The sequence below is a fragment of the Ochotona princeps genome, chromosome 20 (assembly GCF_030435755.1).
Source record: "Ochotona princeps isolate mOchPri1 chromosome 20, mOchPri1.hap1, whole genome shotgun sequence".
Taxonomy (NCBI): domain Eukaryota; kingdom Metazoa; phylum Chordata; class Mammalia; order Lagomorpha; family Ochotonidae; genus Ochotona; species Ochotona princeps.
The window spans coordinates 30,028,789-30,172,967 of record NC_080851.1 but is presented as its reverse complement, the minus strand read 5'-3'; the positions used below and the strand labels follow the sequence as shown (position 1 = coordinate 30,172,967).

At 43.6% G+C, this 144,179-nt stretch overlaps 1 protein-coding gene and 1 non-coding gene across 5 annotated transcripts; one reads left to right on the top strand and one right to left on the bottom strand.

Annotated features, from left to right (window-relative positions):
- The first annotated feature begins 8,457 nt into the window (after window positions 1–8,457).
- On the top strand, window positions 8,458–8,531 carry LOC118758209 (small nucleolar RNA SNORD93). Its single transcript, XR_004995595.1, has one exon. It is a non-coding gene; the product is annotated as a small nucleolar RNA SNORD93 (small nucleolar RNA).
- Window positions 8,532–38,865: 30,334 nt separating this feature from the next.
- On the bottom strand, window positions 38,866–136,662 carry HYCC1 (hyccin PI4KA lipid kinase complex subunit 1). 4 transcript variants are annotated; one of them, XR_009247301.1, is made up of 13 exons: window positions 136,378–136,651; window positions 103,463–103,541; window positions 92,346–92,447; window positions 89,055–89,234; window positions 88,187–88,267; window positions 87,587–87,702; window positions 87,129–87,224; window positions 81,662–81,778; window positions 75,254–75,341; window positions 74,159–74,318; window positions 64,254–64,980; window positions 59,925–60,003; window positions 39,068–39,126 (listed from the first exon to the last, which is right to left on the bottom strand). XR_009247301.1 is itself a non-coding variant. In XM_058678352.1 (12 exons), exons 2-11 carry the CDS (start codon window positions 103,511–103,513, stop codon window positions 65,855–65,857), a joined length of 1,260 nt encoding a protein of 419 aa, XP_058534335.1. In that variant the 5' UTR covers window positions 103,514–103,541; window positions 136,378–136,662; the 3' UTR covers window positions 64,844–64,980; window positions 65,828–65,854. The 4 variants fall into 4 exon arrangements, 3 of the variants coding, with proteins under 3 accessions (XP_058534336.1, XP_058534334.1, XP_058534335.1); XM_058678352.1 differs by lacking the exons at window positions 39,068–39,126; window positions 59,925–60,003 and adding an exon at window positions 65,828–66,123 and having other exon boundaries at window positions 64,844–64,980; window positions 136,378–136,662; XM_058678353.1 differs by lacking the exons at window positions 59,925–60,003; window positions 64,254–64,980 and having other exon boundaries at window positions 38,866–39,126; window positions 136,378–136,660.
- Between the last annotated feature and the right edge of the window lie 7,517 nt (window positions 136,663–144,179).

Genomic DNA, 144,179 nt, shown 5'->3' with positions numbered 1-144,179 from the left:
TTCAGATCATCTTAGCTCTGGCCGTTGAGGTCATTTGGGGAGTGAATTAGCAGATAGGAGATCTCACGCTGTCTCTTCTCCATCTTTGAACTAGATATCCTTTCAAAAAAAGACCTCTGTCTTGCACTGTCAGACTTTCAGATAGTTAAGTAAGTAAACAAAGTTCCTTCCAGCAGGAGGCAGAAGACTAGAATCATATTCTATTTCCTTCTCTCTATAACACTGTCTTTCTGATAGAATAAATGTTTGTTTACTAAATGAAGACTGAGCCCAAAGAACTGAATACACAGAAACAGTCATAAGGAAAGAACAACTTCCCTTGAGCTATTTCTTGTGAATGCCTGTAATCAAGGAAAATCAAAATTTGAGCTCAATTCAACAAAATGGCCTACCCAGGAACTTCCTAAAAGCAGAGGCCAAACAAAATGACTGTGTTTCTACAGCCAGTAGGACATCTGCTCTGCTGTGTTCCTCCTCTGAAAACCTCCCCTTTGCATTCCCCCAGTGAAGCTCCCATACTGCTTCTGGTTTGAAGCTGCCCAAATGATAAGTCACCATTTTTTTCAATAAAAAGTGTCACTGCCTTAGTTTATCTTTTTAGCTTGTTTCTCATTCCAAAGGCATGAGGCTCCTGGGTCAGAGCTCAAGCTCAGTGTGGCAGAGCAATTATCATGGAAGTAGCCAAGAACCATGAGGATTTTCAGGGGCTCCCAAGTTCCAAGATGGTGATGGGAGGAACCCATCCAGGACAATTGCACGTGAGAGATTTGGGTTGTGGGAGAGGGATCTGAAAAAGAGGGGCACCCTGCTGTTCCCATGAGCAGAAGCAAGCCTGCCTTCTGTCCAGGGAACGGACATCACATCTTCTCTAAAGGTTGCTTGCTTGCAAAGGTAAGCCAAAAGAATAGCCTGGACACAGCACAATCAGGAAATTGCATCTCTGGCATGTTCAGGAAGAACGTTCAGCAATGTTCAGTGTCCTTGGCCTAGTGTATCTCCCAACTCTTGGACCAGTTTAGAAACCTTGGGGGGAAAAAAGGGCCCAGCGCCATAGCATAGCAGTGAAAGTCCTCACCTTGAATGCACCAAGATCCCATATGGGCACTGGTTCTAATCCCAGCAGCCCCACTTCCCATCCAGCTCCCTGCTTGTAGCCTGGGAAAGCAGTCGAGGACGGCCCAAAGCTTTGAGACCCTGCACCCACATGGGAGACCTGGAAAAAACTCCTGGCTGCGTGCTTAGGATTGGCTCAGCTCCAGCCATTGCGGCTGCTTGGGGAGTGAATCATGGGATGGAAGATCTTCCTCTCTGTCTCTCCTCCTCTCTGTATATCTGACTTTCCAATAAAAATAAAAATTAAAACAAAAAAAAAAGAAACCTTGAGCAGGGTTGTTTCAGAGGGACAGAGACACTTCAAGTCCAAAGGTGGGGAGCTGCAGAGAGCAGGTGAATCCAGGACTGGTGCAGGTAACAGGAAGGGACTGAGGTCAGGGACATGGGACTTACACCGCATAGTAGCAGTTAGGGAGGACAAACCCTCCAAGAAGAGAATGCAGACAGGTGACCATGGCCAGAGGGGTTGCACACAAGGTGTCCAGTGGAAAGGGCAGGATGGGTGCAGCCAGGTGGAGCAGAAACTGGCAAGAGGAGAGCCAGAGCTGTGCAAGTTCAAAGTCAGTGCTCATTGGCACCCCCAGCAAGTACCGAGTACTGTGCACCCTTTCAGCACCCTACACTTGGCTGCCATGGGACTGTAGTTCACCCTGGCGCTGGAGCTGAGTGTACTCACCTCTCTGCTCCCAGTCTGCAGCAGCAACTCTCACAGCTGGCCCTCGATGCCTACAACTTCAAGTTAGATACTGAGGTAGTTTCTCGAAGCACCAAGCATCCCAGGGTGCTAGAACCTTAAGATTAAGATATTTGAGAGGGGGCCCAGCATAGCATAGTAGTTAAGGTCCTCACCTTGAACATGCTGGGATCCCATATGGGAGCCAGCTCTAATCCCGGCAGCCCCGCTTCCCATCCAGCTCCCTGCTTATGGCCTGGGAATGCAGTTAAGGACAGCCCAAAGCTTTGGGACCCTGCACCTGCGTGGGAGACCCGGAAGAGGCTCCTGGCTTAGGATTGGCTCAGCTCCAACCGTTGCAGCCCCTTGGGGAGTGAACCATCTGATGGAAGATCTTCTTCTCTGTATATCTGCCTTTCCAATAAAAATAAATAAATAAATCTTTTAAAAGGAGATATTAGAGAAGAGGATAAAGCCATGGATTCCGGACTCTGGAAAGCCACAGGTCGTTGTTGTCTGGAAGACACTTTCAGAAGTCAAGGTTCACACACAGGTCTGCAAGGACTAGGCCATGGGAGTCAAGCTCAGGCGGGAGGCAGCAGAAACCTCTGCTTTACCTCCAAGAGTGGACAGAATGGTCATAACAGGGAGGACAAGCAGTCACTTTCAGCTTTTTCTAAAGAAACGTCCCCAAAGGATTTCATGAATTAAAATATCCAGCCCGGGGGAGCAGATGTGGGGGAGGGCACAGATGGAGCTGTCAATCTTGGCATGGAGAGGAGCAGGTAGCACTCTGTCCCTGCTGCCAGGAAACCTGAGGGAGGCTGAGGGCCGAGGTGGTGGCCGGGAGTTCGGCCCTGGATTCATGAGGCCACTGCCAAGCATTCACATCCAATGGAATTCAAAGTTTCTTTGGGAGCATACACACACACACACACACACAAAAAGGGAAGTCTATCCATATAATGGCTCTTCAAAAGATTCATGAGAAATTCTTGTTACAGGGAAGGAAAGTATGCATGAATTTTTTGAAACAAAATAAACATCTTGTAACTCCGTTTCCCATGAACCTGCTCGAGTCCTTGGTTTGTGGCTTCTGGGACAGACAGGGACCAACAGAGATTCCCCATCACTCTGGACTTTGGCAACAAGAGCCACCACCCCAACAGGGGCTAAGGCTTACCCCACACGGCCCCCCATGATCTTCTAGCAGAAATAATATGTTACATCAAGCACGCACAATTAGTGAAGGGGGAGAAAAAGCGGTTTTAAGAATTGGAGAAACTGGGCCCAGCGACATGGCCTAGCGGCTAAAGTCCTCGCCCTGAACACGCACCAAGATTCCATATGGGCACTGGTTCTGATCCTGGCGGCCCCAGTTCCCACCCAGCTTCCTGTTTGTGGCCTGGGAAAGCAGTCAAGGACAGCCCAAAGCCTTGGGACCCTGTACCCGTTGGGGAGACCTGCAAGAGGTTCTCTGGGCCCCTGACTTTGGATCGGCTCAGCTCCAGCCTTTTCAGACACTTGGGGAGTGAACCATCAGATGGAAGATCTTCCTCTCTTTCTCTCCTCCTCTCTGTATATCTGCCCTTTCACTAAAAAAATAAACAAAATCTTAAAAACAAAAGAAGCAACAGATGGATAAGGCACAGGTGTGCTGAGGGCGGACAGGGACAGGTCACGTCTCTTGCAGGAGGGACCTGAACACCACGCCAAGATCTACAGCCTAGCCTCAAACCCTTGGAAGCATATGGGCAGGAGGGGAAAGGCAGATGTAATTGACCCTGAATGGAAACAAAGTCCTCTTGGCAAAGAAGGTTCCTTGCCAACAGGCCATGCCTATGAAAACACTCAGGTCCCAAGACTGCTGAGCCCCTGTAGGGGACCAGGTATATCCTAACCACAGCAGGGAAAAGATGTTAGAACTAGAGAGAGCAACAGTAGGAGGGTCATTACAGAAGGCAATCAACTAGGACGTAAGGTTGGACCAGAAACAACTAGTTGAGCGAGAGGAATGGAGGGAGAGAGAGACGGACAGATGAATGGATGGCGAGATGGACAAGTGAAGGAAAGGGAGATAAAAACAAAAGATGCTAAGAAATCAGAGGGAAGAAACAGGGAGCCATGGAGGGAGTGAGTGTTTATAGATGGGCGGCCAGGGAAAGATGGCTTTGCACTGGTCCAAACCAGGAGCAAGCGTGATACAGTGACCAGTCTCTAGGTCTCAGCAGCAAATCCCGGGGGAGACCTGGCACTGGCAGCCTCCTCATCTCAGAGGGTCCTGTTCCGTGGACAGTCCCATGGACAGTCCCACAGAGGCCAGTGTAGAGGGACAGGATTCGTGTCCACCCATGTCACCTCCCCAGCACACTTGCAGCAGCACATGCCATCTGGGGTAGAGAAAGGAAAAAGGAGCAGGAGCGGGGAAGACTGAGCCTGTTACAAATACAGACTGACCGTTTACCTCCAAGTTCTGTTTACATGACTGAATCTCAGTGGCTTCCATTGCCTGGACTAACAGAAAAGATACCCGAAGCACCTGGCATAGTGCTACAAATCAGCAACAGGACAGATACAAAGTAACTGCTCTCCATTTAGCATTTGTGATGTTGCTGTCCCCAACTTTAAGGCTTCAGTTGGGAAGGAGAGGAGAAAGGACAAGGATGACAGCAAAAGGAGGCTAAAGGGAACTGGTGTTCTTCTTAAAGGCAGCAAATCCGGGTCACAGGGACCCTTAAGAATTTCAAGGGTTGGGAAGCATATCCATGCTACATGCTTCTCTGGAGAGAGAAGGATCATTCATTTCAGCATGATTTTTTTTTTTTCTTTTTTCCCCCTGAAGCTAAAGCAAGAGCTGGGAGAAACCATTTGTGGCCCGGCTGCACTCACTGACCCAGCACAGACTGGGGTGGGCTGGGCTTCCAAGGGTGGGTTCCAAGTGTGGGTCATAAGTCTGTGTTCATCAGAAAGCACAATGTAATCAAGTAAAACTTCACCCACTGTCATTCGCCATTCACCTGCCTCCTCTGAGATCCAGCCACAGGGACGCTGTTCCTTCTGGACACTCATTCTTACTACCCGGGGCTCCACTCCATCCAGATGAAAGTAGAAACATGGAAGAGGAAATACTTTTCTCGGACAACAGGAAGCAGTTCATATTGCTGCACACCTCGCCCATGTCCATCACTGCCCACCACAACTGGGTTCAGAAGAGAAGGGACACAAAGATAGGCAACTCTCAGGAGTTTTGGGATAGAAGCAAAGAAATGAGGTTGGATTGCGGAAGGATGCGGAGTTTAAACTCTGTTGCCAACTTATTTTACAAGCAAGTAGATTGTCCTTATCAAACAGGTCACACTTAATCTGAACATGTAGCCTGTATGTCTTACACATTAGTCATCTACTTCTTACAAATATAGTGAGTAACGGTGCGCAATCTTTAAATCACAAACCCACAAACCTGCAAGGGTTTTGTTTGTTTAAACACCTATTGTTGCTTCCTGATGGCACATTGGCATTGTAGTGTTTCCAGGATAACTGAACAAACACTAATTAGAAAACCAGTAAGCGTCAGGGTAGGCAGATGCTGTCTCCGGACTTGAAAACAGGCCAGCCGCTGCTCGGAGGAGACAACTGTTGGGCAAGCTGCCCTGTCCTCAGGATACACCCTTACCCAGCTGCAGCCATCCTTCAAATCTGAAGTCCTGTCTGCAGCTGCCTTGAATTTTGATCTTGTCCAGGGCAACACAGGAGAGGTGTTCTCAGCCAGCGCCAGGAGCGAACAGCAGGAGCTGAGTCCCTAGTGGCAGCCAACCCTCTCCATCCAACTGTGATTTTCTGAGAACACTGGTGTCTTGGAATCTCCTGGGAGCAAGGAGGGGCAGGCAAGTGTGGGATGGGAGGAGGGTGACAGGGCATGGGCTTTCTCCACCTTTCCTGCTCACAGTGAACCCAGAGGTGAGCCGAGGAGCAGGGAGCTTTGGGCCTGCCTGTTCGGGTTAGGTTTCCACCTTTAGACCAGAAGCCATTCCAGCACCGCCACCCACACAGTCTAAAGCTGGGATTACCATTGGTTTAGAGTCCTTGGGTGCTTGGCAACAAACTTAGGTGTTCACTACTACTGCAGGATTAAGGAGCAGCAGTGTTTCAGTTCTGCTGGCACCATCAGAGAAGTACAACAGAGGTACGTTGTGCCTGCTTGATTGTTCAAAGAACAGAGCAGATCCAGAATGACTTTTGGAGCGTGTGGGGAGGGGTTTAGGGGGCGTCACTAAGGGAGTGTCCCCAAGCCCCATCAGAAACGAATCCTAGTCACTTCCCATAGAGATCAGGGAATGGACAGAGAATGGGATCAGACACAGCCACTATTTCCAGTTTATGTAAGCGCAGGGCTTTCCATTGCAATTTCCTGCTCCTGGAAGTGAAGGGATCCTGGGGGTGTAGGAGACCCATGGGAGCAGTTCCTTCGCAGAGAAGCACGGGGCTTGGAGGGGAAACGGCTGGCTTCCTTCTAAACAGCCACAAAACCAGCCCAGAGTCCTGCCAAGCCCTTCCAGGGCCCTGCAAATCCGATGGGCAAGCAGCTCACTAACTGTGTCAAGGGCCTGTGCTAAGGACGGACGGAGGGTTGGACAGAGCGTTTACAATGTGCCAAGCTCCAGGCCAGACACTGGGTATGTAGGGGACCCAGCACAGCTCCTTCTAGGCCCTCAGTCCTGGGTGGCATCTCCTGCGGGGGCGGGATGCCGAGGTCGCCAGGGGGCGCGCGCGGGGCCTCTGGGCAAGGAGCGGGACGGGCCGGGCGGGGCGCACAGGCGGCTCCGTGGTTGGCTGCCGCTCGGGCGTTGGCGGCCTGGGTGGGGGCTGCTTTTAAACTTAGCCGCTCAGCTGCAGGTCCCCTTTCGCCCGCGGTGCGCGACCTGGTAAGTGGGGCTCGGCCGGCTGCTGCCCCGGCCCAGCACGTGGCTCCGGACTCTCGGGGCCCTTTCTGGACGCGCGCCCTTGCTCTCGAGCCGCGTCCGGGTGAATGTCCAACGGGTTTAAGAGGTTGTAGCTTTCAGGGTGTGACCCCCCTCCCCCCCCCCCCCCGCAGCACCAGTAGCTCCCGGCGCTCCAGCCCGAAGCTGCTGCTCCTTGCGCGCTTGCGGCCGAGTCTACACCTGCCTCCAGCTCCTTTTGCGCGCGCGAAACGTTTCGAGCTCGAGAGTCGAACCCGGATCCCGGGAGGAAGCGCAGAGCCCGAGAGCGACTCCCGGGATCTTGGCGCGCCCCGGAGCACCCTCCTTGCGCAGTACCTGGGTGGCCGGGAGGCGACTTATTTAGGTAGGATGCGTCTGAGGTCGGGGAGGGCCCCGTGAGGCTCCTACGGTTTCCGAGCCCAGCAGGCCGGGGTGATTCCGGGGTTGACGACCCCACGGCTCCGCGAGCATGGGTGACTTGGCCAGCAGGTGAGGCACGGAAAGGCTTTCAGCTTAGATGGTATGAGGTCCCGGTGCTGATTTTCTTTAACTGGGGGAAGAAAAAAAAGTTTTGTAGCATGTTTGAGTGGCAGAGGGTTAGCTCTCCCAACCGCTCTTTTCCCTGAAGTAGTCTGGGCCGGGTCAAAGCCTGGAGCTCGGAGGTCCCTCTGAGCCTCCCACGTGGCTACTGGGGCACTGGCTGCCTCCAAGGGTGTGGGTTAGCCAGAATGGAGGCAGTCAGGCCATCTTAGTCACATGGCCGGCATCTGTGCTCAAGTTTAAGTCATGAAGTTTTTGTAGTTTTTGCTGTTGATATGTAAGGCTTCTGTGGTTCACATGTTTTCCTGGTGAGAAGTTCTTATGACTTTTGGAGGTTAGGAAATCGAAAGGGGAAATGTTTTCCCATGCATGTAAGGAGGGGGAAAATGTGTGGGAAACCACAGCTCTGGGGAATGGCCCCACAACACGGAGACAGGGTGGTGGGCGGGCTTACTGTAAGAAGAGTGAAATGGGCACGCAAGAGCGTGCCTGAGCTGGTGTGTTAGGCATCATGAAAACTATGAATTCCTGAGACTAGAAACTTGTAAACTCCCTGGACTTGGGCTGGAGCTGGCTCTCAGCCTCAGAGCAAACAAGTTTCAGGCTGCCTTTGCTTTCTTTTCAATCTGAAAGGTTTGTTTTCCCACTTTTCTTAGATACTAAACACGGTTGGCCATGCTGTTGATAAAACAGATGAAGTTGGAAAATGGCAACTGATGACATTAAATGGAGTATAGGAATGTAATTCACATTTCATTCCTAGCTGGAAGAACTATTCACGGGGTGGGTGGCACGTTAAGCCTCTGCCTGTGTACGGGATCGTGGTTGTTCACTTCCCTAGCTTCCTTTTAATGTACCTGGGAAAGTGGGAGAGGTTGACCCAAGTGTCTGGGTCCCTGTACTCGCGTGGGAGACCTGGAGGGTCAGGCTCGTGACTTAGGATCAGTCCAGCTCTGGCCACTGTGGGAGATGAGAGAGATCTCTGTCTCCTTTCTCTGCAACTCACTACATCTTGACAATGAAAAAGACTTCACACACAAAGCTATCCCAGGATGCTCTTAACGTGGTGCCTGTCACTTTCTTGCTAGGCTCAGTGGAGTTCGTGATGCTGATGGACCTCAGGTAAGGACCAGATGGGAGGAATGTGGCTAGAGTTCATAGTGACGTACTTTTTGGCCAAGGATGAGAACCCTTTGCTGATTCAGTTTGCTCCTGCGCTGATGGGTTAAAGGATTTACCTGAGGCCAAGGTGATGGGGTGCAAATGTCCTAACAGCCATGCTGTCCAGTTTTGGATAAGCTTTAGGTTAAAAGGGGGTGGGACTGGGCACTTTTAATGAATAACCATTAAGCTGAGAGAAAGATGGGGTTTTGAGTAGCAGTCTGCCTTTGTGTTAGCAGTGGGAGGGATGCTTGGATTCTGTGCACCTGAAGTTTTTGTGAATATGTAGACACCATATTTTAAAAAGAAATTTGGTGATTACTGATCTGGTTATCTGATGGGATCTCTTACAGGTCTGGCGCTTGGCTGAACCAATGGAACATGGTATCTTGGTCCCTTTCCTGCTGATAGCGGGAGTGAATTTGGACATGGTGTAAGCTAATTTTTCACAGTCAAGTTTAGAGCAGAATAATCAAGCAAAACCCGTGATCTTAGAACTATCCTCAGCAGCACTGTAAACTGCTCTGTTTCACACAGGTCATTTTTTTTTTTTTTTTTTACTAATTACATTGCATTATGTGACACAGTTTCACAGGTACTGCGATTCACCCCACCCCTCCCCAAACCCTGCCCCCCATGGTGGATTCCTCCACCTTGTTGCATTACCACAGTTCAAGTTCAGCTGAGGTTCTTTCATTGCAAGCATATACCAAGCATAGAGTCCAGCATCTTATTGTCCAGATAAGTCCAATGACTTGTTGGGGAGACCTTCTCTGGTCTGAAGGCAGAGCCAGCAGAGTATCATCCCGATCAATTAAAAGCCCCAACATAACATCAGCAACAATTCACAATTTTTTTTTTTTAAAGATTTGTTCATTTTATTACAGCCAGCTATACAGAGAAGAGGAGGAGAGACAGAGAGGAAGATCTTCTGTCCGATGATTCACTCCCCAAGTGAGCCGCAACGGGCCGGTGCGCGCCGATCCGAAGCCGGGAACCTGGAACCTCTTCTGGGTCTCCCACGCGGGTGCAGGGTCCCAATGCATTGGGCCGTCCTCAACTGCTTTCCCAGGCCACAAGCAGGGAGCTGGATGTGGGAAGTGGAGCTGCCAGGATTAGAACCGGCACCCATATGGGATCCCAGGGCTTTCAAGGCGAGGACTTTAGCCACTAGGCCACGCCGCTGGGCCCACAATTTACAATGTTATGGAATTAATTGACATAGTATTGAGTAACCAATATGTTAAAAAAAAATGCAAGTTCTTAGCCACATCCTGTGACTACCCCATTGACATTTCAATTTTTGTTTATATACAACCGGGTTGTATACATCTTAAAATGGCTATAGATTACTGTTTAGCTATCTTGTGTCTATTTTCATCATATTTAGCATTTTATAGCGTTGAAGCATAATTTTGCTGAACCTGGCTTTTTTTCGGGTAGTCTAGACTGGCTTATAACTCCTAACAAGACATGTCAACAGTTGAGGTGCAGAACAGTTTTAGGAGGGGTGTGCAGAGAAATCCACAACACCCTAGTGAGGAGTAACCACTCTGTGTCCCACCTAGCAAGATATAAGTGAATCCACACTGACCGGTTCCTGTCTGATTCCAAGCTTTCCTTGTTCTCTATCCTAGATTTTTTGTTTGGTTGGTTGTTTTGAGGGGTGTCCAGAGCGATCCTGATGGTCAGTCATTGCAAGAGAGGGTGGGGACCCCAAGTTGATTGCAGAGGGGCCTAAGAGTTTCTTGAGTGATTCTGTGCTTTGTTGTGCAATTCTATGATTATGATAATTAAGTGACTGCATTTGTTAAGTCTCACACTTGAGGTGAACCCCAGAGTGTATGTTCATCCTTCAATAAACTTTTGAACACGGCTTTCTGGCATTTCCTTTGAATTATATGGGAAGGCAGTTTGTGGTCACCATTGACAAGTAAAAGCAGGAGAAGCATGAAAATCGCCTGTGAGGTCTAAGTTAGTGTGCTTGATGACTATGCACAAGCACCAGGATGTGGGAGTAAAAGGTGATTAGGAGAGATTTTGGTTAAATGAAAGTGTTGGGTGCAACAGTTAACATGCTGCTTGGGGAGCGTGTGCCCCATGACCTGGGTTCAAGTGCTGACTGCCTCAGATTTTAGAATCCTGTTGATAACACCTCCTCAGAGGCAGCACATAGTGGCCACTTAACTTGGATCTTGGCTGCTCATGTGGGAGCCCTGGCTGGAATTCCTGGCTCCCAGGTTTCAACAGTCAGGACTAACTTGATCTTTTGAGGTATAGGTCAATGAATAGAAGATAGAAGCTTAGAGATTGTCCAGCACTGTGGTAGAGACCCAGAAGAAGCTCCTGGCTTCTGGATTTGGATGAGTTCAGCTCTGGCTGTTGTGACCACTTGGAGAGTGAACCAGTGAACTCTTGCAACTCTGCCTTTTAAATCAAAATGAATCTTGAAAAAAAATGAAAGATTTACCTGCATCGATGGGCTGTGTGAATTCTGAACAGCTGTGGCATGGGATTTCTGCCACAGGTGCAAAAGTGCAGATGCCTAGCAGTCTTAGATGGTTTTGGCAGGAAATCTGGAAACCTTTCTAGGTGCAGATGTGGGGAAGGGGTTGAGTTGGGCTGATCTCTGCCTGAGGCTGTTGTCAGTCTCTGGGTTGGCTCTGAAATATGAAAGGTTTAACCCATTTCTTAGGTTAAGGAAGTTTCTGGAAGGTGGAATGGGTTCACCCAAGGGGGTGTGAGTCATTCTTTGTAAGCAGGGGACCTGTGGCTGCTGAGCTGAGCTGTGCATTTAGATGCCTACAAAGGCCCCCCTTTGTGGTTCCAGGCTTCATAGCTTCCTGGCTGTGGTTCACCCCCAAAGCCTGGTGGGTCAAGTTCACCAGAGGAGATGGAGTGAATGCTTGCACTCAGTACCCCCATTCTGCAAAATCTAGTCCCTGGCCCTGTGTTTACCAAAGCTGAAGTGGGATTGGGAAGATACCAACAGGACAAGTTAGCTGCTCACGTGGGGCAAAGATGGAGGAAGATCTTCCATTGATGGTTCACTCCCCAAGTGGCCGCAATAGCCAGAGCTGCACCAATCCGAAGCCAGGGCCCCAAGGCTTTGGGCAGTCCTGGATTGCTTTCCCAGGCCACAGGCAGGAAGCTGGATGAGAAGCAGGGCTGCTGTGATTAGAACCAGCGCCTATATAGAATCCGAGACGTGTACAAGGCAAGGCCTTTAGCTGCTAGGCTACCGCACCGGGTCCCCACGAGAACTTTCCAATCGAAAGTGGGACGTGGAATTAACAGATGAGTTTGTTTTGGTGCAAAAAAATTTTGGTGAAATTGGGGCCCCGGCGGCGTGGCCTAGCGGCTAAAGTCCTCACCTTGAACACCCCAGGATCCCATATGGACGCCGGTTCTAATCCTAGCAGCTCCACTTCCCATCCAGCTCCCTGCTTGTGGCCTGGGAAAGCAGTTGAGGATGGCCCAAAGCTTTGGGACCCTGCACCTGCGTGGGAGACCTGGAAGAGGTTCCTGGTTCCCGGCATCGGATTGGCGCACACCGGCCCGTTGCGGCTCACTTGGGGAGTGAATCATCGGATGGAAGATCTTCCTCTCTGTCTCTCCTCCTCTCTGTATATCCAGCTTTCCGATAATAATAAATCTTAAAAAAAAAAAAGGTCTTTCTCTGTTTCTCCTCCTCTCTGTAAATCTGCCTTTCTTAAAAAAATTGTGAAATTGTACAGTATTGTCTTTCCATAATATGCATTTTTCCATGAATTTGTCAAAGATACCCTCCTCCCCATCAACACACCATCACATGGCCAAACTGATTGTGTGGTTTATTATCACCAACACCCCACAATACAAGAAGTATGAGGGTGAGGGCTCATCCATGTGACAGCATGGATATGAAACCAAACCATTGGACCACATCTCCAGGCCCCAGCTGGAAAGCCAACCAGCAAGTTAGCAGTTTGGGCAACTTGGGGTAGAGCTTTCCAGTGGGGGAGGGGAGTTCCGAGGAATGCCTGATGTCTGGCGAAAGTGGAGACTGGTGCTCCTAGCTGTTGTGGGCTAAGGAGTTGATTAGCACTCATTGGCCTGGGCAGGAACAGGAACTGGGTTTGTGGCTAAAAACACCTAGACTAATTGGACTTATTTGTATCCAATATCCTCGCTAAATTAGGACATGCGGGGGTGAAGTATGTAAGGAGAGGTGAAGGAGCAATAAAGGGAGACTTCGCAGAGACTTCTACCATCACTGGTCTCCTGTCAGTGCTTCATCCCCAGACCCTCTCCCTGTCCACGTTACTGGCTCTGCTGGTCGGAGCACCTCGTTCTAAAGCTAGGAGCTGGTGGACCAGGAGCCTGGGCCAGCTGGGCTGACTGTTGGTTCAAAGCCAAGGATGTTTTTCGTTTATTTTGTACTCATAAACACTGCCTTTAAAAAATATATATCTATTTTTATTAGAAAGGCAGAAATAGAGAGGAAGAGAGACAGAGAGGAAGAGCTTCCCTCCGATGATTGACGCCCCAAGTGACCACAATGGCCAGTGTTGGCGCTGATCAGGAGCCAGGAGCTTCCTTCAGGTCTCCCACAGGGGTGCAGGATCCCAAGACTTTGGGATGTCTTTGACTGCTTTCCCAGGCCACAAGCAGGCAGCTGGATGGGAAGTGGAGCTGCCGGGATTAGAACCAGCGCCCATATGGGATCCTAGCACGTTCAAGGCGAGGACTTTAGCTGGGCCCCAAAGACTGCCTTTTCAAAAACAAAACAAATAAACAAAAACCAATCCCTTTGCATTTATGTACTGGAAAGTTCTGATTCCAATATTCTGTTATAAAATTGTGATTTATCACCCTCTGGGGATTATGCAACCCTAACCAGAAGGCCCCCTGGTGGGGTTTATCTGAACTGCAAGGAGCCCGTGGTCCTTGGAAGGCTCCCTCCACAGTCTTGTTCCTTGGGGAACTGTTCCACCTCATCCTGTTAAAGAAACAAGGAGGTAAAATCGAGTCACCTTGATTGGCTTCTAGGGAATGGAGCAGATTGTTGTGCCTGATGGAATGGAGCCAAGTGCCATTGACACTAGCAAGCTGCCCCAACTCTTTAAGACAGGACAGAGCCTGTTGTGTCTCAATTCTATATTGATTACAGGTTAAATGAGAACTTTTTGGATATGGTGGATTAATTGAATTGCATTTTTATTTTTTAAAATTATTTTTAAAATTTATTTTTTAAGATTTATTTTTATTGGAAAGGCAGATACACAGAGAAGAAGATCCTCTGTCCAATGGTTCACTCCCCAAGCAGCTGCAATGGCTGGAGCTGAGCCAACCCCGAAGCCAGGAGCCAGGAGCTTCTTCCAGGTCTCCCACACGGGTGCAGGGTCCCAAGGTTTTGGGCCATCCTCTACTGCTTTCCCAGGCCTCAAGCAGGGAGCTGGATGGGAAGCAGAGCCACCAGGATCAGAACTGGCGCCCATATGGGATCCCGGCGTGTTTAAGGCAAGGACTTTAGCCACTAGGTTATTGCCCTGGGTTCTAAAGATTTATTTGAAAGCAGAATTATAGAGAGGGAGAGGTCCTCCATTTGTTGTTTCATTTCCCTGACAACCAGAACTGGTCCAAGCTGAAGCCAGGAGCCAGGCACTCGATCCAGATCTCCCACATGGGTCTCAAGCACTGCTTTCCCAGGCACGCCAGCAAGCTTAGAGTGGAGCAGCCAGGATTTACACTGATACTCGGGTAGCAAGCTGGCAAATAGAGCCCCTCTCCAGTAGAGAGAAAGATTGTTTTATAGGGCCTTGAGGGAAACGAAGAGTAAAACTCACACTGGAAATGCAGAGTTTACAGACAAGCAGTTATTTTTTCCCCAAAGGCAAAAGATGCAGAGGCAGAGAGCCAGGGCTCCTTTGCAGACTTCACATAAATAAACCTACACGCAGGCTGCCGGCACTTCTGCAAATTTTAGGTTAAAGACTTCAGAATGTTTCTATCCAAAGCTCCTGTTCTCGCCCTGCTCCACAAACATTTGGCTGTGTGTCAGCATCCTCTGGGACTGACAGATGCTGTGCAGGCCATCTCATCAGAGCAGTGAGAAAGCTTAGCAAAGAGCTGTGTGGAGAATGGCTCTGGTTTCCTGCTTCAGTTGGTTTGGGGATGTGGTTTATGCCTGTGTGTGTATGTGTGGCGTATGTGTGTTGTGTGTGTGCTCTGTTTGTGTGTGGTAAGTACGTATATCACGGGTAGTGTTAGGTGTGTGTGGTGTATATGGTGTTTATATGTGGGAGGGTGATGTGTGTGTGTGTGTGTGTGTGTGTGTGTGTGTGTGTGTGTGCTCTAGGAGTGGGTGTGTGGTATGTGTGTGTAGTAATGTGGTTTTAAAGTGTCTCCATGGGAGGTGAGAGATTGGAGGAGGTAGCACCATAAATATCCCGGAATTTGTAGGAAGTGCTCTATTTAAAAACTCCAGTATGTGAAGCAGAATGTTCTACAAAATTCTCCCTGCCCCTCATTATCTTTTGAGCAGATCTGTGTAAAATCTTTTGTGGTTTTCTTGCTTCTGATAATGACATTTTGTTCTTTAACACTTAATGCATTCTTGCCATTGTCTTCACATTTCTCCCCTGCAGCAACTCTTGATGGATGAATGGAGACAAATGTGATCCCCTAGAGACTTGAGTGGGGTGGGGGTAGGAGGGACAGCGCAGGGGAGAAGGGAAAGGGAGCCCCTCCTCTAGTGAGTGGAAGCCATCGATGTTGCAAACCATCCCCCCACAGCACAGGACACAGACACCCCACAGCCAGGTGTGGTCCAGGAGGGCAGAGGGAGTTACGAAGCACTCACCGGAAGTCACTCCCACCAGTGCCCACCTGACCAGGGCCTTCCTGCAGGGCTGCTCCCAAAACGCAATTTCCCCACACATAGAAAAAAACTCCCCATGCTGTGAGGCCCAAGCAGACCCCCGTGGTAGCATCACTGTCCTCACTTCTCAGTGAGACTGATAAGAGTGTGGCATTTCAAAGACAGTAATTCATTATCAGTTTAAAGCATTTTCTCCCAGCCTCCTGTGAAAATGGGTCTCAGGATTGATAGTCTGTGAGTGACCAGCAACCGCTGACCTGCTCATTGCAAACCAGTGGCACCCTGGGAGCTGCCCTCAGCTGGCCACTGGGGCAAGGCTTGTCCATGTCAGGGAAGGGACTGCCCTGTCCCAGCCTCTGAGTCCCTAAATCACACCACGATGCCTTTTGTCTCTTTTCTCCCACAAAGAACTCCAACCCTCATTGGAAGCACTTAGCTCTTCAAACAAGCACTCCCAACCTAGCAGGATCCCCCAAAGATCTGAGACCAAACTTTAACAATGATGTCCTACCTCTGTCATGTTAAAACTGTCCCCAAAGTGTTGTAAATTCTAGAGCCTGAAGAATAGGCTCAAAAACAAAAAACAAAACCCACCACAACTCCTTCAGGTCCAAGGATGGGTTGACCAGTCAGTGGTCCCAAGGCCACAGACTCATGGGCCACAGCTGATGCTACTGGAACAAAGCAGCCGGGACACAACTGCAACAGCTGGAGTAGAACGCATGGCTGCCAAGGTGGGAGGTCTCGGGGACGCTCAGCAGGAGCTGGGAGGGGCGTTACCAGCAGGAGTGCTCCGAAGCCAGGAGCACCGCCTTCCTCTGGGACTAAAGGCCTCCCAGAGCCCGTGTTTACACGGGACTCTCACACCTCACGCCTTTTTGCATAGGACAAGTTTAGGGCATGGTCTGTAACTACAAACGGTATAGAGACCAAGACCAGCCAGCCCACCAAACTGCTGGGGCCACTGGCCTAGCCCAGCAAGAGAAAGTGGGTAAGGTCCATGAGATAGCTCATAAAGTCACTGCACGCCATGCACAGCCCCTCACTCTGCTTCTGGAAGGTTCTCCAGGAGGAGCTGGGTCAAAGGGCAACAGGATGGTAGGACAAGGATGGGATTCAGAATCAGGAGGGAACTAAGGGGGATTTGTGGCTCAGGCAAGCAATGTTGGAAAGAGAAAGCAAAGTTAAGCTCTCACCATGGTACAGTGGGTGAAGCTTCTTGCAATGCCAGCATCCCACATCGGAAGGCCCATTGGAGTCCTGGATGCCTGGCTTCTGCTCCAGCAGCCTGCTAGTGTGCCTAGGAAGGCAGCAGAAGATGGCCCCAGTAATTGGGTCCCTGCCACCCACATGGCAGACCTAGATGCCCGTTAGAATTCCTGGCTCCTCGTTTCAGTTTGACCCATCCCTGGCAAGTGTTTTGAGAATGAGCCAGAAGATGGAGGATCTCTTTATCTCTCTGTCTTATAAGTGGATAAACAATTTTTTAGCATTTATTTTTATTTGAAAGGCAGATCTACAGAGAGGAGGGGAGACAAAGAGAGGTCTTTGGGTCCGGTGCGGTAGCCTAGTGGCTAAAGTCCTCACCTTGCACACGCCAGGACGCCATATGGGCACCAGTTCTCGTCCTGGCAGCCCTGCTTCACATCCAGCTCCCTGCTTGTGGCCTAGGAAAGAAATCAAGGATGACCCAAAGCCTCGGGACCCTGCAGCCTTGTGGGAGACTCAGAAGAAGCTCCTGAATCCTGGCTTTGGATCGGCTCAGCTCCGACCATTGCGGCCACTTGGGGAGTGAATCATCAGATGGAAGATCTTTCTCTGTCTCTCCTCCTCTCTATGTATACCTGACTTTCCAATAAAAATAAATCTTTAAAAGAGAGAGAGAGGTCTTCTATCTGCTGGTTCTTTCCCCAAATGGCCACAATGGCTGGAACTGAGCCTATCTGAAGCCAGGAGCCTCCTCGAGGTCCCCGTTTGGGTGCAGGGTCTCACTGATCCGGGCCACCCTCTGCTGCTTTACAAGGCCATGAGCAAACAAGCTGAATCTGAACTGGAGAAGTTGGAATATGAACCGGTTCCCAAATGGGATGCTGGCATTGCAGGTGGAGGTTGAAACTGCTCAACCACTGTGTTGGCCCCTAAGCATTTTTTTTTTTTTTTTTTAATGACAGAAAGCAAAATTTCAGGCTTCAAACTTACTTCCAGTATCAATGTTTCTCCCTCATTCCTGGCTGAGCGGAGCAGTAGAGGAGGAAGCGTCTTCTTCTCTTCTCACTTTGCCACATCCCACCTTGCTTTCAACCACAGAGAAAGGCTGCATTTGACCCTGCTTTATAGAAGCAGCCTTGAGGCCTGCTGTGGAGGCAGCGAGCGGGGTGAAGCCAGCTGTAGGGATGACTGCTGTTTCCAGGTGACAACGTCTTCCCCAGGAAAAGATTCAGATGTCTGCCGCCAACTGGGACCTGCCCCCAGCTCCCGCCCGGCTGCTTGGTTTCAGGTTGCCTCTGAGCCAATCCCTGGACCCAGTGCTGAACTCCAGAAGTTATCCAGAGGGCAGGAGTTTGGTGCAGCAGTTAAGACCCTGGCCGAGCTGGTGGCCTCTCCTTGCCGGGTGCCTCAGTTGGAGTTCTAGTTCCACACTCCATTCCCGCTTCCTGCTCATGCACACCATGGAGGGCAGCTTAACTGGTTTGGGTCCCTGACACCCACGTGGGGAGTCTCAGATTGAGGTCCCGGTATCTCACCTTCCTGGCTCAGCCTTGGCTGTTCTGGGCGTTTTCAGGGAGTGGGGGCAGGGTAGGGGCTGTAGCGAATCAGCAGAAGGAATAGGTCTGTCTCTGTTTTTGAGATAAAAGTTATACTGAAAGCAGAAACTATCTTATGTACTCTATCTATGTCTTTGTTAGAGGGTCACCCATACCTCCTGCCTCCTGGGCTGCCCTAGCCATCCTGCTAGGACCTGTGACCTCTGACAGGTGACCTGTGCCACAAGTCTCTAGAGCGTGGTCTGCCAGGGACCTTGTCCTGCACTGGACTCTGATGACCCAGGCTGTCCTGCAAGATCCCTGTCCGCTGTGCTCGGCAAGCGGCGATTGTGAAGGCACTTGGTAAATGCTCTGCTGATACCACGCGGTGCTTAAAGCAACCAGGGCGAATGAGGCACTGAGGATTAATTCTTAATGGAGGATGCCAAGAGCTACAGCTCTTGAATCTTAAAAAATCCCAAGTGACTTTTATTACACCTGGTGTCAAGTCTTGTTGCAGCAAAGGTTCTGTTACTTTGCTTCTGTCGGAAAGGAAGTGTTTAGCTCTCTGTGCCGTAAAACGGCAATTTGTGACAGTGGCAGAAAACAGACTAAGGCAGCCCTCAGAGCTGGGCACCTTGTGCCCGGGGAAGGGCCGTGCTGCCCTCCAGGCAGTTGAGCAAGGCCCTGGCTGCAGCAAGCAGACCACTTCCTTCTCTCCCCATCCCAGCCCATAGGAAAAGGATCCGGATCAAAGCACACAGATGCCACCTGCGGTCTTTGTTGGCATCCAGGGATGACCACACTGTGCTCGCTTTGCAGACTTGGCACCACCATGCTGAGCACCCTGCTCTATCCCTTCACAGTAACTCCCTTTAGGATGGCTCTCCAACACTCCCTCTCCATCCCCCAAGATCACATTTAGGGGTCTTTTCAGTGTGTGTTCTCAAGTCTCCTGCTCTCTGTCATGTCTGTTGCTTGGACCATGAGCTGCGTGGAGCTAAAGCTTCATGTGGTCAAATCACTCGGTATGCCCAGTGGCTAGGACAGTCCTCGTCATGTAACAACACATCCTCAGACCTATTGTGGCACGGTGCTGGGACCATCAAATGCTTCTATGGTGACTCAGCAGTGTTTCTGGCTGTGGGCCACGTCCTGCGTGCCCTCTGACTCACCCATTCTGGTGAGGATCTAACATAACAGATGTAAGACTTAGTCTGCCTCCACTCCCGCTGGCCATCAAACAGGACTGTGCTGTTAGTGCCCTGCATGGAAGAGCGGTCCACAAGGATGGGTTGGTCCAAGTCCCTCCCTTTTCAAAGCAGGTACTGAGCCTTCCTCCAGCAGCTTGTGGTTTGAAGACGAATTTTTGCTCAGCATGGGTGAGAAAACAGCCAATCAAAAGGACTTACGGGGTCAGGTGCAATAGCGTAGCAGCTCAAGTCCTCACCTTGAATGCTCTGGGATCCCATTTGGGCACTGGTTCTAATCCCGGCAGTCCTGCTTCCCATCCAGCTCCCTGCTTGTGGCCTGGGAAAGCAGTCGATGACAACCCAAAGCTTTGGGACCCTGCACCCACGTGGGAGACCTGGAAGAGACTCCTGGCTCCTGGCTTTGGTTGGCTCAGCTTGGGCCATTGCAGCCACTTGGAGAGTAAATCATCAGATGTAAGATCTTCCTCTCTGTCTCTCTTCTTCTCTGTATATCTGCCTTCCAATAAAAATAAAATTAATCCTTTATAAATAAACAAGTTAATTTAAAAAAAAAAAAGGACTTCGAACTACAAAGATGGAGAACACGCAGAGAATCAGATAGCCCCCTGCCACAGGCTGGATGTATTTCCTGCGATGACCAGGTAGGGGCGCTGCACGAGTGGGATGAAGAGGAATGTGCCCTGCAGATGCTGCTTACCTTGGAGTCTGAATGGAGCTCATGGGGGGGTTACTCAGTGCATAACCTGGGTAACTGTGCACCTGCCCTCTCTAGTAAAATCAGCCATATCATCAGGAGCTTTCTCATTTGATCCGTAGGTACATCTGCAGACAGAACGATGAGATTAGGATCAGACATGAGCTCTGGAAAAGGATAAATGAAACAGTTAACATAAAGAGAGGAAAAAAGAGCAAGGGCCCTTCTGGAGGTTGAGTTACCCTGAACTTTGCAACTTCCTGTTGACTTTCTAGGAAGTGCTTGCCTATGTATTGCTGGAGTTTTACAGCCAGTTGGGGGAACCAGTTGATAAATGCTGGACAGAAATAGAAATTTCGCTGCTAGAAGTGAAACCAAGTTCCAGCAGAGGAAGAAATCACGATGGATCACACGAGACACGCACGTCCTCGCCTGGGCCTGAGGAGAGGAGAGCAGGTGCAGCCGCCGGGCTGCCGCGTTCATCCCTGTAAGTGAGAGGGAGGGGATGTGGCAGCTCAGCAGATGCCTCCTCCCTGTGGATGAGCTTAACAGGACGCGTGTGCTGGTGCACCCACCACACAGTGTGGTGGAAACAGCCACAGTCTCTCTTGGTTTACCTGTGAATTCATCATAACATTTTTCCATTTTGGAAGACCCATGAGGTTAGCTCTGTTGGAACTTAAACAGTGAACCGGAGGAGTTGGTGGAGGGACTGAGAAACCAGGCAGCTTGGGCTAGAGCCTGCTAGCTCCCACTTCAGCCCTCTTGCATGGCACTCCACTAGTTTAACCATCATGACCTGGCAGCTGAAATTAGAACTGCCACACCAGCAGGGGCACAGAGAGCAAGGACAGGAGGAGCTGAACACACTTTCCCTGGGTGCGGCTTTCTTCATCTCCCTTAAACATTGTGGCGACTCAGGTTGACCGTGTTGCCCTTTCACAGGCTCCCAATGGAGGCACACAGAGGTGAACTGATTTGCCCAAGGTCACAAGGAAGGTGAACACTGATGCTGAGGTGTAACCCCAAGCAGCCTGACTGCCGAGCGCATTCTTGTAACTCTCCTCTACCATTTCTTGAAGCCTGTGTTTACGGGATCATTCTAGAGTCAATCAGCAGTTGATTCATCGTAGCTTTCTCTAAGATCAGTTAACAGAGATTATTGTGGAGATTTTTCTTTACCCCTTAACCCAGCTCTGATTCACGTGTCCGCGTTATTTTGGGTGGTGTTCTCTAAGCCACAGAACATCTGAGGCGATGCAATTGAAAAGAAGCATGATTATAAGGAGCTCCTACCCTCTGGAAGGCATGCATTTTAATCGACTCCTCCTTAATAGCTTTCTTTATCTTGGCCCTCAGCACTCCAGAACATTTTGCAGCAGGGGAGCTCCAACGGCACAGATCAGGGCAGGACAAGAGCTGCAGCTTGAACTTGGCAATTTGCGTGTATCAGTGTGAATGATCCAAGTTTCTATAAATGGAAGGGAAAAACAAACAAGGTACCAGATTCTCCTATGTAACTCCACTTATTCAAAGAAACAAAAAAAGCTACCTCCACCACCAGAGGTTTCGAGCAATCACATTCGAGCATGAATTTGGGGTGTGGAGGGGGAGTGGGAGCTTATCACCAGCCAGAGTGGGCACCTCTGTGAGCTCACTCATCCTCAGGTCCAAATTCACCAGGGAATGTTTGTGATGCATATTGAGAATTCCCTTCCTGAAGGAAGGATCTGTTTATCCTTTCAATAATAACAGTATCCACCATTGCTTAGCTGCTTCCTATGCAAAGAGGGGATGGCGGGTACATCAAAAATCATATGTCTCGTAGATTTCATCCCCAAACTCAGCTCTGTGTGTATGTGTGTGTGTGCGCGCGCAGTATTTCTCCCACTCTGCAGATGAAGAAGTCAAGTAAGAAGTGAAGGAGCTTACCTTTGGGAAGGCTACTCGTAGACCCCAACTACAGTCCATCCTCTCTACTCATGCCAGATGATTCCACCAGGCACAGGAACGCTTGGAGGGTGGAGGGAAGGAAATCACATTGGTACATTGATCATGTATAGGCTTTTTTCTTATCATTCTCCCCTACCTATTTATACAGCATTTGGGTTCCACTTTAAACCTAGAGATTATGTAAAGCACTGGAGAAGACAGCCCAGGTTCCATGCGAGTATATTTTACATCGGGGACTTGGATATCCAATGGTTTGGGGATCCAAGGCATCCTAACCCCACAGGAGACAACTGCATCATCCTCTTAAATGCCTCCCTTGGGACCCTAATTAGCTCACCAGCTCTCCACTTCTCAGCTCACCAGAGGCCCCGGGTGGCAATGCTCACCAGCCAATGGGCCTGTTTTGTCACAGTGAGGCTCATGACCCAGTCCCTCTGAACAACGAAGCTCAGTGTTGTGCCACGGCTGCCAAGGTGACCGCTGCTGCATATCTGGCCACCTACCCAAGGGTGACGGGAGCAGAGTTTGGAACCCAAGCACAACCCTTCCTGGCCCAATGAGCATTTATCTGACAGCTCAGAGTCATCTAGGGAACACAAAGACCTTGGAGAGAATGTCCCTGTGTTAACGCCAAGCTTCCCCACTGGGAAGCTTGCCCCACTGGCTGTTCCATAACGGATGTTGATTTGCACCAGGCAGACACATCCTCTCCTGTTCCTCGTCTTCCTGTCTGTAAGGTTTGGGCTCAGATCCACCCTGTGAAGACTGAAGAGGGTGTCGAAAGTGCAGCCAGGTCCATACCAGGGAGTACGGCTGGGTGGGAAGCCATGACCCAGTGGCACTTGGGTCTGTCTGGGACGTCGCTCTGAAGGCACAGGTGGAAGGGAAGACACTCCTGGTGGCTCACATACATATGTATATATGGATAGCTCTATTTATGTAGTAGCAAAATATTTAAAAAGGAAAGCATGTTTTAGGGGCCAGCACAATTCCTCAACTAGATAATCCTCAACTTGCAAATACCAGCATCCAGTATGGGTGCCAATTCATATCCCGGAGGAGAAACAGAGAGGAAGATCATATGTCCAATGGTTCACTTCCTAAGTGGCCGCAATGGACAGAGCTGTGTCAATCTGAAACCAGGACCTAGGAGCCTCTTCTGGGTCTCCCACATGGGTACAGGGTCCCAAGGCTTTGGACCGTCCTTAACTGCTTTCTTAGGCCACAGACAGGGAACTGGATGGGAAGTGGGGTGTCAGGATTAGAACTTGCATCCATATGGGATCCTGGCACACACAAGGTGAGGACGTTAGCTGCTAGGCTACTGCACCAGGCCCATCTCTCTGCACCTTTCAAATCAGCAAATAAAATCTCAAAATTTCAACACCCAGAGAATATGATGTAAAACTGTATAATGTTTTTCCTAGAATTTTCAAGTTACACTCTGCTGCTTTTTATGTTCATGTCTACAACTCCTCATGCCCCTAAAAAGCTCCCCCCTGAAAGTAAAAAAGCTAGTGAGACAATAATACACTGCATGATACATAAGCGTGTTACCTTTATTTCTTGGCTTCCTATTGATCTAGTTGCCTATTAAGACTGCAAACATTAGCAGAGGTCCAGTCACCAGGAAGCCAAACACTGTGGTAGAAGACTGTGTCCATATCATTCCACCAGGAACACGGGCAGAGATGGCGAAGGGCCACGGTTGATCTCCTCGCCAGGCAGCAGAGGCAAAGCAAGCTCTAATCACGGATCAGTGACAATACAGAAAGACGCTCCTCTCCCAAAGGACCTGTAATACTCAGGGATTTCAAATAATGTCAAAAGGATGCTCTTACGTGGCACAGCTATAATCTTATCTTCATGCGATGAAGATAGAACAATCACGTTTAAAAGCTGGACACGTGGGAGGGAGGGTGCCAGTGGATGATGACTGTGTGACACCACCAGCCCTTCCCATGCAGGGTCCCATCCTCACCAGCAAGGGGTGTCCAGGAGTCTCCACTTCCATAGTATTCTTTCTTCATGGTTTTGTCACTGCTGCAGGTACCCCCAAATAATGTAGGTTAGCCGATGAACGTTATTTAAATGAGACCCATGTTTAAACCTCCTAGCATGTCTGGTTTGTTTGGCTCATGTTGCTGCAGGGAGCCCTAGTTTTGTGCTTTTTGTTGCTGTATAGCTTTCACAACGTTGTCTGTGATTGCTATGGATTATTTACCATTACAATCTTTAATTTATAGGTGTATGAGGACTATGTGCTTTTTCTATCAATGCTTTTCAAGTAAAAATAAATCTTTTTTAAGGTCTTTTATTTATTTTAAGGGAGAGAGAGAGAGAGAGAGATCTTATATCTGCCTATTTACTTCCCACATGACTGCAATAGCTAAGACTGGGCCAGGCCAGGGCTGAGGCTAGGAACTTAGTCCAGGTCTTCCACGTGGGTGGCAGGGCCTGAAGTACTAGTTATGACCTGCTGCCAGGCAGGGTGTGCAATAGCAGGAAGTAGGGATCCAGAGCAGAGGTGGAACTGAAACCCTGGTAATCCAACATGGGGTGCCAGCTTCCCGGGTAGCATCGTAACTGCTGTGCCGAGTGCTCTCCCTCCACCCGCTATGCTTGGTACCAGGTGCTTGGTGGTTACCAGCCAGCTGCCTCCTTACTCCAGCTGCAATTGTTGATGCAAATGATAGCCCTGGGTAGTACTGGGATTTTCAATGATTGGTTGCTTGATTTGAGAAAGTGGAAGACTGGATGAGAAAGAAACAGAAATCTCCCATCCAAAAGCCCATGCCCCATAGACCCACCACAGCATACACTTGGGCAAGGCTGAAGCCAGGAGCCTCTAGCCAGGTCTTCTCTGTGAGTGGCAAGGATCCACCCATCTGAACTGGCACCTCTGTCTCCCGGGGTGCATGTCCACAGGAAACTGGGATTGGAACATCTCAAGGTTGTTTTTAAACACTGTGTTTTAAAATTTTTATTTCTTTATTTTAGATTTATTGGAAAGTCAGACATACAGGGAGGAGGAGAGGCAGAGAAGAAGATCTTACATCTGATGATTTACTCTCCGAGTGACCGCAATGGCCTGAGCTGAGCCCAACCAAAGCCAGGAGCCTCTTCCGGATCCCCCATGTGGGTGCAGGGTCCTAAGGCTTTGGGCCGTCCTCTACTGCTTTCCCAGGCCACAAGCTGGATGGGAAATGGGGCTGCCGGGACATAAACAGCACCCATATGGGATCTCAGCACATGCAAGGCAAGGACTTTAGCCAGTAGGTTACCATGCTGGGCCCTTAAATTTATTTTTGATGAGTTTACATAGTTAATTAGGGTGAAAAGGATCGAGGTTTAGGGGAAAGTGGGTAAGACCATTGGTTTCCAAATTTTCTTTTTCTTCTTCTAGGTGAAGACAGAGATAAGGGGAGAAGCCACACCCAGCCTCTCAACTGCCTCAGTACCCAGGAATGGAGAATGGCCACCCAATGTTATCCCAGGGTCCCTGGAGTGGAGCATGCTCTGAGGGTTCTGCTTAAGTGCTTTCAATAGTTCTGAAATGCTGTTGATGTCAGCAATCCAAGGATGAGGGAGATCCTTTCAAGTTCCATTGGTTGACAGAGTCTGCCTTTGAGTCTTCATCCACCCATAAATTTGTTGTCAAGCTTGGCTGGGGTAGTTGACCAACTTGTTCTGTCCTCTGCAGGCTCCAATGGACTGCCAAATCCTCCATGTGCATCTGGGAATGTCGCCCATTGCTCCATCTAAGCCACTGAGGAAACCCAGTTCTGACACATGCACCAGAGAGCTTATAAGCTATTGACGAAACATCAAACACTGAGACAAACATGAGGACCTTGAGAAGCACACCCTCCCACATGTGTTTTATGTACTTTCCCCTATTTGTGCATGGCCCACCTCACCTCAGCATTAGCCAGTGGGTGTTGCAGCCCGGCCCGGCCCAGCCAGCACCCAGTCCCAGCCCCAATGTGAGCTAGCTGATGTTGCTGCCCAACCCAGCCTGTCCTGCACTCTGTCCTTGGTTCTCACATCTTACCCAGTGGGTGTTATGATCTGACCAAGTCTGGTCTGCCTCCCTCCCCCACCCGCCAGACCCTACCCCCATATGTGCCAGTGGGTCCTGTAACCTGGCCTGGTCTGGGCTGCTCCCAGCCTTGGTTCTTGTGCTCACCTGCAGGAACTGTATACTGACAAAGGAGTTCTCCAAGCTCTATCAGGCTCCTCCCAGTGGCAGATCTCGCACACAGCGGTGGGTCCTTGGCCCAGACTTAGTCCACCTTCTGTCCTGGCAGGAACAGTGGCCTTGCCCAACTGGCCTACACCTGTTCCAGTTGTTACTGTTGTGTGTTACAGCCTAGCCACACCTGGTCCACAGCTCTCACATGGTTCAGTGGGTACCAAGACCCAGCCCAGCTTGTTCTACACCCGCCTTGGCTCTCATGAGCACCAGTGGGTGCTGGAGTCTAGCTCAATCTGGTGTGACCCAGTCAAAACCCATGCCAAAGGACACTGCAGTCATCTCCAGCCAGATCGCTGCCCCCATTCTGGCTCTTGCATTCACCAATGGGAACCACAACCCAGCAGGGGTGTCGCCTTAGCTCCCTAACCAGGCCTGTACCCAACTACAGATCATGTGCATGCCAGCAGTTGCTGTGACCCAGTTCAGCATAGCCCAGCCCCTGTCTTGGCCTTTGCCATCGGATGCTGCAGGCTAAACTGTCCCAGCCCACCTGCAGTCCCAACTTTGGCTGGTGGGCGCTGCAACCTGGTCCTGCCCAGTTTGCTCCCATCCCTGACTCATGCAAATTGGTAGGTGTAATAGCATGACCTATACTCCAGCCTGGCTCCTGCACATGTCAGAGTTAAGGTTTGTCTGTCCCTGCCTGGACCACCCCTACCGAGCCAACCCCCACATTTCCCAGTGAATGGAACTACTTTGCCCAGCCTGATCAACATCTCTGCCTGAACCACATGCTCACTAGTGGGAGCTACAGCTCACCAGGAGAGTTTTCCAAGTTCCCCCACCAGGCACACTCCCAGACCCAGATCTCACATGTGCCAGCGGATACAGGCCCTTACTTGGCACTGTCTGCCCCCTATATCCCAATCTTTGTATGAGCTTGTGGATGCTTGCAACCCAGCCTGTCCCACACCCTGTTCTTGAGTGTGCCTATGTGTGCTGCAGCCTGGATTTGCCTGGACTGTTCCCAACCCCAACACTCATGAATATCAGAGGGTTCCATAGCCTGTCACCACGCCCAGCTCTTAAGCTAACCAGTGTAAATTGCAGTTCCCATGGATGAGTCCATATATCCTCCACAGAATCTGCCCCTGGACCTGGTTCTGTCATGTGCTGATTAGTGTTGTGGCCCAACCTAACATCACCCATCCCGTATTCTGACTCTCACTGGCAGGTAATGGTGGTTAGCTGTGGCCCATGCTAACTAGCCCAGCTGAGATTTCCCACATGAGCTGGTTCATCTGTCTGACCTATAGGAATCCTGCTGCTCCCACCCTCCAAACCGCTTGGTCTCAGCCGCCTCGCTTACATGCAAATACAGTAACTTGTCAATGGGAGTCCCTCAGAAGTCATTCCTTGCCTGCAACATATTCCCCCAGTGGTCTTCCTTCCCACACATCTCTTTCCCCCCTTCCTGATCATTCCACTGACCATGCTTTTGGGGAAATCCCCAGACTCGCTCTGCCTACTGGATGAGAGGCCCCCAACCTCTAGGAGATCTCTCAGATCCCACATAAGTTCCCTCAGAGCAGTGGTGTGTCTATATGACACAGCTTATATAAATCATAAATCTTGGGACTGTTGAAGGAATGCAAGGCTACTACTAGAACACATTCAAATCACAAATGTTATTAAGCAGCAAAACAGCATATTGCATAGTGCATATTATTCCAGTGACTCAGAGAAAATTAAATACTGTTTAGTATGAACTTGCTTCTAGAAAGCAGTCCAGTACTAAATAAAAAACACAGATCACAGAGAATCATGTGTTTTTTCTCCAAACAGGTAGGGAATTCCCAAAACTTTAGTTTCCCTTTGACTGAAAGCAGTCATTATTGTCTCCACTGGGGAAAAATACTCAACCATACAGATAATGAAAATTAGATGTGGTGGGGGTAGGGAATGGACATAGCTTCCTAGTTTAGGGAAATCACCTATGCCAACTTTTGGGGAACAGAGAAAGCCTAACCACAAACAACAAAACCCAGGAGCTGGGGGAGCAAGTGCAAAAGTCAGAAAGGACTAGATGAGATAGGAGAGAGCTTGTCCACAGCAAGTCCCCTGTATCCAGAAGGGGCAATGGAGAGAGAGAGAGCCTCAAAGCCATTGCCCATGGTTGCCCAAGGGCTCCCGGCTGCTAGGTGGCCCCTCCCCAGGCCTCCCATTGCTTAGACCAGGGCGCTGAGTCGTCTTCTCTTTTATACCCACATCCCCAGTGAGTCATCAATTATCTCAATTTTCAAAAGCACCACCCTGAATCTGATCACGTTTCCCCACCTCCAGGGTGCACCAGCTCCCATGTGGATTGCTGCAGTAGCCACTGGCTTGTCTCCCATTTCCACTTCGGCCCACTGCCGATCTGTCCACACCACAGCAGCCAACAGGCTCTCATTAAAGTCTATGCCAGACCTCATACTGCTCTGCTCCAAAGCTCCAATGGTTCCCATGTCACTCAGAGCAGAATCCAGAAGTCCCTCTTCTGCTATCCTACCCCTGTTGATCACACTTCAGGCACATAGGCCTCACATCAACCCCTGAACCTTTGCCCTTGTCATTGTCTGGAATGTTCTTTCCATGCTTGCCTGTGGCTCACTCTCCCCAACTCCCTCCACTCCATCAGGTCTTCACCTAAAAGGTATCTTCTCACTGCATCCTCCCCAGAGCAGTGCTGACTGGCAGAACTTTCTGCCTCACTGTCCAACAAGATAGCCCCTTAGTGGTTATTGAATACCGGAGATGTGCCTGCTGTGACTGTGGGTTCTGCATTTTTCATTCTGATTCAAATTAAAATAGCCACACAGGACTATCATATCCTGAGTACAGCCTTACATACCCTGTTCCCTCCATGGCTCATTTCTCCTTACTACATGTCATTAACATGATGTATCATTTATGTATAATTAACTTCTATTTTTTGTTTACAATTTGCTGTCTCTGCTAGAAGTTTAGCTCTGAAAATGAGGGGTGTTTGATTTGTTCACAAATTCCCAGCACCTGGAACAGTTTCTGGCACATGGTCCATACTCAAAAGCAAATGGATAGATATGGCCCAGCACAACAGTTCAACAGCTAAATCCTCACCTTGCAAGTGCCACGATCCCATACAGGTGTTGGTTTGTGTCCTGGCTGCTCCATTTCCCATCCAGTTTCTCTGCTTGTGGTCTTGGAAAGAAATAGAGGATGGCCCAAGGTCTTGGGACCCTGCACCTGTGTGGGAGACCCAGAAGAAGCTCCTGGCTCCTGGCTCCTGGCTTCGGATTGGCTCAGCTCTGGCTGTTGCAACCTCTTGGAGAATGAAGAAGCTGATGGGAGATATTTGTCACTCCTTTATTCTATAAATCCGCCTTTCCAATAAAAATAAAACAAATCTTTAAAAATAAGCAAATAGGGCCCGGCGGCGTGGCCTAGTGGCTAAAGTCCTCGCCTTGAATGCCCCGGGAACCCATAAGGGCGCCGGTTCTAATCCCAGCTGCTCCACTTCCCATCCAGCTCCCTGCTTGTGGCCTGGGAAAGCAGTCGAGGACAACCCAAACCCTTGGGATCCTGCAGCCATGTGGGAGACCTGGAGGAAGTTCCTGGCTCCTGGCTTCGGAACAGCGCAGCACCGCCTGTTGCGCTCACTTGGGAGAATCATTGGATGGAAGATCTTCCTCTCTGTCTCTCCTCCTCTCTGCATATCTGACTTGTAATAAAAATAAAATAAATCTTTAAAAAAATAAAAATAAGCAAATAAATAATAGTTCTTTAAAATGAGTAGAATTACAGAGGATGTTACACATTCTATACAGGTTGTCGGCGTAGCTCTGCTCTCTGTTGGTCTGCTAACCTTGGTGTACCGCTTATGTCCTTATCTGGATGCTCCTGTGTTCTTCTAGGCCTCTCCTTGACTTGTCTGCCCATTCACACACCCTCACCTGGTTTTCCAGTTGTGGTCTCACTATGTTCATCTCAACCCATTCCTCTGTCACCTCTGATGTTGGCCCATGCAAAAACTTTAGCAATCAGACTTGACCATGTCAGCTGATGCTTCTCCGTGTTGGAAGCTCCAGAGAGGGGCACGAGACTTGAGGGCAGCTCTCAGAGGTCAAGCAGAGCTGTAGGGTAGATGTGAACCGTTAAGGTCACATGCTAAGTCATCGGACAAAGGGGCCAAAAATGGGGGAATTCTGCACGTGCAAGTGTTGACCGTGCCCTCCTGAGCCTCCTAGGATGTATGACTAGGACTTGCAATGGTTGCTAGGTGCCTGTTACTGGTCTGATACTTCATTTAAATGCATCTAACAATGCATATGCTGCACCCTTTCTTAGAGGAAGTCTTGGACCAAGCGATAGGAAAGGATATAAGGAGGGAATTCATATTATGATTGACGCTGTTGTTACTGATAGCTGGATTTCCATCTGGGCAGCCCAGATGTCAGGAGTGTCCTATTATAGTAGCTTCACACACAGGCTGGGAAGGCAGTGGAAATTGAGACGCTTGTTGAAACCTTCCTGCTTTCTGTCTTTATTAGGTCTGATGACTCAGACTTAATTGGGGGCTTTTTATAACCATCAGTTTATCCTACTTACATAAATGCAAGAACAAGGAACCTACCTCTCTGAATGCCTTGCGTGTAAAGGACATTTGATAAATTGGCTAACCATATGAAGAATAAGTCTATATTCTGCACTACCACATAATGTCTGTCCCCTTGAGAACAATCTTTAATATGTATGCTGAAATGTATTACCAAAATTGAAAATGACACATAAGAGACCAGCACCAAGAACCTGGAGTCTTCCTTAGCATGCCATGCATTTTTCTGTTAGGCCTCAACATGATGTACAGTAGGAAGAGTCCTTGTCTTGGTTTAGTTCCATTTGAAGTCATTAAGAGACTTTAAGTGTAATGACTTCAATCTGTTATTTCGCGCACAGAACAATTTCCCTTACACACACACACACACATACACACACACGACATCTGTTTAGCAAATGATGAGTAGCTGCACTTACCCATTTTTATTTTTCATTTTTTCTTATTAATAGAATGCCTATTTTGTTCTGGGTGGCAATATGCTCATAGCCTATGCAGTGGGGCAGGGGACTGAATCACAGTTCAGACTCCCCTATAGCCAGATGGCCTCTGGAAGGTAAGGCCTGCCTCCTGATGTGAGAACTTGCTTTTGCTAGTCTCCATCCACGAGGGGCTAGAGCTGTGGCTGCTGCCTTGTGATCATTAGTGACAGTGTCAGAAGCCACTCCACTGAGGATGAAGAGGGCAAGGGGAGAGAACTAGCTGGCATCTTAATGGCACCATTGAGTTGCCGAAATGGAGGACTTCCTGGGATCCTCACTTGGTGCAGCACACAAGTTTTTAAGGTCTAAACCCTTGGCAAGGGAATTTTCTTTCTTTGGCAGCCAGAAACTTCCAGGGAATGTGCATCCTGCCAGGCAGCAGGGGCATGGCTCAAGTACTTGGGATTCCTGCCATCCACACGGGAGACCTGGATGGAGTTCCTGGTTCCTGACTTCAGCTTGGTCCAACTCTGGCTTTTGGAGGCACTTGGGGAGCTTGGTCAAGAGTTCAGTCTGTGTGTGTGTGAGTGTGCACAGAACTATACATAAATAAATGAGATATCTAGGATTTGGGATTTTGTACTCCCCACGCTCTCCATTCCCACCTTTTTACTTCCTCTAATCAGGAAAGGAAGATTTCCTATCCTTCCTCCTGTGGCGACTAACTTCTCTTTTCCAGCCCAGGATGGCTTCTGGACGCAGAAGAGTCCCTGGGAAGATCTGAAGAAAACTCTGGACTCAAATTGTTTATAGGTCTCCTGCACACGCCTTCCAGAAGCATGGTGAACAACTCCCATGTGGAAACTCCTGCTAAAGCAGCCTGAGGACTGCACATGCTCAAGGCAGAGCAAGGCAAGCTTCCCCATTTGGGATCTTCCATTTAGGTCTCCTCCCTCCAAGGGCCCCTACCCATGGGATTCCACAAGTGTTAGTAAGTGAACAAATGTGAGAAAATGAACTGGAGGTGAGTGTGCTCCCCCAGGTTTCAGTAATTAGGACTCTAATTGTGTATATGAATGAGTCAACATTTCCTTTTTTTGGTAAATATAATTAAGAGAAAGTAGGGTGCAGAAGAGAGGAATGGAAAAGCAAAGCTAACTGTCTAATGACTTGACAATTAGTCAAATCAGTTGAGAGTTCTCTAGAACATTGCGACACAAGAGAACAAATGTTGTTTGTGTCTTTTTTTTTTAACCTCCCATTTTTCCTGATTAAAGTCACTGTGTTTAGAGGAGCTGTGTGCTGTGATGTAGCAGTGTGAACTCCACAGATACAATGAGCGCCCCTTGCCCAAGTAGAACTTAACCAGAGCTGCAGGTCATCAGAAACTTACTTACCTACAGGATTCTTCTCTCTCATCATTTGCCTGGAGCCAGCAGGTCTAGGTTGTTTCTACTCATTTTTAGAATTTTCTATATCAATCAATTCTCCCACCATTATTAGAGACTAGAGACAGGGGAGCAGAAAAAGACTTCAATTAATAAGGAACATTCTCCAACTCTTCCTGTATGGTCATAAACTAGAAGCCTTCACTGATCCAATTCCAACTGGATTTCTTTACAATTGTCTCTGTTTGCTTATTTCAACTATGGCATCATCTATGCCAGTTTTATTGCATATGAAATAAAGCCATAGCAATCATTGTCAACAAATGGAGATCAATGACTCACCTTCAAAAAGCCAATCATCTTTTTAAAAACAATATTTATTTATTTTCATTGCAAAGTCAGATATATAGAGAGAGGAGGAGAGACAGAGAGGAAGATCTTCCGTCCGCTGCTTCATTCCCCAAGTGACTGTAATGGCTGGCGCTGAGGCAATCCAAAGCCAGGATCCAGGAGCCAGGAGCTTCCTCCAGGTCTCCCATGTGGGTGCATTGTCCCAAGGCTTTGGGTTGTCCTCAACTGCTTTCACAAGCCACAAGCAGGAGCTGGATAGGAAGTGGGTCCTGTCCTTCTCCAACACACAATTTTCCAACAGGGGGAAAAAAAACAAATTAAGTTTGGTGACTTCCTGCCTATACAAGTCAGAGCACTGCATTATGTTGTCATGTATGCACACGAGCAAGGACAAGACATTTCCGGAACTGGAGAGGCTTACTCACCAGGAGACTCCAGTTCTTGTCCGACACTCACAGAAGCCGTAGGCAGAGGGACCACAGACAGCACAGCCAACAACTCCTAGACACACGCGGACGATGCCCTGCCTTGGAACACTTTGTGCAGAGAATACTGAAGGTTCAAATGTGTCCTGTAGGCTGTACAAAGAGAGGCCAGCAATGCTGCCACCTGAGACCCATCAGCACAGTGCGCCCCGATTGGGGCCTTCTGCACTGGGAGACCAGAGCACAGCCAGTCTTGGGGGTTAAAATAATTTATTTGTTTGAAACAGAAAGTTATGGGATGAAAGGGAGTGAAGAAAGTAAGGGTGTGCGTGTGTGAGAGAGAGACAGAGAATCTTCCATCCATTGATTCACTTCCCAAATGGTCACTCTTACCAGGCCTCTGCTCCAGGAGCTTGGGGCTGCATCCTCATCTCCTATGTGGGTACTTGTGATCATTTTCTGCTGCCTTCCAAAGTGCATTATTAGGGAGCTACGTGGGAAGTGGAGCAGCCAGGACTTGACCCAGAGCTCACATGGGGTGCTGGTGTTGTAGACAACAGCTTAACCTGCTGGCCACATCTGCTCCACAGGCAGGAAGTTTTGTTAGGATTCTTAAAGAAGAAAGTTTCCTTCTCTACTTTGAAATGTGTCAGAACTCTCTTAGAAGCACATAATACCTCACAAGATGACTCTTGCAAGTGCAGGGAGTATCCAGCCAAAGCAAAACCACTATGTCTGGCCCAGACAAGCAACCAGAGGCTAGACCTGAAGTTTAATACCACCACAGCAGGCTAATGTCTAAGTTGATAACATTAATGTATGGCCCATGTGCAAGTGATGTTGTAAGTGACCCTGACTGGAATAAGGTTTCCCACCCTGGTGAGTGGCCACCATGTCCACAGTGAGTGTCCATGCTCACAGACTGCCCTCCCTTTGGCTGTGGCCTTTCAGACTTTCTGAAACAAGGCTTCTCCACCCTCTCTTTTTTCCACTCTCTGTTTTGAAGTTTTGGCTCTCAAGTGTGGTGTCCTAGGTCCCAGGTCAACTACTCTGGCCAACAGCTGAATCCTGCTAAGGGTTAGTGCTAGGCATGAGTGTGAGGCTGGCCCTCCTAGGCAAATAGACCTTCCTTCTATGGTCAATGCCAACCTAATCTACACAATTCTGTTTTAAAGGGGATTTCAGGATCCAATATTTTCCCTTGTGTAGAAGAGGGTGAAATCGTAGAAGTCTCCAGTTCTTTGGCCTTCCCTCTCTGTTTCTTTTCAGTATCTGCAAGCATTGAGTAATGAAGTTCTCAATATGTGATTCACTTTGGTAATGATCTGAGATATTTCTCCCTTACATGGGCTTTTATTCCCCAAAGGAGATACATATCGCCTGATGACTCATCAGTGCACTTGACTTAGTGACTCCGGGGCTGTCAAGACTTGAGGAAAAAAGGCTCAGAAGAGCTCAAGGGGAAAGCAATGGGGAAACCAGTAGGACAGGAGCCTAAGGTGAGTACACTCTGCTTTTCCCCACACAATTCAGACCTGGGCAGTCAGCACTTCTCTGAACTGGGTAATGTCCAGTCCTGTGCCCAAGCCCAGACTCTGCGCAGAGTCAGGCTCACCCACCTGCCAACCATGAGGCCACAGTCAACTTCACACTGTGTCTCCTTAGGTCTCAGTCTTTCATCTCTAATAAAAGTCCTTATACCTGGTTGAGTGGCTATGTAGATTATTAGATAAGAACAAGAAAGCACAAAGGTGTTGGGAGGGGAATTGAAGTATAGAGTTAGTGTTCACAAGAATGTGGTTACCATGCTTATCACGAGTAGTAGTAGTGTTAACACGTTCCATTACTATTAATTTTAATATTCTACTAATTACTAATTATTTTATTATTATTATTACCCTGAAGGTTAACAGGCCACACTCCTTGTGAAGATACGGATAGGGCAGACTTTTGGGGATTGGATAAATTCATAAACTCTTTCCTTCCTTATGTGTCAGAACAAAACTCCTCTTCCCCGCTGCTGGATCCTTCCCCCTGAGCTCTGGGATTAAACTAGATTTCCCACTGGGATTAGAATCTCAGGCGGAGTCCCTTGGAGCATGACTGGTGGTGTTAGAAAAAAAGCCATCTGAGTGATGGAAAGCACAAGGGAAAACATAGTTTCCTCATTTTCATGAAATTTTGATGAATGCCTGGAGTTCCCCTTTTAAACATGGAAGCAACGTAGAGAAGGATCAGCTTTCCTTTGTCCACTGTACCTGACAGTGGAGCTGTCCTTGGTTGAGCACCGCCACTGTGGTGGGATCCATCTGTCTGTAGGAAATAGTCACTGTTCACTTTGGCCTCACAACCCAACCCTATGCACTGTTTTGGAACTGTTTCTCACTCAGCATTGCCAAGGGATGCTCCCATGTGGTCTTGCGTGGATGGTTCTTTTTTCTTTCTTTTTCGTTTGTGCCTATTCCTAATGACCATGATAGGACTGCTTTAAGAGATTTGATGAACCCCAACCCTTGGGTTCCTTCTATCTGTTCCGGAAGTCACTGCTTTGGGAGACAAGTATCACTGGCCTGAGACACTGGATGTTTGTTCTTTGGCTCTAACATTCTAACTGGAAGGGAGACCATGAGATATTTACGATGCTACGCCACTCTTGAATTCACTTACCTATCAACTGGGATTGTTGAGTTGTGTGGTTTCCACATATAGCTATAATAACCAGTGTCTGGATATTAGCACACACAGAGGAAGCAGCTCTCCCAGACATCAGGATGGGGCGCATTGTGTGAGTGGGAGGAGCTGGTGACCCTGGAGGAGATCCTTTCTACCAGTACATATGGATTTTACATAAACTTAGATCCTCTCATCAACCAAGGCCCAGCTTCACAGCCTTCACCAGTGGGTAGGCTTTGGTTGACATCACAAGTGTCAAGATACATTTGCGAGTAGTCACAGATGCACAAATTCCTCTGAAAGAACTTAGTGAGAAGTCATTGTAGCTGGATAGGATGCGGATGCCAGAAGGGCATCTGGGCAAGTAGATGCTAAAAGGGAGGGATCTGAGGGTCTTAAACACATAATTGAATGTCTGTTATGCCCAGTGCAAGGGATATTAAAAGAAAGAACCAAGGCCATGAGCCTTTGTGCCTGCGAACTCTTTGCCACTGCTGCTCTTCACCCCTGGGGTGTGCACTTTCCAGAGCAGCTCTCCTGCTCGCCAGTTGGCCTCCAAGACACTTGACCTTTGAAGAATTCAAAGTGCTGGAGAGCCATTGGTCACTGTGGCTTTTACGTGGGGCTTCTCCTTCAACCCCACTGTCAATGTTTAATGAGGAGAGGAGGCAACAATCATACTTACTACACTTATCATGGCTTCTGGAACCTGAAAAAAAAATCACCATGAAAGAAATGCTCCTCACAGACAGAAGCAACAACTTCTAGTGTTTCCCCATAGCAGAGTGAGGCAGCTGGAGCTCATAAGAACAAGGTGTTATATATGGAGCAGGAGACAGGAGCTGGTAGGTTCCAGACACACAGGTGTGATAATAAGGAAATGCAAAAGCTGGTGGCCTGACTTAATTGGTTTACACTTTGTACCATGTGTTGAAATATTGCACAGTATCCCATAAAAAGCATTTCAGCTACATCAAAAAGTTTTAAAAAATTATTTAAGGAGAAATATGCTTTCTGTTTTTTTGGTACTAGAAAACAGAAAACTGGTGCCTGTTGTGGCAAGGATGAACCATGATACCACCGAGTGTGGTGGCTTTGAGGAATTTGAACAGGAGGGCTGAGGTATTAGGGGAAAAACAAAGGGACTCGGCAGTCTTGTCACTTCTCTTTGCCCTCTGGACTGCACTGGGTTGTAAGGACTGGGAGTTCATGGCCGCCCACACCTAGGGTTGACTCCTTCCGGAAAGCCAAGTTCCACTCCTTTGCCCTGCACTTGTGGAGAACCCTTGGATTCTTCTGAGTCACCCTTGCGGGTGCAGGATCCCAAGGCTCTGGGCCATCCTCTACTGCTTTCCCAGGCCACAGGCAGGGAGCTGGACGGGAAGTGGAAAAGCCGGAATACAAACCTGCGCCCATATGGGATCTTGGCACATGCAAGGCGAGGACTTTAGCCCACTAGGCTACTGCACCGGGTCCTGAAGAGGTTTAATTAACTGCCAATTTAAGCCAGGTTATGACACTTGGTCAAAAAAAAAAAAAAGTACTCTGCACTGTTAAAAAATAGTGATTGAAGCTACTATATCAGTATTCGATAAAATTCTAAAAAATTATGATGTGTAAAAAGGCAGAGTGACACACAACAGAGAGAAAAATAATCTTCCAGCTGCTGGTTCATTCCCCCAAACAGCCGCAGTGGCTAGGGCTAGAGTGGGCCAAAGCTAAGAACGTCACCCTGGTCTCCCATGGCAGTGGCTAAGGTCCAAGCAGTTGGACCACCTTCCGCTGCCCTCCCAGGCACACTAGCAGGGAGTTGCAGAAGCAACAGAGCTTCTGGGACTTGAACCAGCATTCATATAGGATTTAATTTTGAAATCTACTTTAGTTCAGTTTGAATTTTCCTCTGAATATCTTGGGAAAAATTGAAAAAATATGTGGGGGTGGGCAATCAGGGGCTGCAGGTGAAACTTGCATGGGGAACACCCCGATCTCATTTTACAGTGCTTGGGACCACATCCCAGTTAGTCTGCTTCCAAGTCAGCTTCCTGCTAATGCGCACGCTGGGACAGTGGTGAGGAACACCCAACTCTCAGGCCATGTGAGGCCACAAAAGCTTTTGGTCAGGCCCTGCCTAGGCAACAGGCAGGGGAAACTTGAAGTTCCAACAAATCTCTAGCAGGCTGATCTTTTCGTTGATCATTCTGCATAGCTTGTGAGTGATGTTGTAAAGATCCAAATGGCCCCTGGCAGGTAGATGCTTCTCCTGTGTAAGTCAGCAGGTGATACCACCCACGTGGCAGACCTTTGGAGGCCTAGCTATTGCAGTCATCTGGGGAGTGAACCAAAAGAAAATCTCTCTGTGTGTCTCTCCCTCCCACTTTGCCTTTCAAATGTATAAATATTTTTTTAAAAAATGCAAAAGCATGAAAGCGATGCAAGCAGTCAAGGGAAGACCCATAAAGTACTTGAAAACTGCTGGGTCACTCCTGAGGGCTCAGGTCTTTGCCTTCTATAATCTTATGGTCATTTCAAGTTGAAAGCCACCCTTGTGCCTTTATCCCTGTTGAATTTCTTCATCACCAGTGACCTTTAGGCATTCTCACAGTTTCGTGGCCTTCACATAGGCCTTACTTTCCCAATAATCCTGGAAAGAGGCTGTATTTCCATACTACAAGTAACACTGTGTTTGCTCAAGTTCTTTGCTGTTGTTTAACTGGTTGTCACAAGTTAGTTTTCCACACTGTAGAGCTCTTGCAGGCTCTGCTCCTTCCCAACTAAAACCATGCCCCTTAACCCCCCCAAAATGGTGTTTTAGGGCGAAGAAAGCACTGAACCCCAGCAAGGCAGGGACACTGTCTTTATTATGATGCTTTTCTTACATTTGTATGAATGTCGATATTTCAATGAGACAGGCTGTGTGGTTAATAATACGTTTGAAGCAACAAGGACCTCAAGTGTGTCAACCCAGGTGTTCTCAACGGCTGCTCTCCTCAAAGTCTCTGTTTTTAGTACAAGACGATCTTCTAACAGTTAAGATCGTATTTAAATCGGCTTTGCAAATTCCAGCAAGAAACTGTGTCCGTATCACTTGAGGATCTAGTCTGTCGACTTCCCTTACTTCCACCTAGCCAAAGAGATAAGCCAGTTTTTAAAAAGATGTAATTAAGTTTTGTGTGTGTGTGTGTGTGTGTGTTTATGTATTAGTATTTAACACACAACCTGTGGGACTCACTGGCAGTTACCGTGAAGGAGAAATGGACCAAAGTCCAAGTGGCAAGCCCTGTCGGAGGGAACCTAAGGCTGCAAAGTGATGGAACAAAGTTCATTTTATTGGGTGGATTACAACGCTGGCTACTCCAGAGGCTTCGGGATTTCTGAACTCACCCAGAATTAATGGGCTCAAAATGAGCCGTACAGGGCTATTTTGTAGTGGCACAACTTCCTTTCATGCTACTCAGGCAGCCTAGTGTCTGTTATTGAGGCAACACAACACTGCTCCCCAGGATATCTGATGAGGGGGAGGGGGTGCAGGGCTGCTGCTTAGTAGGCTAGGTCTGGGGATGCTGGGTGGCACAGCTCTGCACAGTAAGTGATGTGCCTGCCTAAATTTCTCTCTGGGAAACACACGGGTGGCAGGGAAGTCTCCACACAGGCAGCTCACGGCTCAGGGAGGTAAGTTGTACAGCTTGGGGGATCTGGGAACACTGGGATGGGGAAAGAGCAGGGCCGAGGTCAGATTCCAGCCTGGGTTCTCACTCAATTACAGACCCAGGGACTTCAGGGACTCGCTGCCTGCTTACCCATCAAGTGGGAGGGTTTTTGCTCTCTATTTCTCTTGGGAGGTCAATAACATGGGTGTGTGCGTTTATTAAATCACCACCCACTCTAAGGCTGGGTAACCTGTCCCTTTGCACACACGGGCTGATAATGAGATGGAAAACAGATTATCTGCCTTGCAGAATTTATAATCCAATCATCAGAAACGGAGGGCTGCAGGCTTCTGTTAGAGAAGAAAGGGGAAAACAGCCTTCCGGACCTACAGGCCTGGTTTTGGCAAACCAAACACCTTATGTGGATGTAAACCTTACAAATACCAATTCTTGTTCTTCTTCTTTTTCCCTACAGTTACGGAGATTTTTCCAAGTATACCTATGTTGTGTTAAAACTCATTAATCAGAGATACTCAAATTACAGCTTAGATTTTTAAAAACAAAATTGCATTGAGAAGTATTTGGACTTAAAAGAGTCTATTCTGTGCTCCTGCCTAGAATTTACCCTTAAAGGCTTCACGTCACACTGAATTTATACTCTCTAAACCTGTTTCCGAAGATATGGCTCAGGAACCAAAACAATTAAATAAATCAAAATTTAAAAAATAATTGCCAGCAACACTGTTTATACCATCTACCTTTTCTTAAAAATGAGAAAGGAAACAATATACAAATTCATGGTTTTTTTTCTGTTTTGCTTTCTTTTAAATTGTGTTCATCTCTCTTTTTAAAAAAGATTTATTATTATTATTATTATTATTATTATTATTATTATTATTAATTTGAAAGTTAGATATACAGAGATGAGGAGAGACAGAGAGGAAGAGCTTCCATCCTCTGGTTCATTGCCCAAGTGGCTGCAACGATCAGACCTGAGCTGATTTGAAGCCAGGAGCCAGGAGCCAGGAGCTTCTTCCAGGTCTCCCATGTGGATGCAGGGTCCTAAGGCTTTGGGCTATCATCGACTGCTTTCCCAGGCCACAAGCAGGGAGCCGTATAGAAAATGGGGCCCCAGGATATTAACTGGCATCCATATGGGATCCTGGAGCATTCAAGGCAAGGACTTTAGCCACTAGGCTACCGCGCTGGTTCCATGCTTGTCTCTTTTATGGCAAAATAATCTCAGTGAGAATAAGGCTGAAGTGAGTCCATGGGATTTCATTTTTTGCAGTCAGAAAAATAGCTACTTGTATGCATTAATGTGTCATTCACTTACAATAATTAGCATCTACCACTGGTCAGTTTAGTCCAAACTTTCCAAATTTATTTACAACACACCCCTGGCCACATAAGAAAATAAGAATTGGAGGCATAAGGACCGCAGATATCAGCACTTCACATTGCTCTTCGATAAGTGTAGTTTTACTAAATTATTCAAAATATTATTCAACTGATAGAACAACAAAAATAAAGAATTATGTTGAAATGTGCTGAGGTTAACACTTTGGCAAACTAAGCCTATTCACCCTGCTCATTCACCCTGCTCCCTGACAGATCTGTCCATCCAGGTGGCAAAGGCGCACCGCTTTGTGTCAGGGTATGTGGAGTCGGCCTCCACTCCAGAACAGCAATCTGAATTTTCCTGACTCAGTTCCTATCTGTGCGTAATGACTGCTCTAAAGGTGGTGAAACATCTAGCTTTAGTCATGGAGACATAAATGGCATCCACTAACTGGGCTCGCAGGGTGGCATTCACTGCGCGGTATGAAATAGGGAAGCTCTGATTAGAGATTATAGTAATTCCTAGAACAACAGCTGAAATGCTAATATAAACAGGGCTTGCAAGCCAACACGTAAACTAAAATGCTACATGCAAGATTTGTTTAAAGAGCAGTTACGTGGGAACAGCAGAAGGAAAAGTAAAAGAAACAGATCATGAAAAGATCAATGGCAGACCTAAATGCAACCATATCAATAATTTCATAAAATGCTGATGATCTAAAAATACATAATTGGAACGGCAATGATTATTAGAGTGGACAAAAAAAGGAAGACAAACAAAGCTCAATGATATGTTTTTCTAAAAGAGACATAACTCAGTTAAGAAAACACAGGCTTGAAAATATATGAAATAAAAGCAGAAAGATTACGACTTCTAAAAAAAAAACGTTAAATAACAAGCAGGAAGTCAGAAGGGGAAAAAAAATGAAGCAAATGGACAAAAAGGGAAACTGACAGAAAACAAAACATGAAATAACTTAATCCCCAAACTGTGAGTAATTACAAATAGACTGTCCACAAGTAACTCATTTCAAGTGTGAAGCACGTTGTTATGAAATCAAAGTTTTTAGTCACCACTAAACTCTGGTGTAGCCTGAGGACTCACTGAGATGGTATGTGGAGAAATCAGTAAGGCTAAGAAGGCTAGTGAGACTGTACTAATGTCAGCTTAAATACTGTGCAAAGAACATTATCAGTGAGGAAACAGAGCCTGTATTAAGGATTAAAGAGGCAATTCAGCAGGAGGACTTGGCAGTTACCTCTGTGTGTGTGTGTGTGTGTGTGTGTGTGTGCACATGTGTGCGTGCACTTAGTAACAGAACCTCAAAACACAGGACGAAAACATGGACAAAATTTAAAAAGATGATTCTTTAATCAGACCAAGAGATTTTAACACACTTATTTCAGCAATTAGTCAATCCAGACTTGAATACTATTATAAACTATCTTGATATGATTAGCACTTACGTGATAGGATGTCCAACAACTGCAGAAAAGACAAGCTCTTCAAGTTCATTCACCAACAGACCATATGCTGAACCATGAAAGAAACCTGAATCACCTTAAGCCATGAAAGCAGGCAGAGTGTATTTTCTGACCAAAGTAGAACTAAGTTAGAAGAAAATTAGGTATTCAGAAAATGTCAAATATTTATAATCTAAACAATATTTTCTAAACAAATATGTCAAAGGAGAAAATAGAAGTAAACGTAGAAATGATTTTGAATATAATGAAAAAAGTAAAACACATCAAATATATGAAATTCAGGTAAAGCAATGCTTAGAGCCATTTCTGTATGACTTTAAATGCTAGAAATGAACGTTACAAAAAAATGTTAGTAAAGAATTTTTAAAGTTATACATTAGTGACCTTTCCATTTTAAAAAGCTAAAAAATAATCGTAAGTAAACTCAAAGTAAATAGAATGAAGGAAATTAAATTGATTAGAAGTCAGAAAGATTTTATAAAAACAGATGAACAATAGAGAAAACTAACCAAGCTGAAAGTCAGCTTTTTATAAACACCAACAGCAAAGAATTATTGAGGCCAAAATGTAAGTAATGTTGAAGTCGGGAACTCATTATCTATAGTAAAACCATCCAGAATTGGCAAAAGATAGATAAACAGACAGAAGTGAATTGGAAGTCCAGAAACAGAGCATTTTAAGGTCAATTATATTTTTTTCTTTTTAACTGTCAAGACAGTTCAATGAGGAAAAGAAAATTGTTCTGATAAATGGTGCTGAAAGAGTTGGACATCTTATATGAGGAGAAAATGAATACTGACATTTTGCTCAAATCACATACAAAAATTAGGTTGAATCAGGTAATAGATATGTATAAGACCAAGAGCTCTAAAAGAACTATAAAACATCCAGAAGAGAATCTACCAGTGTTTCTCAACTTGGACTAACTGGAGTTTTGTTGATACAAATACTAACGCATAGACCATAAAAGGAAAAAAAAAGGATAAATTGGATTTCAACAAAAAAGATAGGATGAATAATCCATAAGCACATAAAACATAATTAATATCATCAGTTATTTGGGAAATAGAAATCAAAGCCACACTCAAATATCATCTTAGATGCATTAGGGGAGCTGGGACAAACACGACAGCATAAATGAGTGTTGATAAGGAGGCAGAAAGCTCATACATTAATGGAGAGAATGTTAACATGGGCAGCCACTGTGCAGCCAATCCTGGCGCCCCTCAAAAGATTAAACTCAGAGATACATGTAACCCGGTAACCTCATTCCTAGGCATCTAGCCAAAAGAAATGGAAACACATGTCCATGTAGAAACTTACACTCAAAACATTCACAGTAGCTAGGAAACAAACCAAAATAGGCAAACGCCTTATCAAATAATCAAGAAATAAGAGAACTCAAATAACCAATATTAGGAATGATAAAGGGATTATAGATACAGATAAAACAGTTTTAGAAAGTTGAAAAAAATGTTAAGGTGGGGCCAGTGCTGCGGTATATCAGGTTGAGCTGCCATGTGCAATGCCTGGCATTCCTATATCAGTACTGGTTCAAGTCACAGGTGCTTTATTTATAATCAAGCTCCCTGCTAATGTGTCTGGAAAGGCTGGGGAAGATGGCCCAAATACTGGGACCCCTACCACTCAAGTGGAAGACCTGAATGGAGTTTCAGGCTCCTGGTTTCAGCTTGACATACCCCTGGTTGTTGCAGCCACCTGGGGGAGTGAATCAACAGATGAAAAACAGCTTTTTCTCTTTGAAATATATGAAAGGTAGAGTAACAGAAAAAGAGAGAGAGAGAGAGATCTTCTATCTACTTGTTCACTCTGCAGATGGCCACAAAAACCAGGCCTGGGCCACACTACCACCAAGAGCCAAGAGCTCCATCTGGGTTTTCCATGTGGGTGGCAGGAGCCTAGACACTTGGGCCATCCTCTGCTGCTCTTCACAGGCAATTTGCAGGGAACTGGATCAGAAGTGGAGCAGTGGGGAAATGAACTGGTGCCCCTAATGGGATGCTAGCATCACAGGCCATTGTGTCACAGTGCTGGCCCCTCAGATACATAATTATGAATAAAACTGTCTTATTTTTTAGGGAAATCACAACTTTACTTAATTTAATAAGAATTTAATAGTATCTTATTTAAATTTTTTTAAATGCATTTCATTTTATGACATCGTTTCATAGGCTCTGAGGTTCCCCCAACCCCTCCCCGTACCCTCTCCCCATGGTGGATTACTCGACCTTATTGATTTAATAATATATTTAAAGATTTTATTAAATGTCCCAAAAGTGAAGAGCACTACAATTTTTAAGTCTGGGTTTTGTTAAACTATAATTATTTCCCATCTTTCCCTTAATGTATATGCATTTTACATAGTCTCATGCATTCTGGATTTTCACAAGGATTAGTAAATGTTTGGTATCTACATGAGCTGTTCAGTAAAAATGAAGTTATTAGTTATTAAGGATTTCTTTACTAAGATCAACACTTTCAAAATAGAATAAAAAGTACTTATTTATAGGAAAATTCGATCCTCTAACATAAGGGGAAAAGTACGTTTATGAAGACATGTGCCTGTCCTTCTGTGAGACGCTTATGTAAACTATTAACATGCTTGCTAAGTTGGATCACGTTACCTTACCAGCTGCAATCTCTTGCCCATGCTGTTACCACATTTCTAGCCAATTATCTGAAAAGATGAGCAATGGTAAATTCATCACCGTCTCAGTGCTGGCGGTAAATTCAGATAAATTCACATTTCCCCACTTACTGGCACCTTAGCCAAGATGAGAAGATGTCACGTAATGATGCCTACAAAGTAGTGTGGGGGCAGGAATAATATAAAAGGAAGTGTGGGAGTTGTTTTAATATATTAGAAAAATCTATGTGCCAATTCAGAAAGCAATTTCCAAATAGGTGGCATTAAATATTAAAAAGCTGGTCTAGAAAAAAAAATGCACTCATATGTTTATCTCAGCTATGGATAAAATGAAGAGCATTCTTAGACCCCATAAAATATGAAAGTTTTGTACTAGGGTAAAACATCAAGAGGAAAGCAATTAGAGAAAACTGTGACAAAGGACAATGTCAAACATGTAAGGTTAGTAGCTGATTCCGCTTATTTGTAATACACTCCAGGTACTCCTATAACCTGGAACAGCTTGAACTGCTCCTGGGTTTGTTGCTCCGTCTCTGTTTCATGGATTGAGCCTGAGACAGTGGTTCTCACATGGAGTAGATTAGCCAGACACCTGACCTAGGTTTCCAAGAACAGAAGCATATTCTCCTTGAGCTCAAGTAAAACACACATGGTTTTTTTTTTTTTTTCTTTTTTTAAATCAACTTTTATCTTAGGATACAACAATAAAACATGGGCACCTGGAAACATCGATCAGTGTCCCCAGCAACAGAATATGCCTCAGAGTTTTGGCATCTGTGTGATCTGTCAACAGGAGTGTGGGCCATTTATGAGACAGTGACAGAGGGACTCGTGAGTTTCTTCCACTTCACTTGCACCACATGCCTTCCTGGGGCTCCTTTCAACAGGCAGCAGGAGGAAATGCAAATGATAAGTGTGCACAATCTCAGAGAGGACTCACAGGATGTAGTTACTCAAGCTCAGACCCATCTGTTCAACCTGAGTCTCTGCCAAGGGGTTTGAGAAATCTACAGTCAGTCCGGGGGTGGCCCTTCAACAAAAGTATGGATTGAAAGGAGTTCCAAGATCTCTTTACCCTGCCCGTAAGTTTTCTGAATCTATAGTTTTGTTTTTGTACCTAAAACTTTAAAGAGATGAGGAATAGGAAAGTATATATGGCCCAGTTCCAAGCAACAGAGTGCCAAGAACGTCCAGCTGACAGATTCCTTTGGAAGAAACCCTGTTGCTCATGTACAGAGTCCTTGGTTTCCTTTTTTGCTCTGATTTGCACTGTGCGCTCAGCCAAAGCACCTCTCCTTGGTTAGATTTTTCTGGCTTGGCACTATTGCAAAATACGCATTCCACAAGTTCCGGCAATCAGACACAAATTGGCACTCTTTCGTTTCTGCTTTTGGTTTTATTATCTCCATTCTGGTCTTCCTGACAGTATGTGGAGGGAGGGAACAATGAAATCCACACTGCCCAAGTATACCTGTTCATGCCATGCTCATCTCTGTTAAAGGCACTGCACACTCCTCCTTCTGTCCACCACTCCATCGGTGATTCTCTGTCTGGCCCTGACCACCCTTCAAGCCTCATACAGTCTGCATTCCAGTCAGGCTGAACTCCTTAGAGCTTGTGCAGCAAAGCATTATTTAACGATCCAAAGAGATGACTGGCCTTGGCCTTCAGCTCCTGAAAGTTGGTCCTGAAGCCCTCAGGGTATGTTTGTTGATTTGAGAGCCTTGGGTCACTCCAGTGAGTCTAGTGATGCAAGTCTGTCATGGGGAGAGAGCTCCAGGGCATGCAGTTATCATCCTGCCCTCAATTGAAGGGTCAATGAAGTAGTCACAGGATGTGGTTAAGAACTTGCACTGTTGTAACGTATTGATTACTCAATACCATGTCAATTAATTCCATAATGTTGTAAATTGTTGTTGATATTGTGCTGGGGCTTCTTTTTTTTTAATGTTTTTTTTTTTAAAGATTTACTTTATTACAAAGTCAGATATACAGAGAGGAGGAGAGACAGAGAAGATCTTCCGTCCGATGCTTCACTCCCCAAGTGAGCCGCAATGGGCCGATGCGTGCCAATCCGAAGCCGGGAACCTGGAACCTGGAACCTCTTCCGGGTCCTCCTACGCGGGTGCAGGGTCCCAAAGCATCGGGCCGTCCTCAACTGCTTTCCCAGGCCACAAGCAGGGAGCTGGATGGGAAGTGGAGCCGCCAGGATCAGAACCGGCGCCCATATGGGATCCCGGGGCGTTCAAGGCGAGGACCTTAGCCACTAGGCCATGCCACCGGGCCCGTGCTGGGGCTTCTAATTGATCCGGACGATATTCTGCCAGCTCTACCTTCAGACCAGAGATGGTCTCCCCAAGAAACTGTTGAATTTATCTGGACAATAAGATGCTGGACTCTATGCTTGGTGTATGTTTGCAACAAAAGAATCTCGACTTAATTTGAACTGTAATACTGCAACAAGGTGGAGGAATCCACCATGGCGGGAGGGCACGGGGAGGAGATGGGGGAATCCCAGAGCCTATGAAACTGCGTCACATAATACAATGTAATAAATAATTAAAAAAAAAAAAAAGAGCGAGGGTGTGTGAAACTGAACTACCTCAGGTGAGCTTTCCTGTGGCAACACTGTGCTCACTGTCTCACATCATTGCTGGGAGTAGTCACAGCTGCTCAGGACACCACTGGGACAGGATGCCTGGAAACTTCAGGAAACAGTTCTACCAACTTGGCCCCTCCGGCAGCTCTTCCAAAACTCACTTTAATTTGCACCCTTTCACACAGCTTCTAGGGAGTTAGTGAATTACTGACCATGCAGCTGGCCTGCAGACTATCTTACTCTGCATGCCACTCACCCTCTGAACACACAAAGGTCTTGGATTCTTCTAGGTTTTTCTGTCTGTGGTTTCCTTTCTCCATGACAATCCTTTCCCCTGTTCATCTGGCTTAACTCCTGTTCCTTCATTTAGGATGATTTTACAACCCTTTTATTAAACAAAACCGCTGTGCTTCCCTAATTCTCTCCCAACATCTGTAGCTGAAACATGGTGTCCTCCTCGTCTTTGTACTCTCAGCACCCAGCAAAGGGCATTGCCTAGAGTAGATCGTCCATATACACATATGGACAGAATGAATTACAGACACACACATTCAGAATCAATGAGAAAAACAGATGAGAAAACATGCACATATGAAGTGGAAACCAGTGACAAACAGGGAAGACCATTGACAAGCATCGGCAGTGAACGGTGCTAGTCCCTAACATGAAGATATCATTCTTAATCTGAAAAGGTCATGATTTTTTAACATGAAAAATCAGAGTAGGATAGCCACAAGTTTTTGGTAGGATACAATTATTTTGTAGGATAGCTATGTTGTTTTTTTTAACCAGATAAGTACATGTATAATTAAGAATACTAAATATGGGGCCTGGCATGGCAACCTAGTGGCTGAAGTCCTCGCCTTGCACATGCCAGGATGCCATATTGGCGCCAGTTCGTGACCTGGCCATTCTATTTCCCATCCAGCTCCCTGCCTGTGGCCTAGGAAAGCAGTAGAGGATGGCCCAAAGACTTGGGATCCTGTACCTGCATGGGAGACCCGGAAGAAGCTCCTGGCTCCTGTCTTTGGATCGGCTCAGCTCTAGCCATTGTGGCCACTTGGAAACGAATCAATGGATGGAAGATCTCTGTCTCTCCTTTTTTTCCTGTAAAATCTGACTTTCCAATACAAATAAATAACTCTTTTAAATTGATGAATTTTTCTATGTTACCTTATGAGCAGATTTACTTCAGGGGTCCAATTACTTTTGGCCATAGAATATAGCATTACATGTTTCTCTCTCTTTTTCTGGGGGTGGGGTGCAGACTTATATTGCACTGCTATAAAAAAGCATTGCAAAATTATTCTTTTTGAAGCATATTAAGTAAAAAGAACAAAGCTGCAATAATCCATAGCAATTATGTTGCTTTCATTATTTTCATTACTTTATGTTAATGTTTATATTATGTTATCTGCTTAATTAGGGCTTATATTTTTTTGGAATTCTACATGTTGACTGCCGGCATTTCAGTCTAACAAGAGTAACACTGATAAACATTTCTCCGCAAGGCCAAAGTCATGCATGATTATGTAAAGACTTCAGTCTTATGGATTTTGGCTTTACTAATCAGAGAGGAAAGCTTTCATGATCTTTGGCCTTTGATTGATGGTATTTGTATTGGTGGTAACATTGACAAAATCCAATTGTAGAAGTGAGCATCCTCACTTTATTGGCTGCTCAGAGTCCTGTACCCATAAGAGTTAAAAAAAAAATGAAAACAACACTATGCAAATTGGGCTTGTCTTATTTTGGCTTTGTTAATCACAAGCAATTGTACAGATTTCTGTCTCATTGTTACACCAGGCACTCTTTGGTATCAGTCTTGACATTTTGAAAGAAAACTTCAGCAAGAGAATTCACCCTTAAAATAGTCTGAGAGACCAATCATTTACTACCCTGATAATTACTAACTAACTTCTTTGAAATGTTAATTCCAGGGCTACATTGGTGAAGTGCATTCTAAGTATAGTTTCTCATCATGTAACCCAACTTAGCAAAGCTACACCTTCATTGCTTTTGCAAAAAAAAAAAAAAAGAACAACCAGTGAATACAAAGGGACAAACGTATTTGAAGACTGGATATTGATAGATTTCCTCATAAAGCATATTTATGGCTTCATTGAAGGAGACCCCAACCCAACCCATTTTCACCACCAAGCTGACAGCAGTTTGCCTCTTAAACTTCAGTGAAAGTTCCACTTCAAGGGGAAGGACAGGTCATAGGAGAGCTCCCAGTGTTCCTCAAAGTAAACGAGTTTATGTGAAACAGTGTGGGAGAGTTCAAGCCCAAGGTTACTCTAGAAAACAATTCCTCTTAATTACATACACACCCACACCCACAACAAAATGATTCATAAAGAAGTAAAGGAAGTTAGGATGATGACACTGTTCCTTAAAATAGAGAACAGTAACAAAGTCAGAAATATAAAAAAGAACCAAATAAAAATTCTGAGGTTGAAAAGTGAAATAACTAAAACAGAAATTTGCTGGAAAGGCACAATTAAGTAGAATTTCCAAACTTGAAAACAGGTTGACAAAGATGATGCAATCTGAAGAACAAAGGAAAAACAAAATGAAAAAAATGGAAAGAGTATCAAAGAAAGATGGGACTCCTTTAAGGACAACAATATGTACAACACAGACAGTACTACAGAGGGGAAGAGAGAAAAGGGAGTATTTCCTGGGATTATTTAAAGAAGTAACAGCACTAACTGTCCCAAATACTTTGAGAAACCATTTACTATACATCCAGGGAGCTCAAGAAATTCAAACAGTATATCAAAGCAGAAATGCTGAAAGACACAGGTAGAAAATCTAGAAATTAGCAAGAGAAAAATAGCAACAGTCATCACAATAGGATTAGTAGTTGAATTCTCAGCAGAAACAATCAAGATCAGAGGTAAAGGGATAACATATTCAAAGTGCTGAAACAAACAAAAAAATGGATCCTCCAACAACGTTATATCAAAAATGAACGTGAAATCGGAATCAAGATGGCAGATTAGGGTAAAGATGCATTTAAACAGATGGAGAAAATATTAAGCAGTGTGAACCAGAGAGGGCACATTCCAAGAAATAGGAGAGGACAGAACAACAGCAGAGGGGTACCTGGAGACTGACAGACACAGGAAATCAGGGAAAACAATGATGTGGTATTGCAGTGACTGATACCCCAGCGGCATTCAGCAAGCCATGATCTAAACTCCACTGGCAGCAGGAACTACACCAGCAACCAGGTGGGAAGGGATGTCTACCAGGAGCTCAGGAGGTGAATCCACACAAGGAACAGTCCTCAACTGCTTTCCCAGGCCACAAGCAGGGAGCTGGATGGGAAGTGGGGCCACTGGGATTAGAACCGGCGTCCATTTGGGATCCCAGTGCGTGCAAAGCGAGGACTTTAACCACTACACTATTGTGCCGGGCCCATACCGGGTCTTAAGAATATCACTTTACTTGTAAATAGGATCTTTGTAGACAAGGTCAACTTGAAGTAATAAGAGTAAACAGGTGTTCTTAGAAGATCACAGAAAGACATAGGAAGTAGCACATGTAGCCACAGGGTCAAGGATGGGAGGGATGCAGATGGAAGGCAGATTCACTGGGAGCTAACCGAAGTTAGAAGGGAAGCAGCAGGGGTTCCTCAGGGCAGAGGGGACATGGCGTCACATGGCCTCCAGAACTGTGGGACAATGAATTCTCTCACACAAATGATCACATGGTTTGTGCTAATTTGTTCGCAATAGTTGTAAGAAATAATTTCACCATTCTTGAGTTGTGGGAATTTTTTTTTAACCTTGTTATTGTGCGATTTTTTTTTTCTTTCTTTTCACTTTTACTTATCTGAAAGGCAGAGAGAGTTCCTCTTGCTGGTTCTTCCCCCAAATGTCCAGCACAGCCAGGGCTTGGCCAGGCTGACGCCAGGAGCCTGGAACCCAAAGTGGGTTGCCCATGTGGGTGGCAAGGATTCAAGCACTTAAGCATTGTCTGCTGACTTCCAGTGTGGACACTGGCAGGAGGTTGGACAGAAAGCAGAGCAAGAGCTTGAGCCCAGTTGCCCCAATATGGGATGTCGGTGTCCCAGGGAGCCATTTAACTGATGCACCACAATAGCTCCCTATTATATCCATTGTTCAAAGTGGAACATTGAAGTCTCCAAATAAAGTGCCTTCAATTTTGCTTCATTTTGGGGCCTTTGCTCCTAGAGTCATAGAGTATTATTTGTTACATTTTCATGATGAATTGATCGTTTTATCATTATAAAACGCCTCTCTTCGGGGCCAATGCTAAAAGTGGCTAAAAGTCCTCCCGTTGCATGCGCCAGGGTCCCATATGGGCACCAGTTCATGTCCCAGCTGCTCCACTCCCCTTCCAGCTCCCTGCCTGTGGCCAGGGAAGTCAGTCGAGGACGGCCCAAAGCGTTGGGACCCTGTACCTGCATTGGAGACCCAGAAGTTGTTCCTGGCTCCTGGCTTTGGATTGGCTCAGCTCTGGCCATTACTGTCACTTTAGTAGTGAACCAGTGGACAAAAGATCTTTCTGTCTCTCCTCTCTGGAAATCTGACTTTCCAATAAAAATAAATTACTCCTCTCTTCATCTCCAGTATCATAACTTGTTTCAAAGTGTAATATCTTGATATTAGTATAGCCACTTAGGCTTTCTTTTGGTTCCTTTTATTTTCAACTTAACTTTGTGTCTTACAGTTCCTGCAGTCACCGGAGTTGGATCTTTTATTATCTTCATACCATCTGACTATCTCTCCTTCTGTTGAATCTATCATTGCTCTCCAGTCTGCTTAAACATACAGTCATTAATTTAAGGTTGCACATCTTTAATTCATGAATTTCCCACTGATTTTTTTTTTAAAGAAGCAGTATGGTTATCATGAAATTATCCACCTTGACTCAATGGTCAAATCTATGTTTTTCAATTTGTCACTAATGATACTAGTAACTGTTTCAATTGTTTCTTCTTCATTGTCCTGATCTTTAGCATTCTTTGTAATTCTTTTACTTAACAGCGGGTTGGTATCTGATAGGCTTCACTGTACGTTCTCTAGATATTTCTGTCTACAGAGAGCTCACCGTGTCTTCAGGCAGGAGAGACTGGCAGCAGGCAGTTCACTTCAGTTATAGCTGAAATCTAGGTCTCAACTGTTAGAAGCCCGAGTTCACTCTGACTCCTGTCTACTCCTAGGCTGTGTGCCAGGACCTCTTCCTGTTGGTGGAACCTGCAACACAAGCTTGGCTCTGGTCTTCCACAGGTTTGTTTCTTTTCTTCCCTCTGCTCTAAGCAATCTAAGGATTCAGGAAACAGTCAATGTGACAATAGGCAGAGCACCCGGCTTACCACTCTGAGTTTTTTTTTAATTATTTGAAAAACAGAGAGAGGGAAGGAGAGACTCTCTCTCTCACACACAGAGTCCTCCATCCTCTGGTTCACTCCCCAAATGGTCAAAGCAGCTGGGGCTGGGCCTGGCTGAAGCTAGGAGCCAGGAGCCAGGAGCCCGGAGCCAGGAGCCAGGAGTTCCAATTGGGTCTCCCACATGGGTCAGGGGTCTGAGTCCTTGGGCTATCTCCTGTTGCTCTGCCAGCTTCATTATCAGAGAGCTAGAGCAGAAAGACAGCAGCTGGGACATGAACTGGTGCCCATAGGGGTTACTGGAGCCACAGGTGATGACTAAACCTTCCGTGACACAAGGCTGATCCCTGAACATTCTTGCTTACTGGGATCTTCTTATTCCCCGCTGTGCTGGCTGGTTCAAATGTCCTAAACTTTTCATCGCTTTCCTCCTGTGTGTTGTCACGATGCATTTGTTTTTGCTTCTTGGCTTGAACTCTATCCCTGGGCCTTTTGCCCAGATTTGTGTCAGAAAGTGGGAAATTCAACTGGAAAAAAAAAAAAGTAAGCTACAGAGTCTGCTCTTTCCTCTGGTTATCTTTTGTATAGGCATCTCTGAGGCCACATCACCCCCAGGCACAGTGATGGGCAGAAGGCCTCGCAAGGTGCTGGGGTTTATCACAATTAGCTCTTCTTGGTGAGTGCTGCTCTACTATAGAGTGCTGCTCTACTATAGAGTGCTGCTCTACTATAGAGGCAATTCGCTTTTTTCTTTTCTGCTGGCATCTGTATTTGGAAAGTTGTAGAATCTGAGGCCTGCAGGTGTTGGGGCCTGTGGTGGGTGTGTTTATTCCCAGGCACCTTTAACCAAGTTCAGGAACCGAGATGCCTGCATCTGTGTGAGTGGGAGGGTTGGGGTAGTTTTCTTTGTAAGATTTATTGTTTTAAGGACCCAGCGTGGTAGCCTAGTGGATAAATCCTCATTTTGCACGTGCTGGTATACTATATGGGCACCAGTTCATGTCCTGGCTGCTCCACTTCCCTTCCAGCTCCCTGCTTGTGGCCTGGGAAGGCAATGGAGGACGGCCCAAAGCCTTGGGACCTTGTACCCATGTGGGAGACCCAGAAGCAGCTCCTGGCTCTTAACTTTGCTGCATTGGCTCAGCTCTGGCCTTTGTGGCCACCTGGGCAGTGAACCAGCAGAAAGAAGATCTGTCTCTCCTTCTCTCTGAAAATCTGACTTTCAGAAAACAAATTTTTTTTCTTAAGAAAAAGATTCATTGTTTTAAATTTATTATAAAGGTAGAGTTACAGAGACAGGAAGAGAAGAGGCAGAAAGAGAGATAATCTTTCATCTGCTGGTGCATTCCCCAAATGGTTGCAAGGGTTAGGGCTGGGCCAGGCTTCCCAGGAGTCAGGAGTTTCTTTCAGGTCTCCACATGGACACAGGGACCCAAGCAGTTGATTCCTCTTCTGCTGCTTTCCCAAGCAGTGAGCTGAGTCGGAAGTGGAACAGCCAAGACTCAAATTGGAGCCCACAGTGGATGCTGCCATTGCAGACAGAGGCTTAGTCCGATACACCACAATGTCGGCCCCTGGCATACTTTCAATTCACATTTAACTTTTCTGGCAGAGTGTTCTGGGGTCCCACCCTGGCATATAGGAGCTTTCTAAAGAAGCCCTGTGAATTGGCAGCACTGGTCTCCTAACACCCAGGAGCAGTAAAAAACACTGCTTGCCTTCTCCACACACCCATCTTTCACTTGTATGTATGTATGTATGTATGTATTTTTTTTTTTCAGATCATCTGGGTGGCCAGTAGAAACACTCTAGTGTTCATTACTTATCCTGCCATTGCTGGAAGTGAAATTGTACCTCCCCCTTGCTTCTTACATATTTTGCAGGAAATCATGATGGCAAATAGAAGGCTGAGAATTCATATGCCACAGAAACATATATATATATATATATGGAGAGACAGAGAGGAAGAGCTTCGGTCCACTGGTTCACTCAAGTGGCTGCAACGCTGGAACTGAGCTGATCCGAAGCCAGGAGCCAGGAGCTTCTTCTGGGTCGCCAATACAGGTGCAGGGTCCCAAGGCTTTGGGCCATGCTCTACTGCTTTCCTAGGCCACAAGCAGGGAGCTGGAAGGGAGCAGGGTTTCCAGGATCAGAACTGGCACCCATGTGGGATCTGGCATGTGCAAGGCGAAGACTTTAGTCACCAGGCTACTGCACTGGATCTGGAACTAAGATTTCAAGGTGATTGATATACACCACAAACTTGACTATCTGAATATGTAGTGCCTCCCTTATAATTTGGCTTTCTTACCCAACATGCGCATAAGAAACAATTTTTATAAGCTGAGCCTGTTTTTCAGAAGGCTAGTCATACATTCAGTCCCCAGTTGTATCCCTAATCCTCCAATCTTTTTACTTATGTGTTGTCAATCACCTGACCAGGTACCAACGGAATAGATCTATATGTTGGTATAGCTCAGCTGCAAAGCAGACAAAAAAATATCATTCAAATCTATTCTCACTAGAATGAGTTCTCTCACTATTCTTCCAGAACCATCTTTTTGAGGGGTTGCAATACTGTAGTCTACTGTAGCCAGCATCAACTTGTACAAGTAGGTATAAATAGGTCCAAATTTTTCCTCTTCAGTGATCTGGGAAAAGCATTATTTCCTACTGCTTGCTTGTTTCTTTTCTTCTGTCACATGCACTCCACCTCAATAATTCCTTTACATCTGTAAATTGAGTTTAAAGGGCTTACCCCATAAAGTCCCAAGTTTTCAATATTGTGATTAGTTCAGCAACATAATCTTTACTGGGAAATTATCACAAATGATATGCTTATTGCTCAATTTCAGTCTTTATAGGCCTCCTATATATAGGAAGATGGGATATAATGAGTTAAGGAAAGAATGAATATTAAACCAAGCTTCTAAACTAGAGTGGAATTAGTAAAGTGGTGACATGTTCCAGAGGGAAAGACAAAAGTAGAAACAGTGAGCCAAATGAAGAGAGTAAGTTTGATGTGCTTTCTTTTTTTTTAAAAAAAGAGATTTATTTATTTGAAACATATATTTGCAGGGGGAATGGGGGATGGAAGGGAGAGAGAAAAACAGAAAGAACTTCCACCTGCTGTTTAACTTCCCAAATGGCCATCAATGGCCAGGGCAAGACCAGGTTAAAGCTAGGAACCAGAAATTCCATCTGGGTGTCCCACATGGATGCCTTGGGCTATCTTCTGCTTCTTTTCCAGGCACATTAGCAGGGAGCTTGACTGGAAGTGCAGCAGCGGAAACTCAAACTGGTGCCCATGTGAGATGCCAACATTACAGGCAGCATCTTAACTTGCTGTGCCACCACAACACTAATTACCCTTCATTAGGTAGTAGTGATCTTAACATTGAAAAGTTAAATATGCTTGTAGTTTCTATAAAAGGAACCAAGCAAGGCAGGAAGTAAGAATTCATAGTGTTATAACTAGGTTGTTCCTTGTTGGTTTCCTGGTAAGTCTAGATATCACTCCCATGCACCACAAGATAACAGAATATAGCAGAAAAAAAGTGAACAGCAAACACGAGCCCAGAAACATCTCTAAATCATTCTAAGTAGAAAGAAACAATGATGCAGCCTAAATTACTACCCACAAAACTTTCACTCAAGTACACTTAAAAGGAGCAGTGAAGTTTTTAAATCTTCATCTTCTCCAGGTGATTGTCCATTAGAGAATTCACAGATTTCTCTAGATCCCAAGAACAATGGTGTCTCTCTTGGGCTGTCACCAGTTTCCTGTATTGGATTCATATTCTCTCCAGTTAGGACTCACTGTCATGCGTTAGGTATGATACTAATCTCCCACGAGACTATCATCAGTGAGGGAGACAACCGAGTGAAGAGATGCCAATTGTACAGTGCACTGAGTCATTGCACAGCACCTAACGAGCGTGTGAACCAAGGGCTGTTGGGGTCAAGAAGCTTTGGAAGAAATCTTAGATCTCTCTAGGAGAGCCCTGAGAAACAACAGAAGACATACCAATAAGCATATGACCTAGACTGGCAGTTTCTGAATAGACACACACACACACACACACACACACACACACACACACGGCAGGATCTATTAGGGTCAACACAGCTGAGACAAAACTGTAGTCCACCCAGGTCAATGTGAGTCAGTCATTTACTGTGAGAAATCTGTCCAGAAAAGTTGATTGTCAAAAAAAAAAAAAAAAAAAAATCAGAACAATCTACTGCAGGTTACACACAATCTGCTTACCTGGGCAAACAGTTCTTAGTTACCCCAACAGTTGACTTACTCAAGATTCTTCAAGATCCTTTCTTGCTGGGGCCACTAATCCTTAACTTCTCACTTGGCCAATCTCAACTGTTGCCAGCCTTGCCAGACACGCCCTAGGCCATTTGAGTACAGACCTCAGGGCCCTACAACTAAATGGATCAAGGTGGCACCTTCTTATTGCAGTGAATTCTGTCATTTTGTTTTGGTTTCTTAACAGGTTACCTGATGAGTCTGGGAGTTCAACAAAAGCAGAGACTTGTTTGTAAAGGATTGGTCATTTGACAGATATGTACTCCTGTCAATAAAATCATTTTCCAATGTCATCTTTTTACTATCAGGTCTATGTTGCTGATGTCAATCAGCATGAACTGCATTCATCTTGCTGAGGAGCCACTGAAAATACAAGGTCTCTTCAATAACCAATGTACTGCCCATCAGCAGCTAAACCAAACTTTCTCACTAGCAACACTTGAGAAACTCATTAACAGGTATAGGTTTCCATACTTCACTAAGAGATTCTGATTCAGAGAAGCTCCATTTTAAAACCCATCATATTTTTTAAAACCCATCATATTTTTTCCCTAATGCATGTTGCCTTAGACCACACCCTGAGAAACAATGCTTTCCTCCCCCACCAACACTAACAAGCATATGTGTGTATTATAATGTGTTTATTCTCAAACAGACCATTGTACACAGGTATAGTGTTTAAAGTGGGGGCATGCAATGTTTAATGGAAGGCACCTTAAAAATGTCTATGGGAAAATGGGGTCAAAAGATCAGTTTATTTGGGTGCAAAAACATTTCAAAATCCATGCAAAAATTCTGCATAATATACACTTTCCAGGGTGTTGTGAACTATCCTCATATAGTTCCATGCCTTGCTTTTGTAGGAGGGAACATTTTATTACATAACCAAAGTCTTTGCCTATAGATTCATACTCTTTTTTAATGGCTACATCATATTCTACTATTCATATGTACCATAAAGTATCATTCCTTGATTAATGGACCTTTAGATCACTGGGTTGCTTTTAATTTTGTAGTTTTTTGTTTGTTTTTGGTTCCTTTCTGGTTTGGGGTGGATTTTTTTATTTTTTAATTTTTTTGCTATTAAAAGTAATGCTGCAACAAATGCCTTGCATGCTTACAGTTATAAACATTGACATTAAGTTTTCCATACAGCATGCAGAGTGGCAGAAACACAGAGAGTGGGATTACTAGGTTACCTTACGGCTGTTAGATCCTGCGGCAGCACCCACCCATTGAGCTGTGCCACTTCACAGTCCCACTAGTTGTCTCAGAGGCTGCTTCCCCCTACACCTATGCCAATTCTATAACAAAGCTTTTAAATATCTATCAACCTGATGGGAAAAAAAAAAACCTTAATCTGAATTTGCATCTTACCTTATTTTTAATACAAGAATAACTAGGAATATACCACTGAATCACATTAATCTCAAATTCTACAAAACACATCACAATTTAATTTTAGCAAGCTTGATTTTATTTTAGTTTAAACCTTAACTCTATCACCTATAAGATCTATGAATGAATGAATTTCAGATAAACATGTCTTACGTGGTATTTAATATCTTCTTTTACCAAGTGATAGAACAGTAAGAACTGTAAGAACTGTGTCCAAGACCTGGTTTTGTCACACAACAGCAACATGACCTTTAGTAGGTCACGTATTTTCTTAACAGCTTCAGTTTCCTCTTTAGTAAAGTGGGATTTTTTTATGACTGTTCTGAGGGGTCAATAAAACCACAATTTTATTTATAAATATTTGCTGTGACAACCACCACAGAAATAAAATGCAAGGAAAATTAGCAAGTGATTACAATTGTTTATAAAGGCCCCTCTTTGTAACTATAAAATAATTATGCAGATATTAACAAAGATTCTAATTATTGGGACTAATTATTCTAGGCACCAAAAGAGCACATATTTCATAGGGAGAAAACACATACATTGCTTACAGAATTGCTGCTCTGGTCTCCTACATGTACTTTCTAAATGACTTCATTCCTTATACAGCCAACTGCACACCAGGAATTGTTACAAGCTTCCAGGTGGGTCTTGATTCTATGGACATATAGTCAAACAATTCAGGCAGTGCCATCTACAATCTCCTTGAGCCAACAAATGAAATTCTAAAATCTTACTCAGATAAGATACTGACTGGAGTGTAATCCTTGATTATCTCCCAAAGCTAACATCACCCTAATTCCTTCATTCATACTGATCAATCAGAAAGTCTTATCCAAAGTCCTAGGGCCATCTGATTTCTACTGAAGAGATCAAGACTCTGATCAAAGTTAAAAAGGCAGAACAGCATTCTTCAGATTCTCCTGTGCTTTTGGAATGACAATTGGCCTTGACTGATGGGTCCATGGGACTCACGCTTTCGGACAAACTCTAACAGCACTGTCACACTACACATGCCTACACCAGGGAAGGCATAAAGTCAGAAATGGCATTGTCCTATGGTTTATCCCAAAAGCTCTCAATGGCCCAACTCACCTAATTCTTCTTCCTTTTTTCTCTTCCTCCACATCATGAGTTTTGCAAATTTTTAACATTTTTTTAGGAGTAAAATGACCTGGAAAAAATACATTTGATTTTTTTTAGTTTTTATTTCAATAAAATAAGAAGCCAATACTTGCTGTATAAATTACTGCATACGAAGAACACTTACACAAATATATAAAACTTCAAAAAAACAAACAAAACAAACAACAACAACAAAACCAGAAACTCCAGTTTGTTTCCATAGCCTTAAAAATGGAGGGGACAAATAAAATATCCAAAGTCATAGTTAATTATTTAGGAATGTAAACTCATAGGAACACAGTAAGAAATAAGTATACTCATTGTGAAAGGTTTAGTATCACTACACGATTGGGAGTAAGGATATGAGGTACATGGTAAGCTTCATGTAACAGAGAACCACACTATGTGAAACCAGATCTCAGGTTTACCAGCAAAAAATTTCCTATTAAGATACAGGGACCCTAGATTTCAGCTATAAAAAACATAAAACAGCTTTCAAAATGTCTACTGCAATTCTCTTTGTACACAAAGCACAGATAATGCACTGACGGTCTCTCATGAAGAATTCAACAATATTAAACACAAACCTGAATAACATGGGCTACTGAGTATCATTTTATTAAGCCACAAATCTGAAAGTACAAATTCATGCTCATTAATGGACAGTTTTAATAATTCCATCTGAAGATTGGGAAGACACAATTATACATTCATGTGTATTTACAAGACTTAGATACCCATCAAATTATTTCTGCTTCAATAGCTTTCCATAAATATTTTTCAGTTGCATGATCCAATGTCTATTATTTCCTTAATGTGCTTCTCTTTAATGCAGATTTAATGTGCCTACAGACTCAAACATTAAAGTGTCCATTTTAGATAGGTTTAAAATCACATGTCCGAGTACATTTTTCTCCACAATTTGTTTTAGCATATTGTTCTTCCAAAAAAGACAAAATCTCTTTAAAAGTGGGATCATTTTGATCTATTTTGGCTTAAAAATAGATTTCCTTTTAACACTTTCTTTTATTTTTATTTTTTTTAAAGACTCGTGTTTGTTAGGTTGTTTCCTGTATGACAAGTGTAAGGAAATACTGCTTCATCAAAACAAAGTTCAGTCATCACTTAAGGCCGAGTCACCAATTCAGTAGGCTGAGAGTCTCCACTCTTCAAGTTTGCAATGCTTGGTTCTGGAAGCTGTGGGGTGGCAGACAAGGACCTCTTGGGGTGCTTCCCAGGAGATGCTGGTCAGGAGTGTTCTGATTTGCTGCTTTAAAAAGTCTGCCTTGTCTCTCCCCTTTTGGATTCCAGAAGGCGACCGCTGAGGCCAGCTTGCCTAGAACATCCTGGAGGGTTAGGTTTTCAACAATGACAAGTTGGGCCATTTCCAGAACCCACCGAGGCTTACAATGTGGAAAAGAAGTGTGATTTCTGCTCAGATCCTCTGAGCTTTCGGGTGCAGGGCCCAGATTCTGTGTGAAATCCTTCCCCTGGATCAGACGCATTGTTCAGAAAACAGAGCAAATTGGTGACCATTTGCATCATTATAGCAAAGCGACATACAAAAGTCACCTCAATTTCCAGGCCTGAAAGGTGAAGGGGGAAGAGAGCGATAGGGATAAAAACAACTACTGTCACAGTTGATTCAGCATTGCTATAAAACTGCTATAAATATTTCAATGTGTAACCTTTATTTGAAATAGTATTAAAGGTAACATACAAGAATTTTATGGGTAATAGAACTAGCTCCACACACCAGAAGAGCAATTGGTGCAAATCACTTGAAGCAAAAATTCAGAATCACTTCACTGAGCAAAATAACTTCTGAGATTATCAAAAAGAAAACACACATGCAAATGCACCATATAAAACAGTGGTACCTCTTTCAATTTCACTTGATCTTAGCCAAAAGGCCGAGAAGCCATCTTCCCAACTTAAGACTGTGGGCAGACGCAGCTTTGATTTCGTTCATGGTTAACAAGAAAATACAAAATGTTGCTTTTTTTTTGCCCTGATCAACAATGTGAAGGTCATAAAAAAAAAAAAAAACAAAAAAATAAAGATCATCAGAAACTTGCAGGACTTCAGAAGTCATGTGTCAATGCTATTAACAAATTAACGTGATGTCCGAAACAATGAAGATTATAACAGTCTGACATCTACCATATTTGACCTCGGGTTGCGAGACCACTGGAAAGCGATCACACAAGTCACCTGTTTTTGTACTCTGGTGCTCTCTTCTCAAACATTAATCCATTTAAAAATCATTTCGGGCTTGTGGCAGAATCCCGACTCTGATTCAATGAAACTATGCTTTTTGCTTTTTAAAAAACAAAAAGATGCTGAATGACCTCAATCCTACCTACCAGTCTTTGCACCATGTGAGTAGCAGAGATCTAGAATAATATCAAGTCAAGTTCCATTCCTGTGGCGCAATGCTACAATCTGAGCTCTCATTTGTGTCACCTAGCTTTTCCTAAAACGTATCCTACCACATTTCTGAATATCAATACTGCTAGAAACCATGCACAGGGGAAATACTCTATCAAAGAATTCCAAAAAAAAAAAAAAAAACAGGAAATTCACAGTGAATTTTACAAATACTTTAAATTGTGCATAGAATTCTTACTATATTAATACAATACCAACTTTTACTGCCTGGTTGCCTGATAGTTCTGATTGTTTTTGGTTTTTTTGTTTGTTTGTTTTACTATAATTTATTCTAACAGATCTTACTCCATCCTGTTACTGAATTTTAAAAATCTATCAAATTCATTTATGCCAAAAACCACTTTGTATTTAGGTTTCTTAAAGGATTGGGCTTCAACTGGAAGGCACAGCAGTTGTAGTCAAAACAGCATGGAAACTCTTGGGCCCTCTTCAGGGCACAGGTAGTTCCTCACATATGTGAACTCTGTATAAGCAGCTACAGGAGGAAGCGACTGGCGAGTTTTCTTGGGGACCACAGCCAGGGGTCATGAACAAGGAATCCACTGTGTACTCCAAGCCAAAGAGTCCACGACGGGGACAGCTCCCCATGCTCCGCAGGCCTGGAGTCGCCAACATCCTCAGCCCTGCTTCTTCCTCTCACTCGGAATTCTGAAGGCACACACTTGCTTTTCACAAGGGAACCTCCGCCTTGACAGCTGCCATGACTGCCAAACACCAACTATCTACGTCCATCTGGAGACCACGTCCACCCCTAGGGTTATGTCCAAGCTTGTTTAGCTTCTGCTGTCTCACTTTTTCCTGTTTTTATTTTCTGGTTTGGGGGTAACTAATTGGATCACTCTTCGTATGTCATCATAAGAATCTTTCAAGCAGGCCTCTTCACAAGCAAGAAATACATTTCATAGCTTTCTTATTTTAAGAACACTGGCAACCCTCACTTGGCTAATACATGAATGCTGTCCTGTCCAAATTTCACCATTTTTAACTGTTTCCGGGACATCCTTTAGATTGAAAAGCCCTTCTTCATCTGCAGACACATAATTTGATAACTGTCAGTAGTGGTATCTGGAGCAAAGGTGTGTTGCAAAATTTCATGATTTCCAGGGAGTCTTTGATGGTTCTCTAAATTAAAAGGATCCACACTGGGGAGGACTTCCGAAATTGAGGAGCAGCATACATCAGCCCTGTGCCCTCGTCTGCCTTCGGAATCCATCGACTTCCATTTGCTACATCCAGATCAAACACTTTAAAAACAATACACCTACCAGCAATCTGTTCTTTGACATAAAAATATTTCAACGCTAACAAAGGAACGGTCCCAGAATCACATCATATCCTAGGTACTGAACCACACAAGGCATCCTCCGGGGCTCTGAACAAGCCCTTCCAACCTTAGAGATGATCTGGCCACCCATATTTTTATCGGACACTTCTCAGAGACATCATATTTTCTTTTCACACGCCTGCTCTCCTGGCCCAGCTCACTGAATCGCCGCCAGTTGTAGAACATCTTGAGTCACATGTCTGCCTGGTTCTGTGCTTAACAGTCCCTCTGACTCTGCAGGTCAAGCACAGAGCTACCAAACAGAAGTCTAAAAAAAAAAAAAAAAAAAAAAAAAAAAGACAAAAACCAACCAAACAAACAAACAAAAAAATCCCACCAATTCACACCCTCACATGACATCTAGCCATCTTGATCTTGATGCTTTAGTTTACTTGCTGAAATTTGTTGCCACAGTGACAACTCCCAGGGCAAGTCACAAGAAAGGAAATTTAAAAAGATTCAAACCCAAAGAGGGAGAAAATAAACACATAACCAGGAAATCACCAAACTGTGTTTCCACTTACTGCCATCTAGACATCATTCCCTTCGTAAAGTCAAGGGCGCCTCCAGCATTTAAGACCACGGAACTCGTGTCAGGAGCAGGCACGAGAGACCCATGCTGCTTTCATCAAAAGCCACATTGCGGCGCCAGAATCCCTAGCATAAGAGAGAAAAACGTGACAGGCTAATCCGTGGATAAGGTGATGCTAATACTAGGCGGTCTTTGTGCTCCCGGCTGATGCTTCACCGGAAGTTCAGTTCTTTCTGAGACATAAGCCAGCTTCTCTTCTTGCAGGCTACAAGCGGAAAACCTATTGGCTTCCGTCCCAGGCCCGCAAGCGATGGCAGGTGGTGGATTCTGCGGGACGGTGACTTGTTCAAAGGACTTGCTAAACACAGTGGCCGCTGTTTTGGCCAAGCCGTGGCTGTTGGGCTTGGGCAGAGACTGGCTGGTGGTCAGCGTCAGCCTCTTCAAAGACAGGAGCTCGAGGTTCTCGCTCTGGGCCCTCTGGGTTTGCTTTCGTGCAAAATGATCTTTGCAGCTTTCTCCGGCCGCCTCTTTGTCTCTTCCTGCAGGCTTGCTCCCTCCCGACCGTCTCTGGTTCTTCCCCATGCTTGTCTTGTTACTACAATTGTGACTGCTGTTTGATAAACCTGACTGGCTGGCACTAGACGCAGCCCTGGAATAAAATCCCTCGTCAACTTCTGTTATCTCCATCAGTTCTTCTTGACCCGTTAGCTCTGTGTCTCCTAAACAAAGAAATAACAAAGACTCGTTAATACATTAAGCATTGTGGGTGAGTCCTTTAAAACAATTAATGAGTGAGTCCTTTAAAACAATTAATGACAAATCAATTGTTTTCAGTACATTATGCTTTAGCATCATTTGATAATGTGACAAATTACTGAAAAATCAAAGGACAGATCACATCTTCTCCACAAACATCAGAGATATTTCATTGCAATTAGATGCCAGTGATTTAGAGTGTATTAAACAAAAAGCATGCCACAAATCACACCCCACTGTGTTTTTAGAAAGAGTTCTATTATTCATGCAAAAGATCAGAAACAATTAGAAAAATCACTACACAATAAAACTAGGGGAGAATAAATGCAAGAGTATAAAATCAAAGCTCTCACCAAGGAACTTTTGTGTGTGTGTGTGGGGGGGAATAAACAGTATTGGAATATTTAAGAGTTTTTTAAAGAAGGTCGTATTCTATATTCTAGATATTAAAATTTTTAAATATCTGGAATGTACATATCACAAGTTCAAACTTAAAACAGAATTCCATATATACTATCTTTCACATTGAAGATGGTAAAAACACAAAAGTGAAAAAATAATTTTAGATCATGAAACATAAGCAGAAAACTGTTTTGGGAAGCAGTGTTCTGCCTCTGTTTTTACAATTGACTTGGACACAATGGAGGCATGACCATTCCAATGGAAGCATGACCATTCCAAGTTGCTTTGAGAGTCAAAGAGCAATTGTGCGCATAGTGCATGCAGCTTCATTATTAGAGGACATGCAACATTTTTGTGACTGTGCAACTGTGGCTTAACATGCATCGGTGGCTCTGTGCCTTGAGATACCTTGGAGGGAAGCTATCAAGTGTTCTGCTAAAACTGCACTCGGGCAGGTGGGCTTATTCCATCCTCCATCATTTTTCTTACAGATTTCTGCCTCCTGACCTCTGGCAAGCCTCTGCTCTCAGCTCTAGGGTCAGTGGCTGTGTCCTGCACACCCTGCACAGGCTGAGCATCCATCTCTCCTAGGGCTCTGCCCTTGTCCCCATTCCCGGTTCTCTCTCCGGCCACATGTGTGACACTAATGTCAGGAATAACAAGGACGCCCACGTCAGTGGTATCATTATTGTTGTCAGGTTGCTCTAGAAGTGAAGATGATAAGACAAAACATGATGGCTGAAAATAAAACAAAACAAAAATGCAAAACAACAAAAGACCCAACATAAAAACTGGATGATCAAATGTTATGAATTAAGCTAGATATTTTCACAATTTTACAATACTTTGACAACACTGGAGATAAGAATCGTGTTCTTGGATTTCAAAATGACAAAGAAAACAAAAAGCAATGCTCATGTTCTACAGTTTTTTCACACACATATTTTACATGGTACATGAAAACATACATTCTTAATTTCTAGCCTTATAGATAATATTGTCACCACCTGAACTTACGTCAAGTTTTAAGCAAATGCTCGGGGAAGTACAGCCAGAACCACTGCTCCAGCCACAACAGGAATCACTTGTCACTCTATTCTCTTCTTACACTACATTGAAACTTCCTCTTTGGAGAGGAAATGTTCTTTGCTGTGACACCACGGTTTAGTAATGCCATGGGTATAGTTTTTGTCTCATACATCCATCGCTTTGCATGACTATATCAGGACATATTAATTTGACCGTGATATAAATTTATCAGTCAATTCCTTCAGACTCCTAAGTTTAGGCCAGCTTGCAAACAGTTCATTACTACACTGGAGAAAAGAAAAAATGGATTTGGGAAAACAAATCAACTGTCAATGCTTTATTCTGAAAAGAAGTCATTATTGTTTTAACAAAGGAGGAAAATTCCCAACTAGTTAATGCCCAGAGACACATGGTTCTATCCTGTGTCATAAATCAGTCATGATTTTACTTAAAGCTATCAAGGAATTTAATTGTACTAGGTTGGCAAAAAAAGATTGGCACACAATGGGCCAGTAGCCAAACAAAGTTGAAAACAAGTAAGACCTACATAAAATAGCACACAATCTACAAGATGTAGAGGCAGGCATCATGGCACAGTGCTTTAAGCTGCTGCCTAGGACGCCTGCATCCCATATCAGGGTGCCGGTTCAAGTACTCGCTGCTCCACATTCAGTCCAGCTTCCTGTTAATGTTCAAGTGTTTAAGTTCCCACCACCCATTTGGGAGACCTGGATGGAGCTTCTGTCTCCTGAGTTCAGCCTGTTGTGGATATTTATGGAATCAACTAACTATTGGAAGATCTGGAAGACCACCCTCACTCTCATTCTGCCTTTCTGATAACTGAAAACCAATAAAACATAAATTACAATAAAATTACAAGCATTAAAAGACATAAAGCTCAAATCTGCTTGAGGAAGATATATGTAGTGAAAGGACTGTCCGGCTCCCACAAATGGTGCTGAAGTCTGAGGAACAAGGAAGCTGGGGGCCACAGATTCCTGTAGTTCCCTAGATCTCCTGCACTTCGATCATCCCTGAAGTCTGCCCCCATCACCGCCCGGCCCCCAGACATTCTGATTTATAATCAGGATAAGGTTATATGCTGCAGATGAGGAATTTTTAAAAGCATCCTGGTGACAGAGGAGTGACTGCTTTATTTGGATTCTTTTCAATGCTGAGAACTTCAACCAAAAATTGTGAAGGGCTCCCTGCATACGCCACACCTGCGCGGTATTCCTGTCCAGAAGTGCCCCCCTAAGGGCCTCAGGCTGCCCTGCATTGGCAGCCAAAATTCTGGTGGTACCACTTCTCCTTAACTTAGCATGTCATCACCTTTTGTCTAAAGCTTCTTTAACGATTTTATTTCTCAGGCCAAAGAACATGTGTGAGGTAGTGGTGCCCTGCCATTGCTGTGTGCCCTCACAAAGTTCCACTGAGCCCACTCCCAGTGACTAACAGCTGTCTACAAAGTAAGGGCTAGGAAATTCTCACTGAGGTACATGCTGGAGGCCACTGCAACAGAGAGTAAATTTGCCATGACACTGCTGTGTGACAGCTAAGATTCATCCACTTACACTGTAGACACCATTTCACAAACCAGCTATGAAGAGAACATTCAATTAAAGCACACGTGTGTGTATACATATATATTACAATATATATGTATATATATGTTGGAAAGTATTCAGACATAAAAAAGGAGTACTAAAATTTAACAAAATTGTGAAAGATGAGCACAGATAGCCTAGCAGATTCCTGCAAATGTGCAACTTGGATGAGTCCTGGTCACCCACTTTGGAGACCTGGGTTAAGCTCCTGGCACCTGACTACAGCCTAACCATATTCTTGCTGTTGCTGATCTTTGGTGAGATCTCTTTCTCTCTTCTCCTTTCAATAAAAAAAAAAAAAAAAGTTCATTCTAACACATGCCATAAATGCTAAAAGTTCGATTTTGCTAGTGTCAATTTGAGATAAATATCTTTTGACATCATTCAATTTCCATTTATTTATACGGATTTCTGCTCACTGAAAGTCAGTACTTTACTTTGGCTGAACAGAAAGTCAAGGAAATAAGTGTGGACAGAAACCTAAGAAAGCAGAAACTGTCCAAGCAGGACATTTTGGATTGCTTTTCTTACAATTTAATTGTAAAAAGATGCCGATGAAATTTAATAATTTAAAGTGGTCCTTAAGTTATGGCTATTTAAAATTTTCTAAGAACTAAAAAAAAATCAACAGCTATTTAAAAAGCAACATTCAGCAACTGAATTATTAATAAAGATCTTCAACCTAAGATTCAATTGTATTAATTTTTAATCATGAAGTTAAATGGTAAGTAGAAAAATTATGTTTTCCCAGAAGTACAAATTGTTGACTAATTCACTGGTGTTATGTTAACTCTTGGAATGGTAATAACAGATTTTAAAAATTTATTAAAATCATTTAAAGTAAACCATGTATCTGCATACAGCTACAAGGAATAAACAAGTAACTCTAAGGAAAATCACAGAATAAAGAAAAATAGTAGTGGGCTTGTTCCACGTCACCCTCCAAGTTCTTCCCTGCGTAACCCTGCACCAGTCTGTGCACATACACATGGGCTGTTCTTTAGGTCTGCCACGCCCCTCCTCAGACAAGCTAAGGGCTCACTTCCTTACAGTTCCTTCAGGTTTCTTCTCAAAAATTGTATTTTCAGTGAAGTCTTCCCTGGTCAATCCAACAAAACTTCAGTACTCTCATCTTTCAAATACCTTCTGTTCTGTTCTGTTTCTTGTTCTGAGCATTCCATACTCTCCAGAACTGCTTATCTTGTGTACCAGATGTAAGACACAGTGATAAGGACAGAGAGGGAGAGGGAGAGGGAGGGAGAAAGGGAAAGGCAGCACTTGCATCCTCTGGTTCATCCTCTGTAAAATGCCAACAACATCACAAACCTTAGTTGGGCCAAAATTGTAAGGCAACAGCTCAATCTGGTCTCCCATGTGGAGGGCAGAAACCCCAATTAACTGAGCCACTGCTGCCACCTCTCAGGGCCTCCACATCAACAGGAAGCTGCACACTTGAATGAGGAACTGGAACCAAGGACTGAACCAAGTGATTCCAAGGTGGTGCAGGACTGTCTCAACTGCTGGGCCAAACATCCATGCAAAGGCAGGGATTGTGGTCACTGCTATGTACCTAGTACTTGGAAAGGCAGCTTGGATATCCAGAAGGTAACAAGAAACATTTGTTTAATTTTATAAGTTTCCTAAAATAATTATCAGAATAAATCAAAGTGAGATGGTGAGTTAGGAGTATGTTACTTGACCTGATAAAAGGAATATATAGCTTGTGAGCATTTTAACATGACAGAAAAGCTTTTTGTTTGTTAAAATGAAATAGTAACCATCTCTAAACGAAGGTTTAGTAAAATGCTTAGTAACATTAACACGATTTTTTAATCAGCAGTTTTTTTTAAATCATGTTATTCAGAGAATAACATATATAACTAAGCAGAGAAAGCTACTATTTAAGAAAAATTACATAGAAGATGCCTTAACGGAGTATAACGTATAAGGAAATATAATTTGCTTTCACCAGAAGTTAAAAATCTCTGCAGAAGTTGTCATACATAATTCGTCCCTATATATAAAATAGAAACTTACATTTGACTTCAAATAACTTGAAAAGCTGAAAGGGATCCACAAAGAGACTTCTCAGAATATTTTACTTGTGTAGCCTTTATGGGTACAAACAGGTAACTTCTCTTCATACGCACAAATGAGGAGAATTAAAGAATACTTCTAACAGATACTTCCAAAGAGACTCAAGTCATTTTTCCCTGAAAAACTTCTTCCAGTTTTAAGGAAAAACAAAACAAAACATGAAACAAAGTAGCGCCAGAACTGATTGTGAAAAGTTTTGTTATCTCTCAAATGTAATTTTACAATCCCAATTATGTAATATCTATTTCATTAATGTCACTCATGAAGCTATCCTGGCTTTTGTTTTACAGCTGCCCTGTTACTAAAAGTAACAATTTCAACAAAGGAACAATTTATTTATTCATGGGCTTATTCATCTCTGAAAGATTAATGTATTAGTCCAGAGGAGTCTGGTTATAGTATGAAATACAAACTTACTGTGAAAATAATAAAATGACATTTTTAAAAAAACCCTATACATTAAAAACAACTTTTGGACGCATTTATGAAAAGATTTGTGTAAACCTCAAAAGAAAAGTCATATATATTCATTCATAATAATTTATAATATTTACCCTTTAACCCAGGAATTTTATGTTTACAATTTATTCAAGTCAATGTAATGCTATCTATATTCAATAAGCTATTCCTTGCAGAATTATTTATAATAGCAAAAAATAGAAACATATTATATAACATATTGGGGAAATAGTTAAGTAAATGAAGGAATATCAACTCAATGCAGTAGTATTATGTAGCCATTAAAACAACCAAATTTACTAGAAGAACTTGGGAAAATATTTAACAATGTTAACTAAACAAAAGCAAGACCTCAAGGACACTTAAATAAAGGATGACTATGAAAAATACATATACAGAAAAAAACATTAAAATGAACTAAAAAATATTAAAATGATAGCTCTTTCAGTAGTAGAATAAGTACATACTCCCTACCATGTAACTTAACTTATTGTGCTGTTATGCTATTTTTCAGTCGACAGAAAAGAAGGAACAGACTGTCCCTGTTACAAATGTCCTTGTTTATTCGTTCATTCATTCATTCATTCATTCAATTATAATTGATTGAGCGCTCAGAATGGTTCGGGCATTGTTTTAGGTTCTGGGAATACAATAGCTGACAAGGTAAGAGAAGGACTTTGAATTCACTGTAATAAAGCAACCAGATAAACAAGAGACTTTAAATAGCAAAAAATACAATGAAGGAAAAAGAACATGAGATAAAGTAAGCAGGGTGGTAGGGGAGAAAGCCACTTCAGATGGGTTAGTCTGAGAGTTGAGCAAGGGCTAAGACAGTCCAGAACTGAGTGACGCCAGAGTGCAGGCTGCACAACCAGCGGGAGTAAGAACTCACACTGGCATCCTTTCGTCATTCAAATTTCTGCTCAAACATCCCAAATGCCTGGACAAAGCCCCGGAGGCAGAAGTGGCTTTGTAGGACTGAGTTTAGTGAATCAGGGTAAGTGTGGCCTTCAGCAAGCTCAGGAGTCCAGATTTCACTCTCATCACAGCAGAGTGCCACTGACAGGCATGCAGATGAACTATATTTATGGACAGAAGTCACCTTTGTAATAAACAAAACACTGAGCATGAAGTGTGCCCTGAGTTAGCAGCAGTGCCAAGTGTGGGCATCTGATTTGCAAGGCTGATTCGAGGGACCAGGCAACAGAAGGGTAGAAACAGGGACTAAATATGTGTGAGTTCTGGGGCTACAAGTAGACTTCCCAGTAAGAAAAACAGCAGCTCCTGGCACACTGGAAAAAACAGTCCAGACTACAGTGGTTTATTCAGACACACTGGTGAGGTACACATTATCAATTACCTTAAATAAGCACCATGAAATTGTTAGCAGGTGTCGTGCATATAGCAAATGACAGAATTCTCATTATCTGGGGGAGTTCAGTTACAATAACTTTGTCATCTTAAGTCTCAAGTTAAAAAAAAATAAACAGAGCATATACATGCTGCCAAATCATGTAAATCCTTTATGCTTATTAAAGACCCTCATGACTAGACAAACGCAGGGAGACAACACCTGTTACAAATGATCTGCGGAGCATTTCTTCCTTGGTGTGCAATGTGCAGCAAACGCTCATGAAGAGCTGACAGGGAGGGTCAGTCACAAACAACAGTGACTTCTGGATTACAACCAGAATCCTGTTTTGCCCTGTAAGACCAAACATTTGGAAATACCCTGAATTTCTGAGTGAATAATATTTTCACGTAATTTTACCAGGAAATAGGGTAAGTTTTGTTGTTGTTGTTTTGTTTTCTTAAAAAACTGACAAATCTTTGTTCTCTTAAGCCTGGAGTACGTATGTGTCACAAATACAATACGGTGCTCAGTTTCCTAGTTAGTATGTCTGATTTCTATGCGTTAATCTAATATTTTCTAATGAGACATGAAAGGTGGATGGAAGCAGAGAGGTGATAAGAAGGCTACTTCATGAGTTATCAGCTCTCAGACAAAGTACAAACCTCTTGAGTGCTGAGCAGATCCTAGAAGGTAGGTAGTAATCAAATAGATACAATATAGAATTAAGTGATCTCTTATTTTGTCTTGGAAATTTTCTCCTACAAAGTATTTCCGAGTAACAGACTCCACTTGACTGCAGGTTTCTTCTATTAAACATATGCCTGTACACTCGCACACACACACACATACCTCTCTTGCACAACACAGTGGAGTTTACTAGTTCACAGTTTTAACTGTAGGACCTACATTCACATCCCCCTGATTCCCAGCATGTCCACCCAACAGCAAGAAGGGAAAACAGAAAAGAAATTGCTGCATTTCCTGTTTGGGAGCAATTACAGCTTGATGCCAAGACAGAACTGATTTTTAGAGTTACCACAGTCTCTAACCAGATGACTTCATACCTGCAACCTAGCCCTGCTCAGCAGTATAATTCTCACTTAAGAACTTGAAGCTAGTTGGGACTAGGCACATTTTAAATCACCAGCATGACTGGTCCTGCTAAGGGCAAACACTACCATTTCTTTTATGGCTTCCTGTGGGACTTCGGAGAACTGTCTCACTAACTTTAAAATAGCGGAAGATGAATCTAGGTGATCTCTTCATTGTTCTTTTCAAATACAATATTCTCCAGTCCCTGAGTGGACGCAGCAGCAACTGCTTTCATCGTCACCCTTCTATTTCACTGTCAGTGATCTCATTCTTCTTATATTCCCCCCCTTTTTTTGGTTCTCTGTAGGAACAATAGACACAATGGGAACCAAATCCACCAAAAGCAGCTACTGTTTTCTTTTGAGGTTAGAGAATAAAGAAATAGAGAATGAGTTTTTGCCTTCCCCTTAGCATCATATTTGCCTGGACACAAGTGCCTTTTTGCTTCCATCCAATGGTTACCTCCTGAGGAAAGTGACAGTAATCCTCTTCTTATACTGATTCTTGCCACTACAATAACTTCTGCATAGGAAGGAAGTGATAAAATGAGTAAGCAGTTAAGCCATGAATGCTAAATTAAGAGAGAAGCAAGGGAAATGGGAAAGCGTTGGAAAGGCCATGGTGAATGACATTAACCTCCAATAATGAAAGATAAAGAAAACAAAATGCACAAGAAAGAATGTTGTAGCAATATTATGTTTTTTTTTAACCAGGAAGCTAAGATGAAATGCGTAGTCTCTGTAGTTTCTCTAATTCAACATGAAAGTTTGTCTGCTAAAGAGTTAACTGAGCGAGGAAAAATACTAAAGAATATTTGCAAATATTTGTGAATAAAAATCCAATTATAGAAATAATTTTAAATGAGTTTTTCCCTCTTTTTCTCCTATTGTATAGAAACAACATTCAAATAGTATGGTGTCAAGTGCATTTTCATTCATACAGACCCCCAGGCCTCCACCTTCCTTGCTGCCCTCTGGATAATGAGCAGCTGGGGAGTCTCACCAGCTCTTCCGCCCAGGCTAAAGCCGGAAGTTACTGCACCATTCAGCACTGAGGAAAGCAACACCACTGCTCTGAGCTGAAGGATCCCATGTTTCTTACCGTGTCTTTTCCACCTGTGGCCTCTTATGGACATGCTAGTTACTGCATTTCTTGAAATTCTAGAGGCAGTTGGTGTGATTTCGACCTGAATACACCTTGTACCTTCCTTACTAGATTTCATGGCACCTTGAGCCAATGAAGCTTTTATTGCATTTGCAACCTAGAAAGGAAAAGTATAGGTTAAGATTGAGATGTTTTATTTTACCCTTAGATGAAACATGCTAATATCAACAGGTTTCTAAAAAGAAACTCTGCGAGGCATTTCACATGATGATAGATATCTCCTCTACAATAAGGAATTAAAAGGTGAGCGGGAAACTTATGGTTAAAAATAATACGAGTACTTTAAAGAAGTTCATGGAAAAAATGGAATTAAAGGATAAATTTATTTGAGTACAAAAAGGTTTTTAAATCCATGCATAGTTTTTCATAAATTTTCATAATTCCTACAAAGTTTCTGAAGACCCCTTGTTTGTATAATATTAAAACTTTCTACATATGAAACTGGATTTCAAAATGCCTAAAGTGAATTAATAAATGAAGCATAAGTATGTTAAGCAGATCATACTTATAAGTAAAAAGGATTACTTATCACGTATCCAGCAAACTAGTAAAATTATCAAATTATAATTTATATGAGCCTTTTTCAAGATTTATTTTTATAGCAAAAGCAGATTTATAGAGAAGGAGAGAAAGATCTTCCATTCCTTGTTCACTCCTGAAGGGGCTACAATGACTAGAGCTGAGCACATCCAAAGCCAGGAGCCATGAACTTCTTTTGGGTCTCCCACATGGGTACAGGGTCCCAAGGCTTTGGGCCAACTTCCTACCACATTCTTAAGCTACCAGCAGGAAGCTGGATGGGAAGTGGAGCAGCCAGGACATGAACTGGTGCCCCTATGGGATCCCGACATATGCAAGGCTGGAATTTAGCCACTCTGCCACTGCAGTGGGCCCTATAAACTTTTCTGAGTGTAATATTTTCCAAGTATAATAAGAACATGAATCACTAAGTATTAATGACATGCCTGAATGCACTTTGAATGGCTAATTGGTAATTTATAGTTGTAAAATTCACATACGTGAGACACCTACCAGCAATGGCTCTGGATATAATTCTAGCTGGGCTCTATATATAATATCATCCAATGCCTTCTGGGCCAGCTCCCATTCTCCATTATATCTACAGAATTAAATGAAGGAAATGATACATGTTTATAGTTCTGCATAATTACAAGTCTAATGAGAAACTGTCTTTACTAAGAAAAATAACAGATTACATTAACACACTGCAGAAAATTCTACTCCATTAATATATTTTTAAATCTTGAATTCCTTTCAAATGAAAGCCTATTAATAGCAGAGAAAATTTTACAGATGTACAATTTTTCTCTAAAGAACAGAACAGAAATTTTTAGAACAGAACTCAAAACAGCTATGGTAATTTCAAAGCATTTTATGCTTTCAAAGCAAGTTAGAACGCAATAAATTACATACCTTACAATAATGTTCAGAACACTTTATGGTCAAATTACTCTTTAACTCGCATAGTTTTTAATGAGAATCTACAATTACTGTGACGTGCAATATCCTGAGTAGTTATTTCTTTCCATTCTGAAAGTTATTTAGAAGTACACAGGCTGTACATTAGTACACAGGCTGTACATTGCAAATATTAGAAAGATATGAGGGGACAAATTGCATGTGAATGTATAATAGTCAGAGACATGCCAAACCCTTACTAAAAATTGGCTAAATTACAAAAATGAACAGATTTCATGGCTTGATCACCTGCCAACAGATTGAACATAGAGTGTGTCAAGAGTACAACGCAGGCCCGAAAGACTGGGAACAAAATTGTCCCAACCCTGAAAACAAAATGAATCCAGGTAATCTGAATCATAACTTCTCATGAATATACCAAGATGCTGAGGTCTTAGGGCAAACCCGCAAGGTGTGCAGGGGCCTCTGAAGAGGTGGGCGGCAATGCAGGCAGATAGGAACTCAAACTTTGAAACTTGAATTGCTCATGGCTTGCACAGAAGGTCAGCTGGAGAGGACAGAAGCTCTGGGATCACACACGGAGAAGCCACACTTGCTCACAGCGTGTACTGCCCTCCAAAGGCCTCCTTTGGGTGCTCAGGAGAAAAGCTGGAATCAGGGAGGGAGACCAGAGAAATCGGCCCTTTGCAATACAGGCCGGGAAAAGAACGATGGACCACTCACACAGGAAAGGCACAAAGAAGAAACTGGAGCCTTTTCTCAGAAGAAAAGTTTGAAAGTCTATTTTGGGAAAAAAAAAGAAACAAGAAAAACAGAAGCCACACTGTACCCCTCAGAGCACAGGTGCAGGGACAGTGACTCGGAAGAGAACAATCTTGGTCTCTGTTAAGGCCACCAAGGTCTCGTAGCACTGGAGGAGGGGCAGCAGCACTAAGAAACACCCAGCCCTGGCATCTGCCAAGATGAGGCTGTCAGAGGATGCCACTGTCCCCATTCTCACATCACTCCCTCCACCACATACACCTGGAACAGTCAGCAACACTCTGCTGCCACAGCACGCCTAGGTCTAGCAGGAAGGCTGAAAGCTGAGGCTGGAGCTGTAATGTCCAGGAAGACACTCTAGGCACCCCAGCTCCAGCCCGCAGTGCCAGGCGGCACTGACTGAGGAAGTAGGTGGCTCTCTGCAGCCTACCACAGCAAATAACACAGATCCAGCCCAACTCACTCCTGCCTATGAGTCCACCAGCAATCTAGAAGAGGCAAGCCCATAAATAGTATTTACCTCCATCTCTACCATCCTGTCTCTTTTTTTTTTTTTTTTTTTTTTTTATATATATATATAATCCATTTTATTGTATTGTTGTTGACAATCTTTACATAGTTAACTATAGTTGAAGGAAAATCAAGAAAGAGAAGGAAAAAAAAAAAAAAAGGTTCAGGGGGATAGGGAGGTGGGCAATGCTATTATGTCCATATTGTTTCCATCATGTATCTGAGGTAAAAGGGGGTATTGAGGGAGAAGCCCCACCCGGTTTCCCGTCCACCCCAAGTCCCGGATGTGGGGCATGCTCTGAGATATGTGCTCAAGTGGAGTTAATAGTTCTCCAGTTATGAGTCACTGCCAGTTTCGCTCGATGAGGTGGTCCACTGATTGATATGGTCCATCATGAAGTCTCCATTTGTCCCATATTTCGCTGCCAACATGTAGCTGAGATGAATGATTGTCCTATTCTGTCTTCTGTCTTTTCTTGGTTAGAATTCTGAGTCCAGCAGTTCAAGTGGGGAGATCTCCAAAGATACTTTGAGGTATTCCCAGACCAGATTCTTGTATGTTCTAGCAAGCACAGGGCCCGGCACAGTCCATCACCCTGATCAGCTGGTGGTTGCAATTGCTGTGTTGGTTCTGTTTTCAGTCCCGAGTTGCACTGGAACCAATGGGTGTTGCAGTCCAGTCTGGTTCGGCCCTTACATCAACCAGTGGGAGCTGCAGCCTAGTCGGGGCGACCCACAATAACCCCCACCAAGCCTGCCCCCTACCCTGGTTTGCCAATTTGTGTAGCAGAAGACCAGTCTGTCCCCCATCCCATTTGGCTCTGGTACTTGTCAATGGGTATTAAAGCTTAGTTCTATCTAATCGACTCAACCATCCAGCCCTCACAGATGTTGTTGAGTGCCTCTGTCTAGCCATCCCAGCCCCCGTCCTAGTTTTCATGCCCTCCCACGGGAATAGTGACCCAAGAAGGGGGAACCCACTTTTTCCCTCCCAGGTCTCTCTGTCCCGGTTTATGCACTCTTTAGGTGGTCCTGTGATTTGACTCGACAGAATTGGTCCCCAGTGCCAGCTTCTGCCAGCTGATGCTGTGGCCCTGATCTTGTCCACATGCAGCGCACAGGTGTTGTAGCCTTGCTTAGTCGTGTCTGTCTCTATCCCAGCCAACACTCTCCAGTGGGAGTGGTTGTCCAGCGAGGGAACCAGCCCCTTAACCCCCCCGCCAGCTCTGCCCCTCCCTTCCTGGATCTCACGTGTGCTGGATGGGTGTTGCATTCATATCCAGTACAGGCAACCACGCCCTGGCGTTCCAGAATGTGTACTGGTTTTGTCGCAACCAAACCCGGCCCATTCCACACTCTGTTCTGGTGATCGGATTTGCCAGAGGATGACATGAACTGATTCAGCCTGGCCTGCTCCTGACCCATGCCGAATGCATGCCAGTGGGAAACTTTCCATGGCCTATTCTGGGCTGTTTCCAATCATGCTTCTCGCGCTTACCTGCAGGGACTGTGTCCTGCCAGAGGAGTTGCCCAGGCTCCTCCATCAGAACCCCTCCCAGTGCCAGATTTTGCGCTTGCCAGGGGGTTCTTGAGCCAACCCTACTCAGTTCACCTCCTGTCCTAGCAGGAACAGTGGCTTTTCCTGGCTGGCTTTCACCCCATTCTGACTCTTGTTGTTGGATGTTTCAGCCCAGCCATGGCTCGTCCATACCCACATACAGCTCACACATGGCTCAGAAGGGGATTGAGACCCAGCCTAGTCAGTCCCACATCTACCCTGTTTCTCCATAACACCAGATGGTGCTGGGATCTGAACCGGCCTGGTGCATCCAATCCCAGCCCACACTAGTGCCTCGGGTGACTGCAACTGTTTCCTAGATAGAACGCAGCCCCCATTCCAGCACATACACCCCTTGGTGGGAACCTCATCCCAGCTGTGGCTTCCCAGATTGGGACCGTTCCTAGCTGTAAATCACGCACCTGCACGTGGTTGCTCCGAGGACCATTAGGTGCCAGCCTGCTACACAAGCCGGAGCTTATCTTTTACTTGATAGGTGTTCAAAGCTCAGCATTATTAAGGGATTGGAAGTTCTTCAAAGGAAGAGTTACTGGCATTGGGAATCTTTAGGATTGACTCAGATCCCAGAAACAGTGGGGTCACTCTAGAGCTATCTCAGCCGCGATTCAGATGTCCAATACCCCAGAGCTCCCCGGCCGGGCGGCCAGCAGGCTCAGCCTGGCACCAAATGGCGCACTGGCCGCCCGGGCCCAGCCCGCCATGAGCCATGGGCACATGGCGGACTGGGTTCGGGATCCGAGCTAGACGTCCTCTCCCGCAGCCCTCGGCTCGCCTCTGGCAGCCGGAAGTTAAATCCTGCAGGCCCGAGGTTGCGCCCCTCCCCAATCCCGTTCACCCACCACCCAATGAGGGTGTTGGGTGGGTCCCGGACATGCCCAGTCACGGAGGCCTCCCCCCTCGGCGTACTCACCCCAGAAGGAAGCAGGCCGCACCCAGGCATGTCCGGGCCCAGCCCGCCATGAGCCATGGGCACATGGCGGACTGGGTTCGGGATCCAAGCTAGACGTCCTCTCCCGCAGCCCTCGGCTCGCCTCTGGCAGCCGGAAGTTAAATCCTGCAGGCCCGAGGTTGCGCCCCTCCCCAATCCCGTTCACCCACCACCCAATGAGGGTGTTGGGTGGGTCCCGGACATGCCCAGTCACGGAGGCCTCCCCCCTCGGCGTACTCACCCCAGAAGGAAGCAGGCCGCACCCAGGCATGTCCGGGCCCAGCCCGCCATGAGCCATGGGCACATGGCGGACTGGGTTCGGGATCCGAGCTAGACGTCCTCTCCCGCAGCCCTCGGCTCGCCTCTGGCAGCCGGAAGTTAAATCCTGCAGGCCCGAGGTTGCGCCCCTCCCCAATCCCGTTCACCCACCACCCAATGAGGGTGTTGGGTGGGTCCCGGACATGCCCAGTCACGGAGGCCTCCCCCCTCGGCGTACTCACCCCAGAAGGAAGCAGGCCGCACCCAGGCATGTCCGGGCCCAGCCCGCCATGAGCCATGGGCACATGGCGGACTGGGTTCGGGATCCGAGCTAGACGTCCTCTCCCGCAGCCCTCGGCTCGCCTCTGGCAGCCGGAAGTTAAATCCTGCAGGCATCCTGTCTCTAAACAAAATAACAAACAATCCAAAGCTACAATGCACACACACACACACACACACACACACACACAGAAAAAAAAGCAAAAGGTGGAGGGCCTGGTGTGATAGCGTAATGGTTAAAGTCCTTGTGTTGAACACTCCGGGATCCCATATGGGCGCCAATTCTTATCTCAGCAGCCCCACTTTCCACTCAGTTCCCTGTTTGTGACCTGAGAAAACAGTCAAGGACAGCCCAAAGCCTTGGGACCCTGTACCCGTGTGGAAGACCTGGAAGAAGCTCCTGGTTCCTGGCTTTGGATTGGCTCAGCTCTAGCCATTGTGGCCACTTAGGGAGTGAACCATTGGACGGAAAATCTTCCTCTGTCTCTCCTCCTCTCTGTATATCTGCCTTTCCAATAAAAAAAAAATAAATCTTAAAAAAAAAAAGCAAGAGGTGGGGAAAAAATCAAAAAGGGCAATGAGATCAGAGATGACTCCAAAGTTTAGGCATCAGGGAAACTGAAGTGAGGTTTGAGCAACATATTAAAGACAAGTGGAAAAGATCCACAGACAGATGGAGTTTCCCCAGAAAGACGGGAACCACCCAAGTTTAACGAAAAGGCTAGGGGAAGGAGATGAAGAATTCCTTCTTCATTGGCCTCGTTGACAGGCTACATATAGTCAAGGAAAGAATAGCACACTTGAAACAGAAAATAGGAAATTATTCCAAATAAAATAGGGAAAAAGAGAGACAATAAAACAGCTTAGAGCATCTTAGAACTACAGGACAGTTATTATGGTCTAAAACAGCAGTCAGAAAACGTTTTCCTTAAAGAGTCAGCCAACAGACACTCTAGGTCTGTGTGTCAAGCAGTATCTATTTCAACTGCTGAATGCTGTGAGAGCAGCACAAAAGCAGTCACAGACAATGTGTAAACAAATGGGTGTGACTGTGTTTCAATAAAACTTTATTTACAACAGCAGGCAGCAGGCTGGATTTCACCTACAGACACAACCTGTGACTTCAAAAAGCTTATAATATACTAAGAGATACAGTTATCAAGTGATCATAACACAAAGACTGGTAAGATGTGTAATGAGAGAATTACAAAGCATAAGTGTTCAAAGAAAAATGCTAGGACTTAAGTCACTAGGTAAGAATGAGTACCCAAATGAGAATGCAATAGTCAATCCGTAATCAACTATTTCTAATCAAAAAGGTTTACAATGGTTTTGAAGAGGTAAAATTTCGAAAATGGAAGAAGATACACACTGGAGGAAAAAAATCTGTTTGGAAATTAATGTTAAAAACTGATTAAGAAAAAGACTATGCGTATACTTAAGTGTTACTGATTGTCATTCTAGCCTTGGATTAAATAAACACAATGAAGTATTGTAGTTGGTTATAACCTCTTAAGAACTTTAGAAAGGTATGTTTCAAATAATAAAGCCTTATCAAGAACTTTCACAAACAATATGATTATTTATCTCTAAGTACTAAGTTTATAAGACATCAATAATAGACTAACAGACTCTGATTTTCCAAACAAAGAAAAAGTTTACTTTGTATATGAGATAAACTTACAAGGCAAAATAAATCCCCGTTAACATTTGCACCATGAATCCTGAAGAAACTGGTATCCTGCTACTTACACCTTTGTATTTTCTAACATGTTGTCGAGGATATCCACAAACACAGATTCTAGAGAGACAAAAATAAATAAAGCACATTGTAAAATTGGTAAAAATTCAATTTTTAAAACATCTGTAAACCAACAAAGTATATTCTCATAGCAAACCCAGTATCTATTGATCTGTAATATTTTTCGGAGTAAATTAGGATGGAAAAAAAATTATAAAGCCTGAGGAATGGTCATATATAGTAAGAGAACCAGATTCACTTTCTGATTGGCTCAGCAATTTTGGTCACTTCAGTTACTAGTAATTTTTGGCTACCACAAAACCCATTACATGGAGCTTAGCTGTACTGCCATAAATGCACCAATGATGTGAGCCTAATTTCTGAGAAAATCCTCAACACAAACTGCTCAGTCCAAAACAATACTGTAAGTTGAAGTCATGTCTCAGTCAGTATACCATAATAAATTTCAGACACAAGAAATGTTTTATTATTTAAAACTCTAAAATATATAAAACATAAGCAAATATTTATACATTCCCGAATGCTGCATACACATGGCACCAAAGACAGAATCCTAAAGAGAGATGAGTAGGTCTTTACTGACTTTTTAAAACAACCTACCATACACCAAATAAGAATGCAAAGAAACAGGGCTGACAGTGATAAATGATTAAGGAATGTTAAAGTTGGTTTCCTTGGTGGTCTAGTGATTATGATTCAGGAATGTTAAAGTTAAGGGCTATTTACTGTAGTGAATAGGAAACCAAACAAAAGTTGTACACAGGGAACAGCTACATAAATCATTTAGAGCACATGATGAAAGCTATAAAATATGGTGCTCTGAAAGTCCCCTGATTTTTCAGAAGATTGCACAGTGTCAGTTTTGTCTACCGTGTGCCCCGCCGCCATTTTCCATGAAAAGCACTGCCATTCCTCTTACCCTTAGGAATGAGTCTTTTCCTACAGTCAACTTTAATTACATCATTTATGGTAAGGCTACCAATCAAACTACCCATGGCAGAGATAATTACACTAATATTTATTTTTAATAATAATAATAATAGTAATACGTAAGGCACATTTCCCTCCTCTCTCTGAGAGGCATTCTAGCTAGGAACAACGGCTATCCTGTCAGAAACTATATTTTCTAGCCTTCCTTGCAGCTAAGGCACCATGTGACTAAGTTCTGCACAATGGCAATGTTAACTGGCATGGCAAGCCCTTGAGAAGCAGCTTTAGGCCTTCTTCTGCCTCTTCCTCCCTGCCTGCCAATGCAGTAACAGTCATCCATTTCCCTACAGGCAGGGTAATACCATGGAGAATGGTTGAATCCCACAACAGAAACAAGTCAGAACACACTAGAAACACAGACAGCCTATCCATCAGTCCATTTACCAGCTTGGGCATTCACGTTAAGGAGAAGCAAATGCCCACTTTCACAGTTACTGTTCTTCAAATCCACCTGATTCATTACTCCTCCATGATGCCACAGGGTATGCAAAAGCCTCAGACTGGCACAGAATCCTTGGCTGGATTGATTTCTAAACTGAAGCTGGGAGGGAACACGTTCTTTCTGCTGAGGTTGCTACAAGCAGACAACGTGGGCATGTGGCTCTCTGAGGTCACTGTGAATAGTGACCTCACTGAAGAAGCCTATGCTTAAAAGGAAAGTTCAAATGCCAACAAATGAAGATGATGAGATGTGATAAAATGTCCCAAAAACCTCTTAGCCTCTGGGTCCAGCTGATCCTAGGTTACTTCCATTTCTATTCTTCCCAGATACAACAGGCCTGGAAATGTTCTTTTTGGAATAATCTGTTATAATTCAGCTATTAGTTGCAACAGAGACAGTCCTAACCCCAAGAAGGGATCAATAACACACTTGATGAAGACGGTAACTGGATTAGACATATACAGGTTTAGAAATTAGGAAAGAGGGGTAGGGTTCGGGAAAGATGCTTTAGTCAGGTAAGTCAGCACTGCTATTAATGACTTAAGAAAGAACAACTTTATCATGGTTCTAGGATAGTCTGTAGGCCCCGGTCTCCCAAGGGTTAACGCCACAGCTTAGCTTGTTTCTAAGGGGTAACAGAATGGGCAATCTTGGCCTGATACATTTAGCCCCTGGCTTGAATGCAAGTTCCTCTTCCTTACTTCCCCTTTTTAGGATGCCCCCAGGAGAGCTTAGGAGTTGCTTGAGCATTGGGATAATACTGGGAGGAACTAGGAAGACTATAAAAGAGGCAGGCTAACCCAAATAAACCGCATTCTGTTTACAAGAGTGACCCATTGTGTGTTGTCTTTTTTGTAACCCTAGTCCCTCCATTCTGCTTGGGGTACGTGGCAACGCAGGCGTTGCCGACAATAGTCAACCAACTTTCAAATTCATTTAGGTCTGAACTGCAGAGGCAATTTTCTCAAACAATAACACCCTTGAAAGATTTACATAGATGTAAGATCCCATTTTCTCTCATTCTCCCTCACCAGCTAAACATAAAAGAAAAAGCAGTTGTCTCTTAGGAGCTGAACTAAAGCCTTTTCTTCAGAAATGCAAAGAGTTATTTTTCTCGGAGCTCCTAAAAACCAAAACTGTAGTGATTTTACATTCATCAATAAAAGATCCTTTCAGAGTAAAACACACACACACACACACCTATTTCTTTAGTCCTAATTCTGCTTATAGAATCAAAATTTAAAGTAGAAAAGATCATCTATCTTTACTCATTTGTTCAACAAATAGTTACTAAGGTTCTCCTGAATACCAGGCACTTCTCTAAGTTCCCAGGATACAAAACAGCCCCAGAGGCCCTGACTTCCTGAAGCCCATAACAACTGATTCGTTACCTCAAAGAGGTTCAAGTGCCATAAGGAAATAACCTGCAGTGGGAAGGGACCACTCTAGAACATCCAAAGAGGCAACCAGCTGAGCTCAGATCCTCACCCCACCAGGTCTGGTCCTGTCCAACTGTGCCATTAACTTATCTCCATTCACGTCTTCTAGTACTGAAGAATTCTCTGACCTACTTTCAGCTTTCTTTTTATTTCACTATTCAAAGACACTCTGTTCTCATAACACCCTTTACAGAATTTAAATAAAATGCAAAACAGAACAAAAGAAGTCAACCACCAGGCCACATGACTGACTCCCCTGTTTGTCATCTGATTCTCCCTTACAGATCCCAAACCTGCAGATCCAACCTTCAGAAGAGCATTGGAGCAGCATGACCTCCTTCTCTGTATTACAGTTACTCTGGCCCTGCGTGGACATTTGCCAAATCCTTAAACCATGTTCAAATAAAATCTCTGTTGGAAAACACACTTCGTCAATAAGTTTCTGGGAGAAGTTCTGAGTATTGATTTCTAAGTGTGGAAAACACTTTGCTATAATTCTCACTTTCTGGGGATAGACATTTGTCTTGCTTTTTAGAGTAAAAGTGAACGTATGAGACAGTTAACATATTCTGAGTTAAAACCATAACATAATTAGAAGGCCCATTTTGGCACTGTTGAAACCAGCATCCCACATAAGCAATGGTTTGAGTCCTAGCCTTTGCTTCCAATCCAATTCCTTATATGCCAATGCACCTGGGAAAACATCAGAAGAAGGTCCAAATGCATGGGCTCCTGCCACCCACACACCAGCGCCTGCCGTTGCGGCTCATTTGGGGAGTAAACAAGTGGATGAAAGATATTTGCTTTGGCCTTTCAGGTCAATGAAATAAAGCTTTAAAAAAAAAAAGAAGACCAGGTTCAGGGAGTCTATGCTCTGTCCTCTTTTCTGTCCTCATTCTTCTGCCTTGTGAATTTAGGAGCTGAACAAAGGTTTTCCCTTCTGCCACTTTCCTCAAGTGAACACCTCCCACAAAAATCATGCTCAACTAGCTGGTGGCAAGATTACCTTCACTTGGGTTGTGAAAGATGGGCAAGATTTAAATGAGCACAAATGTTCCTTATTCCATGCCCCCTACCACACCACACACACACAAAAAAAAAAAAAAAAAAAAAGAAAGAAAGAAAGAAAAAAGAAATGAAAAAAGATCAGCTACAGGTTTTCTCAACAAGGAACACTAATTTCAGACAGATGCTCTAGGATGAGAATAGCAAACAGGCGAGGAAGAAAAGAACAGTGATGCTGTGCATCCATTGTGAATGTGTGTGTTTCTCCCTGGGGATAACTGCCAGCTATAACTGTTATTTCAGTGTGTGTGTGTGTGTGTGTGTGTGTGTGTAAAAGGAAGTAACTGTATTTGGAGAATTCATCCTCCGGAAGGCTAACTCAGGCAAAGGACAGAAAACAAAAAGAGATCTGTTCAGGTGGTCAGGAACATTGGTCTGCAAGTGAGGAGAGGGGCAGGTTGCATTACACTGATGAGGACTCACAGCAGTCCATGTCTCAAGTCAACCAGCCATGTGACTCACCAGCTGAACCAAATCAGGGTGTCCTCAGGCAGTGGGAGAGAGTTCAACTTAATAGCTGGTACAGCTTCATCTTTAGTACTTACATTCCATGTCAAGAGACAAGATTAGGCACACATTCACTGTCTTGCCCACTGCCCCACGTGACTTTCTATCCTGGCCAGCACATTCCCCTTTTCTGCTTGCTGTGTGTGGATCAGCTGGATCTCTGTGTAATTGCTCCATGGACCTCCCTCTGGCTTAGTTGTGCTTTCTAAATAAGTTCTCCCAATATGAATTATTCCATAAATTCCTTAATCCTATAATACCCCTTATTAACTTGAACTACCACAGGCAACCATTTTTTGTTTTTTGTTTTGTTTTGTTCAGCAGAAGGTAATGTGTTCCTAGAGAAAATGTAAAGCATCACAGAAAATCAAAAAGGAGAAAAATTTAAATCATAATTCTACCAACTAGATATAAACATTATTAATATTCCAGCCACATTAAAAAAAGGAACCATGGTATATATACTATCATTAAATGTTTTTATTTTTTAATGTTCCAATAATATACTAAAGGCTATGATAATTTATTTAGCCACCTCCTTGTTTCCAATTTTTTTAAACAAGAAAAGTTTTTAAATCCATATTTTCTATTTATTTTAAGGCACAGTAATTCTTGGCACAGTAAAAACAAATAAAAGTAAACAAAGAGAAGTCAAATACATGTCTAAACTTGAAAACTCCTCACAGTTTCATCATTTTAGATATTTAATACAATAACTCTCTGGTTAAATATTCCACTTACATATCATTAAGCTCTACATCCTGCATCAAGTTTTTTGTGATTGTCCTTCAGAAGACAGGAAGCTCCCTAAGAGTTGAGTAGGCTGAGCTCTACACTAACTGAACATTTTAAACACATGATCACATAAAAACAAGAAACATTTAGGTATGCAGCAAACTAGCTTTCCTGAGTTCACGTAATAAAAACAATTGAGTTTTTCACTTACCTTGAAGAAATCTGACACAGTGATTGAAGAGAAACACCAGGCATATAGGTTAAGGCAGCATTGTAACACAACAAAAGGAATGTCAATACTTCAAACCTAGAGACAAACCAAAAGAATATAAACAAGTTTTCAGAATTCTAACAAATCAAGCAAAAATAGGCAAGAGGGCGACCATAGGGGAGGGAGGCTTGGGACTGCAGGGAACAGACCTGCACAATGTTAGGTACCAATGACGGTAAAAAGTCAACAGGAAAAAGGAAGACTTCCCAAGGAACAGTCACACATACTTATCTTAAAAATTCATTTGTGTTCCAGATGACATCGGAAACCTAATAACAAATCTAGATGTGCATTTCTCTTGCATAAAACAACTCACTAGTCACACAAGCTACTACGCATGACTGATTGCACATTACTGAATGTCCACATAAAACGATTTTTCAGTGTCAACAGTATACCTGTTCTGTGCTGTCAGCATCTCTCGCTGAGGATGAGGTCCACTGTACACGACCTTGGACAAACCGTGCTGGGAGAGGGCACTCTCCGTCAGAGCCATGGACCCAATGCTGGAAGGCTGAAGAAATGACATTCAAATGAAGCGGCAAAAGCGATTCCAGTGAAAATGTAATATTTAGAACATGTATACCATGAAGAATGAACACCAGGAACATCATATACATTAAAAATATTTAACTACCTAAAATTCAATTAGTTTAAAATCAAACTACAAAGGATAAACAAGAAATGTTTTCAAAAAATTCTAGAATGGAAATGTACAATTGCTACACATTTAAACACCAGATTAAGCTTATCCATCAGGAGGTAAGAAAACAGCCTACTTTCAATAGAGCTCTTACTATTAGAGTTTAGCTCAGAGTTTAAAGATTTTGATTTTTCATTTTACTTTGAAAATAATAAATACTTTGGTGTTTTATACTTTTTAAGATACTGATATATTGATCAAATTTATTTGCCTCAATGATTAAACCCTAACTTACAGCAATATCAAATCTTAGGGATAATAAACTATAAACTTACTTTGGTAAAATGTCACTTACTTCATGATACACAGATGGTTTGGATAAAGATGGAATTGTAAAACTCAATACTTTGCTATGTCCCTGTTTATCAACTATTTCCTATAAAAGTGAAAAAAAATACATTGAAATCTTTACTTCTTTACACATAAATTTACTTTGTTAATCTATTTTTAAAAGACCTGGGTAGAAATTAAACCATGATATTCTAGTATCAATTATTCATAAATAGAAACAGGTAAAATAGGTAAAATGCACATCCTCTTACTTTTAAAATGTAAGTAACAAATAGCTTTTAGAATGACAGACAGAGATGTACAGTCTTAATAACCGATCTTTCTAATATAATCAGTTACATTCTCTAAATCACTTAGGGATATAAATACAAAAGGACTTTAATTTTCTTCCCATTTTTAAAGAGGATAAATCGTAAGTATCTACAGCATCATTTTAACTTATATACAAGCTCTATTCATAATGAAAATTCTAAATCAATGATATAACCACATTTTATAAAACTATGGTAAATATTAGCTGAGCTTCTAAATTTTCTGTGAAGATCAGAAACATCATTCATAGATGGTATACTTTAACTTTAAAAAATGTAAAACACAACAATATTTTCAGATACCTCCTTAAAAGAACTGAAATCATACGATTTCTAGTCTTCCATCTATCCTTAAGGATAGAGTGACACACTTATATGTATGCCTGTAGGGTCCCTAACCACATAAAATCTTTTTTTTTTTTTTTTTTGGGAGATAGAGAATGAACTGAGTCATTTGATGTACTAAAAACAAACATTAGTTTTACTAAAAAGTAAAGAAGTCACAAAGGTTATGGATTGGATTTTGTTGAAAAACATTGTGTTAACACATTAAATACAAACCAAATTGTAAACCCCTAAAAGAAGAGCTTCGATGCATCCACTGCTGTGTACATTTCTGCTGGCGGAGACCGCAAGGTAGCACCAAATGAGTTCTGGGAGAAACTGAAGTGTAAATCGAAGTAACTGCTCTTCCCCACTGCGGTAGAATTCAAAGAGCTGGTGGCAGACAGGTTCTAGCAACTGCAAGAAAAACGAAATGCTAATTCTAAAACTGGACTGCATTTCAATGACCTTGTTACATGAGATGTGCAAGTTATTAATAACTAAGCTTTTCAGTAAACTTTTTGAACCCTAAGGGAAGGGTAAACAGTGCAACATAAGTATATAGGAGCATATGTTTATTAAATTTACACTATATAAATTTCAGAACAGTTTATAACTTTCAGATAGTATTGGTGTGAAAACAGTGTCTTTTTTTTACTTCTTGAAATTGCTATGTGGCAGTAAGCTTCTTCCTTAACATCCTTCATTCCTGACTAGATACATGACAATACATAAATGACTAGCCATGGATGGGGGAAATGAAATGGGATCTCCCTCCCAAGCTTCATCCGGTAGCAGTGACTACCATATAACATCATTTGGAGTCATCTCTAACCTTTTCCTTTCCCACCACACACCCCTCCCCCAACCCATCCAGTTAATAGAGTGGGCTGTATCATGAAAATACTTTCTTTTTACAATTCAGAAAGCAAGATAAAAGACACTCATAGGTAATGTTATCTTAAGGCATACAGAATGATAACACATAGTCTGTATGTCAAGAAATTCACAGGGTACTGGTTTTTTCAAGGAAAAAATCTTATATTTTCAATGAGCTATCCATTAATTTAGGCAATAGATTTAAGTCAATTTATTCAACAGATTTTTCACTACCAATAATTGAAATGAACAGAAACGAATTTATAGTGAGTGTTTTTGATTTGAAATAAATTAAATATGTAAACTGAGAATTGTCAATATTATTTAAACAAGATTTAACAAAAGTCACAGTTCAATAAACATTGATTAAAAGGAATCTCTCCTGCTGAAAAAATTACCTAACTCTGACCATTAATTCTTTGTAAGGGATATTTCTCCACTCTCCAAATGCTCTTTTGAGGGTGACACATGTCCATCAAGGCCATGGGAAGGTAGCGAAGAAACTGGAGGGCTACAAGGGATTCTATTCACAGATACTAAGAAAAGATTTTAGGGTAGGAATGTTAAATAATGAGATTAAAAGTGGTATAAAGAAAGACTTAGCTTTTGGAGTACAATTTTTCAAAATGTGTTTGTGGGCCAGCCTCAGTACCCTTGTTTTGTAGCATGACACAGCTTTTCAATAAATCCCTGGGAAAGTTTTAAATGGATCAATTGATAAAGCCTGATAAGCTTAGACAGTATTTGTAAATTATAAAATTTCTTAGAATATATACTGAAGATGGTATGCATGAGCAGAGAATCAAATTTAATCAAAACACATTCAAAGGCTTTAGAAACAGTTTGACATTCAACATTAAACATCTGCTGTAGAGCCAAATGAAGACAGATCCAAAGGGGAAGCAGAAATCACACGCTGCCAATAGAATGGATGAAGGCATGCACTTGAAATCCACTCAGGCCTGGCATCTGTGCAGTGTGTTACGGCTTGCAAAGTACTTTCCCACACAGGAACCTGATCAATCCCAAAGCACTGTAGGGTAGAATATCGTTATCCACACTTTCCACATGAGGAAATAGAGACAAAGAGGCCAGGATCACAAGGGTCAGAACTAGAGCCAGCTCCTTTAACTACTTTATACACATTCGGAAAAGTGTTGGAAAAGAAAACAATAAAATACACAGTGGGAAACATGGCCAGTGTTTGACATCCTAACCTGAATGAATCTGAAGCAATGTAGGTAAAGTATTAGAATGGGTGGTGTTCTCTAGTGTCTGCAGTGAAATGCTGAATGTTCTTTCTCACAGTCCTGTTAAAAAGAACGGCACCTCAAGTATATTGTGTGTGTGTGTGTCTGTTAAATGGGCTTTTTAGAAGTCTGATGGAAACCTTATGATGTATCTTCTCTACATTCTAAAAAGCACCCTGGCCTCTAAAACATGCAACACACAAATGATCATTTACAATTCATTCGTAAGTAGGAAGTCTATAATCCAGACACATTTCTAGTAGTAGTAGAAATGAGGCACAAGAAAGTGTGGCACACTGGGTTAAGCCACCGCCTGAGACAACAACATCCATTATTGGAGTGCCAATCTGAGTTCTGGCTGTTCAGCTTCCAACCCAGGTCCCTGATCATGTATCTGGGAAGGGCAGTGGAAGATAGCCCCTACCGCCCACAGAGGAGAGCTAGATGGACTTTCAGCTCCTGGCTCTGGCCTGGCCCAGTCCCAACTGTTCCAGCACTGGGGAGGCAACAGAGGATAGAAAATCTCTCTTTATCTTTTCCCCTCCCCTCTACCCCTCCGCTACACTGCCTTTCACATAAATAAATCCTACAGAAAAATAATTAAGTTGGGAAGGTATCAAACTATTGAGCTTGGGTGAACCTACTAGGAAAACCTTGCAAAAGTTTTGTATTCAACAGTTACTGAGGAATGTAGATAGGACAGAATACAAAATGGATGGAAGGACTCTGCTATTCAGGTGTGGCATCAGCTGGCATTGGACCTCTCTCATTCTGGAACCCCAAAGAGGCTTCACATGACTCTCAGTGAACAGCTGATGTTGAAACAGACTTGAGTACTCTTAGCCTCTAATCGGATGTCTAGCTAAAACTGTACTCAGTTGAAAGCCACACTCCAGCTGACAGCATCATACCCATATAGACTCTCTTTATACATTTCCTGAACACATTGTACACATCTATCTAACAGCCTTTCAAATGACTGATCTCTCTCCTGGAAAGTTCTTGTCCCTGGTTTTTTTCTCTCTCTGGTTCTAATTCATTCATATCTCAATTCACCTCATCAGACCAACACACAGTTCCCACATTACGTCACATTTTTACATCCACCTAAGTTTATTCACTGACATAGTATTACACATGTGGTCATTAAACTGTTCTCTCTCTCTCTCTTTCTCTCTCTCTCTCTCTCTCTCTCTCTCTCTCACACACACACACACACACACACAGACAGCTTTGGGAATATGGAAATAATTCTATGGGAGGCAGAATGGTGTGTGAATTTCATTTCATATTGTTCTTTAAAACATTTTCTTCACCTTTCATATATGTTAGATTTCATAATAAAAAGTATGCATAACCAACTGAAAATAATGGTATCATAAACTGTAAGAGTACTCACCTCACTTTGTGGCTCTTGGATAACTTTATAGAGAGATGAAACTAAGGAACTCTTGTCTTTCAAATTTGTGGCATAATCTGGTAAAGACGTTTCTGGCAGTGTCTAAACAAAGTAAAAAAAGTTTCATTTTTTATGAAATTTCCAAAATTGGAGAGTCCATAGATTAAAAGGGAGACAAGTTGTTGGCAGAGGCTGAAGCAGGAAGGGGAAAGATTGAAGGTGACCAACAGGTGCAGATGGCAGGGAGAGCAGGGAGAAAGATGGATGTGGTAGGAGTATCCTGGAATTAGATGCTGCTGCTGGCTGCACCACATTGCAAAACTACTAAACAAATAAAAACACCATATTTTCACCTTAAAATAGTGAATTTTAATTATAGTTCAAAAAATTCAAAATAAAGCAAAAATATATCCTATCCTTTACCCATCAACAGGAACATAAATGAACATCAATACTTCATCTTTAATCACAGTGTGAAGTTAGAAATGAGGATATAAGTCATACACAAAGCTGGCCACACTTTAGTAGCATTATGTACGTCACATTATCTGGATCCTGATTCTTACTAATCATGTTATATAAGGCTCTGATAATGTTTCAGACCTAAGTCACAGGATACTGTCTTATACAAGTATGTCCTGAGTTACATATTGTGACTGGTAAGCTCTGTTAAGCTGTTCTACCTCATGAGCTGGTGGGAAAACTTCAGCTTCTCGGATGTTCTATCACAAACCACATTTCTAGTGTAGCCTCAAACAGGGGGCAACTAATCAACACCCACACAAAAGGCCAAAACACACACACATACACGGTAGGGACTCATAAAAAAAAAAAAACCCATGTCATTCTAAGAATGACAAAACTCATCTCCTGAGTTAGGAGTCTTCCTCACCTGAACTACTTCCTTCCTCCAATCAACTAGTGCTAATCCTGCAGTAGACACCATGTCTCAAGATGTCTTGACAGTCATTTCAAGACATACACTACTTTTTCCATATTCTACATCCTAGTGCTTCATGTTTCAACATTTGACATGACTATATAGATATACATAAACAGACAATAGACATGTAAAGTGGAACAGCACATCTTTTAACAATAGGATTTTATCTTGATCTGATCTTGCTTTACTGCGAGCCCCTTGAGGGTAAGAACTGTCTTACCATTTCTCCATCGGCATCACTCAGCACAAAGCCTCGTTCTCAAACCTTTGCTGGGGGAACTTATCATAGACAGGAGAAGACAGAAACATTGTCACTGTTTATTCCTTGGTAGAGTCTTTAAAAATAGGACATATTTTACCTTAGGACATAAAAATGAATGGCTTTGGCTGGGCTAAAACATCCAACAACAAGAACCAGAATGGGGTGAAAGCCAGCCAGGAAAAGCCACTGTTCCTGCTAGGACAGGAGGTGAACTGAATAGGGTTGGCTCAAGGACCCCCTGGTATACGCAAAATCTGGCATTGGGAGAGGTTCTGATGGAGGAGCCTGGGCAACTCCTCTGGCAGGACACAGTCCCTGCAGGTAAGCGCAAGAAGCGTGATAGGAAACAGCCCAGAATAGGCCATGGAAAGTTACCCACTGGCATACATTTGGCATGGGTCAGGGGCAGACCGGCTGAATCAGTTCATGTCATACACTGGTAACTCCGAACACCAGAACAGAGTGTGGGTCGAGCCGGGACTGGTCACGACAAAACCATTGCACACTATGGAACGCTAGGGTGAGGTTGCCTGTACTGGATTTGACTGCAGCACCCAACCAGCACACGCGAGATCCAGGAAGGGAGGGGCAGAGCCGGTGGGGGGATTAAGGGACTGGTCCCCTCGCCGGACAGCTACTCCCACTGGAGAGCTTGGGCTGGAATGGGGACAGACCAGACTAAGCAAGTCTGCAACACTTGTGCGCTGCATGTGGACTAGATCAGGGAAAAGCCAGGCTAGGCGGATTATTCCTGCTGGTGCAAGCATAAATTAGAGTGGGTGAGGGATGTTTGGGCTTAGCCACAGCATCAACTGGCAGAAGCTGGCCAGCACTGGGGACTAATTCTGTCAAGTCAAATCACAGAACCACCCGAAGAGTGCATAAACGGGGAGTGAGAGAGACTTGAGAGGGAAATAGTGGGTTCCCCCCTCTTGGGTCACTACTTCCACGGGAGGGCATGAAAACTAGGACGGGGGCTGGGGTGGCTAGACAGAGAGGCACTCAACAACATCCGTGAGGGCTAGAGAGTTGAGTTGGTTAGATGGAACTAAGCTTTAATACCCAGTGACAAGTACAAAGCCAAATGGGATGGGGGACAGACTGGTCCACTGCTACACATACTGGCAAGCCAGGGTAGGGGGCGGGCCTGGTGGGGGTTATTGTGGGTCGCCCCGACTAGGCTGCAGCTCTCACTGGTTGATGCAAGGGCCGAGTGTGTGCTGGGCAGAGCCAGGCTGGACTGTAACACCCATTGGTTCCAGTGGAAATCAGGACTGAAAACAGAACCAACCCAGCAATTGAAACCACCAGCTGATCATGGTGACGGACTGTGCCGGGCCCTGTGCTTGCTAGAACATACAAGAATCTGGTCTGGGAATACCTCAAAGTTTCTTTGGAGATCTCCCCAATCGAACTGCTGGACTCAGAACCCTAGTCAAGAAAAGACAGAGGACAGAGCAAGTCAATCAACCACCTCAGCTACATGTTGGCAGCGAAATACTGGGCAAATGAAGACTCTGTGATGGACTATGTCAATCAGTGGACAACCTCATCGAGTGTAACTGGCAGCGATTCATAACTGGAGAACTATTAAAACCATTTGAGCAAGGATCTCAGAGCATGCCCCACATCCGGGACTTGGGGTGGGTGGGAAACTGGGTGGAGCTTCTCCGTCATATCCCCCTTTACCTCAGATACATGATGGAAACAATATGGACATAATACTATTACCCACTTCCTTATACCCCCTGAACCTTTTTTTTTTTTACCGTAATTAACTATGTAAAGATTGTCAACAAAAATACAATAAAAAAAATACACTGAAAAAAACATAAAAAAAATGAATGGCTTTTTAAAAAAAAATCTAATAAGTGAGTTCTGTGTAGCAGAATGGTAAATAAATGTGAACTATTTGAGAGCTTTCCAACATCCTCCAGAGAAAAAAATAAGTTTCACTGCACAGCATACATAAAGAAGAGATTAGGGCATGCTTCAATATTTCAAAAGCATGTAACAAAAGATCACCAGGCAACATTTCATTTCCGTCATTTGATCAAGAGTAGCATAGTGCTAATGGAATTTATATAAGAAAGAATTAGTAGTCAAATAAAAAAGATTCCTAATCTTCTGAATAAAAATAAACCTAAGTTACATATTTTATATATCTAGTTTTATATCATTAAAATACATTATATACATTTAATATGATACAACACTTGTATGTTTCTAACATGTCTATAAAATTTAAGAATAACTATTAAAACAAATATTTTAGAGTTTGTGAATATAAAATGATCTGTTGCAACATACTATCTGGGCTAAAACTAACACACTAAATTTTTTTAGTTTATATATCAATTAATTCTTACGAGGTAAAATATTTTTTGTGAAACAGCCAATGGTAGAAAGTCAGCTCTTTTCTGAAAAGATAAACTTTGGAAAACCAAGACTAATAGTAAGTGAGAGGAGAAATTATCCTAAAAATTAATGTAATAACTTTCATTATTTCACTGCAAGAATGTGGGTAAAGTTACTACTGCATACAAAAAAAGGAGATATGGCTGCTATGTTTATGTATGGTGTTTCGAAAGGCTTAAGATTTAAAAGCTCCAAACACATTTAAAATCTGTTATAACAAGCATCTACATTTTCTTGGCCTGTATTAATTTCAAAGTATTGGCCTTCTTAAATATCATTTGAATTTCCTCATATTTCAGAAGGAAGAGATGAAAATGACAGGTAATGTATTGGAACATTATGCTGGAAAATTCTTGGCAAAATCTGAAGACAGATGCTTCACACTCAAGTATCATCTGGCAGATTTTTTTTAATATAAGGAGATAATATGGGTTGAGTGGAAAAGATTTAATGGAGATGGAGAGATGGGAGAAAATCCAATAAGTAAAACAACCTTTTCAACAATATCACTCATAAGACTGGATTTGAATCACTTATTAAGATCCTGTGACTATCAGAAAATGAAAAAAAAAATGAGGAGTCCAGAAATTCACTAGGTAAATCCACACATAGCATTCATAAATACACACTATAACCTGAAAAATGTTTTACAAATAAGTATTTGAAAAGAAAAAAATTAAGCTATTCATGAAATCTGGAAATGAAATCCTATTCTCACCATTTTAGTAGAACATAAAAGACAAATAAAGTATCTAAAACAGACACTTGGAAAAAATGTTAATATTTAGATTTTAAATGCAAGCTTTTCACAAATCAAACTGTTGTCTCTGTATCTGTAAGGTTCCTGAGCAAGGTTGGAAATTCAGACTATGATGCTGAAAATGGTGTTTTTTACTGACCACCTGCTTCAATTTCCTGATGAGGACACTGATGACTGCAGAGCTTATTTGATTCGCCCAACATAACAAATCCACCTAGTAAGAAAATCAGGATTTGATCAAAGGATTTCTGACTCTCAATTCACTTCATCAAGCATGGTGACCTTGACCTTATTAGTAATATTTCCATTATTTTGACTAATAAATGTTATTTAACATCACGGATCATTTCAAAGGCAGATAACCCAGTTTGAGATCATCCTCATTTTAAAAGTACTTAACCAGTGCCAGCAGCACAGTGCAGCAGGTGAAGCCACTATCTGTGATGTTGATGCCAACATCCCCTAGGTGCGAGTCGGATCAAACTAGTCCACTTCCCATCAAATTAACCACCGATGAACCTCAGAAGCAGTGGAAAGTGACCCAAACGCCTGGGCCTGCTGCCCACGTGGGAGCCCTGGATGTAGCTCTCAGCTCCTGGCTTCAGCCAGACCCAGACTTGGTTGTTGTGGCCATTGGGGAGTAATCTTGCAGTTTCTCTCTCTTCCCCTAATACTCTGCCTTTCCAACATACAAATCTTTTTATTGTTATTATTTGGAAGGAGTGACAGAGACAGACCTTTCATCTACTGGTTCATTTGCCAAATAGTGGCAATGGTTAGAGCTGGGCTAGTCGTGAGGTTTTTTTTTTTTTTTTTTTTTGGTCGTCCACGTAGGTGCAGGGACCCAAGGACTTGGGTCATCTTCCCCTGCTCCCCCAGGCCAATAGCAGGGTGCTGCATCAGAAATGGAACAGCTGGAACTCAAACCCATGTCCATAAAAGTGTTCAGGCTTAATCCGCTACACCACAGTGCAAGCCCCAATAAATATATTTTTAAAGGTTTACAGCATATTTCTACCCAAACACATTTTTAGCCTTCTACAAAGAACTTCAAAACATCTGAAGATAAATTGGAATTAGAAAATACATGGTTTTATCTTGGCACACATGCAAAATCTAAACCCATGCATGCTTTTCCTAATGAACATTTACCATGAACTTTTTCAAGTCCTCTAGTATTCCCTCTGCTCTACTGCTGATTTTGCCTGCTTACTTTATTATCCTTATCAAACAGAGCTGAGTTCAGTACATATTTATATAATTCAGAGTTATACTCAACATGATTTTCAGGAATGCCGTCTTCCAAATAAATGAAAACAAATACATATTTTCAAAGTGATCGAAAACTGGTAAATCTTGGGGGAGGAGAGTAGAACAGAAGTAAATTAAATTAAATTACCTTTTATTTCATAAGACCAGTGATTTCATTCCCTTCTCACAATGGAGAAGTTTCACTACCTTGGATGAATAGTTCATAAACCAATTATTAGTAAAACACTGTGACCCAAGTAACTTATTCTATTGGTTAACTATCATTTAAATAATACGTGTATTTATTTGTACTCTGGTTTCTTTCAGTGGAAGAAGAAATTCAGGAAAAAAGATCTGTGTACCTCGTATGTTCATCACTAGTGGGGTGGTGTTGTTAGGTTTTCTCAGTGAAAGGAGCTGAAAAGCACATAAACGTGAGCCTATTTCAAAGCATTACGTGAAAAAATAACTTCCATGTTTCCATGAATGTTCTGAGGTACCTTCATCTACATATGGATACACACATATATATTATATATACATCTAGAACTCAGGATGGGGTCAGCACTGTGGCTTAGAGGGTTAACCTGCTGCCTACAGCACTGGCATCCCATTTCGGAATGGTTTCAGTCCCAGCTGCTCCACTTCTGATCAAGTACTCTGGCAATGTGCCTGGGAAAGCAGTGGACGATGGCCCCTGCACACACCAAGGACACCCAGGAGAAACTTCAGGCCTTAGCCTGGCCCAGCCCCAGCTGTTGTGGCCATCTGTAGAGCAAATCAGTGGATCAAAGTCTTCTCTCTGCCTCTGTTTCTCTTTAATTATTTGAGAAACAGAGTTCTGAGCCTAGTGCAGTAGCCTAGTGGCTAAAGTCGTCATCTTGTGTGCGCCGGAATCCCATATGGGTGCCGGTTCATTTCCTGGCTGCTCTACTTCCCATTCAGCTCCCTGCTTATGGCCTGGGGAAGCAGTAGAGGAGAGCCAAAAGCATTGGCACCCTGCAACCATGTGACAGACCAGGAACAGGCTCCTGGCTCTTGGCTTCAGATCAGTTCGGGTCTGGACATTGTGGCTCCTTGGAGAGTGAACCAGCGGATGGAAGATCTATCTTTTTTTCCTTTTTTAAGATTTATTTATTTTTATTGAAAAGGCAGATATACAGAGAGGAGAAGAGACAGAGAGAAAGATCTTCCATCTCACAATTCACTCCCCAAGTGACCGCAACAGCTGGAGCTGAGCCAATCCGAAGCCAGGAGCCAGGAGCTTCCTCCAGGTCTCCCATGCGGGTGCAGGGTCCCAAGGCTTTGGGATGTCCTTGACTGCTTTCCCAGGCCACAAGCAGTGAGCTGGAAGGGAAGTGGAGCTGCCAGGACTAGAACCAGCGCCCATATGGGATCCTGGAGCCTTCAAGGCGAGGACTTTAGCTGCTAGGCCACCATGCTGGGCCATGGAAGATCTTTCTGTCTCTCCCTCTGTAAATCTTACTTTCCAATTAAAATAAATAAGCCTTTTTAAAAAAAGAAAAACGGGGACTTTTGAGACACCTACCTGGCAGCATCATCAGGCAGCCTCATAGCAGGCTCTGGGGACTTGGGGATATGGACTTACAGGGGACATGGGGGATGGCACAGTGGGGGTGAGTGGGGACCTGGGGGTTCATGTCCAGATGAGGAACTTCCATAGACAAAGAAACTGTACTTGTACATAAGCCAGGAGGTTGAGACCGATTAGTTTGAGGGGGTAACGGGAAGACCTTTAAGGGTCAGACCAAAGTACCTACACACATATGAGATCTGAGCTGGGGAAGTTAGCATCAGCCATCATCAAATACCACCCACTGACATACACTAAAGCCAGGGCTGGGCACCTACCTGGTAGGACTAGATCATAGTACCCACAAGTGAGAGTCACAACAGGGGATGGGTAATGTTAACCTGGGCCATGACACTAACCAGCACACGGAAGAATCAGGACTAGAGGCAGAAATCTGTTGAGGGGGTGTATGTGGGCTCACTCTTACAGAACTACAGTCTCCATCGGTATACACAAGATCTGTGGCTGGGAGCTAAAGGGACAACATGCCTGGGTTGGGGTTCCCACTGGTGAGTGCCAAGAGCCAGAATGGGGGCAGCGGACCGGGCTGGACATAGCTGGCAATCTCCCTCAGCATGGATGTTGACTGGGTCTTGGGAGTGCCAGACCAGACTCCAGCACCCACTGGTGCTTATGAGAGCCAGGGTGAGTGTAGAATGGACTGGGCTAGGTCTCAACTCCCGCTGAACCATGTGAGAGCTGGGTTTGGGTGTGGACCAAGTGTGGCTGGATTGTAAGACATAACAATAAGAACCAGAATGGGTGTGGGCTGGTTGGACATGGATACTGTTCCTGTCAGGAGAAGAGGTGGAGTGAGTCCAACCTGGGCCAAGGACCCATAGCTATGCACAAGATTTGCCACTGGGAGGAGACCTGATAGAAGAGCTTGGGGAACTCCTTTGTCAGGACACAGTCCTTGTAAGTGAGCACAAGAACCAAGGCAAGGAGCAGTCCAGATCAGGCTAGGTTACCCACTAGCATACATATGGGTCAGGTCTGGGGGTGGGCCAGGCTGGGCCAATTCACAACATCCACTGGCACATCTAAGAACCGGGAAGGGGTGCAGGAGGAGATGGGTTAGGCCACAACACCAGCAAGTTCACATTAGGGCCAGGACTGGAGCTGGCTGGGACAGGCTAAGCTGTAGCACCCACCAACATGAGCTATAGCTGGAAGCAGGCTGGACCGATGCCAAGGTGAGACAAACCATGCCAATCTGTGTGCAGTGGGTGCTGGCTCTGTGAGCCCTGAGGATGGGGGATCCGGCAGGGCCCGGGTTCCTGGTCTGGGTTCTCGGGCCCGCCTGAATGATAGTTACTGGGTCCATGAGCTCCAGGAGCGAAAGTGGCTGCTGTTGGGGCCCAGGTCGCCTGGACCGGGTCCTTGGGTCTACTTGCGAGAACTGGCCCCCCTTAGTATAAAAGATGGAGCAGCAGACAGCAGGCTCTAATGTGCTTGGAGGATATGGCAGCCCACTGGGACCTTTAGAGAACATCTGGTACCATACCAGAGGAAGGAGAACAGAACAAATTGGACAACTACCTCAGCCAACCACCGACAGCAAAAATCTGGGTGAATGGAGACTCTAAGGGTGACTGTATCAGCCAATGGAACCAATTCCTCATCCTTGGAGCATTTCAGACCTATGGAAGCTACTTGGGCAGAACTCTCAGAGTGGAGTGTGTGCCACATCAGGACCCTGGGTTGAATACAAGTAGCCGTTATCCATCTCTGGGTATTTGGGTGGTTGGGAGGCTGGGTATTACCTTTCCCCTTACTCTCCCCCTTCCTCCAAAAACAGGAAGAAAAAATAGAAAATTTGGAAAGATCACACCCACTTTTCCCTAACCTCAATCCTTCCCACCCTGAACAACTATGTAATCATTATCAAAAATAAAAATTAAAATTAAAACTTTACATTAAAAAAAATAAGTTCTACACAAACTTTAAAAAGAAGAAACTGAGTTCATATAGATTATCTTTATTCCAGTCTAGAAGAACTAGAGTTTTTCTTTGCCTTTCCCCATTCCACATTTATAATTCTGTTCTTGGGTAGAAATCTCACTCTCATTCTCTCCTCAACATACTGACACATTTGTTGCATTCAATTCTCTGCTCAGTGCAAATCCTCTGGCCAAGTCTTTTATATGTCATCTCTGAACCCCTTGGCCCTAACTCCCACTTATGCTGAGAACACACCAATGCTGATCCTCCCTGCCAACTACTGTTCCTACCCAAGACAGTAAGGGGAGGGAATAAACAGATGGGAAAACAAGCTAACTCGGTCACGCTTTTTAATAGTTGTTCCTTCCCCTATTACCCACCCTTTAACATATCCCCTTCTCACGGTTATCCACCTTAAGGAATGGATAATAGGCTATATGTGCTTTTGCAAATCTGATTTCATCATTAAACAAAGCGTAACTGAAAAGAAACAGTATTCAACTGCTAAATTGACCATCAACTTGACCCTCAAAAAATCATAGTAATAACAGACCACACCAAGCCTTTTTGAAGAAGGGGAAAAAAAAAGCAACTTAAAACCATTTTGAATGAAGAGCACCTGTAAGACTTGGCCAAACTATCAAAAAGTATGTTAGAAGCACCACAGGCAGCCACAATCTGCATCCCTTCAGTGCTTAGGGAGTCCACAGAAGGGTGTTCAAGCCATGACTACATGAAAGCTGAGAAAGTTAAGAATCTGCCTGCCCAGCCAATAGTGTTAGATAACAGGGTGGGAAGGCCAGTTGTTGGCAGGAAACACTGATTCTGCCAAGGACACACACAGCAACTGACATCTCCTAACAACTTCCGTTTTTGAGTGACTACTATATTCTGACTGAGAAGCCTTGGGGTTTAAAATCATAGATTGTTGAGAAGTTTTCTGTATGACTATATTTGGAAGAATGGAGTGTCCAACTCTTGCCTGAAGGATCTAAATTGCTTTGACGCAGGGAGGTAGCCTTGGTTCCCAAACCAGGAGCACAGCTTCAGTGAAGGCCTTTTTGAACACAACATTCCAAATATGTTACATTTTTGTAGTTTCTAAGATTTCAGTAACCTGTGTCCACTCTGAAGAGTAGACCAGGAGTTAATTAAAACCCATTACACAATCGCTCCTCAGCCTTTTGGCTAAGATCGAATGAAAAACCCATTACACAAGCCTACCAAAATACTACTTCATTTCAGTTTCACCCAAACTCTATCCTTCAGATGCTATCATTTTATTTATTCTTCTTTTTGGTATGAGGTCCTCAGGGTACCTATTGTACAGTCTTTTACTGAAACAAACCAATAATCCAACTCCAAGTTTGCCTTTAAAGTTAGGCTGGACAAAAGCAAAGTAACAATTGCAGGCTAAAATATTAAACTTCTGTGGTTCACAATAATTCCATTTATATAATTACGTCTCACATAATGGCAGGGGGATAATTAGTTTATTTAAGGAACACAATTTTAGTTATCATAGAGGAGAGTTCAGGGAATATGAAAACATAAATGTTATTTTCTTCATTAACTAATCAAAGGTTACACACTCCTCCTGTAGCTAAGCACAGAAAGATCTATTGTACAAAGCTGGGCTTCTTCTCACTGCTGAACTTCTCACTGCTGATATTCCCAGTTCGAATGCCCCCTATACCACACTGCCCCCCGGACTGAAAGAAATATTTTGACAATCATCAGCGATTTTTTGAGAAAAATGACATTGATTTCCCACAAAAATAGTATTATACATAAATAACTCCCTATTAAGAGGTCTGGAGTCCTACTTCTTCCATGGTTATTCAGCTTTATGGTCATACAGAGGAAATATAAAAGCCATTGGAATTTAAACGGCAGACGAAACTTCTCTAAACTACAATGGCTTCGTTAGATCAACAAATGTTACCTTAAACTCTGATAGCCATTCCTCCACGATGCCTTTCTCTGAAGTGAACATCTTTCCACATCTGCTCTAGACCTTCAACCTGAAAATTAACGTAGGAAAAAAGTTATAATTTTGAATATATTTCTTTGATCATCAGATTAATATGAAAAGAGGTAATCTGGTACAATAAAGGTGCTCACAGCAAGCCTCAAATGACTAGATTTATTTCAAAACTAACATGCGTATAAATATTGCAACATGATGAAGTGGGCTCTGCAGCTTTCAGAATGGCTTTTAGGAATGCCAGGCGCAAGCACACTGGACATTTTCCCCTAGCTGCAATTAAACAATTTCAAAAAATATCCCCATCTTAAGAAGACTGTAAGAAATATTTAAAAACTATGAAAAATGCAAAAAGATGTGTCCAAAATTGGTTTAATAGAAAGCAATTTGATTATATATCAGTTTTTCCTTGCAACAGTAACTCTCTAAGTAAGCCATTTTGATTCTTAAAAAATATTTACTTAAAAAAGTAAAAATGACAACATCTAAGATGATGGTCTGCCAGCCTAAGAACAAAAAAAAAAAAATTTATCCGAAGAATGATGTTTGTTAGCAGTAGCAGAACATTGCAATGGAAATATGCTTCGGCAGTAAACTGTGGGCATATTCAAGGCAGGCGAGGCAATGAAAAGTTTTCCAAGGCAAACGTGAAAAGGACTTCATCTGGTATTTTGAAACATAATCTCTGGTCACGAGGAGTAAGGACAAGAGTGTTGCTAGTCTAAGGGTGGTGGAGCAGAGAGTAGATGTCTGTCCCCAGAGTGCTGTTTGTGTCAGGTGCAGGTGGCCCCTGGGCAAGCGTGTGGCTCTGGTCGAGTCACCACCAGGCAGTCATGTACCAGTCTTGGTAAGCTCCCAGCTTTTTAAAACTAGTTAATTAATTAATTTTCATTAAAGTTGACACAAGCAACTCCATTGTGATTGTGACAACGCCCACGTTCTGTTCAGAGGCCCTATTTCACGGCAGTTACTCAGAGAATTAGCCTTTACTTAACACAAAAGAGAAATGCACCAAGCTAAAGAACATGCAGAACAGGGCATGTTTGTCAAAGTACTGCAAAATTTGTCAAAGTACTGTACTTTTCCTCACTTAGCCATCCGTACAGGAACAGACTTTCGAAACCCTTTCTTACAGGACTTTAGTGCCGTCTAAACTTCCTAACCTCCCAATTCAGGTACAAAATCTGCATTAAATTTCTGAATTGTCAACAGTATAATAATGTAGTAAAAACTGAAGCAGAACTGCCTAAAACTGAATCCTGACTGCCAGGGTCCGTGCAGTAGGTGTGAATGACACGAAGGTGTGAAGAGAACAGCTCCCCTGCTTGGCAGGGCCCGGGGGAGCTTCCAGCTGTTTGGCAGGGCCCGGTGGATTTCTCTCTGACCACCTTGATGCAGTCTCACCACCCTTTTGCATGGACACTCAAGCACCCCACTAAGAATCCTGTAATCTATTGAGGCATTGTTTGCCCCTGTGAGATGGCTTTGGCAAATAATATCAGCTTGAGAGTTAATGTTACTGATAATGTCCTGGTGAGTGGGCCTTTAACTGCACACAGGAGTACAATCAAGCCCATGCTGTTTCCAGACACCTTATTGTGTACCTACCCATTGCCATAAAATCTGGCCCGGACATTTAGCATGCTTTCTGGGAAATGGCTTGATAAGAATTTTACAAACTAATGGAAATGATGGGAGTATGGGTTAAAACTGCCATGACAAAAAATATAGCTACTGGGACCCTAAAAGCTATCTTGTTACTGGGACCCTAAAAGTTATTTTGTTACTGTGACCCTAAAGGCTATCGTGTTACTGGGACCCTAAAGGCTATCCTGCTAAAGCAAAAAAATATGGTTACTGTGACCTTAAGGGTTAGCCTGTCCTTGTAACTCTTTAGAACATAGAAACTGTAGTTGCTTTAGCTGCTTTCATAATTTCTAACTAGAGGAAATATAAGCTGATTTCACTAACATCACAAAGATATACTTTTGATTATTGTTTGATCACTTATGAGGTTGTAGAACCTGCAGTTGTAGAGGAACTTAATGTTTGGAACCTTTTGTCTTAGATCTTTGTTTTTTCTCTTTTGATGTATTTCTCCCATTAAGTAATGGATAAGTTGTAGAATAAGAATTGTAGTAAGAGTGTATTACTGAATACGATGTGTTGCCTACTGATAAATTCTTGGCTGCAACGTTGGAATGGATAATGCCCTGTCTTGAGGTGAAACAATTTGTAGAATTGTCTTTGGAAACACTCACTTGTCAATTGCAGAATTGAAACTTAAATGGAGTAAACTTGGCTCATTGCTAATTACAATTCTTTCCGCCGTTATAACTCTTGCTTTACTTGTTCAGATAACAAACTGTGTGAGCTTGCTGACCTAATGGCCTTTAGTGCCAATGGCCCGTAATCCCCATACACCAAGACCCTGGACTTACTAACCCATACATAATTCAAGGTAGGGGCCTGGTTGTCACAGGTGGCGCCAAGGTTAGAGCCCAGACCTGAGGAGAGTGGATGAAGACTGGCAAACCAAGATAAGCAAGGAATGTGGGATCCTTCCTCAATCATTTCTCAAGAAGTTGTAAATTGTGCCCCCCTGAAGCTATGTCAAAATGCCCCTAAAAGAAAACTTTGTACTGCTTCTGTATAAATAAAGCGGACAGCTTTCTTGCAAGGTCCACAATCATCAAGGAATCCTAGTGGTCCGTCTCTCTTTTCTTTCTCTCTTCTTCTTTCTACGCCTATCTCACGCACCCTTCCCGAGCTCCGAACTCTCGGCTGGAGCTGGACTCCGGCACTGACTCAATTACTTACTTGTGGTATAAACTTGGGCAAGGTGTTTGCCTTACTTTTTTTCTACTGTGACACAGGGATAAGACTACAAGTATTTCCAAGGGGTTAATGTGAGGATTGGACTTTAAAATGCAAACAAAAGCACTTATCACAGTATATAAATGATAAAGGACTATTATGCAGTATCATTAAACAATATAGCTAACTCAGTTAACCTTTGCTCAACTATCTATCAAAGCACACAGATGAACAACACAGGTTCTTGCTACTGAACATAGCCTCAAAGTTCTGCTATGAAATTCTCATGAAAACATATTTAATAAAAGTTTATATATAATATACATATATACATTCATCTAACATACTCATCTGTATACAGATAAATATGCATGTGGTACCTGCATATGAGGAATCTTCAAAAAGTTCATAGAAAATATGTATTTTGAAGAAACTACAAATGGACTTATAAATAGACATATTTCTTAATTGCATTTTTCCACGCTCTTTTAAGCACCCTACAATATTTACTCATTCACAAAGAATCACTTGAATGACACACATTTAAGAGAATAAATGATAAGCCAATTTATTCTTGAATCAAATCAAGCTATCAGAAAACCACATAACTATATCCTATTATTGATTTGATAGAACTATCTACTGGCATAAACTTTGAATTTATGCTCAAAATATCAATGTAAATATTGCTAGATCACTTATTATCCCTTAAAAGCCAATAAGGGAGAAAATTTATACCCTTAGTTTTCACTGGTTTGCTTTTATATTCAAAGATTGTGAATCACATAACTTTGCTTTGATCCCAAAAAATCAAATGGGGGCCACAGGTTCTGCCCTGTTCACAAACGGCCAAGCCGAAATCCTATTAGCTATTTTATCTTATATTCTTACCATTATTTTCTGTCTGCCTGTATCTACTCAGTATTTTCCTCTTGTTTTATATTTGCGAAGTAAATGTAAATGCACATAAATTTTGTATATGTTCTGCTATCTAATAAACTCGGGAGAGAAAAGTCATCACAAGTAGAAACACCTTAACATCATACTACAAAGAAATTGGGAAATGACATTTTTACAAAAATTTAAAATAACTCTGAAGTTAAAATTAAAACTACTTTTTAAAAGATTAGAATGAATCAATAGGAACATGCCAAAGATCAAGGATATCCAATGCAATCTTGAGAAGCCTTGAAGCTGGAGCACTTGCATTTGAAGGTATCAAGACTCATAGCCAAACTCCCAAAACCACAGTAACTAAGGCAGCATGGTATGGTCAGAAGAGCAGAAAGACAAACACAAAGAACAGATTGGTCAGACAAAACCACAGTAACTAAGGCAGCATGGTATGGTCAGAAGAACAGAAAAATAAACATGAAGAACAGTTTGGACAGAAATAGATACACACACACACATAGTCAATCAACTTATGATGAAAGTGACACTAAATAAGAAATTACAACACCAGGGGGTTAGGCCAACTGTATAGCTTCATGGGGACAAGGGAAGGAAAGAGCCATGACCTCTCTAGCTCACAGTGCATGCAACGGCCAGTTCCAGGTGAATCATAGACCTAACTGTGTATTTTATAAGCAAACACAACCAAGTCCTTTCATAACCTTGGGGTAGGTGAAGATTTCTTTTTTAAAAAGGCACAAAAGCACTAGTCGCAAGGCAGGGAGGTGGAATAAAATGACCTTCATTAAAAGTGAGAACTTCCTGTTTATCAAAAGGTATTGCCAAGAGATTGAAAAAGCAAAATCATAAAGTGGAAGAAGATATTTGCAATTCATATATTTGAGACAAATGTCTGATAATCAGAACATACAAAAGACTCATAAATGATTCAAAAAAAAAGCAGACAATTCAATAGGAAAAACAAAAGCACCACTTCTCCAAGTAGATTAAAAACCAAGGTGCTCAATTTCATTAGTCATCAGGGAAATACCAAAAGCCATAATGAAGAACAATACCATCATCTTCAACAAGAATGGCTAGAATGAAAGACAGGTCATATCAAATATTGAAAAACGATATATTGCAATCGGAATACTCACAAAACTAGTATGAACACAAATTGGTACAATATCTGAAGAATTCTTTGGTAAGAGCCATCCAGTCCAACTGAATACATGTATACTCCAGGCACACAGCAAGGCAACATAAAAATACTCCACAAAACTGTGGACATATGTTCTCTGAAGGATATATCCAGGAATCTTTATCAGAAAAGCAGCTCTTTTTTTTTTTTTCACAGCAAAAAAACCTAAAAACAAACTAAATGTTCATCAAGAGTTGAAGGCCCAGCACGGTAGAGTAGTCGCTAACTAAAGTCCTCCCCTTGAACACACCAGGATCCCATATGGGCTCTGGTTCTAATCCTGGCATACCCACTTCCCATCCAGCTCCCTGCTTGTGGCCTGGGAAAGCAGTCGAGGATGGCCCAAAGCCTTGGAACCCTGCACCCGCGTAGGAGACCTGGAAGAGGCTCCTGGGCTCCTGGCTTCAGATCGGCACAGCTCCAGCCATTGCAGCCACTTGGAGAGTGAATCATTGGATGGAAGATCTTCCTCTCTGTCTCTCCTCTCTGTATATCTGCCTTTTCAATAAAAATAAAATAAATCTTTAAAAAAAAAAGAGTTGTATGCATAGGTAATGGTATACCATATTCAACAAAAAATAAATGAATAAACAAACCATGAGATACTTTCAAAAATTTGTGGAAATGGATTAAAAGAGAAGTCTATTTTCAAACAAAATTATTTTGGGGGCCTGTGTTGTGGTGCAAAGTTGACACCTGCAACCCTGGCATCCCATGTGGAACCACGTTGAGTCCCAGCTACTCCACTTCTGATCCAGCTCCCTGTTAACAGCTCAAGGGTTTGGGCTTCCACCATCCATGTGGGAGACCTGAATGAATGTCTTGGCTTCTAGCTTCATCCACACCCAGCCCAGGTCATTACATCCATCTGGGAAGCAAACCAGTTCATGGAAGATCTCTCTATCTCTCCTCTCCACTTCTCCTTTCTCCCTCCTCTTTTTGAATTACCAAATCAGGTAAGGATACCACGCTTGGTGAAAAAGAGTGGGTACAGAGAGGCAGACAGTGCAGGTCTATGTGTAGAATTCTGAAAACTTCCAGGAGCAAAGAACAGAAAGAACTGTGGTTGTCAGAGAACAGAGGGGACTGCAAGGAGTGAAGAGATGGATTCAATGGCATGAATAAGTTTTGAAAATCTAAGTACAGCTTGGTGATTGTAGTTAATAATGTTTTGTGTATTTTAAAATTGCCAAGGCAGTAGATCCTAAATGTTTGCGTCAACACATAAAAAAGATTAAGTATTTGAGGCCAAAGTTATGCTCATTGCTTCATATAATCATTTCACAATTATAAGAGCAAAACATTCTGTTACATCATAAATACGTATGATTTTGCCAATTATACCTTATTAAAGCTAAAAAAAACCTACAAATGGCAAAACTTACATAATTGTTGCAGGTGGCAAATTTCTTTTAACTCATAAAAGGGAAAAGTATTTTAAGACATTAGAAAAAGTGTTTAAACACTAAAAATGGAATATGAAATATTAATGCTTTAGGAAGGAAAGATAACATGGTAAGATGTATACTTAAATAAACAAAAGATGAAAAGCCAACAGTTGTTTCCCAGCTGAAAGGAGCTTTTGTCCTTACCACATATCATTACAATTATAAGAACATTTTTCCATAATCTCCCAGTTCTATGATGAATAACAGTCCCAAGTAACACATCACTAAATGTTAGGTAGGGCACTAGCCCACGTGATCATAAAACAGGGGAGGTGATTTAAAATCCGTTTCCCTCTACCAACATGCACCCAGAGGCCCTTCAAACTTGCTAGCCCACCTCCACATTTCTGACTTCATATGTAACCTACTAACATTTATGGCAAAGTCTTGTTATATAACTACAACCTTTATAAATTTAATTAGATATCTCAAGTAATCTTCAAAATATCTCTCATACTTTAAAAAAAATCCTTATTCCTCTCAAAGGTAAAAGGAACAAAATTAAAATAGAAGTTTCTTGCTCTGTAACTAAATCCTATTTTTCTCAAGTTTTGAAGCAAAACATTTAAAAGGACATCACAGGGGCTGGAGCAATGGCTCAACTGGCTAAGCCTCTGCCTAACGGTGACAACATACCATATGGGCACCAGTGTGTGTCCTGGCTGGTCCACTTCCCATCCTGAGAATGCAGCAGCTGGCCGAAGTGCATGGGCTCCTGCGCCCGCCTGGGAGACCAGGAAGAAGCTCCTGGCTCCTGACTTTGGATTCAATAAGAAAGACAGAGAGGAAGATCTTCTATCCACTGGTTCACTCCCCAGGTGGCCACAATGACCAGAGCTGAGCCAATCCAAAGCCAAGAGTCAGGAGCTTCTTCCAGGTCTTCCACGCGGGTGCAGAGTTCCAAGGTTTTGGGCCATCCTTGACTGCTTTCCCAGGCCACAAGCAGGGAGCTGGTTAGAAAAAGGAGCAGCTGGGACAGGAATCAGCGCCTATATAGGATCCCGGCAGGTTCGAGGTGAGGATTTAGCCACTAGGCTATCACGCCAGGCCCCCAATAAAAAATAAAAACTGAATAAACAGGTACGAGGTTGCTCAAAGGTAATATTTTTTAAAAAAGTATATTATAATGGGATACTGGGCAGTCTAACACTGTCTGTACCAGCAAGGTCGGGGCACACTTAAATGAGACTGATTGAATTATGACTCCTTATGAAGGACTATACCATTGTAGCAACGTAGGGAAAACCTGTCAGGCAGTAGGAGTTTGGTGGGGAAATCCCAAATAAAATAAAATTTTTAAAAAAGTATATTATACAACTTGCTAGGATATCATTAGTATTTTACAGACTTAGTCCAGATAACATTAATTTTTATGTTTTCAACATATAACATTTTTCTAAACCTGATCTTATTCAATTCCCTCTTTCTTTTTTTTCCTTTTTTTTTTTATTCATTAATTACATTGTATTACATGACACAATTTCATAGGTACTGGGATTCTCCCCCATTCACCCCAAACCCTTCCCCCATGGTGAATTCCTTCACCATGATGTATAACCACAGCTCAGGTTCCGTTGGGATTCCCTAATTACAAGCTCACACCATACAGAATCCAGCATCCCACTGTCCAGTCAAGTTCAACGGCCTCTTAGGGAGGCCCTCTCAGGTTTGAAGGCAGAGCCAGCAGAGCGTCACCTCTATCAATTAGAAGCTCCAACATATCATCAGCAACAATCCAGGTACGATGAGACTGGTGCAGAGTCCACTGATTGACATAGTCTATCTTAGAGTTTCCCCTTGTCCAGTATTTCGCTGCAAGCATATAGCTGAGGTGGTTGATTGATCTACTCCATCTTCCATCTTTTCTTGGTTAATGTTTTGATTCCTCCATTTTGTTCAGGGGAATCCCCAAAGAAACTTTGAGGCGTTCCCAGTCCAGGCTCCTACATGTACTACTAGTAAGCACAGTGCCCGCCACAGTCCATCACTCCGATCAGCTGGTGGTTGTAACCCCTGGGTTGGATCTATTCTGAGCTCCGACCTCCATTGGAACCAATGAGTATTGCAGCTCTCCCCGGCTCTGCCCATCACACACTAGTCCCTCACCTAAACCAGTGGGAGGTGTGCTGGTTGGGTGCTGCATTCCCTACTGGCACAGGCCATTTCGCCTTTGCATTTTGTGTTTTGTACTGTTTTTTTTTTTATCGCAACCAAGCCTGGCCAGGCCCCCACACAGTTCCAGCGCTCGGGCTTGCCAGTGGATGACGTGAACTGACTCAGCCTGGTCTGCCCCAACCCGAGCCAAGTGTATGCCAGTGGGTCACTTTCCAAAGCCTCTTCTGGGTTGTTTACCTCCATGCTTCCTGCGTTTATTTGTAGGGTCAGTGTCCTGTCAGAGGAACTGTTCAGATTCCTCCATCCGACCCCTTCCTGGTGTCAGGCTTCAAGCATACCAGCAGGTCCTTCAGCCAGCACCACTCTTCAATCCATTCTGGTTCCTGCTGTTGAGAGTTTCAGCCCAGCCACGGCTCATCCATACCCACATATATCTCATATATGGCTCAGTTGGGGTTGAAACCTAGCCGAGCCCGTCCCACATCTATCCTGGTCCTCCGGAGCACCAAACTGTGTTGCGGTCTAATCCGGCACAGTGCATCAAGTCCGAATCGATATTTGTGCCAAGGGATTACAACTGTGACCCGACCAGAACTCAGCCCCCTTCCAGTTCCTGCGCCCCTTAGTGGTAAGCTCCACCCAGCCAAGGCCTCCCCCAAGCTTCCCAACCAGGCCTGTTCCCAGCCAGTGTTAAGTATGCCAGAGGTTGCTCTGGGTCAGCCCAGCGCGCCCCATAGACTGTCATGCTTCCTGCATAGACTCCACCGGCCCTTCTAAACTGTCCAGTGGGGTCAGAGTTTCCAGGGGATTGGTCCACGCATACCTGACACATTCTAGCCCCGAATATGGTTCTCGAATGCCAGTCAATGTCATAGTCTTGCCTTCTGTGACCCCTCTGCTGATCCCTCGTCCTATCAGGTAATGGGGTATCCTGCTGGACAAGCCCGGCAATTCCCTCTTTCTTTACTTTCATCCTAATGATGATGATTAAATTTCATCTTTCACATGCTGTCATCAGAGATGCTTGTAATTTTTATTACTGTTTAATTCATGAAACTGTATATATTTCCTTATTCCAACAGTATTTCACATGAGATCTTAACTATAGACTATTAAAAAGTTGTCACAGGGCCCGGCGGCATGGCCTAGCGGCTAAAGTCCTCGTCTTCAACGCCCCGGGATCCCATACGGGCGCCGGTTCTACTCCTAGCAGCTCCACTTCCCGTCCAGCTCCCTGCTTGTGGCCTGGGAAAGCAGTTGAGGACGGCCCAATGCTTTGGGACCCTGCACCCGCGTGGGAGACCCGGAAGAGGTTCCTGGTTCCCGGCTTCGGATCGGCGCGCACCGGCCCGTTGCGGCTCACTTGGGGAGTGAATCATTGGACGGAAGATCTTCCTCTCTGTCTCTCCTCCTCTCTGTATACCTGACTTTGTAATAAAATAAATAAGTCGTTAAAAAAAGTTGTCACAACCATTTGCTTTAAATATCATTTTGGAAATCAAATATCTATAAATGTATTGAACACGATGTAAAGTTTTAAATTTCTGTCATCCTAGGCAATGAAGATATTCCAGTAGTTTGGTTAAGCATCAGATTATCACTAAGATCTTCTTAGGCATCCGCATCTGCTATCAGAGTGCCTAAGTCTGAACTCCAACTCCACTTCTAATTACATCCTCCTTCTAGTATGCACACTGACAGGCAGTGATGATGGTAAAAGCAAAAGCACATGAATCTTGGTCACCTATATGAGAGTCCTAAAATGAGTCCTGGGCTCCTGGCTTCAGCCTGAACCAGCCCTGGCGGTTGCAGACATTTGGGGAGTGAACCAACAAATGAAAAATCAGTCTGTCCTTATTATTCTGCCCTTTAAAAATAAAAATGAAAATAATTAGGAACCAGCGTGGTAGCTTAGCAGCTAAAGTCCTCACCTTGAAGGCTTCAGGATCCCATATGGACGTCAGTTTTAATCCTGGCAGACCCACTTCCCTTCCAGCTCCCTGCTTGTAGCCTGGGAGGGCAGTGGAAGACGGCCCAAAGCCTTGGAACCCTGCACCCATGTGGGAGACCTGGGAGAGGCTCCTGGCTTTGGATTGGCTCAGCTCCAGCCATTGCAGGAGCTTGGGGAGTAAATTAAAGGATGGAAGATCTTCTCCACTGTCTCCCCTCCTCTATTTCTGACTTTGCAATAAAAAATATATAAAAATAAGCAAATGCAAACTTTAAATGATTCTTTTCATACCACGGTATGATAGAGAATGCTCAGAAGTAACCTTGAGCTTTAAATAGAAGTGCTCATCTTACCACCTGGGCAGCGCTTACCTAAAAGCAATCTAACTTGTGGAGAAATTGCCCACAGTTTTAGTCAGGTCTATTTGAAAGTTTCCTTGTGAAGGAATCTTGCAGAAATCCAAGGGAAGACCTTAAGGGAAAAAAAAGGAAATAAAACGAAAACTTAAAGCCCACTTGCTGAAGGTAGTTTGTCCACTGTGACTGCTCTGCTCCGCTCAGTGCACCTGCTGCATTCTTTATTTTAACTGGCTTCCTAACCTACACCTGTGCCCCATGATGGCTCTCCTAATCCTAGCAGGGCCCTTCTGTTCCCTACACACACTCTGCCAAATCTACACTTCTCTATGAACCACCCCCAAATTCTTTAAATAAACCGCTGAGTGTGCCAATTCCTTATCTGCAACTCGCTAATCAGTCCAGACATTGGCTCCCTGTGGCTCAACCGTTGAGACCAAGGACACAGAATCATGGGGAAGCAGATTATTTAGAAGCAACTTTCTACAGACAGAAATGATAAATATATGTAGTATCTACCTTAAATATAGTAACCCAAGAGACATCAAATAAGCTGACAGGACATGATACTTACATCAGGGAAAGCCAATCAGGTCCCACAGAAAAAGACAGTAGGCTTAGAATTGGTTAATCCCCAAAACCCATTAAGTAAACTGCTTCCAAGCCAGGTTCCTTCTACCTTGTACTTACCCCATTAATTTTTTAAGGTCTAAGCTACAATATAGCCTTGATAAATTGGCTCACAAATAACATAAAAAGAGTTGCCTAATAAATGAATAAATGAACAAATTTAGGAAACCAATGGTTTTGACTGTGAATTCTGAGTTTCAAATTGGATTTAGCTTGTTAATTAACCCTCGGTGATAGCTGGTAACACAGCATGCAATCAAGTCATCCTGAGAGCATGGAACTCGGGACCAGAGGGAAGGTAAAGAATCAGGGCTACAGCACGTTGAAGCCGTTCATGTGTGAGTGATGGTGAGTGCAATCAGAAATGACTTCGTCCCATGCGGACACCGGCCAAGTTCAGGGGGCTCCAAGCTAAGTAAATAATATAATCCTGCTGTGTATTTTTTAAAGAGATTTATTTATTTTTATTGAAAAGGCAGATTTACAGAGAGGACAGATAGGAATATCTTCCATTTGCTGGTTCACTTCCCAAGTGGCCACAACGGCTGGACCTGAACTGATTCAAAGCCAGGAGCCAGGAATTTCTTTTGGGTCACCCATACAAACACAGGGTCCTAAGGCTTTAGGCAACAAGCAGCGAGCTTCATGGGAAGTGGAGTAGCCGGGACACGAACCCGTGCCAATATGGGATTCCAGTGCTTCTTGGCGAGGATTTAGCCACTGAGCCACTGTGCTGGGCCCTAACTCTGTTTTTACCACATCTACCATGAGAATGGAATATTGATGTACGTTGAGGAAAGTTCCAATATAAAAAGTTCTAGAGGGCCCAGCGTGGTAGCCTAGCGGCTAAAGTCCTCAACTTGCACACGCTGGGATCCCAATATGGGTGCCGGTTCTAATCCCAACGGCCCTGCTTCCCATCCAGATCCCTGCTTGTGCCCTGGGAAAGCAGTCAAGGACAGCCCAAAGCCTTGGGACCCTGCACCCACGTGGGAGACCTAGATGAAGTTCCTGGTTCCTGGCTTTGAACTGGCTCAGCTTCAGCCGTTGTGGCCACTTGGGGAGTGAACTATTGGACAAAAGATCTTCCTCTCTGTCTCTCCTCCTCTCTATATATCTGAATTTCCAATAAAATTAAATAAATCTTAAAAAAATGTTCTAGAACAAATAATAAGAGAAACATCCAGGAAGAAAGCAGTAACCTTGCACAAAGATTAATGACAACAACAAAGCTAATGACTGGGAAGACAATGCAAAGAACAAAATGTTTCTATGGACTAGAATGATCAAAAGCCAGGGCTTTCTATGAGCTATAACATATAGAAAAATGAAAGCAATGATTTAGGTGATATATTTACAATTATGAGGGAAAGGAAAAAATATTCCTTCGCAGTAACTGAATATCACTAATGCTGATTTTTTAAGTTTCACTTTCCCAACAGTAAGTCCTAGTATTAAATATGCAGAATGTGGTGATCTGTGCCTCCCTTACCTCCTTCTGCCTTATACTCTAAAAGGCAAACTATCAAACATTATCAACACTGTGGTTGAGTGTATTCATGCATACTTTATGTCATTCACTTTAACCAGAGAAAAATGACCTTGAACTTACAGTACTTTCCAAATTTTTAAATTTATTTAACAACCTACTTTAAGTATCATAAATATAATGTGGAAATCATGTTTATAAAATGCTTGAAACAGTACAAAGTGATAGTTTGCAACACAAGATCACAAATAAATGACTTTTTAATACTACAAAACATTAAAGAATACAAATATAAAATTTCATTTTAAAAAAAAGCCCTTTGGTCAGTAAACCTGGATTTGCTTGCTGGAGAATTTGCTACACATGTGATTGTATAGCCAACTTCCAATTTGTTACCCAAATTAAGTATAAATACTTTGCAAGACTAATGGTGGGGGTTATAACTTTGTTTTTCATTGCAGCAAGATCCGTGACATTAATTATTTCCGAAATCACAAATCTATCAAAAAGGGTATGTTAATAAGGTCACCATCAGTGTACATAACCTTAAAGTTTATTTTTTTTGAAGTGAAAAATATGCTTTACATAGAAATTGTATAACAATGTTAAAGCTTAAAATTGTGGTAGTAATTACAAAGTTTAATCTAGTTATTATAAGCATAAATGCATATGGTATCTAATAAGCATCTATTGAATAACGAAATTAATTTTACCCTCACAAGCCTGTCAAAGCTACCACCTGCTCTCTGTCTCCATGGCAACATCCTCAGTCGGGCCTTTCCTGTTTTGGCGTGCACTGTCCAGCCAGCCTTCCAACTCATGGTTCCTTCCCTTCTCCACTGTTCCATGTATGTTACCATCACACTCATCTCCCTTTTCTTCTCAACATACTATGACCTCAGATCTTCCCCATCAAATTCCCTCTAAAATAGGGCCATGCCTTACCCCTCTGGAACATAACTTATTGCTCTTTTCCAAAATACTCCAACTTTCCTATTTTTGTCTATGCTCCTTGTCCTGGTTCCTTTTACTCCTCCGGCTGTTCACAATCTTACCCGGAAAAATCCCAGTGCTTGAGGTGAGGAAGTACATACACGGGCGAGCAAAGCGCCAAGAGGGAGTGAAGGCACTGTGACTGTCAGCAGCGAAAGCACCCTCTCATGTCTTAAAGGCTGGTTGATTGATACAGACAAACCTGACTTAGAAAATCTCTCATTTTACATGAGATTTATACAGATGCTTAGAACTGTACAAGAATTGTAAAGAGTACATTAATATAGGTGATTATGCTTAATTAGGTATAAAATTATTACAAGTGAATAATTTCAAAGATAATATTGGGTAGAAGTTTACAAGGACAATCACTGGCTAATTAAGAGTGTCCAAAGTGTTTATATCACCCTTTACAAAATGTAATTATCGTATGTGCCAAACAATTCAGGTCTTTCCTCAGTAAATCAAAGTCCATTAAGCCCTGATAGTCAATATAAAGCATAAAGTTTATATTACAGACTTTGAGATTGGTGTAAACTTTTAAACTATAAGAATTATCTCAATAATATCCATTGATTTAATCACTGTACAACTGAATATTAAGTTTAAATCCCATTGACCCTAATAACTAAAATATAAACTATAAAGTGTGTTTATATTGACAATAAAAGTCACTTCAACATCACTGACTTGATTATGTACAACTAAATGGTCAGTTGTATAATTATTAAAAACATTTCTTTTACTTTCCTTCACTGAGCCACAACTTAAAACTGGCAGTTTATCCAGACTGTAGGTTGAGAAGGGTCAGTGTGAAAACAAGAAAGCAAGGCTTGCAAAAACACTATACTATGTATTTGAATAACAACGTTATAACATTAATAATTCAACAAGCCCTTGAGTGCCTGCTCTGAAGAAGGCAAAGTGTTTCTATTACTTTACACTACTGGCAAAAGAATTGGAACATATGTGCTCAGTCCTTAAGGATCCCATAATCCACTCGGCAAAGGAGGAATGGAGGAGAAAAATGAAACGAGGCTCACCCTGCATTTTCCAGGTGAAAAATGACTAGTGTTGGAAACGTAATAAAACTAGGAGAAATGCACAAAATCGGCAACAAAGTGTTTAAAAGAAAGGTTCTGCTTTACTATGTAACGACAAAATTTCCATCAAGGGAAAAAAACCTTAAAAAACAACAAAGAAAAAAAAAGATGAACATTTTAAAAGAACACTAATCTCCCATCCCTGTTAATATTGCTCTTCATTGGAGACTTCTCAATTGCTACATTTCATCTTTCCACATAATTAAAAGAAATGCTCACCCTTTCACTGCTGCTTTCCCACTCATCAAAACTAAACACTGTTAGCTATGTTACTTCAATCTTTTTTCTACACACATAATGTGTAATCAGTAGTTCTCAAAACTGTAAGTTGTGGAGTTTAGGATGGCTGTATTTACTGTATTTATCATTGTTAAGTTTCAAAGACAAGGCCCAGTGCTCTCTATAGTCTAGTAGCTAAAGTCCTCGCCTTGCACGCACCGGGATCCCATATGGGTGCCAGTTCGCATTCAGGCTGCTCTACTTTCCATCCAGCTCCCTGCTGTGGTCTGGGAAAGCATGGAGGATGGCCCGCACTCTTGGGACCCTGCACCCACGTGGGGGACCTGGAAGAAGTTCCTGGGTTTGGATCATTGCAGCCACTTGAGGAATGAAACAGCAGACAGATCTTTCTGTCTCTCCTTCTCTCTGTAAGTCTGCCTTTCCAATAAAATAAACCTTTAAAAAAGTTTAAAAGGCATAATTTTATTCAATTCAAAATAAAAACAAGTTCATTCTATGACAGCATAACATTTTTACTTTTTTAAAAAAATATTTATTTATTTTTATTACAAAGTCAGATATACAGAGAGGAGAGACACAGAGGAAGATCTTCCATACGGTGATTCACTCCTCAAGGGACCGCAAAGGCCGGTGCGCGCCGATCTGAAGCCGGGAACCTGGAACCTCTTCTAGGTCTCCCACACAGGTGCAGGGTCCCAAAGCTTTGGACCGTCCTGGACTGCTTTCCCAGGTCACAAGCTGGGAGCTGGACGGGAAGTGGAGCAGCCAGGATTAGAACCGGCACCCATATGGGATCCCGGCACGTTCAAGGTGAGGACTTTAGCTGCTAGGTCACGCTGCGGGGCCCAACATTTTTACTTCTAAAAAAGTGAGAAAAGTGGCATTGTTTCACCTTTTCTGCAGTTTGCACAACACAGCTAGGGCCATCTAACTGCTTCCTCATTCAGACAGACATGATTCTTTCACTTCAGTTGGAAATATGTAATATATTTCTGTTGTCAGCAGTCCAATTGAGAACTACAGGATTATGGGATGGACACTGCTGGGTCCTGAAGCTTAACTCTTCAATTCACAGTTAGTTTCAGGTTCTGAAACTTAATAGTATGTGATTTTGAAGAAGTGTTTAGTTTTGACCTTTTCTAAAAAAATTCTTTAAAATTTTGCTTGCTTTTATTTGAAAAGGCAGGTTTTTACAGAGAGAAGGGTAGGCAGAAGAGAGACCTTCCATCTGCTAGTTCACTCCCCAAATGGCTGCCGTCCAAAGCCAGGAACCAGGAGTTTCCGCTGTTTCCCACATAGGTGCAGGGGCCAAGGCCTTGAGCCAACCTCAACTGCTTTCCCAGGCCATCAGCTGAGAGGCGGATCAGAGGCGGAGCAGCCAGGATGAGCACCATAAGAGCTCTGGTGCCACATGCTGAGGATTAGCTTGGGATGCCACCGTATCAACCCCTTGGTTTTGATTTTTTTTTTAACTGAAATGAATGAAAACCAGAGAATGAAAACATGATCACTGGTACTAACTATTGTGCCCACATAACAAGGTATGAGTGTGTCTAATGTTTAAATGCCAAAATTAGAACTCAATCCTTACTTCCCTGCAAATTGGAGTTGGTTCTGCGCAGCTTTGCGAAATACACAATTAAGAAATTAATAAATAAAATATGTCTTTACTGAGGCTACCCTGGTGGTGCAGTGGGTTAAGTCTTCACTTGGCATGCAGGCATCCCCTATCAGAATGCTGGTTCAAGTTCTGCTGCTCTGCCTCTGATCCACTCTTCTTTTAGTTAATGATTAAAGCATATAGTGACAAAATGCTGAGAACAGCTAAAGCAATTCAGTATTGATTGGTTAATAATCAGAGGATCTGGCAGCTATCAAAGCTATGGGCATGAGCTCAAAGACACTGATTTGTCCCTGTTGGCTGCAACACAGACAAAATAATGTATCTCATATTACACACAAGCAATTAACTCAAATCAATGTCATATTAAAAAGCATTTTATTCAGCCTTTCTCTTCCAGTTCCTACTTTGAAAAAGCAACGAGGTCTGCTGGCGGAGGCTCTTGGACACTTAAGCACACAAACAGCCCATAAACACTTCCACCCTGCCAAACCAAACAAATTCAGTTGAAACAAAGAATTAGCCAGCATCGGGGGAGCATGGAGAAGAGGCAATGGGTCATTACCTTCTCCAGCAATCGATTGAAATGCCTCTCCCCTGTGTCTGGCCTGAAGGAAACAGAAAAGGTCTGCAGGTTTTGACACTAGGCTTGGCAGACTGTTCTCCAGAAAAGGTAAATTATGGGTGTTTGGGATTCCCCCGTATCCAAGCACACAAGCACTCTGTATTGCTTTGCTAGGGCTGCCGTAACTAAGAACCCAAGCCTGGCCAGCTTGGACAAGTGAAATGTACTTTGCTGTAGTTCTCTAGGCTGGAGGTCTGGCATCAAGAGGTTGGCAGGGTTGTCTCCTCAGGAGAGCAATGAGAGAGAGCTCTAGTCCAGGCCCTTCTACATGGCTTACACACAACCACTGCCTCCCTGTCTTTACGATGTCTTCCCTTTCCCTGTGTCCTCTCCCAAAGTCCTGTTACACAGCCATTGACCATGCTGGGCTAGGGCCCACCCTAATTACTTCATCTTAGTGACCTCTGAAAAAAATCCCATTTCCAATTGCTGTTACATCCTGAAGCTGAGGGTTTAGGGCTTCAACACACACATGTTCCAGAGGCCACGGTCAGGCCTTTAATGTTACCAGAGCTATAATCAACTAGGATCCAGCAATGGATCTTTTCCTTTTTAAAATATTTATTTATTTGAAAGGCAGAATTTTATATTTATATATAGAGAGAGAGAGAGAGAGAAAGGGAGAGAGAGAGGGAGATCTTCTATCCACTGGTTGACTCCCCAAATGGCTACAAGGGCCAGAGCTGGGGCAGAATCTGAAATTCCAGTTGGATCTTGCCCAGGAGAGACAGGGACTTAGAGGGACCCAAGCCTTTGTGCTATCCTCTACTGCTTTCTTGGGTGCATCAGCAGGGAGCTGGAATCAGAAGTGGAGCAACCTGGACTCGAACCAGAACACAAATGGGATACCAACACCACAAGTAGTGGCTCAACCAGCTGCACAACACTTACCCAAATTAATCTTTTCTTGTGATAAAGATGTTTAAATATCATCCACATATTCATAAACTGTTAACTGTTTACTCTTTCCCAGATGCTAGATTTATAAAAATGAATAGAAGCAAGCAACTCACTGAGCGATTAAGTCTACTATTGGAAACCAGTAAACCTAAAACACAGTCAAAGAGAGAATCACTTATTCTCTGTTGAAATAAATCAAGGTGAATAAAGGTATAAGCCAGAAAAATAAAAATAAATGCTATGGGTAAAAAAAAAAATGAAAAGAGATGTAAAATAAAGCCCATTGTAAACAAGATCTCTGCTACAATTCGCCTGTTTTTGCTCTCTTTCCCAGATATAATGGCAAACAGAAATACTTTCCAAAGTACAGCTCTACTTCAATTCCTTAAAGCTTTTTGTATTCTAAGTGGCAGTTTCCCTGCTGCAATTCTGGGGACAAAGGAAGAGAGAAATGTCAAGAGAACCAAATTCCAATTAACTTGTGGGCTGACGTCTTAGCGTGAGTCACTGCCCTTTAATAAGCTGGAACAAGACTCTCAACCATTATTGAAGTCTGCCAACAGAGACTCAGATGTCCAAAAAAAAAACTGTGGGCAAAGAGGGTGGTGCAAGGAGAAAATGCAAATAAGCACAGTTAATGGCAGGTATGTGTACTAACAGGGCCATCATTACAATAAAAGCAATAGATTTTAACTACAAAAATGTTCTTTTTTCGCAATCAGAAACTCAGTAGATTTTACTGGGTTGGTTTTCTTGGTTTAAATATAACTGGATATATATATTTATATATATGTGATAAATAGTATATAATAAGTAGTGTATATATGTATATATATTAATAAGTAGTTTAGTGTGTCCTTTGGTTCACATTAACTGGGGTTAGTAAACAAATGGTTTTAGCAGAGGCTGAACTTCATTTTTTAAATAATGTCTTTGGTATCAGGTTAATAAAGCACCTGCATTGGGTGCTGGTTCATATTCTGTTTGTGACAGTGGCCTGGGAAAGCAATGGATCAAGTCCTTGGACCCCTACAGCCACATGGGAGACCCAAAGGAAGCTTTGGGCTCCTGGTTTTGGATTGACTCAGGTCCAGCCATTGAGGCCATTTAGCGAGTGAATCAAGCGAATGGAGGATCTCTCTTTTCTTTCTCTCTGTAAAACCCACCTTTTAAATAAAAATAACTAAATCTTAAAAAAAAATGTCGGGCCTGACTCCATGGCCTAGCGGCTGAAGTCCCAGCTTGAGCACACCAGAATCCCATGTGGGTGCCGGTTCTGGTCCTGGCAGCTCCACTTCCCATCCAGCTGCCTGCTTGTGGCCTGGGAAGGCAGTCCAGGACGGCCCAGGGCCTTGGGACCCTGCACCCGCGTGGGAGACGTAGAAGAAGTTCCTGGCTCCTGGCTTTGGAACGGCGAGTACCAGCCGTTGCACTCACTTGGGGAGTGAATCATCAGATGGAGGATCTTCCTCTGTGTCTCTCCTCCTCTCTGTATATCTGACTTTGTAATGAAAATAAAATAAATCTTTAAAAAAAATACTGTCAAAAAATTGTCTTTTATTGGTATAACAAAATGCAACCTAGACTTGTTTTTGTAGCTGAATATGAGACTAAGATGAGCACAGGTATTTCCATCTTGATACCTTCCAAACCACTTCAAAATCCTATAAGAATGTTTAATTCCACAAAGCATCTCTTTGTCAATTATTTATTATTTCTGAAGAAAGAATATATTTAAAAAGCAAACCTCTGCTTAGGCTATTTTGCCAATAACTAATTCCCAATAGATGAAATTTAAATTCAATAAATCACATTATATCATAATATCCTCTTTGCAGCTCCACAAGTGTCTACTCTGATGACTACTTTGTGACCAGCTCAACACAATCTCCACTAAGGAACTGGGCCTTTCTGAGGAGCTATCCAGAGCTGCGTGCATAACTGAAGGTATGGCTTTTGTTGCTTATTTTTTTTAAAAAATCATTTATTTTTATTGGAAAATCAGATATACAGAGAGGAGGAGAAACAGGAAGATTTTCCATCTGCTGGTTCACTCCCTGAGTGGCCACAGTGGCTGGAACCGAGCTGATCTGAAGTCAGGAGCTTCTTCTGGGTCCCCCACGCGGGTGCAGGATCCCAAGGCTTTTGGACATCCTCCACTTCCCTCCCAGGCCACAAGTAGGGAGCTGGGTGGAAAATGGGGCTGCTGGGATTAGAACCAGCACCCATATGAGACTCTGGTGCGTGCAAGTGGAGGACTTTAGCCACCAGGCTACCACGCTGGGCCCAAAGTTATGGTTTTTTAAAATGATTAATTAATTTATTTATTTGAAAATCATAAGTACAGTGAGACAAAGGAGTTATCTTCCATCCACTGGTTCATGCTCTAGATGGCTGCAAGAAGTGAGGGCCAGGAGCTTTATCCAGACCTCCAACATGGGTGGCAAGGGCACAAACATTTGGGTCACCTGCTGCTTTTCCCAGGTCATTAGTGGAAAGCTAGATTGGAAGTGGAACAACCATCACATGAGCCAGCACCCCCACATGGGATGCCAGTATCACAGGGGGTGGTGTTACCTGTTACCCCATAATGCCAACCAGAAGCTTCCCTTCCCCTCAAGCTATCACAACCATGCGGAAATAGAATCTATAACCTAGGAATAGTGATTGCTAAAAATCAAACGTTGTAAAAATGGAAGGGGAGTTTATTAATAGGAATCCTCTTGTAAAACATTTAAAATTTTTGTTTGTCTTATTCATTTCCGTTGATTTGAAAGGCAGAGTGACAAATGCCTTCAATAGCTAAGGCTGAGTCAGGTTAGAGCCTAGAACTCCACCCAGTGCCCAAGCTCTTGAACCATTATATGCTCTTTCCCAGGAAACACTAAAAAGAAGCTGAATAGGAAACAGACCAGCTGGGACTTGAACCTGCACTGATGCACCAGATGCAGGCTTTACAAGCAACCTAACCTGTTGTGCCACAATGCCTACCCCTTTTAAAAATACATATTTAATGTGTATTTATTTTCATCTATTTGAAAGGCAGAATGGCACAGAAAGAGGATAAAACATTTTAAATTGATGATATGAATGACACAAACACAGCAGGAGAAAGTGTAAGTTCTCAGCCACTCCTTTCTGTAAGAAGGGAAATCAGAACATACTCCTCTGACCTTCCACAATGCTTTGACATAGCTCAGGACACAGAGGAAGCAACAGGGCATAAAGAGAAGCTGTCTACCTTTGGAGTCTAAAAATCTCATGACACCTTCCAGTTTTGGTCCAAAACTTAAACTTTCTAAATCTCAGTTTCCTTAACTGTGAAGGATAAGGTAATGTTTTAGGGAATATAAAAAAAAGAAAACACAAATAAAGCAACAGCATACAGTAGGTGCTCAATAAGACTCCTCCATCACTCGAGACTGTGTTTCAGGGTCTCACAGCTGGTGAAGAGGCAGAAGGGGCAGAGCAAAGCTTCATCAGACTCTCCAGTGACAGCCATTCTTACCTGTTCTGGCATGGGTGTCCTGATTGCCTAGTCTGTTACCCCTGCCTCCACTAACTCACCATCAGTTTACTCCTTAACCTCCTTCACTGGGTAAATTCGGTTCTTTCGGTATACTCTCCGTGACTTCATGAATGACACAGTTATCGGCTCTTTCTCTTGAACCCTGCAGCACACATCCTCCCTTCGGAAACTACTTCTCTATACCTCACTGATGCCGATATTCCACTCCTATCATCCTGTAATCAGGCTTCACTTCACTACCCTTACCCAACAGCTTATTCCATTTACACATTTCTGACATTCCTACTGGTTGACGCTTCTTCCCCCAGGAGTCTCCAAAATACTTTTTCCTTCCTCTCCACTCCCTTTTACAGGAACCACTCAAAGTTCACAACTTCCCACCATAGTCTTCCTCTCTCATCTACTACCAGTGTGTGCCCTGCTGTGAGGAGCTATATCACTACCCACTACAGTAACATCTACTGACAAACAAACCAGTTAGAACCTCAAAAATGAGACCAAAACAGCAGATGCCTTAAAGGGACTTCAAAAAAGTTTGCAAAATATATATATATACACACATATTTTATATATATATATGTATATATATATATATACATGTTATATATGTATATACATATATATAAAGGTAAGTTTGCTTTGATCCAAACTGCTTTTGAAATTCATGTTCAGTTTTTTCATATTGTGCATTTTCCAAGAATTCCCTCATATGCACTGATTTTAAGGAAATTTGTACAAAATAAACTTGTGTTTTCATTCCATTCTCCCTGGTCTTTCTGAGGGCCCTCAGATGTGTCTGGCAAACTTATTCAGGAGGTCTCACTGGCAACTTTTATGCCCCTACAGGAGAGGAAGTGGGGAAGGAAGACTGTGTGTGCTGATTAGAACCAATACCTTAAATGGATTACGTACTGTCAGTTGACAAAGTGACAAAAAGCAAGAGTTCAAAAAAGATAACAGTCCACATGTGCTTGTCAAATTTCACCACTTTAAAGACTTACACTATTCTCTTGGATTTCCAAACCTACACAGCACTCCATAAAACAGTAAATGTAAAACTCGCAAAAGCTGAAAACTAAAACAATTTTCATAGTGCAGATTAAGAATTCAGAAACAATGTTTTTCTTAAGTCACATGCAAATTACTGAATGAATCCTTGTGCATTTATTTGAGAAAGCAACTTATGTTCCTCAACTAATCAAAAGACGCTTTGTTCCACAAAATACACACCACACAGACACTGTTTAGCATTTACTACGAACAGGCTACCAGGATGCAAGGCTCAGCAATGACAAACATTTAAACTAGAATGGAAGAGAACCCAGGGTTTCCAACACTCCTTGATCCTTGATATGTGGTGTGATAACATCACATTCTTTCTGATGTACAAAAAATGATTCAAGAACATAAATTGATCCTGAACATTCACCAAATTTAAACATGAATATATAAAATACATAGATAAAAATGTAAAGTCTTATCATCCCATGCACATCCCACCCCATTCACCTATCACAACTGTATTAGGCTGTATTTATTAAAACAGCAGAAACTACAACACCAACACAAAAAAGATCAGGAATTATTATGATGGGATTGCAAACATTAAAAAGGAAAAACAATCAGATGCTCAAATAAAATGGAAAACATTAGGATACTGACTTTAAAACATAGGTTATAGCATCAGGCAAGAACTGAACTTAAACCCTTAGTACTCTACTACTAACTAGATGTTGATCTTTAACCAGTGCGTCTCAATTTATTTGTAGAACACAAATAACAATTTGTATCACAGAGTTACACAATATAAAACTATATCCATTCAGAAACTACATCAGCACATACTAAGATTTCAATAAATGGCATTCAATCCATTAAGTCCTAAACATTTTTAAAACTAAGCTGTTCCAAAGTTACCAAGGAAAAGATGAATTCCCGGACATAAAAGTCAGCAAATTTGTCCCTCTCCTTGTCATTCTTTCAAACAAAATAAATTTTTTAAAAAAGAGGAAATACGACCATATTTACCATCTATCTCAGTATCAAAACAGAAAACAAAGAACTGTATTTCCTTAACATGATAAAAATTGGGACTACAGGACCTGGCGTGGTAGCCTAGTAGCTAAAGTTCTCCCCTTGCATACACTGGGATCCCATATGAGCACCAGTTCCTATCCCAGCTGCTCCACTTCCCTTCTAGTATAAAGCAGTCCAGGACGGCCCAAAGCCTTGGGACCCTGCACCCGCATGGGAGACCCAAGAGAGGCTTTTGGCTCCTGGCTCCTGGCTCTTAGCTGCTGATCGGCTCAGCTCCAGCCACTGTGGCCACTTGGGGAGTGGACCAATGGATGGAAGATCTTTCTCTGTCTCTCCTTCTTTCTGTAAATCTGACTTTCCAATAACATAAGTAAATAAATAAATCTTAATAAAATTATAAAAATTGTGACTACAAACTGTGAAACCCTAACAGATTCTCATTCAACTGAGAAATGAGATAAGGATGTTTACTCTCCACTACCCCCAAATTAACATTATTTTAGAAGCTCTGATTGATGTAATAGGAAAAAAGAAACAAAGATTAAATGTTGGCAAGATGACATTTATAAAGGCTATGACTGAGCTATTATCAAATTTTGCAAACTATTAAAACTAAGAATTTCATAAACAGGATCGTTAGGAAATCACCAATTTTTCTGTTCCATCAGGAGAGATGTAATCTTCTTTCTTTTTTTTAACCTTCTTTTTTTTTATTATTATATTTTGGACAATCTTTACAATGTAATCTTCTTTCTAATAAGATGAAAAAAAAATGATTCCCTTCACAATAGGATCAACAAGTTATCAAATACCACTTTATAAATGGCCAGAATCCACTTTAAAGAAAACTCAACACTCTGCTTTTGCACTACAGAGGATGACCTGAAGAACAGCTGATAGTAATGCAGAGAGAGCAAAACTATCTTTAGAAAATTAATATAGGTGTTCCAATAAAACTTTTTTGATATTCATAAATTAAAGGTAATTTGAAATGTGAAAATGCTTTGAAAGATAATGCTGGGGATTCACACACCACATACTAAGAGACATCCAAAAGTTACAAAGGTCAGGACAGTTTGGAATTACTGGAACAAACATAAAAAGCCAAAGAAATAGAACACCTCAAAAAATCATAGTCTATATCAACAGGTTGATCATGTACAAATGATTTGGTATTTAAAACCTCTAGGAAGAAATAATTCTTCCAAAAATAGTATTAAAATAAGTGACTTGTCACTCTAAATGAAAATATACTGCGAACAGACTAAAGGGCATAAATGGTTCTTTTTTTTTTTTTTTAAAGATTTTATTGTTATTGGAAAGCCGGATATACAGAGAGGAGGAGAGACAGAGAGGAAGATCTTCCATCCGATGTTTCACTCCCCAAGTGAGCCGCAACGGGCCGGTACGCGCCAATCCGATGCCGAGAACCAGGAACCTCTTCCGGGTCTCCCACGCGGGTGCAGTGTCCCAATGCATTGGGCCGTCCTCAACTGCTTTCCCAGGCCCACAAGCAGGGAGCTGGATGGGAAGTGGAGCTGCCGGGATTAGAACCGGCGCCCATATGGGATCCCGGGGTATTCAAGGCGAGGACTTTAGCCGCTAGGCCACGCCGCCAGGCCCCATAAATGCTTCTTAAATGAAGTTAATATAAGGAAACAGAGATAAATGGCTATGTAACTTGGATGCGCCAAGGCCTTTCGAAGCTGGCAGGATACCATAAATGAAAAATGTGATTGATTTAAATACATTAAAAACATGAAGAGCTTACTGAAAAAGAACAGCTCTCACCAAAAACAAATTACAATGCCAGTGCTGAACTGAGGAAATTACAAGCATTATAATTTCACAAAGTCCTAATAGTGTGTATACACAAAGAGAACCCATGACTTGGTTTTTAAAGTTCTACATCATAACTGACAAAGAACACTGACAGACAAAAGAAATGTGACTATTTAGTGTCGCTAATAAAAACATTTACGGAAGATAACTTTCCACGTCGAAGCAGCAATCTTTCAGCAGTAAGGGTTAAGCAGGAAAAGTATACAGGCAATCTCAAGTACAACTCATCAAGAGTAAATAAACTTTTCAGGGAGACATCTTTTAATAAACATTAAGCCACTAAAATATGCTTACTTTATGATTTCAGTATATATGAAGAACACAAGATGTGGGCAGGGATTCATCTGTCAAGAAGCTAACTGCTAGCTACTCATTCAGAATTACTGAAAAGTGATTAGATTTTCAACTACTGACATGACAGCTAAATAAATTAAGGTAAATCTATATATCAGAACAGGAGGCACATATTTAAAATGACATGATGTTATAAAGAATAATATTTATTGACTCAGGTTAGCATTCATCACCTTGTAAGTGAAAATAAGCCAAAGAAAAAATGGTTGTTGTCAAAGTTTCAAAAATCAAATTATCGTTATGGCTTCTTTATGTTGACAGAAAGAAATAACTGAATACTCACTTAAAAGGACCCATAAAGGGCCCGGCGGCGTGGCCTAGAGGCTAAAGTCCTTGCCTTGAACACCCTGGGATCCCATATGGGCGCCGGTTCTAGTCCCGGCAGCTCCACTTCCCATCCAGCTCCCTGCTTGTGAGGACGGCCCAATGTATTAGAACCCTGCACCCGCGTGGGAGACCCAGAAGAGGTTCCTGGTTCCCGGCATCGGATCGGCGCGCACCGGCCATTGCGGCTCACTTGGGGAGTGAAACATCGGATGGAAGATCTTCCTCTCTGTCTCTCCTCCTCTCTGTATATCCGGCTTCGTAGTAAAATAAATAAATCTTTAAAAAAAAAAACAAATAAAAGGACCCATAAAGTTATCCTTAAAGTATTGGCAATAAATTTTTTCTGTATGGAGACATTACTGGTATTATTTATTATTTACACTTTCTTGCATTTTCCAGATTTCCTACAATGGTTACATATTATACGAGTAACTAAGAAAATACAAGAGGCCAGCACTGCAGCCCAGTGGGCTAAATGGCTGCCTGCAGTGTCAGATCCCATATGGGCACCTGTTTAAGTCCTGACTGCTCCACTTCCAATCCAACTCTCTTTTAATGTATCTGGAAAAGCACCAAAAGATGGCAAAGCACTTGGAGCCCTGCACCATGCGGGAGACCCAGATGAAACCCTTGACTACCGGCTTCAGCATGGTCTAGCCCCGTCTGTTGTGGCCATGTGGGCAAAGAACCAACAGACAGAAGATTCTCTCTCTGTAACTCTACCTTTTGAATAAATAAATAATTTTTACAATAGTGCTATTGCTTTAGAAACAAGAATATCCCCAATTATGCTTTCACAGTGACAGTCATGCCAAATTTGGGGAGGCCTTCTCTCTCGAGGTCAGATCATCCACTGATCCCTAAATCACAATAAAAGAACTCTAGAGAGACAACCAGACAAAACTTTTCATTCTGCCTTTGCTGCAGCACTCAGACTTTAGCTATCTGGGATCCCTAAGTCAGGGCTGAGGAATAATCCCTGGACTTCACTTTACCAAATATCCATAAAGGGGGAAAAAATAGTGGTGGGAACAAAGGTCTCACCTCTCTCTAGACAGAAGCTGTAGACCTTTGACAATGCCTAGTCACAACCCTTCTCTGTCTCACTCCGGAGCCTGCGCAATGATTTTCTCCTCCAGTGGATGATCAGGCATGGGACCAAAGGGCAAGCCAGCAAGAGCTCTGGGGAGAGACACTTTTAGCAAGCTCAAGTGCGAGAGGGCCACCAAGAGGCTGCAAACACTGACTTCCCAAAGAGCAGCCAGAGTCCGAATGCTGGGTCTCAACTGCTCCCCTTCAGATCAAAGACATCAGAGGGTGGTCCAGGGACCCCGGGCTCACAATATTAAGACATTGCCTACTTTTTTTAAAAAAAAAATACGTCAGAGGTGCTTCCAGAACTCCTCTTGAACCTACACAGCAGCTAGGAGGACAGCATGTTCTTTACCTCACATTCTTTTGTAGAGATCTTGCCTCTAGAACTGTCTTCCTCTTTTACTGATCAGGGCTCTGAATCCACTTCCATCTTCACAGGGCCTTAATTACAATAATTAGCTCATCTTCCCCAAATCTCCAGCTTCCCTGTCTTACTTTCCTTGAATGTGTAAACAGACGTTTCTTCAACCTAGATTGTTCTGCAGTGACTTGCAACCATGGAAATTACCTAGGAAACTATTTTTTAAGTGCCAATACACATGATCTATAGTGACAAAAATCAGTGGTGGGACAGACACTGTGGCATGGCAGTTAAAGCTACCACCTGCAGAGCTGGCATCCTATTTGGGCATCGATTTCAGTCCAAGCTGCTCTACTTCTGACCCAGGTCTCTACTAACGTGCCTGGGAAGATGGCCATGTCCTCGGGTCCCTATACCCACATGGTAGGCCCAGAGAAAACTCGTGGCTCCAACCTAGCACAGTCCCAGCTATGGCACTCACAGATGAACCAACAGATGAAAGATTCTGTCTCTCCTTTCTCTATAATTCTGCCTTTCAAATAAACAAATATCCCCCCCCCAAAAAAAAGCAGATTCTCATCTTGGAGATGAGAAAGAACGATTACACAGGGATACGAGGAAACGTCTGGGGGTGATGGGTATGTGATACTAGTTTTACAGATATCAACATACATCAAACATTAACTCTTCATACTTTAAAGAAGTGTAGGACCTGGCTCAAGCACCGGTATCCCATATAGGCATGAATTTGTATTCTGGCTCTCTACTTCCCAGCCAGCTCCCTGCCTGTGGCCTGGGAAAGCAATAGAGGATGGCCCAAAGCCTTGGGACCCTGCATCCATGCGGGAAACATCGAAGAGGCTCCTGGCTTCAGATCAGATCAGATCAGCGCTGGCCATTACAGCCACTTGGGGAGTAAACCAGCAGATAGAAGATTTTTCTCTCTGTCTCTCTTTCTCTATATAAATCTGTTTTTCCATTAAAAACAAATAATTTTTTTAAATGTAGTTTTTCATATGTTAATTATAATTCATTAGAAGTGCTGAAGCTTATGCTGATATCTGGGTCCAATCCATCTTTCCCAAACTGGTTCCCTTTGAAATCAGAAGTCTTACTCCCTCAGCAGCTAGAACGGACAAGTACTGCTTTGTGGCTATCACTCCCTCCCTTCTTCTATTTGAAAGGCAGAGACAGAGGTTTGCTGTCCACTGATTCTCTCCCCGAATGCCTGCTACAGCTGAGGCTGGGCTGTGCCCGCAGCAAGGAGTCCAGGCCTCAGTCTGGCTCTCTCACAGGGGAGGCAGGCACCCACCTAACCAAGCCATCACCCCCTGCCTCCCAGGCTGTGCTTCAGAAAGCAGTGGAGGACCGGGACTCGGGCACTGTGACAAGGGATGAGGGTACCAAGGTGTCTGACTTGATCCTGAAGAGCAGTGGTCCTCCCTCCTGTCTTACCACTCCCAACCTAGACTCTACTCCACACATAGCATTTTTCTCCATCTCTGGTTTGGGGGCTTGTGCCTCCTTATCTGCCCTGGTAATTCTCGAGGGGAAAAGGATGACCAACGGCTTTTTGGTTTTCAATCTTCCTGACAAGACTCAAGTCTTTCTACTTCATCACCACTCAGTCTTCCATGGGTTTCTGAAGCAGTCCTCGGTTACAACTGTACTTGCCCAAGTTCTCTAAGTACTCCCAGCTACATTACTGGACCCTAATGTTCTCTCCTGGACACTTCTTTGCAAGATCAAGGCCTGGCAGACAAGGCGCCATTGTGACACTTTCATCTCATGTCGCAGTGTCTACCTTCAAGTTCTTGCTCTGCTCCCAATTCTAGTTTATTTGGATCCCTGCCAGCCAAGGGCCAGACCCAACTGCATTTCCAGCTCCTGCCTTCAGCCTGGCCTAGCTATGCTAAACAAAAATGCACCATATAGTTCTCAAAAAAATAAAAACCCAGAAGAAAGGATGTTGAGTATTTTAACTAGAAAGAAGTGCTAGCTGTTTGACAAACTATGTTTGCCCTGTTTGAAGGTTATACAATGTGTACATGTATCAAAACATGACATGGTTACCACATACATGCAATTGAGAAGTAATCAAAATGCTTTCAATTAAAAAAAAAAAAAAGGGAATCCAACATTGAAGGCATAATCCTCCCAGTGCTTCTGAGCCGAGTCCAACCCCAGAGCCTGGATTCCCCGAGATGATCAGGACTATTAGGTTGTGCCTCACTCTGCCAGAAGGAGGGTTGAGAATGCAAGGCCAACAAACGGCTTCTCATTTGTCATCTTCGCTAAGGCACCAACGCCCTGCTCTATCTCTCTATCTACCTCGCCATCCTCATCTCCCACCTTTCCCCTGCTGGCCCTCGCATCCAAGCCATGTCAAGGCCAACGTCACAGACTCCATCACCTGACACTGTGACTGTCAATGACTTCTGTGAACTGCCATGGTCTCTCGTGCCTGCCTGCCTTCCCTCTCACTTACCACATTTTCCTCGTGGAAAGTCACTCCGTTACCTCTTGCACTGGGCAAGATGGCATCATCCTGCCAAACCCCACTTCCACCCCCACCCGAAGTCACTTACTATCCAACCACCGACACCTAACTTCCCTTCCCAGGCACAGCTCTAGCCACACCTGCTTCACAGCATGACAACTCAAACTTTACCATCATGTTACCAACAACCTGAATATCAGACAATAAATTCCTTGAGGACAAAATCTATGACTGTCATTTCTATACTCCTAGTCCTTATTCATTGCCTGGGGTGCTGCCAAAGAAGTTTACGCTTCATTTGGATGATTTATAAAGGGTGCACTTGATGCACAAAAAAAAAGTTTTGAATACCAAGATCATTTTAAGATTTCTTTGGATTCATTCTAAGATATTAGACAAAAAGAATGCTAGAGAAAACAGTTAGATACAAGATATTTTCAAACCCAACGGATGCTGCATCGAACACTTGAATATATCTAAACTCATTGTCTAAACTGCACCACTCTTAAAATGCGACACAGATTTCATGAATGGAACAACACAGAGAAGGCACTAGTGCAGGCACAGCAGACCAGCTAACGCCTTGTTGGGTGTTCACATCTAGCTGCAGCTGGAGCTGACAACCAAGCACTAATGTCAGTAAAGCAAACAGGATGAAAATAAGCCAAGGCCAGAACGCGTGTTCTAAACACATGATGGTATTCCTCCTTGTCCCTCTGTGGAAATGGGCTGATCATTTCAACAGTTAACTTTGAGGCAAGCATCAGCCAAGAGGATTTTGACGACCTTCCTCCCTCTCCTTTCTTGCCTCTACTTGAACTTCAAAAATCTGGTGCTTCCAACAAATATGCCTCTCGTGAACCTTAAAATGTTACTAACCTCGGGCCCAGCTGCGTGGCCTAGCGGCTAAAGTCCTCGCCTTGAACACACCGGGATCCCATATGGGCACTGGTTCTAATCCCGGCAGCTCCACTTCCCATCCAGCTCCCTGCTTGTGGCCTGGGAAAGCAGTCGAGGATGGCCCAGGGCTTTGGGACCCTGCACCTGTGTGGGAGACCCGGGGAAAGTCCCTGGTTCCCGGCTTCAGATGGGCATACCACCGGCCGTTGCGCTCACTTGGGGAGTGAATCATTGGACGGAGGATCTTCCCCTCTGTCTCTCCTCCTCTCTGTATATCTTTTTAACAAAAAAATAAATAAATCTTTCAAAAAAAATGTTACTAACCTAAAGCTTCATGTGGACACCACCTGCAGAATATTCTCACAGAAAAGCAGCTCTCAGGTGCTCAGCACATCATGCCTCAAGGTTACACCATGCCAATAATAAGAAGTAAAAAGCTGTAAAAGCCCACACTGTAAAGTGTGAGGTCCACCTGGTCCATAAAGGATTGTATGGCTCAAACGATACTGAATTTGCAAAATAAATTAATAATAATGACAGTAATATAGCGAAGCTCTCTAGGTGCCTTGCTGCCCAGCTTCTGGGATTCACAGAAGCTGTGGCTTGAAGCAAACCCCTCCTACTTCAAGAGCAGAACTGCTGGGCCCCCCGTTTTTTTTTTTTATCAGGGAGCCAGAGGTTGTGTGCAGCAAGAAGCCACTTGGGCAAAATGCAAACCTTGCAGGCACGTCCAAACTCTGGAGGTACAGAGCACACAAGTGCACGCCGCCGGAGGGCGGACAGCCAGCTCTGTTGAGGCGTGCCAACTTGGGGGGGTGTCTCTGAATGCGCTGATTTTTCAGCCAAGCCCCCCACGGTTCTCCAACGTCTCCAAGGAAAACAACCGATTAGAAAGAAGCGAGCCAGCCACGGGGGGGGGCTCGCCAGGGCGATGACCTGGTAAGGAAGAGGACTGGCCTTCCCACCCTCTATGAGAGGAGGAAATGTGGGACCGTGGTGGTCCCCCCAGTCTGGCCTCGCCTTGGTGGGTAAGGTGGGTGGTGGTGAGTGGGAAGAAAGCGCGGGCATCCAGGAAGGGTAGGTGGGCGAGGCCGCGGCGGGCTTGGGGCTCCGACCCCTAGGCCCACCCGGCCGAGGGGCAGCGGCGGCCGCCAGGTCACGCCCAGCGGCTGCACCGCGCTCCTCCAGGGGAAGCAGCTCCAAGTCTCCGCGCGCGCACACCACACATACACACACACACACACACACACACACACACACACACAGCTGCCGCCGCGCCGGGCTGGCTGCGCCCACTTCGGGGCCAGCGGGGTCGGCCGCTGCCCACCCGCCTGCCCTCTGCTGCCCACCCCGCGGAGCCTCGCGCGGGAGCCGTTACCGTCCACGGAGCCTCCTCCCCTGGGGACAGAGTCCCGGTTCCCTCCCGGCCCGCCGCCTCTCCACCCTGACGAGAGAAGGGGGAAAAAAAAAAGTTCTCTGTGTCCGGACGCCCTGAGGGAAGGGAGGAGAGGGCCGGCGAGGGGTCGCCCCGGCCGGACTCACCAGGGCTGCTCCCGGAGCTCCGACCCGCGCGGCCGCTCGCACCCACAGCTTCGGCGGCTGCTCGGCTCTCTCCCTCTCTGCCGACTGGCGGCGGCACCACCTGCCCCCCCACCTGCCTCCCTTCTTCCTCAGCACAGCGGGTCCCGGCGAGCCATCTTCCCCTCCTCTTACTGACTGACAACCCAGCCCCGGAGAGCCGCCACTGCCGCCAGCCACTCTGACAGGCACGGCCGAGGACCCGTCTCCAGGCAGCCAACCACCACCGCCCCACGCCAGTGGAGCCTATCGTTGTTCTCCGGGGCGGGACCAGAACAACTTCTTCACCAATGAGAACCTCCCGCTGCTGGGTGCGGGGCGGAGCGTTAAGGAGGAGGGGGAGGTGGGCGGGAAGACAACCAGAGTGGGCGTGGTCGGATCTATGGGCGTGGCCGGTGCTGGGGATGATTGACTGCGGGGGTTTGTGGTCGCGGCCCGAAGATAGCGATCCCCAGCCAAGGTTTCAGTCTCTAAGCCCTTGGGGCTCACGCAGGCCCTGCTCAAGGTGGTGTGAACTGTCATCAGAAGAGGGAACAAAATGATGTGTCCGTTTATTGTCCGGGAGCATTTACTCCCTAGTCATTAAATTCAAAGAATATTTCAAAATCTTCCTCCACAGTCTCAAAAAGAAAAAAACAAGTACGTCTTTTGCAAAACAGTAATTTTTTTAAAAACCCCTATGCCTCCCTTGCCTGTTATTGCTTAAGGTCTGGATCCTGAGCACGTCTTAAACAACTCCTGCATACAATTATATTCCTGCCATTTTCAACCTTTTAGACGCCACCTGCCACATCCCTTAGGAGTCCAGTTGGGACTTGGTTGGAAGAAAAAAAAAGGGACCTCCAATGGTGCTTTACTCCAGGAGCAGAAAGGATTTTTCAAAAGCACCAAGTCTTCTTTCCAACATGAGACACACATTCATCGTAATTATACAAGTTAAAGTATGTTCTACTAAACTCCAAAGGGTGTCAAGCAAACAATCTGGGGGAATGACTCCTAGAACCAACACAGTCATCCAACCTCCACCCACCCTACTCCCCACACTCGGAGAATAAACAGACTTATAAGAACATAACAGCAAAATGCACTGTTAAGGGCACCTGTCTTGGGTTAAATGAGCAAGGATAACCAAGACCAAAGAAGTACTGCGTTTCAGAAAGTCAGGGAACTTGCAAGCTTCAAGGGCCAGTAGAAGTTTGCAGGGAAGAAAGTCCAAGGACACTTCAGACAGAGGCACAGAGCTGTGAGAGGACCGGAGTGGATGGAGCGCCTTGAGAAAACAAGCTGGCCTGCAAGGTGAGAAACTGCCAAGCCGTGGGGAAGAATGAACGTGCAAGAGACCTCAGGAGTTGGGATAAGCTATTGAGGTCAGTGCTGTCCAGTCAAGCTCTGGGCAGTGATAAGAAAGCTGCTTCGGTGTTTGTGCTGCTCAAACTGTGACCCACTAGCTACTAATGTCGCAGCCTACAACAGGTGGCCCTTGAGCAGTGATGTGAGGCCAGACTGAATCACACAGTTTTGCTTTCTTTTAAGAATGTCCACATTGTACAGTTGTGTTTGGATTTGGTTCTCTAGGTCACCCGGGACCAGCACACTTTTTTTCCTTTTTGACAAAATATTTATTTAAGATGTATTTATTGGGCCCGGAGCTGTGGCCCAGCGGCTGAAGTCCTCACCTCGAACATGCAGGGATCCCATATGGGCACTGGTTCTAATCCTGGCAGCCCCACTTCCCATCCAGCTCCCTGCTTGTGGCCTGGGAAAGCAGCTGAGGACGGCCCAAAGGCTTGGGACCCTGCATCCATGCAGGAGACACTGAAGAGGCTCTTGATTCCTGGCTTCGCAGCTCCGGCTGTTGCGGTCACTTGGGGAGTGAATCATCAAACGGAAGATCGTCCTCTCTGTCTCTCCTCCTCTCTGTGTATCTGACTTTCCAATAAAAATAAATAAACCTTTTTAAAAATGTATTTATTTTACTTAGAAATCAGAGTTACAGAGGGAGAAAGAGAGAGATCTTTTGTCTGATGGTTCACACCCCCAAATGGCTGCAATGGTCAAAGCTGGGCTGGTCCAAAGCCAGGAGCTTCTTCAGAGTCTCCCACATGTGTGCAGGGGCCCATAGACTTGTGCCATCCTCTGCTGCTTTCCCAGGTGCATTAGCGGGGGGCTGGATCACAAGTGAGCAACTGGAACTCAAGATGGCCTCAGAGGGTCTGTCATCACTGCAGGGGGCAACTTTGCCTTCTAGTCCACAGTGCCCCACCCCTAACAGGTGTAATTTCCAACAAAAACAATAAAAGCCAGGGTAGAATGCTGTTGCGGATAAGCTGGGAAGGTCAGAGCAGATATTGGCAGATGATTGACATGACAGTTTAGGGCCCCCTGGGCTCCAGCCTGGTGAAAGGCAATGTTTATCCAGAGGAATAGGGACAGAACGATCTAGAAAGTTTGTTTTACCCTGACAGCATACACGTGCAGTCAAATCCCGAAGAAGCTGAATTCTGCCACGGAGTCCTGGGCTTGGGGAAGCCAGTGAGTGAGAGAGCAAATCAAGGCCGTGATCAGTAGAAAAGCAAGAGGAAGCAAGGAAGTGTGTGTGTGTGTGTGTGTGTGTGTACACACACACACACACACACACACACACACACAGAGCTTTGCTGGTCATTGGCTGTGTGTTGGCCTGATCTGAAGAACAAGGGTGTCTAGCGGCAGAAAGGGTAAGTCCCTGAAGCCAGGTGGGCCACAAGCACACTTGAGGATGGAAGGAAGGAATAAATATTGACCTCTTGCTACAGCACAAAGCAATCAATTCCATCAAGGACACAAATGACTGCTTAGAAGCTTACAGCAGAGATGACTGGATAACGAGCAGGTGAAAAGGTAAGCACAGATGAGTCATCCACTGGGACAGTGAAAGGGATGACTTCGAGGCAGTGAGAACCGATTCATGGTTCAGTGATTTTTCTAGAAGAGGGACAGGTCTAGGTTGCGGTGACCAAAGGAGGGATTGTGAAGGAGTCAAAAACCAAGCGGGGGGGGGAGCCTGGGTCATGGACTGATTTAAGAGTGTACCTTGAGTTCGAGTCCCAGTATGTAGGAGGAAAACTTCCTCTGCCTCTGTCTGTTTATTGGGATCACTTCAGAAGCCTATTAAATACCAGTGCCCAGACCACACCCACACCCAGTGAATTGGAAAGTCTGGGTGTGGTGCAGAGCGGAGAGAGCCTGAACAGAGACTTTTTCTTTAATAAGCCTCACAAATGATTCTCATATAGACCCGAGGCTGAGGACAGAAGTGGGAAGGGGTGGTGACATTAATATCATTTGACTAAGGGGAAATCAAGACTGAGCCCAGAATGGACTGAGATGAAAGAAACGGAAGTGTGTGTGTGTGTGTGTGTGTGTGAGCGCGTGTGCGTGTGCGTGTACAGTTTGCTTCCTTCCTACAAGACAGGAAGGGAGAGGTTTACTGCCTGATTTCACTTCCGGCTTTTTTTGCAGTGGTAAAATGATATACAAAGTCGTAGGTTACATCTTTCCTCTAAGAGTAAAATCAAAACCAACGTTTTTGTTTGCTGTGCACGCTCCTTTCCATCACAACTCATGCATACACCAATGATTTCCAAATAGTAGCACTCACAGGTTAACTGTTGCCTTCGGCCACTTGTATGTCAGTAGGCAAAACCCTAGGAAAACACCCAGGAGAACATTTGTGTTTCAAGAAGGAAATGCTTTTAAGCTACTTCATGAAAGTCAGCATATTCCTGACCTTTCCTACATATCTTGGTTTAGTCTCCCGTATCCTTGGGCAAAGTTTTACAGGAGCTCTTAACAGGCATTTAGGCCCTAACAAGCAGGTTTGTAAAAGCTTACCAAACGAATTTACAAGAGAAGTTGGAGAAGGAAGAAGTAAGAGTGTTGCCTTTGTGAGACAAAATTTCAGAAGCTTAAAAAAAAAAAAAGGAAAGTGATTTAGTAATCCGTTTCAAGTGAAAAGGGAGTATTTTTGTTATGAGAAATGAGTCCAACTGCTACTTCAATGGTATGTCAAATATATTAAAACACACATATACATATCAGAGCAAAAAGAGTGTAGCCAAGAGGTCACTGTTCGGTCAGCTTCTCTTTTTCTAGGGGAATTTCCCCAACCAGTTTCCCCAGTGAGACAGTCACATACCTGATCTATGCCATACGACCCAGTAGCTAGAACCAGAGAACCTGAGGCTAGCCAAGTTCATGGTCACACTGTGCCCTCACAGATCTGGGCTGACCAGACACACTCATTCCCTCTCAAGAACGGGAACAAGAAAGAAAAAGTGAAAGAGAAAAAATTATGTATGGTGAGTCACATCATTAGGATGGGCTGGTGAGGTCCTTGGGGCCAAATGAGATAACCTGATTCCTGCAGCTGCACTGGATCCTGCCAGCTCCCGGCGTCTGCATCCCAAGTGCAGCTATTCAAGAGTTCCGCGAGATTCCAACTTCGCCACCTGATGCATCCGAGATGAACTGTGGCATTGTTCATTCTTGTGTAAACCAAGAATTAGAATCATGGGCTGTGGTGCTATGACACGTGACTTTTGGTTTTTATTCATAATTCCTGGCTTATATTCCCTCAGTAACCTCCACCACTTCCTAACGAGAACAATAAACATGCAGTTTGTTAAAGTATTTGTCCTTTTGTCTCTGGTTCCTGAGGCAACTTTGGGACAGCTGCAGAATGATAAAAGAGAAGGGCCAGTGCGGTGGTGTAGTATGCTAATCTTCTACCTGGCCTGTGGTGCAGCGTCCCATAGGGGCACCAGTTTGTGTCCTGGAGGTTTCACTTCTAATTCAGTTCCCTGCTGACAGACTTGGAAAGCAGCAGAAGGTGGCTTACGTGCGTGAGCCACTGAATGCATGTGGGAAACCAGAGGAAGCTCCAGGCTTGCAGCTTTGGACCGATCTAGGTCTGGCCATTGTGGCCGACTGGGTAGTAAACCAGAGGATAGAAGATTTCTCTCTGTGTGTCTTGCCTTCTCTCTCTGTAACTCTGCCTTTCAAATAAAAAGAATAAGCAACTCTTAAAAAAAAAAAAAAAAGTAAAACACGTATGAAAGAGAACAGTTTCTTGTTAGAATATTGGGCAGATTAGGCCTCAGCAAAGTATCTCTCTTTTATATTTTCCTGCCCTCCTTTTCTCTGCTTATTTTCTTACCACGTCAGGCCATAGGCATCAGAATTACACTTTATGTGTGGCACAGCAGGCTAAGCCGTAGCCAATCCAGTTCTTTGCTCATGTGCTTAGGAAAGTACTGGAAGATGGCTCAGGTAGTTGGATCCCTGTCAACCATGTGGGAGTCCAGGATGGAGTTCCAGACTCCTGGCTTTGGCCTGAATCAACTCCAGATGTTGTGGCCATTGACGGAGTGAACCATCTCTCTCCTTCTCTTTCCCCCTTCTCTCTGTCATTTGACCAAGTACTTAAAAAGAAAGATAAACTTTTAAAAACTATTTACACTTAAATCTTTCCCTGCATTTCTGCGTTGGAGCTGGCCTTTAAGAAATTCTCTGATCCACTTGGTCTGATAGTGGATCATGAGATCACGTTAGAATGGGTCCTACCCCAACTCTTAGGGAAAGGAATGCTGTATGGCATGGCAAGGAAGAATCTGGACAAACAGGCCTGCTGAGTCTCTCCACTAAGTCTCCTGGCATTCCATCAGAACACTTCTTGTCCAATCCCATCACCACACGGTAGACCAAGCTCTGTCATGCTTACGCAGTGACATCTCCATTCACACCAGCAAGACAGGTCTGGGGAGCTCTTGCACATTTGAATATGAGAGAGACCTGTAGGAAGGTGACCAAAACTCACACAGATGCCAGGACTGGGGTATACCCCAACTCTGCAGGGACAGAATCTCCTGCATAGGAGACTCACTCAGACTTTGCCCAGTGAGTCTCTACATCTGAATCCTTGTTTATAAAATCCTATATTAAAAAAACACGCACACACAGGTGAATCTGAGGCGTTCCCTTCAGTTCTGGAAGCTGCAATAGCAAATGAATCAAGCCCTAAGATATGGTCCTAGAAACCTCAGTATGCAGCCACTTAGTCAGGGGCTCAGGAGCTCTGGAGGAGCAACAGGTGTTTGAAATGAGGAACAGTGTCACATGACCACACCTCAATCCGTGCAGTCTAACGCCGCCTCCAAGCAGTCAGAATGGGGGTGAATTCAGGGCCACTGAGCTGGCTTCTACTGCTGACTTGATGGTTTGCTCTCCGGAGAAATCCCCACACGTTTGAGAAGCACGGAAGTAGTTTGTGCTGTGAATATTACAATAGAAAAGACTGAGTTTGTTTTTTCCTTTGGATCCTCAAATGAACCAGGCAGGCAAAAAAAGGTAGACCAAAATGAATGCTGGAAAAAGAATTTTACCTCCAGGGTTGGTGACTGGTTTTTCTTTTTTTTAAGATTTATTTTGTTTTTATTGGAAAGGCAGATACACAGAGAGAAGGAGATACAGAAAAAAAGCTTTTCCATCCCCTGGTTCACTCCCCAAGTGACCCCAGCAGCCAGATATGAGCCAATCCAAAGCCAGGAGCCAGGAGCATCTTCTGAGTCTGTTACAGGTGCAGGATCCCAATGCTTGGGGCCGTCCTCAACTGCTTTCCCAGGCCACAAGCAGAGAGCTGGATAGGAAGCATGGCCACCAGGATTAGAACTGGTACCCATATGGGATCCCTGTGCATGCAAGGTGAGTACTTTAGCCACTAGGTTACCACGCCAGGCCCATACGTATATTTTCTTGAACGAACGTACTTGTACATGTGTCCAGCTTCAGTCCTTCCTTTAGCAGTGTATGGGAGTTGCAAATTTTTCTCCCTGTTTTTGCAAGACTCACTCAACACGGTCTTTTTCAGTGTAGTTATTCCAGTGATGACCATACTGTCTAATTTTTCTTTTTCTTTTTTTTATTATTACAATTTTATGATACAGTTTAATAGGCTCTGATATTTCCCTGCCCCCTCTCCATGAGTCCTCTCACCCCCTACTGACTTCCCCTATATTATTACTATAGTACAGTTCTTCATAAATAGTCCATATGTTCATCATTGCGGGCATGGATAATGGCTTTTTAATCTATCAAGTAATCTACAAAAATAAGTGCTGGTTTGTTAATAAGAGAAGTGTGCTTTTTTAAAAAAAGATTTGTTTTATTTTTATTTGAAAGGCAGAGTTACGAAGAAAAAGAAAGTGTGAGACATACAGAGTTAGATTGGTCTTCCATCCACTGGTTCAGTCCAGGCTGAAACCAGAAGCCAGGGATTTCATTCTGGATCTCCCTTGTGGGTGCAGGGCCCCAAGGACCTGGGCCAGGCATGTGAGCAGGGTGCTGGATCAGAAGTGGAGCAGCCTAGACTCAAACTGACACCCATAGGGGATGCTGGCATATAGGCAGCCACTATACCAGTTACACCTTAATGCTGGACACATATTATTATTTTTTTTAAGATGGGAAAGATAGTGTCCATGCTTGGTTCATTAATTTGGAGTGAACCTCGGTTCAACATGATTCTTCTCACTGTTATTCAATATATTATTCAAAATTCTTTAAAATGTTCTCATAAATCCCACAGAGAAGCTGTTCTTATTGCTGGCAAGCAAAAGATTTCACCAGTGAGTACTCAGTAGAGAAGGATGAACTCATATGTAGGTTTTTTTTCCCCGTGAAGTGGGGGCCTAGAAGACAAGAAATGACATTTTAAAAATGCTGATGAC

Coding starts and splice junctions, on each gene's coding strand:
- HYCC1 (XM_058678351.1), bottom strand. CDS start 103,513: ATGTTCACTTCAGAGAAAGGCATCGTGGAGGAATGGCTATCAGAGTTT. Junction 92,448..103,462: donor AATGGCTATCAGAGTTTAAG/GTAACATTTGTT, acceptor TACTTTGTTTAG/ACACTGCCAGAAACGTCTTT. Junction 89,235..92,345: donor TCCAAGAGCCACAAAGTGAG/GTGAGTACTCTT, acceptor TTTTTCTTGCAG/TTGCTAGAACCTGTCTGCCA.